This window comes from Oryzias latipes, chromosome 2, assembly GCF_053564925.1.
Source record: "Oryzias latipes strain Hd-rR chromosome 2, Olatipes_Hd-rR_3.1".
Classification (NCBI taxonomy): domain Eukaryota; kingdom Metazoa; phylum Chordata; class Actinopteri; order Beloniformes; family Adrianichthyidae; genus Oryzias; species Oryzias latipes.
In genome coordinates this window covers 9,506,733-9,650,911 of record NC_136238.1, presented here as the reverse complement: position 1 = coordinate 9,650,911, position 144,179 = coordinate 9,506,733, and the positions used below count along the sequence as shown (strand labels likewise).

The following is a 144,179-nucleotide window of genomic DNA, read 5'->3' as shown; positions in this document are numbered from 1 at the left end:
CGAAACTATTTAAGGCCAGCATTTTAGCTTTGTAGTACCATTGTTTGCATTAATTACTCATCCTCAGCCTTTCTGAAAAAGGACAAAAAGGTGGGACAAACATTTTGTTATTTGCTAGTACCGCTTGTTGAAAATTAGGAGTTTCATGAAGTTTTGGCAACCACTTGAACCAAACTGCGACTAACTTAATTTAAATAATGGGATTTAACTTTTTGCAGGAGCAAACATCATTATTCATTGTCACTTGCTTTTCTTGTTTCGCTTCATTGCATATGGATAATTAGATGTAATGTTTTGGAAGCACATTTTATTTTAAACATTGATTATGGTCATGTTCGTAAAATGTGAATAAGGAAGGAAAGTAATAGTAATTTAAACAAAAGGATCAATAGGCGTAGGAAACATTGTTATTTTGGAATTTTTATAATAAACACAAATTGTAATAGAACCAACAACAAAAAAATTGATTTGTATTGAAATGGATTCGGGGAAAAAAGGTAAAATAATATATGTTTTTTTGTAGTTTTCATTGATTTTTTTTATTTTGTTGACATGGACCAAACAATTTTTTTCATAGTTCCATATTTTTTATTGAGTTGCTGGTTCCATTGATATGGATTTGCTGCCATGTTGTGTCCCTGATCCAGTTATATTTGAGAGTAGTTTTATAAGTTTAGAAGTTTTCTGAGACATATTTGCATTAATTCGATGTTATTTTAATGAAGTACATTCATATTTGAAAAAAAAAACAAAAAACGGCATCATCAGCCTAAATACATCCAAACTCTCAAGATTGATACTCTTACCTCATTACTTCTCGAGTGTTATGGATTCACTCAAGTTAATGAAGGACTCAGTTGATGCCATCCTTGTTTCGCTGCTAAGATATAATGTGGGATAAGTGTCTAGAGTGTTTTAGGATGCTGTCAAGCCTCCACTTTCCGTCCACAGATTGAGGATTTAACTAGAAGGTACAAAAAGGTTGCAGTTCCTCAAAAGGCCACTGGAGGCTGGTTCCAAAAAAAAAAAAGCAATTGCCTGTTGACTTCTATGTTCTAAATTACCGGTAACTTATCTAGAGTGTAGTTTAAAGAAATTCAACAAAGAAAAAAGGAGGTTTAATGTTTATGGATTTATATCCATGTCAACTGTGGGGGCAGCAGTCATTTTAATGATTTTTATGTTTGTTTTATATATTTTATTAAGTGGGTATTCTTAAAACAATCCAATTTTTCATCCCGCCTGTTTTTCCTATTTTTGGAACATTGAAGGGGTCTGGGCCAAACTCCTGTCAACGTGCCCCTCCCACTTAAAGATTTAAGTGTAAATCTTTAAACCTTTGACTCACTTGGTGAATTTTAAAATTACTGTTGTTAAAGTTGATAGTTTCTTTTAATGGAATTTTATCAAAAACCTCAAATTTCTTAATGCCTTTAAAAAGCTGAATTTAATCCAAATGTTTATCTCATCGATCATTGATTGCTTTGCTTGTTTACCCTTTTTTCCATTAATGGATTCAGTAAGACTCAGTTGTTCATTTGAAATGTAAGTTTATACAGGTATGGATTGACGGCTGATTGTGAAGATCTGCACTTTATACTCTCAGCCAGCAGGTGAGTGGCAGGTGCTCTGATGACCGATGGGAGGCTCCATGAAGCGAAGAGATTATGTGTTAGCTTCCACTCAATCTCACCAAAGAATCTCTTCGTCTTTGCATTTGTCCCCTCACTTCTGCACAGTCCTCTTCACATACCACTGCTCTGATATATCTATTTAAAGTCATACAGCCTTTTTTTCCTCTAAGAAACAACAATTTCATTATTTTCAATCTGAACAAAAAACGCAGGTCACATTAGCTCTAAGTAAAAGAAGGGAAAATGTATTATATCCAAAGCGGTGGATTCAAAGAACAGAGCGGCCAAGCTCTGCAGTGAAACCGCAGGTCAATCAATTCAAAATAACCCTTAAGACAGTAATAATTGGAGTGAAAAAGCAGACAATTAATGTCAAAGCAATGGAAACATTATCAACATAACATTGTAATAGACAAACATACATCCCATAATACAAATAAAGCCACAGGGGCTACCCACCCTTGTCCTCGCTGCCCATCCATTACCCCCTTTTTATCTGCCCTCAGCTGCTTCAGACCTTTCACCCTGGCCTGAGCTGCATGTTACAAACTAACGGGAAAAAAAAAACAACTTTTATTTCAAAATGATGGCTCATCTGGTGTTTTTATCACCATAGCAACTATTCTATGTTTTGGTTGCCTGGGACACGTCTAAGTTTTGGAAGAATCTGCCATAGTAAACTTTCGGATTTCCTTGCCTGGCAGCAGAGTTTTATTTTTTTTTTATTGCTCACCACGCCCACATTGGTAAAATGTTTATACCGTTTCGTTCAACTTGACTTATTCATGCTTAGTCGTGTATTACATTTTCTCAATATTCCAGCAAAATATGTGCAAAGAACGCCACTTTTGCAGGCTCACCAAGCTAATACCCTTTAAAATCTATAGCTTCAAATTCCGAGATTTTTTTTCCCCAAAAAGCTTCCCAAGAATAAGTTGGTGCTAATGTCCTTTTTTTTTTCAAAATAGCAGCTTTCCGAGGTCAAAGGTCAACAAGACTTAATTTTGTGTCGTGTCAGTGAAACTTTAGTTTCCTTTTTACATATTGTGGGGAAAATGTGAAAATGGCCTAATTTCAAATGTTGCCACAAAATAATCGCCAAGAAGGGAGGGGGTCCTGTTGCCATCCCATAGTTGTTGAAATGATAATATTTACCATATATCGAATCCAAAAGCTGTTTATTTGGCATGAAATCCAACCTTAGCTCCCCAACCTGGACCAATTAAACCCACTTTTAGGAAAAACCGTGCCAAAAGCAGATCATTACAGACGTCTGTGGCTACCACCCATAGAAGATTAAATAAATAGGATTAATTCGTCTAGAAAGCACAAGCCAGCAATTTCCTGTCAGCCCTCCTGGCTTCCTGGGAGAAAGTGTAACTAAACTGTCACATGCCCAACAAATCTACGGTGTTTTGACCGAATCTAACTGCGGATATTAAATAAAAGTGCTAGAAAACTATATAAACTAACAGGAAATCTATTATTCTCTACTGTATTTCCCTGAAATCTTCATTGGTCTCTTGATTTCAGCCTGACCTCTCCTCCTGTACATGTATGGGGGATTATATTGGCAGTTCACTGCTGAAAAAAGGCTTAAGGTTGCATACTGTTTAGGCAACAAATGTCCTACTTGGCAAAAGATGCAATTTATCACAGCACTGCATGCAGTCCTTTGAGGGTGCTGGTTGGGATGAGACAATCTTTCACATTTTCAGGTTTAAAAAAAAAAACAGTTTTATTTCATTTCACTGGCGAGGGAACATTTCACTCCACGTTTGCACAAGGATCTGTCAGTGAAGGCTGTCACAAACACCAGGCTCTCATTCAGACGCTTTTTTTTTTTCTTTTCCCAAACATATGCTGCTAATGAACACATCCAAGTCCCAGAAGAGCAGCAACAGTCCCAGATGGGAAAGGGACGTACCAATTAAAAAGAATGGTTTGTTAGCATGATAGAATTCAACTTAACAATTCTGGGCACTGATCTGATGCCGTTTCCAGTTCAGAGCACAGACAGGTTGCAGCCGGTGAGATTATTCTTCCACTTTTGGGTAAAAATCTCCTATTGAGCTTCCCCTGTGGTTCCTGTAAACCTCCAGTCATCTCAGCGGTTCCTCTTGTTACATGTGACGCCTGTATGCTGATAGATTACCTGGGATCTTCCTTCAGGGCCTCAAGTCCCCACACTTTCTGGTTATTAAAAAAAGGAGCATCATACATCTGTGGCTGATTTTTGTCCAAATGTGATTTTGTCTCTCTTTTGCTAGCCTTCTGTGACTTACCTGTGGCTACACTGATATGGATTTCAGCTCTCCACAAAGAAATCCCTGCAAAAAACAGGGAATTCTCATTGTTTTCCACATAAAGGTGCCTCCCGTGGTGAAATGCACCCATGAGCAAGAAACCACTGAGAGTCACCATCTCCTCTCTTCCATTTGTGGAGGAGTTTTGGAACATAACAACAATCTGCTTTGGTGTCACATTCAGGGTCACCTTTGACAAGCCAGAGGTCACAGCTGCGGTCACTCGGGACACCTGTTGCTGGGTGGGCCCTGGTCGTTCAGGTGTGAAACAGGTGACCCCTGACCTCTGAAGACCTCAGGGGGTAGGACAAAAGGGGAGAAAAGAAGCCTACATAAAAAAAAAAAGCGTTGTATAGATATCTATCTATAGATATATTTCAATCAATATATATATGTATATTTATCTTCCTGCTTACGTTTTTGATTCACAGACAACTTATTTGTGCTATGAACGTGTAATGGTAGAAATGTGCCCATTTCTCTTGCCAACTGGCACATCTTTGTTTTTTGGAATATTCCGATATTTGTTAAAGGGCATATCATGCTTTTCTCAAGCCTTTCACAGTTACCTATCTCCATATTACCGTTGGCACACTAAAGAAGGATTTATTTTATGAATTTTTTGTTATTTTCACTGTTCTTTTTCTAACAGGGAAGTGAGATGACTCGATCTCTGAGGCCCCGCCTTTCGCTCATTGTGGGTGTCAACCATTTCATGATGTCGAACTTAGAGCCAGTCTTGGCAGCGTGTCTGCGTTTCACCCACAGACACTAACATGTGAACTTTTGAAAATACGGTTGTGTATTTTGTTCATGTAAAATGAACGCGAATAGCCAATTACCGCTAGCTCCGTAGAGAAAGTGGGTGTGTGTTAGCCTGGGGGCGGTGCTGACAGAGCAGCCTCTTCCTGGAAGGGGCTGTTCTTACTTTGTGATGTCACAATGTGAGAATCCACTAATTTTCTTGGATTGGGAAGGGCTGGTGTTTAGTTCACAGGATTTTAGAAGAATGCTTAGAGATGTGTGACTGGGTCAAAAAACCGCTTTGGGGTTGTTGTTTTTTTATGGGAAATCAACATTAAGATACACGGAAAAGCTCTAAAAAGTTGATTTTAGCATTTTAAAAAACCTTAATTTGTTTATCCCTTGTGCTATCTTAGATGACCCCCACCCTTACATTGATGTGTTCTCCCTACCATAACAAAGGTGGATAAAGGTGGAACGAATTAATGCAATCCATGGACACCTGTGATGTTCACAAATCATTGTTCATGTAAACTGTTCATTTCAATTTAATTGCCTCTGTATTTTGTAATGTATTTTATTTCAGTTGTTTTTTAACTGTATTTATTTTGTATTGATGCCTTTTGGCCCAGGTCTTCCTTGAAAAAGAGATGCAGTCTCAATGGAATTTCCTGGTAAAATAAAATAAATAAATAAAGAAAAATAAAAAAATTGAAGAAAAAAGGTTCATCGCACTGTCTAGTGGGTCTAGATGACCCAACTCCCAACGTTAAAGTGCCTAGGATAGCACAAAGGTTACATGATCAGGACAGGAACGTTAATACAAAGTTCCCATAATTGTTTTGAAAGTTCTTGTTACATCATGTGGGATGGGTTAATTCCCGCCTCAGGGAAACATAACAGAACTTATAACCAAAAAACAACATGTGTACCGCTTCACCTCTTACGTGACTGACTTGTAATAATGCAAATCATAAAAAATTTAAAAAATAATTGAAAAACAGCTGAATCTATCAACTCTTAAAACATTTCCGTTGTTTTCCAATTTAAGAAGGGTTTGTATAAAATTAAAAAATACAACTTGGTTTGGGTTTTCTTGTAATATTTACCTTAAAAATCCCTGTTAAGAGGTTACTATCATGGTTATTTTACTTTGCCTTCAGCTTCAGGACGCCAAAATGTAATTAGGAGTCTTGTTTGAGGATGGGGGATCATTCATTTCTGTTCATGCCAGAGGTGAAAAGAACGGTCTGATGACGCATAGCCGATGGAATTACTGATAAGATTCTTTGATAAACAGATAAGAAAAGAAAAAAAAAAAACATTTTTTTCAGGCAATTTTGAGAGGAGGACATTTTTGGAGAATAAAGAGCTCCTTTTAGGAGACTTTCCCCAACTGTGCTGTTGTGATACTATTGCAGATCTCATGATTATTTGTCTGTGGTTGACTCAAATGTAACTTGATGGGGTAGAGTCTTAAGTAATAGCTGTGGGACTGAGTGAGACTCCATGGTGTGTTGGAGATACGAGCTGGGATGAACTCTGTAGGATGCCTCCGGGCTTCACTGGCTTTCATTCCCAAGAAAGCTTTTACCTGAGGTTAAACGCATCGCAAACAGTCTTGACTCACCTGCCTACATGTTTCAACATGACAGGACTCCTCAGTAAATTGAGTGACTCAAGCAGAAACCAGTAAAAGTCACAAATGATCAATGCATTACGTCAATCAATGTTGGTGATCAATGTCTGAGTTCACTGTAAAAATATATGGGGCTCTTTTGACATTTTCTTTAGTACTTTTTTTTATGCTGATGACATACATTTTCTACCATCCACGTACAATGATAAGGAAAACGATAGTCAATGTTTGGGAAACATCAAGGCCTTTTTGTCTGTTACCTTTAATATTTAAAATGACGGAAAAAAAAAAAATTAATCTGTTATAGATTTTACTCCCAGTTGAGTCAACAAAATTCTGTCAGTATCAATTTTTTTCCAACAAGTAGAAAAGAAAACAGTAGCACAAACTTAATATTTGGGCTCTTTAGTCTGGTTCTTAAGTTTTTTTCTTGGTACTTGTCATGTTCCATTTTCAGGTTCTTGTCATGTTCCCTTTTCAGGTTTTGTGTTTTTCCACTGTCAAAGTCACACCAGGAAAGTTTTTTCATCATCCTCAGCTTTCTTCAATTTGTTATTTTATTTTTTTGTTTTTTATTTTTTGGAGCTATTTTTATTTAAACCCCATGATATAAAGTCAACTCCATATCCTATTTTCCACTTTCCATATGACAAAATATGAACCCCACCTGACTTGACTTATTAATAAGCTTATGTAACACAAACATCTCATGATCTTTATCTCAACAAGCTCAATCCGTTCCAGGATGCTTCACAGTGTTCACTTCCCGCTCCATCTATAGTGAATTAACATGTCTGTCATGACATTTCTCATGAGGCTATGGCATTTATAATTAGACGTGATGTAACAGACATAAGGCTTGCTGAGCGGCAAGCACCCGATGAAGCCCCATTAAAACTGGAATGTGTGGGAAATATTCAACATTCATAATGAACTCATTTCAAGCCGATTGCAAAGAGCACGGAGATGTTTAATGCAGATTTGACACGGGTGTCAGCCGGTGTTCAAGTGGAAAACTGGTGATGTTAAAGCCCCGTAAACAAGCTTGCTTGTTAATCAACGAAAACGCAATATGATCATGTAAAATTATGTAACTGGGTTGCATGTGAACCACATTAGAAGGCCACTGTGTTGGTTCCGTAATGGACAAATCTGGCTGCACAAATTTGGGACAGGTGAGAATATTCACACAAGCTCTTCGTGGCTCACAGGCAAAATCCTCTGACAGACATAATCTGATTAAACAATCAGCCATCCATCAGGGTGAAGGGATTTAGATGTCCTGATATCTCGGCAGCACATGGGAACACTTGGATGTGCAATTTCACATCGTTGATATGTTGCAGATCTAATCAAACTTTGCATTTCTGCTCATTTATCAATACATTTAGGTGATTTCACGCACCCAGAGGCAAAGCTTCAGTCAGCAATGCTCGACTTTTCTTTACAAATACACCTGTAACTTCACACATTTAACCAAAAATTAAAAAAAATAAACAGTTTTGATTTTGCACGTTTTGTCCGCCACAATCAATGAAAGATTTTTAAAAACATTGAATAGGTTTATTGAAATGGTATTTTTTGGATTATGGTAAATACAACAAATGGTGAATTTAAAAATCTGTTAGTAAAACCCTTGTAAATGAACTCTGGTATCTAAAATCTCTCTTATTCTGAGCATGGAGTGGCCTCTTGGTTTTTACCCGCCTGCGCTTCCGTGTCTGTTCAGTCCTGAATACTAAAAGTCTGAAATATATTAGGTTTTTTCTCTTCAATACAAATCTTAATGTAAAACCAGAAAATTCAACATAAACCATACATTTAGTGATACTTTTGTGATCTTTATTACTCTGAACATTTCATATCATTCAAACCCAAAATGGTCTAGATCATGAAATGAAGCCTAGATAGTCAAATATTGTTTTCATAGTAAAATAATACATTTAAGTGACCAATAGTTATCCTTTGATGTACAATAGTACATCAATTGATATGATATAGTATAATAATATGATATAATGCAATATAATACAGTATAATCCAACATTATAAAATATTGATAGTGAATTCAGGCTGTCATGTGAAAAGAATGTGGCCCAATTCTCTCTGTAAATATAAAGCTTGCCTTTTTTTTTCTTAGAAATGTTGATGATCAATCCATCTATCTATTTTTTTAAAACAGCTGAAAAACTTGCATGACCACTGAGCTGCTTACTGGAGCCTATCCCAACTACTTTTGGTTGAAGGCGGGATACGGGTAACCAGTCCTTGCAGGTAAATGACGAGAAACGTAAAAAGGTTGTTGAGGGACAAACAACTAATAAAGATGTTCAGTGTGGACTCAGTAGCCTCCATGTATTAAGGACAGAATATGCCAATAGGGTAATGGCCACATGCTGTACATGAGTGGAGACCTATATTCAAAGTCAACACACTGACAAACCCATTTTACCAATCAAAGTACCAAAAGAACTCTTTACATTGGCCAAAAGAAAAATCAAAAATGTATAGATGGCAGCCATACACTTAATTGTTACAAATATATTCAATGTCTAGTTGCCCCAGTCTCAGTATTATTGGCTGTTTATGCACAACAGGCAGTCTTTACACTTGAGGTGGACCTAATGGGCTTCCTAAGGTATGTCCATGCTAAATTTGGTCTTGTACCACAGAATGAACAATTATTTTAATCACAGGCTCCACTGTTTTGAAGTGTCTCGACTGGTCTTTTAGCTCATTCCCTAGATTTTGCAATTATGAGGTCTGCTGATGTTGATGGTAACACTTGGATTCCACTAAAATGTTTGCCCTGAGTTGAGCAAAAAGGAATAAATCGTGTCCTTTTGGTTTGCTCAGTGTGTTCAGGCACAGTGACTGGTCTCAAGGTTCTTACAAGTCTGCAATACTTCACATCAATCATCAAGGTTTGTTAACAAGATTCATGTGTTGTTGAAATACTGAGCTTGGTTCCAGCTTCTCGACCCTAAAAAACTCACAAAATGAGACTCCCACCATCAACTCAATGCCAACTGACTTTTTCAGCCAAAGTCATGTAAGCTCTTACAAAAACAGTTTTTTTTAGATGCACACGTGGACACAACACACTACAGACAGTTTAGTCAGTCGCTTGGGTCTGAGAGGGCACCCCTGTGGGTTCTGCCTGAAGGAATGCAATCTGGCATTTGATCAATCCCAGATGGGTCTCCTTAAATGAGAGGAGAGTTATGCAAAAAGAACTAAGACCCCAGATGACCCCAGGGACATCACACTTGATGTTTCCCAGCATCCCTTTCATCTGAGGCTGCATCCCACTGAGTCGTAATCAACTGTGACTGAGGGCACACATTTAAAAGAAAGTTTGTGAATTTGCAGCAGCTTTCACTTACAATCACACATAATGGGTATTGAACAAATGACACGTTTATGAGAAGTTTGTGATGAACTTCTCCAGTTACACTTTGAACTTGGCATTTCTACACATGGGTCCTCATTTTAGTCACCAATCATTCAAAACTAAGTTATATGGTGCCGTTGACCCCATTCAAAGGTCTCTCACATGTCCTGCTGTTTTACTGAAATAAATTGACAGTTGTTATTTTGACCCTTGTGCTATCTTAGATGACCCCACCCTTACATTGACGTGTTCTCCCTACCATGACAAAGGTGGATAAAGGTGGAAAGATTTCATGTAATCCCCGGACACCAGTGAAAATCACAAATTACTGAAGAAAAAAGGTTCAGCGCACTGTCTAGTGGGTCTAGATGACCCAACTCCCAACGTTAATGTGCTTAGGATAGCACAAGGGTTAAGGGAGTTGTGATGCCACCTAGTGGTTTGTGTAAAACTGCCTGAAAGCTATTTTTTTTCTTTTAGCTCCCCTGCCTTTGTCAACACTAGCTACATTTCAATTACATGTATACGTAAAATATTACTGAAATTCTAGAAAAGTAAAAAAAAAAAAAAAAATTGTAACTACACTGTTTCCGTTAATTCATAACCACGCGCATGGAATAAACAAACCAACTTACGCGATAAGTCATTAAAAAACATGATGACGGATGTGAACAATACTTTGATTTACAGCAGGTACATTCAAATTTCTGCCACAGCACCAGCGCTCATCATCATCTATCAAAGAAAACGTCGGCGTCTTCTTTAGGCCATGAAATGGTAAGCTTCTTTTACATGGGAGCAGCTATGGATAAAGCAATTTTTGGAAATAATGGTTGGTGGTTTTACAGACACGCTCAACTTTGGATGAGCTGTGTGACGCTGTGGGACCTCTGGTGGCGCCTGCTGTGCAACCAGTTCTTACCAAGAAGAGCATTTCCATCCGGTTGTTGGTCACATGACTCATTTAATTAAAAAAAAAAGTGTTTCCATTGCAGTTTTGCTAAATATGTCCATTTTGATGCGCCTCAAAAACCACCTCTCCCTCAACTGCAAAAACCTTTTTTCGATAAATGAGGTTTATCACATCAGAAAAAAAATACATTTTAACACCACATGCATAACTTTCTGAACATGAGCAGAAGTTAATTTATTTGTAGAGTACCATCAATGGGGAGAGACCAGAATTACAGCAGAAAACACAACCTTATGAGGGTTATCAATAAAATTTATTCTAGTTTGGAAGGCTAGATTCTATAGTCTATCGGGGCGCATGGTGGTAATAGTTGGGTAAATCAATAAATATCTGAGTTAGATTTGGTAAGTTTATATAATGTGTCTTAACACACCATGAAAATGTAGGAAAATGTCACATATCTGTGTTTCCGACCATCAAGACCCAATTTTAGAACTCTTTAGGTGAAGATTCTCTCGGAGCAGACCTTGTTTGCACAAAAAGAACCACTTTATCATCTTCGCTTCGGACATCTTCGGACATTTCAAAGTGTGGGTCTTTGTAGCATTAACGTGAATAAAAGAGCCAACAACTTTCAATATTTATTGCATGGCATCATCCCAATGAACAGGCCAGTAGAAAAGAGGTTTTGATATTTTATGTTCTGAGAAAAAGTCTTTTCCATTATAAAACTTTTCAAGTTTAAAGTAAGTCTGGAAAATGAAAGTAAAGACTTTTTTAAGAGTCTGGAAATTAAAAAAATGATAAAAATGCTTTTAAAGTACCGGTAAAGTGGCAGAGGGTGAACGGATGCAGCTGGTTGGTAATCTAAGCCTCTGACCGGAGTATGGTCATCTTGTTGTGTAGCAGAGAAAATAGGGAAGATTTCATTTAAAAATAATAAGCGGAAAAAGAAAAATTGGAAATGATCCCCAAGCATATGAGAGCAAAAGAAAAACAAGGTGTCAAAGAGCTTCAAGGCAGCACCTTGTTTTTCAACGACCCCATGCACAAAGGCATTCAAGTTTGTAGCTTGAAAGCAACACACAAAGAAGGATGGCCTTCCTCATAAAAATCTCAACCTCAGGTGTCAACAGCCCAGAGGCAGCCGCATCCTGGAAACCGATGGGAAGCAGAAGAGCTCCCAGTGTTTGAAAATGCTCGTCTGTGAATACATTAAAGTTATTCTTATTGTTTCCAAGGAACTTGTTTATCAGCGAGAAGGCCTGTTTTATCTGTGCTAAGACGGTTTGAGGCGTGTGTCCGTTTCCGCGCACGTGGGGAGCGCGCCTCCGACTGACTGCTCCTCCTGCAGACCGCCTCATGCTTGACAGGAGAGCTAAGTGGGTCAGCGCTCCATTTCAAATGTCCAGGCAGCGTCTTCTGGAGCAGACGTGGCGAACCTGAATCCCATTGTTTTCTATGCTGGTTCCGAAGCCCAAATCACACAGACAAATCACTGAATGCATAAACATATTCAGGATTACGACAACAATTAGAAAAGCTAAAAAAAAAAAAAAATAATAAAAAACAAACAAACATTACATTTTAGAAATTAAAACAAATTTCCAAAAACCAAAAGACAATTCCAAAAAATGAGACAGAATAAAAATGAAACTTTTTGGAAGACAAAGGAAATTTCCAGAAATCAAAGTGAAATGGTAAAAATGAAATGCATTAAGAAACAGGAAAACTTTATATTTTTCAACTTTGAGTTTTTTCAAAAACACCTTCAATGTCCGCATAATTATATACGTTTTATGATTAGTACGAAGCATAGCCAGTACCAATTTATGGCAAATAACTATCGCTTAAAATGAGGACAAACATTATCATCCAATCAATTGACTGGTATTATTATCCAATCAGCGATTGGAAGATAATATCTACCTTTATCGTTTTCTTCTTTTGTTTCATTTTCTACTATATCTTTTTTTTTTCATGGAAACTGGTAAAAGTAGGTACCACACTTTTTTGGAGTATCAGTTGCATTTTTTTGTTTTTTGCACAGTTTGACCAGGGGTGCGACTTGTACTCGTTATTTTCCCATTAACCCTTGTGCTATCCTAGGCCCTTTAACATTGGGAGTGAGGTCATCAGACCCCACAAGACGGTGCGCTGAACGTTTTTCTTCAATGATTTGTGATCTTCACTGGTTTCCATGGATTATGAGAAATCCTCTTCACCTTTATCCACCATGGTAGGGTTAACACGTCAATGGTCATCTTGACCCCATAGGATAGCACAAGGGTTAACAATGGGGTGACTTTACCTATTTTTATTTCACTACCAACCGTTAGAGGGCACTGTAGGTGTGCGTATGTGTGTGTGAGCACAAAAGAAGAAGCTTGATCCAAAACAAACATGTAGAAGAATTTGATCGTTTCCTGTTAAGCTTCATTATATCCCTTGTGCTATCTTAGATGACCCCACCCTTACATTGACGTGTTCTCCCTACCATGACAAAGGTGGATAAAGGTGGAAAGATTTCATGTAATTCATGGACACCAGGGAAGATCACAAATCATTGAAGAAAAAAGGTTCAACGTTAAACTCCCAACGTTAAAGTGCCTAGGATAGCACAAGGGTTACCATTCCAAAAGACTGAATGATTTCATGAACTCAGACATCGGGATGTGTTTACCCAAGTTTTCGTAGAGCTCTTCAAAATATATACACCTGTCTTCCATGCATTGTGAATGAAATACACAGTCAGTGCAGAAGTTTTAAGACAAGCACTGAGCATCAATGCCCGGCTTTACAGTTTGTTCAGAAGCATTGCACTTTTCTCCCAAGAGACCAACTCATACTCTGGAGTGACTTATTAAGTTTTTTTCTTCTTTGTTATCCAGTTTTTACCTCCTGTGACTTATACTTCAATCCAATCAATGTTTTACCATAGTACCTGCCTTTGGGGTTTCTTCTTTTGTTTCATTTTTGTTTATAATTTTGATTTCTGAAATTGACTTTTGTTACTCAAAAATTTTTACCTTTGTGTAGTTTTAATGTTTTGGAGTTGTCTTTTGGTTTCTGGAATTTTGTTTTGAATTCTAAAATGAAATGTCTTATTTTATTTGTTTTGCCAGTTAATTGTCTTTTTTTAATGTGTTTTTTCATATGTTTTTGCATTAAGTGATGTGTTGATGTGATTTGGACTTGAGGGACACCATAGTTTCTCCCCTAAATGTTTATATGTATTCTCATTGGGGCTCAGGATGACATCCTTCCCATGAAGCATTTAGGTGAGCAGGAATTTATCACAGAGTGCCGGCAGCTTTTCAAACACTCCCAAACAGGCGCTATAAATTGTAATGGTCACTGTAAACATGAGCCAAAAGGGGCCTGGCAGCCGCTAGTCTGTGTTGACACTTGAAGTGGAGTTGTCATGTTCTACTCCACCTTTTATTGCTGCACCCACACCTGGTAAAAAGCGAGGCGGCACTTCCTAGAAACCCGTACCAGGAATTTAAAACAGACCGTTAAGGGTTGCTCTGAGCAATTAGAAGTAAATCTTCCGCCCACATTTTTAATTTTCAGAGTCACAACTGGTGCATTCATTATCTGTTACTTCTTTTCTTTCCTCTTCAAGTGAAACCGTCTCAGTCTTAGAGTCGCCCCTCGGGCCCAGAAAATCCACAAAGCACCAATTACACGCTGCCATTGTCAATTTTGAAATGGATCTGTGTTCCCACCTTCCCCCAGACATTTCCCGTGCAAAAATAATGTTGCGTTCAAGGTCTGTGATGGATGTTTGGGTGCAAACAATTTGATTTCAACTCCAGCAATGTGCACTGATCCTGGGAATGTGACAGTTCTGTCACTGCCACTAAAACCCACGTTAAAGAAACCATCAATTTTGAGATGCAAACATCTAAAAAAAAAGTCAGATTCACAAATGTCATAGTTTTTTTTTTTATTATTGTTTTAACCATTTTACTCATGAGAGAGAAAATCTGGCCTTGGATTGCAAGTGTACTTATGGTCCTTTGAATGCAACCCTTGGAATCAATCGATGATGATGGGGAAGTGTGTTAAAAATCCCAGGATCGTTATTTTTAATGTGTCACTGCTGTGGTATTGAGCTGAGAAAAATCACTGGTTTGCTGCCTCTATTTTATTCTGAAGCCAATAATCCTGAGAGCATAGAGCAGAGACAGACTGCAGAGTGTTTCAACATGAAATGGAAAAGCCCTCGCAGGCATTCTTCAAAGTTTCAGCCGCTGGAATGGTAACACGTATAAAAGTTTTTATATTAAAATGAGAAAAAAAGCTTCATTTTATGTCTAGACTGTTTGATGGAGGTAATCCTGTCAGTGCAGCACGGATTCCGGCGATACTCATTCATGATATTCTCATTCATGATATGACTTAATGCACAGACAAATTAAATGATGTGTTTACTTCTGCAAGTTTCCAACCATAAAAGTTATATAACTTTTCTGAGCTTCCTGTCCTACTGGATTAACTATGGCGGCTTCCAGTATCAGGAGTCACAGTTAAGCCTTGTCCCATCAATCTGACTTGATAGCTCGCACAATCCCACTAAAGGATCCCCTTACCAAGTGTAAGTAAACAATTTTGTAAAAATTATACACTAATTACACATGCTGGTTCATTTACAATTTTGATTTTATAGTACTTTATAAATTATTTGTTCTTTATCCATGTTGCTGTCTTTCTACTTTCAATGGTTGCGAGAAAAGAATGTCAGTTTCTTTGTATATGGCAACATAGGGTGAAACTACAGTAAGTCATGCTTCCTGTTTGTCAGAACATTCATGGGTAAATTGATGCTTTCATGTGTTTCTATATGAAGATTGCATATATTCTGCACACCTGAGGTCACAATCCCTTCAATGGTACTAAGGCCTATGATCAAGAAGCCATTACTCACACCAGTCTACAGACCTGGGGCCTCATTTATAAACGTTGCGTACGCACAAAAGAAGGCGTACGCCACTCTCTACGCAATAGTTGAGATTTATAAAAAGCACACTTGACGGGAAAATGTGCGGTCCTTCACGCAAGCTCTGACCCAGGCGTACGCACAAAAACGGGTGAAATGAGAAACGGCGACGCCGTCGGCATATGGAAGAAACACGTGTAAGTGAAAATGACAATATTGCCTCTCATAAATAACATGAAGACTTCACAAAGCAAGTCTTACAATTAACAGCCTACACGAACACCCGTTGGACCGATCAGCAATGAAACAAACAAAAAAAAATCAAAAGAAAATTACAACAGAAATTCAAATGAACACATAATTGCAAAAAGAAAAGTGAAATATTTTCTGCAATATTGGCATGTTGTGCAATTCATCCTAATAAATAATATAGTTAACAGAACGAAATAATGTACAAAACTGATATTCTCGTTAATGTGTCCGTCTGGCGGAGCAGATATAGGTGCAGATAGACAGACAGACAGACAGACATATTAATTGTCCACTGGGGAAAGTTGTTTTCATAGTAAAACATTTCTTCATAAGCTACGGAATTATGGTATTCATGCATATGCCTTTATTTTGTTTTATTTTTGATAAAACAATGTATGGCGTATCTCTCAACCATTCAGAAAGCAACAAGAAATTGCATTTGCGCTGAACAATTTCCCATTTCCACGTGGATTATTACCGACATCTGTAGCTTGTCAGATGTAATTAAATGGATGGAAATAAATGCCCTATCACAATGCGTAATGACGCACAATGGCTGATCTTGCGCTCTTAGAAGATGTGGCAAATGGAAGAATCGGAGTGAACGCATCTTTAGACAGCAAGAAGACTTGCTGGCAAACGAGGACGAGTGGCTTATGAGCCGGTTCCGACTTCCTCTGCGGGCTTTTGGGGGGGGTGTCACCCGGTGCATCTGGCGCGTCGGTGTCCCCCTGCGCCTCAGTCACCACTCCACTTAAAAGGGATTCCCCAATTATTGCCGCCAGTCTCTCATCAGGAGGGGTCAGCTCCGGTGTCCCCCCCCCCCCCCCCACACACACACAAGGGGCATACACGGGTGTGTGTGTGTGCGGGGGGGGGGGGGCCGGCGCTAGACGTTTTTTTGCCTTGACTTTGATGTCCGACCTTTTCTTTTTTATTTCGGCCACGGTCCGAGGTTGTGAGGCTGCAGCATTTACGGCGTCTGCCACCCTTTGCCACTCACGTGCCTTTTTGGCATTAGTAATGCCCACACTGTGCCCTCCAAACAACATTATTCTCCTCTTTTCCACCTCGCCAACGATAACTTCTACTTCACATTGAGTGAAGTTACGTTTTTTTGATTTTCTCTCCGTGTTTGGCATGGTTTCGCAATCAATGAATATTCATTTGTGGGCGTTTCACGGACTATTTATGGGCAACTATAGGCGTGTCATGAGGCCGCAAAAGCTGCGCAGCATTTAGAATTGGTTATGATTTATTAAGAGAAAGATGCGTAGGATGTGCGTGCGCACGGTTTTATAAATTTGAATATTTCTGTGCGTACGCACATCCTATGTTTCATCCGTACGCCACTTCTGACGCAAATCCTACGCAAAGTTTTATAAATGAGGCCCCAGAATACTACACTACTTGACAATGCATTTCCCTTTTTCTCATTTGACGTGTTACTCTCACATAAACTGATTTGGTCTGATCTTCTTTTCCCTCTCTGCCTGATGGTACGTACACATCGCCCTTGGCAACAACCGTTCAAGCAGCCACTTCCAATAAAAAGATTGGAAACACACTTGAAAGGGCTTCCGCATTCAAAACTATCATGTTCACGCATAGCTACACAAGTTTTCTTCTTGCAAGACTATGACAAATTTCAGATAGAAATAGACTGTAGAAATGGTTCACACATGCATGAAAGTGGTGACAAGCACACAAGTTTCAAACTTTTTTTAAATTTTTTAAAGAAGCAGATCAGAGACACAGATACTGACCAGGATAGACTTAATACCTTAAATGAACTTAAGAGGTTCTTAGACTTCAGACTTACTTTTTAGACATCCGGGGTCGATATCATGCAGAGAAAACGAACTTTAAGCAGGAGGATTCTGCAATTACTTTAATCAAAGGGACAGCCCTCTCAAAAGGGGGTGTTATCTTAGAGATTTGTCCGGTTTCTTTTCCATTGGAAAAAAGAAAAGAAGGGGCTGAGAGGTTCCAGAGCAGTGGGGTTATCACTAACTGGTTGTCATTTTTCTTTCACTTTCTCGTGTCTGCAACTCAGTTACTCTGCGTTCCTTTTGTACAAGCCTAAAAATAGTTCCACCAAGAGAGCCTCTGAAACAAACTATCGCCGATTCATGCATTTGTGGCTTCACTCTGGAGACAAATGGACCCAAATAAATTCCAATGAGCACCAAGGGTAAACAGGAAAACAGCCTCACCACCATCTCCCTTCTACAACATGAAAAGGGGAAATATTTGTTGGAAGGATGGTTTTAATCTCTCCAGCTGAGGCTTTCAGGCTTGGTGCCAAAGGCTCAGTTCATTTCCCCTTTTGTTTGTCAGCCATCTGTACGTTCCTGCTCCACGTACTTTGCGCCAAATGTCCTCTATTTTATCAGTTTACACTATCCTCGCACGAATGAAGAACGATTATGGAGCTCTTCTTGCCCTTTTATGCGATTCCAAGGCTAAAGAGTAAAACCATTGGTCATGTTTTTGTGGAGAATGCACGGCTCTAGGTTTCCTCATGCGTCAAACTGTGACAGTTTCGATGAGAGAGACGCAAAGTAAACAGAGCTCATCTAATTGGTTTCATCTTGTGCCTCAGCCTTGTGTTTGCCGTTTTTGCGCTGATGGAGAGATAACACTTTCACCGCAGCGCTCCACTGTAATTAGGACAAACACGACGACACAATAAAGCTCACACGGTCTGAGCTTCCTAAGAGGGAAGGATTCCACGGCTAAAATAACATTCACAAAAAAAGCAGGACTTGAATGACACCAACCAGGGCGATGATGTGAAACATCCTAGAAATAATATGCAGATTTCCTTTTTTGCAAAACATGTTCTGCAATTAAAAAATGAGCACCAGCTGCTGGCTGCATGGCTTCTAATTTTAGAGCATGTGACCGATGCAAGATGCCGTTTGTCTCGACTTCCTTCCTTTAAATGGAGTTGCTTTAAATGGGAGCTAAACAGATTCAGCTGTACTTCAAATGTGTGTCTTTAGAAATCCGATGCAGGTAATTACCAGAGGATGGGAAACCAACCAATGATGTGGAGTGGAGCAGTCTTATGAGGGATTTTAAGTCATGTGGAGTTTTTTTTGGCTGAAATAAGCGACGATTTTAAGAGATTTAAAGATGGAAGCAGTGTTGTTTTGTCTGTGTACGTTTTTGAAAAAAAGTTAACTTTTGGATTTCCTCGGCAGAAGAGGTTTTCAGAAAGAAAACTCATTTTCACCAGGTACTAGAGCTCCAAAGCGTTTAACTCCTAGTAATAACATTTATTTTATTTAGCAACAAGCCCCAAAAACATTTTTGGATTTCAAGTGTTTGCCCCGGCAAAAATGTGGTTTATTTCTCTGGCGGTTTCGTTATCGTATTTGCAAAAAAGGAGGCAGAAGAAGAATTTCAAGAGGGAAACAGCAAATTCCCTTTGGGGACAACTCCGGCGGAAGGAGAGTTTGGAAAAGCAAGCGAATCAGCCAGTGACTCCAGGGAGCCCCGAGGATGAATTTGTGTTCACCTTTACCTGTGTGGTTCTCACGCTTCTCACGGTGACTTTAATTCAGCTAAGCAGAGGCAGCTGCCTCCATTCTGCTGAATGTGGGACTGTGCCGACTCAGGAAAACACAAGCAGGAAGACATAACTTTGTAATGTCATTGCCGATTTAGGTTCATGTGCGCTGAAATGAGTCTTCCTTTGAGAGGGAAGGAGAAACAGTGGGCTTTGGGTATTTAAAGCTCTTCAATACACCAGGATTGTTAAACTGTCATGTCTGGCAGGCTTTTACCTGATCTTCAGACTGAAACCACAGAAAACACGGGAAAGAATACAGAAACGTCCACAACTGAACAGACACCATCCAGAGATAAAATGGGAAAGACAAAACTGTCTTTAGGAAATGGAGCCTCTTTAAAATACATTATTATTCAAATATGCTGCTTCTTTACGATACATTTGGAGATAAAATTAGATTAAGTTACAGGTTTTATTAGTTTTCTACTGATTTTAGGACCACGCAGAAGCATTTGCAGATCATTTTTATTGCGATGGCCAAGGTGAGCTTTACTCTGAATGTGGAGGTGGCGCGATGGTGGTGGGGGTTCTAGTACAATTACTTCATGTAGGAGCTCACCTCATTGCTGTTCTTTTACCCCTCTTTGTACCACAGTCCTGGTGAATACTAGATTCTGATTGGCTGCACGGTGTCCATTAAATGAGGCATAATGCCTGAGTTGTTCATTATGAGAAATTAAGCTTAAGAATGTGCATTTAGCGCGTTTGTGAACATGCATTTAGCCCCATAGTGTTTACACAAGCAGGGAGAGGCTTCTTCTTCTAATTCTTTTGCTACTATTTACTGGCTCGGCTGCCACCTACAGTTGGAAGAAGCTTGGGGCAAATTATTTTTCTCCTCTATGATCGATTACAAATGGTTGGCTCTTCCGTGATGCCATCTAAACATCACTACCAAATCTGAGTCCCTGTTTGGTCTAAGTGGGTTTAACCTTCAGAGCGCATTCAAGGGTCATGGGTTCTGTACATAGAGCCTGAAAACGGTTGTAGAAACTTGCTTACTTGCTGAGTTTTGGACGCAGAAGCCTGTACATGGACTTTTCATTGGAAGTAGTCGCTTGAGCGCACATTGTCGAGGGTGGTGTGAACATAGCTTGAACCATCCTACGTCCTCTGCTTTGTGTTGGATAAAATTCATTCATTAATTTCTGCAAATGGACTACTCGTCTGGGCTCCCTTACCTAATCGACATCCTAAGGCCAATCAGAATTGATAATTCAAACAGACTATGGTATAAGTAAGTGATAACACCTCACCTCATTGGGCATTATCCCATTATTTGGTAGCAACAGTAAGCAACTGGTTCCCTTTGTGTGTGATTGGCTACGCCTCCACGTCGTCCATTAATTTTTGGATAATGGCTACATTGTCAGGCATTGTCCCTTACACATAGAATATTGTATCTCTTTGAACCACTGAATTCTACTGTTTATCCATTTATCACAGTTCCAACGGTTTCAGAAGCAGAGAAAAGCAACTTTGCACAGATATGCAGCACTTAAGTGTTAAGTGTTTCATATCCGTGTGAATCTGTGTTACAGCTGTGGCCATAAAATTTGTTTTGTTTGTATTTTTGGAGTGTTTTTCTGTATCTGTTTTCTTTTTGTTTTCTGCTGCAGTGGGAGTTTCGGTCTTTCCTTTTCTTCCCCTCCAGAGCGTTACTTTGATTGATGTTGTCAGAGGCTTTGGTCTTTTTATTTTGGTTTTGTTTTTTTTTGCGTAGTTTTGAGATTTCCTTGTAAATACATTCCCAGCTTAATTTCAGCCTAGATGTCTGTGAGAGTTTTTGAGTCGTTGGTGTATTTAGTTTTACTTTTTCCTTTATGTTACATACTTTTACAAGCCCCTAGACAGGCCCTAAGGTGTAACAATCTGCTTTTCTCTGCATTAGAATCATTTGGTCTAAGGGTAATTACGTTAATACTTTGCGTATTTGATGTAAATAACGTTAAGCATTTCACAGGAGAACTATAATTTGGTGAAGGTTAAAAAACTAACTGAAAAAGGCCATTTTTATTGTGGCTACAGATTCTGAAAAGTTTCTGAAATCATATTTTAAGGCAAAAACTAGCTGCCAAACTTCAAAGAAGGATTAGTTCTACTAAATAAATGTCCCAGATTTGCAAGAAGTATTACCTCACACAAAACAAAAACTAAACAAACCAAAACTTTATCAAATAACCAAAAACAACTGAACTCCCAAATGAACAATAGAAAATCTAAAAATAAGGTAGTAAATTAAAAAAGGAAAAGTAAAAACCAGATTCCTAGTTTAGGTTTCATAGGTTGATGTTAGATAGGTTGAAGGTTAATTAACTCACAGAAAATGGCTAAAGACAATTTACTAATTAAAGCTGACCTAGTAGAAACACAAATCCCAAGAAACAACATCATTAAAAAAATGTCAATGTTCAAAAATATTCACATGTAAGGTTTGTATTTACATGAAATCTGCAAATTTAAAAAGGAAGGACATCCAAAGTGAATGTTTGTCCCACACATAGAAGTGCTTCCTGCTGTGTGTGAGACTTTTTCACACATTCATTAAAAAAGTCAGCTTGACAGATCACTTAATTCACTGATAACTGAAGGCAACATTTCCATAAACACTTTTTTAATTGGTCAGCAATGTTTTGACCACAGATCACTTTTTAAAATATTTTTTCTACTCAGTTTAGCTTTAATGTTGGTTAGAAACTTGACTCAGCCTGTAATTAATAGCTGGCGGAATCAAAACAAGTTTTCCCGTCCGCACACACCTGTTACCGAGCGGCGTGTGGCATCATGTGTCGCTTGTCACGAAAAGCGCGACCCAGAAGGGATGTCCCACAACCACTCCGTACATTTCTCGCATATCGTAGGGATGAAAATTGGTCATACGTGAATAAACGGAGAAAAAAGTTGTGGTCTTTAGGTGAAATGTACACAGATGTATCACAAATGAACCACGCTAAAACCACGGAAGACGTATAAACCACTCAAGGAACTCATAAGTCAATGTAAAAAGCCAAATCTGGCCCACAATTTGTGTGTCGATTACGTAATTTTAACGTGATATGTGCGCCGTGTACATTGGTGGTACATGCGTGGAGGCTTCGTTAGACATACGTGGAACGATCGTGGATAGCAGGAAAACGGACTTTAAAATTGTGTAGCGATGTGTGGATGCAAGAGTTGTGGCTTTAACCCTTGTGCTATCCTATGGGGTCCAGATGACCCGATCCTTGCATTGACGTGTTCTCCCTACCATGACAAAGGCGGATAAAGGTGAAGAGGATTTCATGTAATCCATGGACACCAGTGAAGATCACAAATCATTGAAGAAAAAAGGTTTAGCGCATTGTCTTGTGGGGTCTAGATGACCCCTTCCAATGTTAAAGTGCCTAGAATAGCACAAGGGTTATGGACGTTTACATAGACCTTTGATGAAAAGAGGTCGTTCAAACACCAGTTGCTGAGGTCGGCGTGAACCTAGATTTTGAGTTAAAACAGGTGAGCTTGTTGATTTTATTGACATTTTCTAAAACTTTAATTCTTTTAATTTTAAACTTTCATTACAAATAATCCACATTTGACGAGGAATGAGCCGCAGCGGGATCATCTATCTCAGTGGTTCCTAACCTGTTTCAGGCCCGTTTAATGTCAGACAGTTTTTTCATGGAAGTTTAGGTGGGTGTCTGATTTTTCTTTACTACTGGTTTGATATTGGCACACAATTCATCTGTTAAGAGCCATTATATAGATCATTTCATGTGATCAAAATCACTTTAAATGCTTTTAACTTGTTTCCAACCTTATCAAGAAACACTTCCTGCTTACTCAAAGGACCCAATCATAGAAACAGATGGTGGTGATGTCACATTTTTGACAAGAGATAAAAGTTTTTCTTCCCTTGTATAATTTAAATGAATGCAGATTTATGCAAAGACTGTGCTGCTTTTGACTACTTTGTGTCTTATAGTTGATTGTTGGGTTTTCTATTGGAAATGTCCCAGGGATGATTGGTAATGAGGTTGAACTGGTGATGGGAGGAGACATCCACACATGAAAGAGCTCCAGCTGAAGTGGAGCTGCAATGGTGCTGCTGCTAATCAGGCTGCATTTCTGCTGATGAGCAGTTTTTACAGTTCCATGCTGTTTATTTGGAAGTCCTTTTGTGGATTTTTCCTAGTGTTTTGGCGGTCCCGTCTTATGGTTTGGAGGGGTTTCTCAAGTGACCTTGGTGTGTGTGCCCCAACTTAATGAAGTAAGTGTGACACTGGACATAAATAGCCTGTGACAAGAAAGACTGATGTGCATTCAACACATTAACTGGATGTTCAATCAATCACTTACATTAAAAAGAAAAGGAGAAATTTAGAGCCAAGCTGGCTTTTTCTGTTCCTGTTTGGTGATTCAGCAGTTTTAACTGTAGACGTCCCTAAAACTTCTGCCAAGCCTTCAATTGTGAGCTATTTTAGTCGGAAAAGTGGTCTAAAAATAAAGTTTGAATTATCTACTAATTTTTACTTTCGTTTTGGTATAGGAAACATTTTTTTATTTTTGTTTTTGATGCTTTATTTATTTCTTATTTTTATTTATTTTTAAATCTAGCTGCACTTTTTCCGTTTTTTTTTTTTCCAGTATTCTGTCTGTACTTTCATCTCCCTTTTACATTTTTTATTCACTTTACACGGTATCAAGGGTGCTTATTAGGAAGAGGTTAAAATACACCATTAGGCAAAGCTGGCACAGCAAATATGGAGATCCATGATGCATAGGATATGAGACTGGTTTAAAATTATGAAATATTTATTTTGAATAAAAAAAGTGTAGAATTTAAAGGGAAGACAGTGGAATGGTACCTGAGCAGAATTGCAAGTGGAAAATCCCAGTATTTCAGTAATGTCAGGCTGTCACATTGATCTCTTCCTGTAAGTTATCTAAGTAAGCAAATGTTTGCCCACAGGTAGAACCAGATCAGCTAAAAAAAATAAAAGTTAATTAGCCTTTCATATCACATCATGGTGGTAAAATATTTGTTCAGAGCTCGATTTGAAACCCTAATCATTCATTTTATCCACTAAGATGTTGTCTTTTTTTTTTTTTAATTTATTTATTTTTCCTTTGACGACAGAATCTTGACGGTCTAATTGCTGCTGTTGAAGTTAATTATGTAAATTTAAGCGAGCTGTCATCCTCTGTATGAGTCGCTGCTGTCACTTCAGAAAGCACACGTCCTTTATTTACACTCGGTCTGGCCACCGTCTATTGCTTTTCAGAAATAATAAGGGCTTCATTTCAGTATTTTTATTTTTGGAGAGTCCTATAAAATAGATTTATGGGTTCTGAGGCTCTGAAGAGAATGTGCTGTACACTTTTAGGCCGTGCATCAAAGTGTCACAACAAAATGCAATTCCAGTTCTCTGCCCCAAAGCTAGAGGAATTAAACATTGCTCTTTTTAAAATGCCGAACAGGGACGGAGCCAGTTGAGATTTTAAAATGATGCTTCCTTTTATCTTGTTGAACTCTCCATGCATGGCCTCATGAAGCACAGATGGCAGTTTGAAAATACTACATATGTGTAGTACAACCACTTTTTTATTTGTTTTGTTTTTGCTGTGGCAGATTTTTTTTTTTAGTTTTATTTTTCCTTCAAGCCTCTCAGGGATCCTTAAATTTCTTCCCTCTTAAGTTTTGCCTGGAGTCTAATTTTCACAATCTAGGGATTAGGAGCTGCCATCTGCCCGGGTCATCCATTGTCTCCCCAAAAGGTTTTACTTTTGAGGTTTTTGGCAATCTTGTGGTCTATTAAGGCTGCTGTCGCTCTCATGGAGATTGTTAGGGGGATCTTTTAGTTTAAAATGTTTATTTTTTTACTATTTTTATAGACCTAATGTCTCATTTGGGATTTGTTTTGTTTTTAAGGACAAAAATAGGTTTTGGCCTGAATTTATCTTCTTTCCTTTCTTCCCTTTCCACATTCATTTGTTTACATCGTCTTTGGTGTTATTTTTGTGAATTTATGTAAAAGAGAAACAGAATGTGTTTCTAAATTTAAAACGAAGGCGAGAAACATAAGTTTGATCTTACTTATTTTCTCCTAGCACCCTTAAACTCACCGATTTAACCCTTGTGCTATCCTAGGCACTTTAACGTTGGGAGTGGGGTCATCTAGACCCACTAGACAGTGCGCTGAACCTTTTTTCTTCAATGATTTGTGATCTTCACTGGTGTCCATGGATTACATGAAATCTTTCCACCTTTATTCATGGGGAGAACACGTCAATGTAAGGGTGGGGTCATCTAAGACAGCACAAGGGTTAGATATACAATTTTATTTATGCAAAATCCTAATCACTGCTTTGATTTTTAAGAATTTTCTAAATGCGTTTTATTTCTGTGTCACTGCAGTTACATGGAATTCCTCTGCTAATTTTATTCAAATAGGATTTCTTAGTAGCAAATGAAAGTTGCAAATGTTTTTCATTTTTCTTTTGTCTTAACTAAGCCAGTAATAACTTCATAAGCACACCACAACTACAAAAACACAAACAGGTTAAATGGCCCTACCTAGCCATTTTGATAGCCTCATTAAGTCAGGAATTAAGATGGCTCCCCTAACACCTGTGAGCCTCACACCGCACAGGAGCTCTCCTACCCCTCCAGCGCCCCCTCCTCATCCTTCACCCAAAGTCCCTCCAACACGGCCTTCATCCAAACCCCCTCCAACACGCCCCCTCTGTCGTTCACCCAAATCCCGTCCAGCTCCCACTCCTCCCGGTCCATCACCCAAACTACCCTCAACTCAACCTCTCCTGCGCGCCTCTAGAGGTGCTATTCCCCTGAGCTAGGATGAAACGGGCCCCCAGTGTCCTAGGAAAGGTTATGTCAAACTGGGGCCCTGTGATGAACAGCTTCCTTCTGGTGCTATACCTGTAGTTGCACCACGTAGAATGCAAAAAAGGGCAGTTAGACTGTCCAATCAAAGAAATCTAGTTCACATCCCTTGCAAGAAGGTTTTGACCAGTCCCAAGGAAACTAATCTCAAACTTGCTGCACTCAATGTGAGATCTTTATGCAACAAATCATTTTTAATCAATAATCTTATCTCTTCTTTTAATCTTGATTTTATGTTTTTAACTGAAACATGGCTTGACAAAAACACAGGAAACATAGTTCTAGTCGAATCAACTCCCCCCAACTACAAACATGAATCGGAAATACGAGAAAATAAAAAGGGTGGAGGCGTTTCTGCACTGTTTAGAGATAATATTGCAACCCGCAGACTATCATTTGGTGTGTTTTCATCATTTGAGTATGTGTCCTTTAAGATTGAGATAAAACAAACTCCTCCCTTACTCTGCATAGTTATGTACAAACCTCCTCAGCACAGCCAAAGTTTTATTGATGATTTCACTGAAATGCTCTCAGTTGTGTGCACAGACTTTGATGGTCTAGTCATTACAGGTGATTTTAATGTTCATGTTGATAATGTCAATGACAGAAATGCAAAAGCGCTCAATGCTGTCCTTGAAACCTTTGGTCTAATTCAGCATGTGAGTTGCCCCACCCACAGCAGAGGGCACACTCTGGACCTGCTCATCACAAGGGGGGTTACTATTTACAATGTCAGTGTGGTTGATGTCGCCCTCTCTGATCATTTCTGTGTATTCTTTGACCTGTCTGTTGCTCCCAAACCACCGCCTGGCCCTGCAGTTGTCCAAAGGAGACAAATAAATGAGAGCACTAGGGCACAGTTTGTAGAAATGATAAACCCTGAAAACGTCTCTGGTGCCAATGTTGATGAAATGCTGAATTCTGTTACTTCTAGCATCTTGAATGTTCTGGATGCCATTGCCCCTATGAAGGTTAAATTGAGAAAACATAGACAGAAAGCTCCCTGGAGGAACGATGATCTAGTCAGGGCACAGAAACAACAGTGCCGCAGAGCCGAGCGAAAGTGGCGCAAGTCAAAACTCCAGGTTCATTATGGAATATATAAGGCGGAGTTGTACGCTTACAACCAGATCTTATGCAGAACAAGGGAAAAGTACTTCTCTGAAATAATTGGAAGTTGCAGCAGCAACTCTCGTATCCTGTTCACAACAGTTAACAGATTAACTAACCCTCCAACCCAGCTACCAATAGAATTGGTTTGTACACCTAAATGTAATGAGTTTGCTGTATTTTTCAATGACAAGGTTCAGGGCATTAAAAAAGCCATCAACTCCACAACACATATAACTATCGAACGGCCACCTACTCACTCTAAGCTGACTCACTTTATACCTGTCACTGACCAAACTGTCCAAGAGACCATCACCCGTCTGAGCTCGTCTACATGCTGCCTTGATGTGTCACCCACTAGATTTCTAAAGTCTGTCCTGAACAGTGTGTTGCCATCAATTACTCAAATAGTTAACATGTCTCTTCAATCTGGAATATTTCCAGAGGCCTTAAAAACTGCAGTCATTAAACCGCTCCTGAAAAAGAGCGGTCTTGATCCCACTGTACTGAATAATTACAGACCTATTTCTAATCTGCCATTTTTAGGAAAAGTCCTTGAAAAAGTTGTCTACCAACAGTTCACTGACTTTCTCTTATTAAACAATTCGTTTCATGTTTTCCAGTCAGGTTTTGGACCCCATCATAGCACAGAAACTGCTCTTATCAAGGTAACCAATGACATCCGCCTGAACACTGATGATGGAAAAGTTTCTGTCTTAATCCTGCTAGACCTGAGCGCTGTCTTTGATACTGTTGATCATGGGATCCTTTTGCACAGACTCCAAGACTGGGTTGGCATCTCTGGATCTGCCCTAAGTTGGCTCAAGTCTTATCTAGAAGACAGGAAATATTTTGTTGAAATTGGGAGTTGTGTCTCAGACTACATGGGCTTGAATTGTGGTGTGCCCCAGGGATCGATCCTGGGACCCCTTCTGTTCAACCTCTACATGCTGCCACTAGGGCAGTTAATACGCAGTAATAACATATCTTATCACAACTATGCAGATGATGCTCAGATCTATGTGTCACTGACAACAGGTGAATATGGGCCGGTGGATTCAGTCAGCCACTGCCTCCAACAGATCAGTGCGTGGATGCAGAACAACTTTCTCCAGCTAAACTCAGACAAGACCGAAGTTATTATTTTTGGCCCACAGAAACAAAGAGAAAGTGTCAGCAGCTACCTTCATTCTCTGTCTCTTAAACCCTCAAATCAAGTCAGAAATCTAGGGGTAATCATGGACTCTGACCTGAACTTTAACAGCCATATCAAGTCAGTAACATCAGCGGCATTTTACCATCTGAAAAACATTGCCAAAATCAAAAACATAATCTCAAAGCGAGACCTGGAGATACTTATTCATGCATTTGTCTCCAGTAGGTTAGACTACTGTAACGGCCTGCTCACCGGCCTGTCCAAACGAGCTGTAAAACAGCTTCAGTACATCCAGAATGCTGCTGCTCGAGTCCTGACCAAAACCAGGAAGTATGATCACATTAGTCCTGTGCTCAGGTCTCTGCACTGGCTCCCTGTACCTCAAAGAATAGACTTCAAAGCAGCTCTGCTTGTGTACAAGTCTCTCCATGGCCACGCACCAAAGTACATCTCTGACATGTTAGTGCCATATGAACCATCTCGTACTCTGAGGACCTCAGGGACCGGCCTGTTGATTCCCAGAGTCAGAACTAAACAAGGGGAATCAGCGTTTCAATATTCTGCAGCTAAAATCTGGAACAGCCTCCCTGAAGTCGTAAGACAGGCCTCTTCTGTGTTCATGTTCAAATCTAGACTTAAAACATTTCTGTTTAGCCGTGTATATGACTGAAAGGTCCTATCTGCACCTTTCTTTCCTTCCTTTCTTTTTAAATCTTTTTTTTCCTTTTCTTTTAAAGTAAATTTTATGTTGATTATTTCTAAGATGTATTGTGATTTTAATGCATTTTTCTGTTTTGTGAAGCACCTTGAATAACTTTGTGTACGAATTGTGCTATACAAATAAACTTGCCTTGCCTTGCCTTGCCTAGGAAAAGGTAGAGATGCTAAAGCATCCAATGACGGTAGTGGCTTTTAAAAGCAAATTTTAAAATAAAATGTAGGAATAAAATTTCTAACTCACTGACAAAAAAAGGAAAACTCTTTCCCATTACTTGTTTAAAACGAATTTAACCTCCCAAATTTGGAATTTTTCAAAAAGCCGAATATGAGTATGCGCAAACTATAGATTGCATGTTTCTTAATTTTGTATTATTTTTAGTTTTTTCTCCTTTTTTATATACATACCTAAAATTATGCCTAAGAGGTTTTAACACATCTCTGCTATATGAATGTGGAAAGGGAAGAAGGGAGATACAATAAATTCATAGCAAAAACAGACCAAAACCTATTTCAGTTCTTTAGAAAACAAATCCCCAAATGAGACATTAGGTCTATAAAAATAGCTTAAGAAAAAATGTTTTTAAATCTAAAAGATCCCTATGGATTTCAGGATCTTGACATCTGCAAATGTATCGGCTTCAACTCAGAGGCTTCTCCAATGGGCATGCCAATGTTTGCACATCCTAACCAGCAGGGGGCACCCAAGAGCTGACCTCCTTACAGCAACAACAAAGCTTTTAAATAACCGAAGCAGGCAGAATTCCCAACAGGAACGCCCTCCTTACACAAGAGGCAAAAACAAGTGGTGTGTAGTACAGATTACGCTGTAGTTAATTTAGCTCTGAGCAACTTAATGCATCCTGTTTGTTTTTCTTTCTTCCTTTTCTGTTTTTAGCGAGTTGAGAAGACGTAGCCGTAAGCAAAGCTAACGGGGGAAATAAAAACTTTGGACAAAACTTTTCCTTTAGTTAGAAAAACAAGACAAACAGTAAAAAAAGTGATATATATATTTTTCACTTAGGTGCATAGATGTAATTTAGTCTGTGTAGTGTTTGGGTTGCTACCTTTCCGTCTTCATTAATAGTAATAGATCTAGATCTTTTTGTGTTTTTGTTTTTTTTACTAAAAATCCGACATATATATATATTTATTAAGAGTTTTATATGTAGGCTACAGCACAGTTCAGTCTAGATTGGAACTGTTGCAACAGTTCCAATACTGTGTACTATCTGTGATGTTCATGTCTAATTGGATGGATAAAGTTTCCCATTTTTATTGCCTTTTTTTCCTTGTGCTGCTGCTCTCTAGTTGAACCAGAGCAGAGCGATTCACACGATGACTCCTCTGCTTTTACGCCAGATGCCCTTCCTGATGAAGCCGGACTGCGCCTCGGCAGGAACCCAAACCCCGGTGGTGACCCGTGAGTTTTCCGTATTTATGTGAACTCCTATTAAAATCCATTTGTAATCTAGACAAAATTTAAGAAAAAGACACAACAAACTTTTCACAAAAGTCATAAAACGTATAATATTCTATGTGGGGGGTTTGCTTTGTAAGGTACAAACATCTGAGTCACACCTCCAGAAGCAGAATGAGGTCCGTCTTATATAATAGCTGCAATTATGATTATGGATGTGATATTTCAACTGTGAAGAAACATCTTTGTCTCCCTGCTGAGTCTGTCCCTTTGCATGACCAGCTCATCTGCATAGGTTATGGATATGATGACTATACTCTGATGCTATCTTTCTTTATACTCATTACTGTAATAGATTTTCAAATGGAGCCCAATTACACCCATCATCAAAAAAAAAAAAAAAAAAAAAAAAGTTGTGGTGATTTTATTTTTTGTCTCTTTACCCTTCGTTTGATGCAAAGCCTCATACTTTCTGGATGAGTTTACAGCTTAAATGGCTACCTTTGGCTATCTTTATGTCGCCATGGCAACGGGGTTGTTGGACCACTTTCTTTGACGATAACCTTTTTAGAGGTTTTCATTAAAAAAGAAAACCCTCCAGTTTTAGCGTAAGGATTTAAAAAGTACTAAAGTTTCTTGAACTCAATTAACAAGGCACAAGTAAAAGTAGCTCATTCATATTGTATAGTGTTTTGCATTACATGGCTCCGGAAAATCACATCTACATAAAGCTTTACTACCTTTTGTGTATTTTCTCAGGCATCAAACTTTTTTCCTTTCTTTTAGCTGAACTCTGACAGGAACACGTTTGAAATTAAGGTGCTCGGGGCGATGTCAAGGTCTGCCGAGAGTGTCGCAAAAAAAAAAGGCCTATTTGTGCCGGCGCTGCAGAAACGGAGAGGAGGCTAACTCCAAGCGTTATTGCCCAGGGAATTGTGTCTTTGGATTTGTACATTTGGGGGGGGGGGGGGGGGGGGGGGGGGGGGGGGAAGCAAACAATGGACTTGGTGTAAACTCATCAACCAGCAGGGTCTGATACAGTGAGGCAGCCCAGCAGATGGGTTAGGAAATAACTTTTTCCCAGCCGTAACACGTTACAGTCGCTCAGATGGTCGGCCCTTTAGAGGCGGAGGTCTGCATCATTAAACTAAATGACTTCCGATGTGCATTTTGTTGCTGCAATTACATGCATCCTATCTGACGCAGGAACAATGCTTACCCTTAGTCACATTGCTTCCTTATTTTCACCTTTATTGCAGCTTATTTTGATTTAGTTGACTTTAAAGACACAACTGCATTATTGTACTCGCAATAACTATTTAGGTAAATTTATAGGTTTTGATGCTTCACACTTTTTGGATGGAGGGCCATGGGAGGTTTGCCTACCACCTTCATCTCTTTGCTTTCTCTTTGAGGATTATGTTGAAATCATTTCACGTTTCGTATTCTCCACACTGTAGGGTGCACCAGACTATTAGGCCCAGCGTCAGTGAATGGTCTACGTTTGTATTTATGCCTTATATAAGGCGTTAAAGTTAAAAATATGTGGACAGAATTGGATTATAAAAATCCCTGTTGATCTGAATAAGATTGAGCAATTCCCACAGCCATTATTATTATCAGTATTCACACAAAAGAATAGAATGACAAAACACTGAACTATAGCAAAATAAAAATCTAGGTACCAAAACAACGTCCAAGTTTATAATTCTGCTTATCTTTTCCTGTTAGGCTTTAATCTATGTCTATCTCAATTCATATGTTTTAATTGTGTAGGTTTTTTTTGCTCATTTTCATACTTTTCTCCAAACCATTTCATAACCCCACCCATCAGATAGAAATACACATACTCACACTTCTCAAAAATGTTTTATATGCTTTTTTAATTTTTTTCAATATTTTGCTATATAAATCATTTGCATCATATTATATTTGACTCTACTTGGAACTTTTTTTAAAGTTTTGATTTATAGAATAAAAAATGCTGGTGCTGGCATTATAACTCACTTTCTTATGGCTTGTTTTAGTAATGTGCATAGAAGCTGTGAGTTGGGCTTGTAGGTGTTTCTCCATACTTTAATACCATAGTTGAGGTAGGGCTGTACAAGCACACCAGGCTCTTTGATATATGTATATTTTTTTTTCAGTAACATTGTCAACCTGGGCTTTCTATTTTAATTTGTGGACAATTACAATACCTTGGAATTGAATCTCTTGTACCACCATTTATAATCAGTTTCACTGCTGTTCTGATGTTTCTGCCACCCAAAACTGTACTCTTTGCTTTATCTGGATTTATTAGTTTATTTTTGTTCTCATTTAGCTTTTTAACCAGCAATGTGAGACACCTCTTAACCAGTATGGTTCCAGCTTCTTAAATAAAATGTTGTTCAAATGCTTTTTTGTCGGCGGCCGTGGTGCAGCGGTAGGGCGGTCGACCCATGATCGTAAGATTACAGGTTCGATTCCCGCCTAGCACGCCCATGAGTCGAAGTGTCCTTGGGCAAGACACTGAACCCCACCTTGCTTCTGGTGGTAGCGGAGCCGCCACCAGTGTGTGACTGTGTGTGTGCATGGGTAAATGGGTCTGTGACTGTAGAGCGCTCTGTTCTTGTAGGAAGAAAGGCGCTATATAAGTATATGCCATTTACCATTTTATTATAATATTTTTAAGTCTATGAATACCTTTCTACATACTGCTTCTTCTTGATGATGCTAGTTATTTCTTCTAAGTCACTCATTGCTAGTGCTGTAAATCTATTATTTCTAAAGCCATACAGACTGTCCATGAGTACATATTTTTTCATTATAAAACTGTATGATAATTATGGAAGTGGTTTATATTTATGGTGTTTATTTCTTCTGATTTACATACATGCTTCATGTGTATATATGCAATTAGGAAAACCTTTTCAGGAGGTCACGGTGGACACACAGAGGTGGCAAATACTGTTTTTATCGTGTTCCTTTTATCCTTCCATTACCGTATATCATTTTAAAAAAAAAAATTGTTTTAAAACATAAATCTCTTCTGATGTTTTCATGGACAACTGTTCTCTCCAGTCGTGTAAAAACCTGCTTTATTATCTAGATTCCTGGAAAAAGCAGACATAATTCTGACCATTAAATTGCGTTGGGAAAACAAAATCTAATCTTTCAACATGAAAAGGCTCCCAAAATACGCGCTTCATGTATTTAAGATGGTACGTTCTGTTAATTTGTCATTTTATTTATCCAGAAACTATTTTCTAGCGGGGGTTTTTAAATGGAAAAAGATGTGACATTGGTTGCAAGTAGAGAAAGCTGGGCTTTTATTTTTCGTTTAGGACCCATATTTTGCTTTGTGATGATAATTTGCAGAAATGGGCATTTCTGGGGGATATTTTATTCCTTTCAGTATATTTTTACCCAGGACACCGCTGAGTTTTTAATATCGACTTAAAACTCACTGCATTTTACAAAATGGGATTTAAAGGGCTTAATAAAACAACTCAAAAAGCAAGAGAGCCATGCGTGGGCATATTTTAATGTTTCAGAATCGTGCTTGTGTGTTCCTTGCAACAACTGACCCACAGGGAGCTTAGCACAGCATTCTGGCCCAAAGACAGATGTCACGATGCATTATGGTACTAATGATTCAGTGAAAGGGACAGGAACTGGCAATTAGAGGTGTGAGTATGGATGTGGAGGTGAAGCCCAGGCAAAAAAAAACAACTGGATTCGGCTCGGGGATCTGCAGCCGTATTCCCGGTGCCGAGGATGTTGGAGAATAATGACATTACCGCTTATGACAATAGAGAGAAAAGAATTATGCTGAATGTGGAGAGGGAAAACGGTGATAATGGAATGCAACCATACTAAGCCCCCTCAATTCAAATGAATAGAAGAAAAGATTTTCCACGTGTAATAAGAATCCCATAACCACTTGGCTTTTTCTTCCTGTCACACTTTGCAAAAAAGAGAAAAAATATCTCTAACAGAAAATGATGTTCTTTTATAAAAAGAACAGAATTGGAAATTTTGCCAAAGTCCTCCAGGACGATATTTTAATCCCACAATGAAGGAAGTTGGATGTTCATTTCTTTTGAATGGGGTGACGGTTCATTCACGAATCTACGAGAAGTATGACGATAATCATGCTGTTGGGTAGACTTTTCAATAATGTGTCTTTAGAGGCGATGGATTCCAGCCAACAACTTACTGCAAAGGGCGAACATGTCTTTAATGGAGAAGAATGATGTTCAACTTAAGCAGATTCAAACGGACTGATTCAAGGGGACAAAAAAAGTCCAATTTGCTTTTCAAATTTTACAAAGTTGCAGGTTATTCTTACTCTAAGAAGAGTTGTATCATCTTTGGAGTTCTTGGAATCATCAAGTTTTGGTGTCTTGTATTAGGCAGTATGATTCTTCTTGCAGTTTTATTTATTTTAGTTGTTCAGAGTTTTCCTTTTACTGTTTTACTGTTGCACTTAAGTGGAGTAGAAATGTGTGTGGAGCTACACCACTTACATTGAAAATATTACTTTTTTATTCGCAAGTCAAATAAGGCTCTGTGTTGGATTGAGCTGATGCCTTTGCTCAATATGGCAAGGATAGGCTTCAGCAACCCCATGACCCCAAAGCGGGTTTAGAAAATGAATAGATGGAAGTCAAATTAGACAATTGCCAGTCATGGGGCAAAAGAGTTCAGAAGACGATGAAACGTGTCTAACAACATTTCCAGATGGAAACAAAAAATAATTGTCTGCATGTAAATAAAATCTTGATCCCTGTTTCCTTCATCTCCAGTGAAAAGAGTTTTATCTTGGAAAGCAAACTCTTGTAATGACCCTGCCCAAAGTAGGACCAGTAGTGCGTAGGGTGCATTGTGATGTGTTTGGAGCAATTGCCATGTTCTGGTAGGTTTTGATTGTTGTTCAGTTTAGGGTCCCAGTGGCCTCTCTGACTTCTAACATTTTCTGTCCCCCTGATGCGCTCATCCCTGATATCCATCCTGGACACTCCCAAAGAGAACCTCAGCATCTTAATCTTTGCTCCCTCCAGCTCTGAATCCTGTCTTTTCCTCAGTACTGCTGTCTCTAGGCTGAACAACATGGCTGGTCTCTCCACAGATTTCACTTTGCCTCATCTCTCCACCTCGTAATCTATTGGAATAATGTTAATTGCAAAAATGGTTGGAAAGTTACGGTAGTCCAAAGAATGTGAACACAAGAGCTAAAGCTACAGTTTTCAAAGGGCTGGTTTGTTTACATTTGACACATTGTGCCATAGCATTCAAAGTTGCATGTTTATATATGTTTCTATTGTATATTTAGTTTTCTCTTAAGCTTAGGGGTAAGTGATGCACAATGCTTTAGAACAGGGTCGGCAACCTAGGGCACGCGTTCCACAGTTACCATGCAGAGGGAAAGACTGTGGCACCCGGGGGTGTGTGACAACAATAAGCTTTTGATCTGTCGTCTATTTGTATCTTTCAGATTTAGGGGAAAAAAAAGAATCAGGTGTGAGTGACAATATTCTTGCAGCATTGTTACTGTGGCTATACAAAGCCTTCATGAACAGATGATTGAACAATAGATCGATAGAAAAAAACGTTCGCAAGGTCAGATTGAACCTAGACTTTCTTTCTTTTACTGACAAATGTCAAAATTAAATCTGAACAAAGTTTTAAGACTAATACTACAGCTTATCGCCACTATTTACTGGAGATGAGGAAAAATAAAGAACGACCTGTCCAACTGTGGAACATGTATGTTTCTATACTTAGCATTTTCAACAAAAGCATAAAAACATTTATCATCACAGAATGAACGTTCATTCAAGTTAAGTTATTCAGGCCCTGTCTCATAATGGAACAAAAGATAATAAACTAAAATATGCTTATTCTTTTCATGTTATTGGTTGTAAAGTTCTGGAAATAATGATGGTATTTTGTTCTGATGTATCCAAGCCTATTGCTTTAGATATGGCATACCACAAATACAGTACTTCTGGTTTCAAACAAACATAGATTCTATACTATTTCAACCTTGGCCTTTTTTCCTTCTGCAATATGTTCAAAAAACATATTTATTTGCTCCAGCTGCAGGTTGTATTCGATCAACATTTCAATAGTCATCAGCATTTATTAACAGCTCCTGTTTAAATTGTCTTAAGATATCTTTGTTTTACATGAATTCATAAGCTGTGAAGTGTTGCCTTTGTTCATATACACCCGCTTTACAAAATGCCAAAGGTGACAGCAGTTTGATTTATTTTCTTTAGAGGAGATACAATTAAAGCTTCTGTTTGCAGGTCTTAAATGTCACGCTGTGTGATAATTATATAATTGTAATAATACATAATCAACTGAAGCGTGCAATATATTTGGAAAAATTGTCTGACAAAGCAACCCAGGTGTCATAGTGACGATGACAAGGCAGACCCAGATGCTGGAACCCGGAAGTAAACTCAGGCTAGGAGATCAAGTGAAAGAGTTTAATGGATTCACAATCCCAGAGTTCAGGAAAACAGCGTGGACCTGAGGTGAGTATATGTGGCGTGGAAACCAGAGCTTCGCGCCAGAATGTCTTGGGACTTCGTGGCCTGAGCGGAGGAGACGAGGAGAGAACAGGATACCAGCTGCACCCGTGGTGAGGAGGACCGGAGAGTGTATAACGGACTGGCGTCGAATGGTGGGATGGATCTCCTTAAGAAGGACAGCAGGTGATGAGATGAGAGGCAGCTGGATCCAATGAGCAGAGTAGGGAGGGGGAAGGCAACCGACCGAGGCACCGTGACAGTGCCCCCCCCTCAACGACCGCCTCCAGGCGGTCCAGGACGGCGATCCGGGTGGGACCGGTAGAAATCCTCGATGAGGGAACGGTCCAGAATAAGCGAGCGGGAGATCCACGAGCGCTCCTCTGGACCGTAACCCTCCCAGTCCACCAAGAACTGAAAACCACGGCCCCGGCGACGGACGTCCAGAACCCGGTTGACCGAGAAGGCGGGGGCGTTGTCAATGACCCGGGCGGGTGGAGGGGAAGCGGACGGCGGGCACAGGGGGCTCTCCTGAACGGGTTTGATCTGTGAAACATGGAAGGCGGGGTGAACCTTAAGCGCCGCTGGAAGCCGCAACCGTACGCAGGTTGGGTTTATGATCCTCTCAATGATGTAGGGACCGATGAATCGAGGAGCCAATTTGCGAGAGGTGGCCTGGAGAGGTATGTCACGAGAAGAGAGCCAGACCCTCTGTCCCGGCTGGTAGATGGGACTGTCCCTCCTGCGACGGTTCGCGATGCGGCAATTACTCTCCTGGGTGCGCAGGAGAGCGGCCCGAGCTTGGTTCCAGAAGTGCTGAACACGCTGGAGATGGTGTTGCACAGCCAGATCCAACTCCTGAGAGGGGAAGAGAGGTGGAGAATATCCCAGAGAGGCTTCAAAGGGGGACATACCGGTGGCAGAGGAAGGGTGGTTGTTGTGGGCGTACTCGATCCAAACCAGGAACGAGGACCAGTTAGAAGGGTTCTGGGCAGCCAGACAGCGGAGGGCAGCCTCGAGTTCCTGGTTGGCACGTTCAGCTTGCCCGTTGGATTGAGGGTGGTGACCTGAAGTGAGACTGACAGTGGCCCCGAGGGCAGAGCAGAAAGCCCTCCAAACCTGAGACACAAATTGAGGGCCTCGGTCGGAAACAATGTCACAAGGGATGCCGTGATGACGAAAAACCTGCTGAACCATGATGTCAGCCATTTCTGTGGCTGTGGGTAACTTGGGGAGAGCGATGAACTGAGCAGACTTTGAGAAGCGGTCGATTATGGTGAGAATGACAGTGTTACCTTTCGAGGGTGGTAACCCAGTGACGAAGTCCGCTGCGAGATGAGACCAAGGGCGTTGAGGAACGGGCAGTGGATGGAGCAGACCGGCAGGTGGGGCATTGGAGGATTTTGAACGGGCGCAGACGTCGCAGGCGGCGACGAACTCCCTGACATCTCGTTCCATGGAGGGCCAGAAGAACCTACGTTGGAGGAGCTTGAGGGTTCTCTGGACACCTCCATGACAGGAAATACGAGAGGTATGCCCCCAAACCAGAACTTCAGAGCGGAGTGAGGAGGGGACATACAAGGTGTTCACCGGGACAGGGGGATGATCAGGTTCTTCGTCTTGGGCCTGTAGGACTCGAGTCTCAATGTCCCAGGTGAGGTTCCCTACTATGCAGGTGGGGGAGATAATGGGAGAGGGGTCCTGACTGTCCTCTTTACTATAAAGACGTGAAAGTGCGTCCGGTTTAACGTTCCTGCTGCCAGGCCTATAAGTAATGATGAACGAGAAACGGTCGAAGAAGAGGCACCAACGGGCTTGGCGTGAATTAAGGCGTTTGGCGGAACGAAGGTAGGCCAAATTTTTGTGGTCTGTCCACACTATGAAAGGCTGCTCAGTACCCTCGAGCCAGTGACGCCACTCCTCAAGGGCGAGTTTGATGGCGAGGAGCTCCCGATTACCCACGTCATAATTGCGTTCAGCAGTGGACAGTTTTCGTGAGAAGAACGCGCAGGGTTTTAATTTGCCCGTGTTGTTCTCACGCTGGGAGAGGACCGCCCCAACGCCTGAGTCGGAGGCGTCCACCTCGACAATAAATTGGCGAAGGGGGTCAGGCTGAATCAGGATAGGAGCCGAGGTGAATAAACCCTTTAGGAGATCAAAGGCAGCCTGAGCCTCGGGACCCCAAACAAAGGGTCTGTTAACCGAGGTGAGCTGAGTGAGGGGAGCTGCGATACTGCTGTAGTTTCTTATAAAACGGCGATAAAAGTTAGCGAAACCGAGGAAGCGTTGCAGTTGCTTTCTGGAATCAGGAGGTTCCCAGTTGGCTACTGCCATGATCTTAGCTGGGTCTGGACGGATATTACCGGCCTCTATGATAAAACCGAGAAATGATATGGTAGGGACATGAAATTCGCATTTCTCTGCTTTAACAAAAAGCTTATTTTCAAGAAGGCGTTCGAGGACCTGCCGGACATGGTGGGTGTGTTGATCTTGATCACGTGAGTAAATTAGTATGTCGTCCAGGTAGACAAATACAAAACGATTTAAGAAATCACGGAGGACGTCGTTTACTAGGTGCTGAAAAATGGCGGGGGCATTGGTAAGCCCGAAAGGCATCACCAGGTATTCAAAATGCCCTTGGGGTGTGTTGAACGCCGTTTTCCATTCATCCCCCTCCCTCATGCGGACTAAATGATAGGCGTTGCGGAGATCTAATTTAGAAAAGATGCGAGCCTCTTGAACGGAATCTAAAGCGGAGCTGATGAGGGGAAGGGGATACTTATTTTTGACCGTGATCTGATTTAGTTCGCGGAAATCTATGCAGGGTCGTAAGGTTTTATCCTTTTTCTGAACGAAAAAGAACCCTGCACCGACAGGGGACGAAGAGGGGCGGATGTGACCGGAAGAAAGAGCGTCGTGAATGTATTTCTCCATAGCCTGCTTCTCAGGGCCGGATAAATTAAATAAGCGGCTCTTGGGTAGAGTAGCCCCCTTTAATAAATCTATGGAGCAATCGTAAGGTCTGTGAGGGGGAAGAGCGCCAGCCTTGGTTTTGCTAAAGACAGCCCTAAGGTCGTGATAGCAGGAGGGTACCTTAGTAAGGTCGATGATTTCTGGGACTGAGTGATGACTTGGAGGAACAGAAGGGATGGCGGAACGGAGGCAATTAGCCATGCAGGCAGTACTCCAGTTGGTGATGTGACGATTCACCCAATCAAACTGCGGGTTGTGAGCATGAAGCCAGGGGAAACCTAAGATGACGGGAGATTGGAGGGATTGAATGACATAGAACTGCATGAATTCATGGTGATTACCAGAGGAGATGAGTTGAACAGCCTTGGTGCGGTGAGTTATGTGAGTGAGGAGCTGGCCTCCCAGACCTGCTGCCTTGACCGGGTGTTCCAAAGGCTCTGTGGGAAGGTCGAGTTCAGACACAAGGTTACAGTCAATGAAACTTTGCTCAGCGCCAGAATCTATGAGGGCTTGGCAAACATGGGTCTTAGCTTGGTTACATAGCTTGACAGGAATGTACAAGAAAGAGTTCTTAGTAGTGAGGGAGTGACCCGCCCGCGGCCTGTCGTCTAGCGGGGGGTTCTGGCGTTTAAACGCAACGTACACTGGTGAACAAGGTGACCTGCCTGACCACAGTAGAAACATGATCCCTCGTCCCTCCGTCTCCGCCGTTCCTCGGGTGTGAGCTTTGAGTGCCCGATCTGCATAGGCTCCTCACGGGATTGTCCGGCGGCCTCATGAGAAAAGGAACGAGCTGAATCAGCTGTGGCGAGGGGGGGGAGAAAGTTAGCCAAAGGTCCTTTATCATGGCGTAGACGCTCAGTCTGGCGTTCCCGGAGACGCACGTCGGACCGCAAGGCCGCGGTGACGAGCTCTTCAAAAGATCTAGCCTCGGGTTGAGAACATAAATGATCTTTAATTGAATCGTTTAGTGACTGGTAGAACACGCCTTTCAGGGCGATGGCCGGCCAACCTGCTTCCACCGCTAGAATCCGAAAGTCTATTAAATGGTCACTCACAGATCTGTTGCGTTGCTTCAAGGCTAGTAGACGACGGGTCGCTTCCTCCTCCTTGCGGGGCTGGTCGAACACCAACCGGAATTCCCCTATGAATCGTTGAAACGGAATTTGGTCAATGGGATTAGCCGTTAGGTAGGCCTGCGCCCATTGTAGCGCTTTACCCCTGAGGGAGTTAACGATGAGTGTAATTTTGCTATGATCTGCGTGGTAGTGTCGTGGAGCCTGCTGGAAAATCAGTTGGCACTGAAGGAGGAAACCCCCGCAGGCCTCCACGTCTCCCTGGAAGTTCTCGGGTTGAAGCCGGATGTTTTCGTTAGCCGGGCTAACGGTAGCGGGGGCTGAACTTCCGGCGGAAGGAGAGGCGCTGGCTGTGGCGTAGGCGGATCGCTGACCTGTTAGTTCCATCAGGGCCTGAGAAATTCCATCCAGACGTCTGAAAAGGTCCTGTTGTGCGGCGGCCATCTGGTTCAGGGATTCAGCTTGTCGTCCCAGGGCTATGCCTTGATGAGAGACGGCCAAGCGGAGTCCTTCCGGGTCAGCTGGGTCTGGGTGATGGCCAGTCCGTTCTGTCATAGTGACGATGACAAGGCAGACCCAGATGCTGGAACCCGGAAGTAAACTCAGGCTAGGAGATCAAGTGAAAGAGTTTAATGGATTCACAATCCCAGAGTTCAGGAAAACAGCGTGGACCTGAGGTGAGTATATGTGGCGTGGAAACCAGAGCTTCGCGCCAGAATGTCTTGGGACTTCGTGGCCTGAGCGGAGGAGACGAGGAGAGAACAGGATACCAGCTGCACCCGTGGTGAGGAGGACCGGAGAGTGTATAACGGACTGGCGTCGAATGGTGGGATGGATCTCCTTAAGAAGGACAGCAGGTGATGAGATGAGAGGCAGCTGGATCCAATGAGCAGAGTAGGGAGGGGGAAGGCAACCGACCGAGGCACCGTGACACCAGGTGTATCTCCACGGCACAACAGCTTTATTTTTAAATGTCAAACGTCAAGAACAACAATGTAAACACTAGACCTCTTTTTCTTTTTTAAATTGCTTTTTAAATAATAAAATATGACAGAAATATTAAAAAAACAACTCACAAATTACAAAAGGCAGTAGTTTATTCCTAGATTAATAATGTCAGTGACACAGTAACCATATTGACAGTTTGGTCTGTTTATATGAGGCGCTCAAAAAAAAAAAGACCCTCTGCCTTTTTCCCTACCTGCAGAGATTTCTTCATTTACTCCGAACCAAAGATTGCACTTCACCTGCTGTCTTGGGCATGAAATTAACATTTTGACCCTTTCCACATGGGGCAGGGTATGTTTTAAGGATCGTAAAACTTATTCAGGCTTTTAACAAGTCATATTGGTAATTTTCCGGCGATAGTAACTGGCTGTAAGGTCTTGGATGGAAAGAAAAAAAAAATACCACAGAAAAAAACAAACAAACAACTAGAACCACCTGCAATGATGCACACTATTGAAAATGAATTGTTGAAAATTTTGGGAACAACTTTCAATGTTTGAGAGCATTTTGAATGTTTCCAGTTTGTCATCAACAGCTCGGATGAGATCAATGATTAAATGTGAAAAGTGGTTTTAGATTAGAAATGTTAAAAATATTTAATCATTTTTTTATTATGAAATGGAATACTAAACTTCTTAATAAAATGTGAGTTAAGGATTTTGGCAATAAACCCCACCATTTTTTTGTAATTGAAGTAAATAACAATTTGAAAATCTGACACAAATTGTCACCAAAAAAAAAAAAAAAGAATAACGTCCATTCTGCAAGTCAGACTTTTGTGTATTTTATGGTTTTGTCACGTCTATATTAACTGTCCAATAAAGTATGCGGCAAATTGTGAATTATTACTCTTGACCTGTTATTGGTGCCAACAAAGGGCGATCCTTCATGACTTTGAGGAACAGTGATGAACAAGATTATCTAACGGTTTTAAATGATTTGGCCTAACTTGAATTTAGCCAGGATATGTCAGTGTCACTGCTTTTGAGCCATTTTGGAAGACAACTCAATAGAACTCAATAAACCAATACTTTTATATTTTCATAATAAGCCAAGCCTTACAATGCACATTTCAGGGATGAGAATCCAAATAAAAGGAACACATTTACATATCTATGTCGGTTTTTACTCATCAGGTTTTCAGTTGAACATTTCTTATTCAGTTTTGACATTTGAGGAAAAAAAAAAAAAAAAAGGAGATTAAGTAGTGTTGCAACCAATTTGATCCTTTTTGTTTAATTATAAAACCTGTTTAGCTGCAAAAAAAATCCTCAAACCTGTATTAAAAAAAAAGAGGTTTTAAATATCGTTGTAACAAACATCATCTGTAATCTTTTGTCTGTGAATTACCGGTAAGCTTCTTTAGTTGCAATGTTTAGGGGAAGAAATAAAATATAGTCCTTTTATATATATTTTTATAAGGATTTTATATATATATATATATATATATATATATATATATATATATATATATAAAATTATTAAAAAGGGGGGGGGGGCAAATTATTGCAACAAACGTTATCCCTCTTAGTTGGTGAATGAAGCCTGTTGTTTAGCTGTACTGTTTAGGAAATATTCTCTTTCAAAGAATAATCCCTTTTAATTAGGAAAAAATAGGTTGGGGAAATTTAATAAATGTGGCAACAGACTTTATTTTCTTTTTTTGATTGATGCCTGTTTACCAGCATTGTTTAGGAAAATATATATATTTTTTTCAGTCAGCAAATACTTCTTGGGGATTATTAATCAGTACTAATGGAAATAACTTTCAGAAAACTTAGACAGTAAAAAATATTTTTCACAAAGGCATTTTAAAGAAGTTGTTTTTGAACTTCTTGAGGTTTTCAGATGGCAAAAACAGATTTCAAAGCAAGAAAGACCCCTGTTTTAAGAAAGAAAAACTCTTAGGTTCTGTTTTACAAGAAACATAATCTTATCAAGAAAGTAGCAAAATAATCTGTCAACGAAAACATGTCTATTCAGACAGTTTTTGAGCCATGTCTAGAGGACTTGTGTTTGCTCAGATTTTCAGCTCTACAAAGGTTTCAAATGTGTTTTTCCTGATGACGTCACAGTAAAGAGCCGATAAAATGTCTGTTTTCTTGGCATCTTTGTTCTTCATACGCAGCATGCGCATCTCAAGCCATATCATCCTTTAATCCCCAGCGAACAGAAGATGACACATCATTGTCACTCGCGTGAATAGTAATGAGCCGCCGGCAGCGGCGAACAACAGTCATAATTTGCTAATCAAATTGAAACGGGTGTCACTGATGCATGTTCGTCATTGCTACGGCAACAAGTGTGTTCACCTGGGGCTCCAATATTGTTTTATTTCTTTTGTTTCGTCCCTGGTTTCATTTGTTGGTTTTTCGAGGCGGCGTATCAGCCGCTGAGCGGGCCAAATTTGAATTTGGAGTAAGAGAGGTTCCTGAAAGGGATGGATGCCCTGTGCTGACACTGCCAAGGTGCTGGCGGGGTTTTCACACACTCTGCGGTTGCACTCTGACTAGTACATGCTATCTGCCACTGCTGCACACCCGACTGCCACTTCGTCTTGTTCTGGGAAGCTTTCACACCTGGATGCGGGAGAAAACAGCCGAGTCCAACACTCTCACAGGTGGACCATACAGAACAGTCTCTTCTCTATTAAGCTACAGAGAACTTTTCTTCATGTGTGGACAGGACAAGCATGTTCTTTGTTAATTTGCACCGTTCAAACTTTCCCCTCAAAAGACCTTATCAGTGAGCCCCGACACTGAAGAAAAAAGAAAAACAAAAATCATTAGTCCGCAGAGTAAAACGGGACGAACCACTGATTCCAACCAATTGAAGGCGGCGCAGCTGTGCACTCGCGCCCCGGCTCCCCTGCCGCCCAGCCGAAACTCATTTCAATTAGGGCTGTGGCTGGCAGAGCTAATCATACATCACTTCTGGAAATGAGCTATATTTCTGAGAGGCTGCGGAGCCTGAATGAGGTGACAGAGTCTCGGGGAGAAGGGTTTTAAATGGAGAGGCGAAAAAAAGAGGCTAATGTAAAGAGCGGACAGAGATCTCAGCTTTTGCTCTTCATGTATCCTTTGATTAGCCCGTCTAATCAGCGTGACCAGTGGGCCACAAACCTCTTAAGCCGCCAATTTCTGGACAGACTAAATGGAATTTTGAAACGGCCATGTGGTGAATGAGAGAAGCGGCTGTCATGTCTGTTCTTGGTATCTATTGTTGTAATATGAGCTTTAAGCAGAGAAATAAAGGGAAAAGTCTGTGTTTACTGTATTCCAGGCGTGCAATTGGGGATCGATGGAGCCTTGCTGCTCAAGGCACAGAGGTGAATGCGGCATCCAGAGTTGTAAAGTTTCTTTTACAGCCCCTTTGATGTTCGGGACCAGCACTAAGCAAACTCCCTCCCGTTTCCTTTCCTTTTGCTCAGAGCCGAAACACTCTTAGGATCCAAACATGAAAGCAAAACAGAGTGCTGGGAGAATAGACGAGTCTTATTGCAGGAGCCCCTGTTCTAGCCTATCCACTTGTTTACTTTTACAAATTTCGTCAAAACTTTGTCTTCAGAAAACTGCTGGATGCCACCTGACCTAGAAACTTTAAGAAGAAGGATGCCGTGGATCAAAACCCCAAAGGTTGTAGGGTTGTGGTAGAGCAGAGGCGGGGATGTGGACTTCAGATTTGCACCTGTGCAACACTGGAGTCTCACAGGAAACGTCCGGCTTAACCCTTGACGTCAGGGTTTAAAGACCTCAGCTTTGATTTCTGAAGGTTCAAATCAGTGCTCTTTGAAAAAGGAAAAAAAAAAAAATCACATAATGCCGTTGCACCATCAAACACCACATTTGTAAAGGACATCAAGGCGTTTTTAAAAAGATTCATGTTAATTCAAAAGAAGAGTGTTTAGATTACTGATATCCAGTAACAGCAAAGTACAAAAAGTACTTCATTTTTAGGGTTTTTGGATAGATATATTGCTACAAAACCAAGTTATGGATTTTATTAATAAAACATACAAAAACTGCGTGAACTCAAATGTAAACCTTCTTGCATAGTGAGATTTCATTTAAACCATTTAGACCAAACTGACATTAATAAAAAAACAAAAAAAAAATCACTTTTAACTTCAATTTAATAAAAATATATATAAATAAAAAACTCCTTTCATCCACAATCCCAGCTGCAAGCATTAGCAGTTAAAGCTACGTGATTCACATTGCAGGGGTGTTCAGTTTTAATAAGTTAAGAAACAGATACAGTTAGTGTTTTGAGAATGGCGGGCTGGCAGCTGCATGTTACAGGCATCACGTTGTTTCCAGAGTTCAAATGTCTGATTAGTTAACGCATTGCAAATGATTTGCAATGCATTAACTAATCAGGGACTCGGATCGGTACGTGTCTTGTTGGTAATGTGATCAGAGGACGCAGTCTAAGACCAACATGAAGGAGAGTCTGATTGTTCTCCTCCTGAATGTGATGATATTCTTTTTTGCATCAAGATGAGACTAAAAAGTTCCTCTAATTGTATTATTTCCTTCTCTGGACTAATCAAATGAATTAAAGTTACTATATTTTTTCTGAACAGAACTTTCTTTGCCAGAAGGAATACAGTAAAATCAATCCAACAGCAAAATCGGTCAAATCAATACCCATACACTCAGTAAAATACAGACAAAACGTATATATACCAATATATAAGTATTAAATTAAATAAAAAATGTAAAAGTCTAAGGTTTTATTTAGACAGCGATGTTTTAGGAGAATTCTGTTAAGGAACTCCAAAGTAGCTCTTAGGAAGACATCACAGCAGCTCCTTTTGGAGCGTGTAGCGTAACGAGACACAGAAAAGCATGTCAGAAGTGTTTTAAGTGGTATTAAAATAAATGTTGTAACAAATAAACGGTTTGAGCCTCTTATTCTGTTTGATAACACGACAGTGAGACTGTCCGCAGCTTATCTGTTGCCTCATTCCTTTTGTTTTATATCGGCTTTGGTGGCAGTTTTGGTTCAGTTGATCCGCTCCGGGAACAGATTGTATTCAGATTGTCCAAGGGTGGTTCCTGGTCCCAGACCAGGGTTCGCTTGAGTGTATTCCGACTGAAAATTTGTTCTGGATTATTGGAGAACTAACGAACTGGTTCACTTTAAGCGGACCAAATGTGTCCAGTCTGAAGACACCCTAAGATGTTCAGCAGTTGAATTGAGGTTGGTACAAAACACGATGTAGCTCCCTTTTTCGTGTTCTGAATCTGTGCCCCAAGGGGCAGCAAGTCATCAAACTGGGTCACAGGAAGATGGAAGTTCTGCTGAAAGTAGCTGGCATTCAGACGCAGTTACTGCAGGAGATGGTAAAGCTCACCGTACTGGAAGAGTCTCTGAATGAGCGTGACCATGGAGACGTTTTTACCAACGCTTTCGTAGAGCTCCTTTAAAATAAATCAACCTGATCTTCCACGCATTTACTATATACGACCTGTACACATATACAGTCAATGCTTTCATGTATCCAAGAGGCTAACGTCTTTGGATGGTAGGTCCTCCCACATGCGGCAGGAGCATTACGGTAATGAACAAATTTTTGGACAAGTGTCCAACAGCAAATTTAATGGGGGTCAAATCATGTTTAGTGTAAACTCACTTTTGAGTTTAGAGTATGGTGTTTCATACCATCAGATCAGAACCGGATTATGACAACCATGCAAAACTTTGAAACGAACAAAAATCTGTAGGGGTTGGATTATATACATTTGCTTCTATCCACTTATTTTCAAGCAATTTATTCATATCATTATGTTTATAATGATTGACAAATCTGTTTTTGTTTTTGTTACATTTAATGCTTGAAATAGTCTAATTAACAAATCAATATTCTTGCTCCGTGGTCATAGTATTATTGACACATACCGATACCTGTTTTTCATTTTCATTAGATGTGAAAAGAGGTATCCCAGTAATAAAACACTGAGAAAGCTGCATTTGCTGTTTTGCTGCAAAAAGTGACCACTGCTTTGCTCTTCAGGTTGTCTTGTCACTTTCTGGAAAACATTCAATATTTGTGCCTTCTCCGACTATTCAAATTGCGTTAATTGGCTATTTGAAACCTTCTGACTTGACCTAAATTTGTAATAAAAAGCATTAGTATTTCTGGACACCTTGGAGCTGTTTGATTACAGGCACCACACAACCTCTCATCGTTGTGAGTTTTTGGTGTCTTGTGGCAAAATGTGTTTTCCATCTGGGTTTGGGAAGATTGAGCCGGGTTATTATCCTGACAAGCCATGACAAATCCAGACAACATCAAGGAAAATGAAAACTCCTACTCAACTTTCAATGAAAAACAAACAAACAAAAAAGAAACTTAACAGAGGCAGTGGGAGCTGTTTGACTGACAGTTTTTTTTTTTTTTTTTTTTCCTTGTAGTCACCGCCAATTGCCGAGTTGATTTTTCACAAGAAGCAACAAAGATATCAACTGAGGGCGTTTATTTTGTGCTTGGCTGACAGTTTGTTGAACAAGCCTTCAATCTTTGGTGCTGGTTCAAACATTGCATTTGCAGCTTTTGATTAAAGTCATTTAATATAATCTGGTTTCAATCGAGTAAAATGTGCAAACGCTTTGGGTCTGATCCTTCAAATACTGGAGATGGTGAGGTTGCCAACTGGAGCAGGAAAAAGGAAGTGTATTCTCGTTATAGTTATTTATTGCCTTCATTTGTTGGTGCATTCTCATAAAAAAATGAACAAATAAGCAATCAAAACTGGATTTGCAATCAGGAAATGAGCTGTAGAGAAGGCACTGCTGCTGTATTTGCTCAAATGAAGACCAGGGATTCTATTAAAGTCTAGACCTCTTGCAATGCATTGCATAACAGTCTGGTTTCTTGAAACGAGAAAGAAAAGAGCAGAACATTTTTATTCATTATTGCTTTGCTAAAATTATAACCTAACAGTACATTGTGACAAAGCGACGTCAGGTAGAGTTGCAGGAGTATTATAAAAACCAATTGACGTTACTATCCAATCTACTTTCCATTAGACTCCTAATGGTAAAATGGATCATAAAAAAACAGAAGTCAGTAAAGGACAGTAATAAAAGAATCTTCTTCTTGTGTCACTTCTGTCTCCGTCCTTCAAATTCTTTGTATTTTAGCCAAATATCTTGATTTGGTTTTAAGCCGTATTCACGCAAAGCCAATTGAATGTGTAAAAAGGCTATCTAACTTATTATTTTTATCATTTTGAAACCCTAAACAATTTTATAACATACAACTCAAAACAAGGGCATTGAACAGTCCAGGTGTTTTGAACTTGTATTTTGAAGTCCTCAACTTCCTGTTCCTACACAATTAGCTCTGTCTTTAATTGATGCGCCATGTTTAGATCGGATCAGACGTCTGGCTAAAGTAAAAAGTCATTCCTTGACAAATGTTGCGCGTTTTTTCTGAACTATGAACCATATTTAAGATTGTTCAATCGCTGGACGACAAATATTTATATAGACCAGAACTCACAGGTTCAAGTTGCTTCACTATCACGACTTCTCTTCAGTTCTCCGTGGGGCATCAGCTTCTCTTGCTGTCCCCAACTCTTCCTTTGTGCTCTGAGTCCGAGTGGAGCCCCAAAGACGGATGTAAACAAGAAACAAATATATAAGTATGTTCAACGTATGTATTTCTACAAATAGAAGACATTCTAGTCATACAGTGATGCTAGATTTTAATGTTTTGTGCAACTCCACTTTTGCCAAAACATATGAACGTTTCCAATGGAACAAAGCAAAGGGTAAACGAGAATGAAAGCAGAATTTTTATTGTTATTTTTTTTTTCTAAAACTTCATGTCCAGCCTGCATTACATTACCTTTAGGGAGTCCTGTGATCTTCTGAGTTCTAACAGACAGACAGCACTCAGACAGCTTCAGAAATGCCTGGTGGGCTGGGACATCATGGTTTAATTAAAGAAGAAATGCACAGGCCGTGTGCTGCAACTGCCCTTGGATTGTCCTCACCCTTATACTGCAACTGTACCTGGTCGTACTACACCTTTAGGAAAATAAGCAGACGTCTGTTAAGTCTTAAGTGTGTTTTTGTCTATAATTTTAGGTCCAAGCTTGTGTTTTCCAATCCTGTCAATCTACTTCTCTGATAAAAAAATTTGCACTGCAGCCATGGGAAACTTCCCATTTTCCATCAAGCGTTAGCCGTGATATGTTTTGGAATTACTGTGAAAAAATAAAAGATTACAAAGTGTGGAGACAGCTCTAGGAGAGTAGATTGATCTCCTGAACTGTAGTTTTGGTGAGATGCATCAGACGTGCTGTACCTGAGCTCTCTATATGTTACCTCTCATTTTCAGCTCTTTTGGGCTAAAATAAGTTTTCCACTTGAGTGTGTTCAAAAGGTTGCAATCAATGGGGAATCCTTCAGATTAGGAAAGACCTGAGGTGCTTTTCTCTGCACCATTTCATGCTATTCTCTGATCTATTCAACCTAGATATTATAGAAAATGTACAGCCTTTTACTACATAGGCGTCAAACACAGAATAAGCCAATATTGTTACCTAATGATAGCATATCTGCAAGTGTGAGGCAGGTTTTTATCTGTCTGAAGGCCTAAAAGAAGAGCAGATGGGTTTTGTTTACCAGTGAGCAGAACATTGCATGCTGTTCATCAAGTTTCTGAAAGCCTACCTGCCAGAGAGCCCTCAAGACGAACCTCTCCCACTGGCAGCATGAGTTGATTAAAGTTGATTAAAGATGATTGTGAGATTAACCTGGATGACTTTGCCTGGAGAGAAGTGCTTCTGCTGGTTTCTGCCATTATCAAGTAGTGTTTTACTCATTTAAAAAAAGAAAAAAAAGCGTATTTAGTGTTGAGATTTGTATTATTTTTTTTTAACGTTCTTGACTTTAAAAAAAAAAAAGGGTCAAAAAGGTTTGACATTTGATGACATTGAATCGGGTTTGTATGAATAAACTTGAGTCAAAATTTGAGATAATATTTGTCCATGATTTGGATACATAGTACAAAGTAAAATTCTGCATTACAGTTTCTCCAAGTACTCAAGCATTCTTGCCACAAAGTCACAGAAGCTTAATTGAAAACCTTTTTTAAAGTTGATTAGTTTTTCACAGTATCCACAATGCAACAGTCTGGCACTAAGTGCTGTGATTAAAAAGCCTGTTTGTGCACTTTGGTGCGATGGCGTTCAATTCCTCAGCAGTTGGTTCTTTCACACTGTATTCTTTTAGCAAAAGAGGCGTGGCCAGGGTCTCCCGTCTGTCACTTGACAGCCAAAACCTTGGCTGGAAATTGCTTAGACTGAAACCGTGATGGATAAGCACCTTTTAAGGTTTTGGTAAATTAGTTCTTGAAGTCCTACTCCAATCAAGTTTTGATGTATTGTCAAAGCATTCCCAGTGTTCTTTTTTAATTTATTTTTTATGATTATGCCGTTTTTAGCCGAAATCAAAGTAATTGTCATTTTCTTGGACACAGTTTCTGCAGAGCAGCAGAATAGAGCGAAGTTTGTGGCCCGCCCAGCGTATTTTGTACGTTACAGAGAATCTTTTTCAAACTGTTTCACATCTATTTGGATAAAGAAAATGCTATATTAATGTTATTTTTTATCTTGTTTTTTTCTTATATGTCCTACATGTGATAAAAGCTACAAGTTAAAAAAAAGCCAATTTATTGGAGTGGGAGTGGAGCTAAACAATTTTCTGGCCATATTTCTATTTTTTGTTTTGTTCTGTGCAGCCTGCTTTAACTTGCTCCCATCTCCTCTTACAAATACCAAAACACCTGAAAGTCCCACCTTTGTCCTCTAAAGCTGACACTCGATGTAAAACCTGTTTAGTCTCTTCCAATACTCGAACTCCACGTGAGGTCAGTTGGAGGTAAAACAGAGTAGCATTCTGCGATTGATTCACACTGCACTGTCAAGTGTGGAAGCCCCCACTTTGTGCTTGGGACTCGTTTGCTTTGTGGAATGCATGTTGCAAAAAAATGTGTATAATTTAAATAAATATCCAAGATTGCAACTTGGTTTATCTTATTTTTTTTCACTAATTTACATATCTGTACCTGTTGATTAGAAGTGTAGATTTGAAGCTATGTTGAAATAAGGCTTGGCATAGTAAAGCTTGTCACAATGCACTTTACGTGCACAACTTCTTGCCTGGATCTTAAGAGTAACATTAGAAAGTGGCCAGTTTTCCACCAGAAAAGTGAAAAACTGATCTTACTACAGGGTGAAACTCCAGTAACATCTTTGTTGGATTAAGCTTTTGCTAGTTCTTGCTCAATTATTCAAAAAGATCCAAACTTTATGACTTCAGTCCTTGAATTTACCAGCCGACATGGGAATATTTTCCGCTTTTTTGAAACGGTACATGAACTCACAGCATCTGGACTTCTGAGGCCGCCGCAGATCACAGCCCACACAGACAGAGAGCAGAGATTAAACAGATAATCAACGTGAAAAATAACCAGCACAAAGAAGAATTTTCTTTGAGTTAGCTGCCATGCGTTCAAGCCCCTCCTGAGGGGCAAACTTCGCCAAGAAATCCTACATTTATTAAAGGACCTCTGAAGTGCTTTAGATTTAGGACAGACTGAGAATCCAATCAAACTGAGTTACCGGTACATAATTAGTTATCAGCATTCATAAAATATCATATACTGAATAATATCTGAATAAAACAGAAAAATTAAATGTAGCCGATGTGTGTTTGCACAATAGAGGCACTTATACCAGACATTACCTTGCCTTTATTATTGTTGGAAAGATAAAGAGTAGAGAAAGGGCAGGTAGAGTACATGTAGGGCAGTTTTTGTGAAGGCTCTTTACGGAAATGTGTAAAAACCTTAATTAACTACAATTATAACCAAAATAACAAGTTTCATGCTTTTAAGCCTGGGAAAAATTGAAACTCTGGTGTTTTTCAGATTGAAAACTTGAGACCCACTCTAATAAAAATTGGTTTTGGTGTTTTTAACATGTTCTTGAAGCTTTTTTTCTCATAATGGCGAATTAAGTAAATTAAGATTAAACCTGCATTTCAGAGTATTTCTTTATTTCATTTGTTTTGAATAAGGAGCATATGAGAAAATGTCATTTGATAAAGCTTGTACAGTGCAAAAACTGAATTTTAAGAAAGTAAAAATACCTTGTTTCAAGACCAGTCTTATCTTCGGCCTTGCAAGAAAGAGTTTCATACTTTCAATGGCAAAATAACCTTAGGGAGTATTAAGACTGGACACATTTGATCCGCTTAAAGTGAACCAGAGTTTGCTTCCCCTGATACTCTGGAACAAATGTTCATTCTGACTACACCCAAGCAGAACCTGGTCCGGGACCAGGAGCCGTTCTAGGACCCATTTTTGGAGGTGATCTTTGTTTTGGTTCTGAGATTCCTCAGTCTGAATACAATCAATTCCCGTAGCGGAACAACTGAACCAAACGGCCACCGTAGTCAGTCGTTACGTGATGCAAATGCAATCAGATTGTAGCAACAGATGAGCCTCAGACAAATGTAAAGCAACACTTGTCATGTTTTAAAGAGGAAAATATACGCTCCAACTGTTTGCTTGTTAGAACACCTTTAAACACAGCTAAAAATGCTTCTTACATGCTTTTCTTGTTCCGTTATGCGGCATGCACCTGGCCCTGTTGTGATGTCATTCTAAAAGCTGCTTTAAAGTTCCTTAACCAAATTCTCTTAAAAGCAACGCCGTAACAACACAATGACGAAACACAGCAACTCGGACTCTTTAAAATGATTTTTAACGTGAAACACATTGCTTTTCCTGACAATTTTTGTGTCATAAATACTTATCCACGTACCTTCTTAGCAGGTCTTTTTGCCAGTAACCACCCTGCAGCATGCCTCCACCAGAACAAAAAAGCAATTAAAGGGGTGAGCCGGATGTTGATACAGACTTATCCGAACCGGTCAGCAAAAATATAAAGCTTATGCCGACAAGAACTGCAAAGTGTTGGATTTCCATAATTTCAGCCTCTAGTTGCTTTGCTCTGCCCTCGTTATTCCTGACCAATGAGTGAAGAGATCTTTAGTCACATGGTCATTAGTCACTGATTGACGGCAGTTTCAATACAGGTCAAACGCAAGGTTCAGAATACGATCTGGACCAAATTAAGCTATTTTTTTTTCTTTTATTCTTTTTAATGAAATAAGAATTCTTAGTAAGACAATTGTTCTTACCCCATTGGCAGAGTTTTTTCCTATTTAATATTTTTTTTTATATTTTTATTTTATTAACAAATTCTAGGCATTTTTGACTTATTTCAGGGGGGTGGTTTTTGCAGTGAAATCTACAATAGACCCAATGCAAGTCTATTCCAATGTATACAGTGATCCCTCGCTATAACACGGTTTACTTTTCACGGTTTCGCTACTTCACGGATTTGCATCGTGCATTGTGTTCTGCATTCTGATTGGCTAAAAAGTCACTCCGCTTCTTCTCTACCTGTGCCTCAATAACGTTGCAGTTTAATATGTAAAGGTAGGTAAAACAGCTTGCCAAATTCACAACACGTACGTGCAAATCATCTTGCAATTTCGAGTTTCTCTAAAACCCATAGAAAAAAGAGCGACAACAGCTGCCTATAACTATGTTCTTCTCCCGAACAAACACAGCTCCACCACGGGCTTTCACTGCTGAAGACAGTGAAATACACCTAAGTCACTATTTGTCCCACTGTACTTCGTATTTTTTTTAATTATCATTTTAAATTTTCTCCCCTTTAATCCAATTACTCTCGGGTCGCGGTGGGCGGGGCTAATCTCCGCGATTTGAAGCCTTCTGTTCACATTGATGATTAAAATTATTATTTGACAGTACAGAACAGAAGTTATTTGTTGAAAAAAACGTTATAAAGTACTTTGATTTGTGAAACAAATGCTTGAGCCTGTAAAATGGTCTGTTCTTTCTTTTCAATGTAAAATTGAGTATTTAATTGTAAAAAAAAATAGAGGTTTCTACTTCACAGATTTTGCCTCACGGGTTCTTTTTGGAACGTAACCCCCGCGAAAAACAAGGGTTTACTGTATACAGAACCATGTATGTCTTGGTTTTCAAAACTTTATGGCTGGATAGCTTCAGTTGTTACTCAACTAATGTTAGATTGAGGATGTGAGTCGCTATAAGCTTTCGGGAGAGAATGTAAACAAAGGGATGATGGGAAATGAAGTCAGACTTACTCCGCCCACAACTCAGGAGAAACTCTTAGAAAATTGTTTTTTTTTTTAATTTTTTTTGGCTAAAAATAGCATCATAATTAAAAGACCAGTGGGAATGCTCTTACAATAAATAAAAAGATGATCAGAGTGGGACTTTAGACCTAACAGAAAAAAAAATTATATTTATATGGTGTATTCTATAAAAATACTTTCAGAATTTAGCAGCTAAGCCCTAAAGATGTTTAAGTTGTAATAATTGACTGCATACGAAAACTGGACATAGTTTGTGTGATGTCCCCCATAGGTAAGAGTTTATTCCAGCTCCATTGAAATCAAGATTTTAGTTTCTGTTGGTGAGAAACAAAGATGGAGAAAATGGAGGTTGGCGACATTGGAAAATACATTTTCCTGTATGCTTTTATTTAATTCAGGTTATTGGCAGAGTTAATTGAACTGCAGTCAAGTCCTCAAAGGACAATCAGTTCCATCTAATCCCATCTTAATATATCTCACCTCAAAGCCTGCGTTAATTACCCGAGCGGTTTGGTTTTTGCTCTAATTATGCGTCAATTTGAATCTGACAATTCCCCATTTGATAAAAGAAAAAAACCTGTATTCTGAGTAATCTTTAAAAGTTAATGTTCTTTTAAATTGAATCATTCTGCTAAACAGAATAATAACCTTGGATTTTTCCTCAGGCGCTAAACAAACCTCTGTGCTCCAACCCCTAAAATTGTTAGCATATTTAAAGTAGTCTTGTCTCCGACTCGCATTAACCTCTGGCATAACGGAATGATCTATCCCGGTATGCTTCGTTTCGCCACAACATGAAATCCGGAGTCCATAGAGAGACGGAGCAAATCACAGCAGAAAGTTATTAAAGTCAGATCGAGTATGTGACAGCAATCGCGCTTCCGTGTACACCCCCTACTGCGCCTCATTTATAGCAGTGAAGAAGAATGACACTTCTTTTTCCCAATCTAAAAAAAAAAGACATTGCAGAATATACGTGTAAGCATTTAGCAATGTGTGAATGTATACTTTAATTAGAAAAGAAAAAAGAAATTTTAGAATAAAATAAACATTTCATGGAAAATAAAGGAAGTTAAGATTGCACAGTGGTCTGATTAAGCCAAGTCTTCCATTCACAACTGCCCTTATGGGTAAGATGCGTGCTGTCTGTGGAAGAAAATTAGCCATACCTGTATAGGCATGCAGAAATTAGAGGTTGTAGATTGTACTGAAATGGTCATGAAAATTGTTTTACTCCATGCATTCTGTGGGTAATGGGTCTTAGTGAACATTTATACAACACGGTATGTAAAGGTGACATGGGTAAGACATGCATGTCGTGTGAACTTAAAACATTGTTTTGCCTCCCGAAATCCAGTTTTTTGGTGTTGTTGACATAAGTGAACACTCCTTGGCTAAAACGTGAGTGTCAGAATTTATTAAATTAGACGGAGTGTAATGCAGAAACATGGTGCATGGTTACCACAGACATTAAGGCTCTCATGGAATGTAACGCACTTGTCACTGCTTGTAAATCTCAGAATAAGCAGCCACTTTAAGCAAAATGACAAGTTTATCCAAAAGGGATATGCAGACTCCACGTGTCATTTTATTTTGAAAATTCCACTAGATTTTGGCTGCATTCCTCTTTCTGCTCTCATAGAAAAACCTTCCTTTCCGTCTGCTTTATTCCAGTTATGTGACTGAATGTGAGTTGATCTTCTGCAGTAGAATCCATGTCTGTTTTAAGCACAGCCCTCCAAAAATGCTGAAAATGTTTAATGTGACTAACCTGACGAGAAGGAAGTCTATTCAAGGTGGCTTACGCTGCACAGCATGGGGTCTACCTAAGCTTTTAGTCCTCTCAAGCAAAGATTGTCTATGGTTACAGTATGAGCTCCTGCATCACACTAGTGTTGTGTAATAGTATGAGAAGATGAAATTTAAAAAGATGTGGTTTGTTGGTAGTTATTTTTTCAATGAGGTAGTTTTCTCTGAGTTTTATACCCATTTGATGCGTTTAAAATGACAATTTCTTATTATCTGCATTTGCAAACTTATTTCCCTTTCCTATTAAAAGTTAAAAATGTGTTATTTTTACTGTCTATGATTTTAATGATCGTCTTATGAAATATGCATGACTGAACACCATAGTTGGGGATGGAACATACGTTCGTAAACATTTCTGGTTCTTTCCTAATCCAACCGACCAGTGATACATCTTTATACTTAAATATTTTTCATCCTACAAGGTTGATTGATTAATTAATTTTCACATAAGAGAGCACATTGTGACTGGGGACCACTACCGGTTACAGAGCAATTACGATATTTAATTAAAAAGAACTGGGGATGTTGAAAGCCCCTTTTTTTTCCTGCAATTTGGGCGCAGTATCATAAAAGTATCATCTTTTTGTAAATAGCAGCTCAGTAAATCTGTGTCTCTTTCTGGGTTTTTGTGTTTTAGGGTCCCAATCTGTGCTTTCATCCTTTCTTCGTTAAAATCATTGATCCTGCTTTTGTACCGTTCACTGTCATCTGCTGCCATTTCCTATTTCCTTCATGTTTATCGCTAGAGAAAGCAGTTGTGGCTTGGCTTTAAATCCTCTTTTAAGGTGCACGAATCATACAAAATACAAATTTCCCTCAGAAGAATCTGTGTAGGTGTTGTTGGACATTCTATAGAACCTGGAAGTGCCTCCAAACACGAGCAAACTAAGCTGTGAACCTATCCCTGAGTAAGACCTCATACTTGAGCAGTTTGGACCCAAATATCTGTGCAAATACTGTATTTTCTTTCTCAACTTCAAAAGGAGAGAGACGGTGGTGATATGGTTTGACATTTGGGACTGTGCCGCTGTCATTTTTTTTTCTTTAGTTGCTTAAAAAAAAAAAGCGGTGACTGCAGAGACGAAGAGCGCATACCATGCGTGCTTGCAAATCAATTATTCAAAGCTCCAACTAAACAAAAGAAGAGCTTGAAATACGTACAGTAAGACCCAGTTTTTTTAATGCCTCAGACTTCTAAAGGTGTCTCTGTCTATCTCAAAGTTTCCTTCTTAGTACACGTCAAATAAAACTCACTCTAGGCTATGCAGAAAACGAATCTGATTGTCGGCTTGTTTTTCCTCTGAAAGGGAACTTGTACCATGAAATGGAACTCTGCTCTTTGACACGAGTCTGCTTCAGTAGGATAAAAAAAAAAAAAATCTCAGAAATGCAGAAATGAGTCTGTGTTAACTCTAGGCATTTTCTGTGATAGATAACCTCTCTTTTTAAAGCTAACAAAAATAGCATGTCATGCGGACAGACATTCGGGATGATATTCAGTGATGATACAGAGCAGACTGAAATTAGCCAAAGGGATCATCTTGGTCTGGCACTGAAGTAATCAGAAAATAGATTTTTCCTCTCGGCTGTAGATATTTTTGGCCTCTTCATAATCTTTTCTCTCTGTATTTGCGTCAAGTAATTGGGTGTTTACATGGACTAAAATGTCAGGTGGGGATGGTTTGGAGAATCTTCCATCGATTTCGATAATCTTCACACAACACTATTGATAAATTAAAACACTCATTTTTCAGAAGCGTTTATCCTGGCTCAGGAGAGACGTGGACGTGACATGGAGCGTGGCATAAATTCACCGACGATGAATGTAACCTTTAAAACCTGAGCTGTGGTGTTTTTTAGTCATCATTATACAATGGTGATGGGTGGTGGAGAGGAGCCAGTTGGGGAGGTCAGATGCTCCAGCAGCTGAGCTTGATGGCTTTGCAGGATGAAATCAGGCAGAGAGAGATTTCCTGTGAAAGGCACTTGTCCTGGCTGAGTACCAGCGCTGGCCTGTGTCACATCACAGGAACTAATGCGGGATGACATAGGGAGTGGACTATGGCATTATACCACAACAGAGCATTTTATTTGATAAACTAGTAAAACACATGCATTCAGGTACAGAATACGGACGCAGTAGAAATTGTCTTGTTCCTTTGACACTCATTAATACACAACCATGTTTTTGTGGCAATAAATTGCTGTCTTGTCAGAGAACCCTGGAGAAATGATTTTTCCTGTACATTTACCAATTATCTGCATCTTTGAAGGATTTTACAGTATTATTCCCCCACTTTGGGGTATTGGTGTTAGCCTTATACCGTATTTTCCGCACTGTGAGGCGCACTTAAATTTCTTTCAAAAAATGTGTGTGATTTATGATGCCCATATGGATTCATTCTGGTTTTGAGAGGTGCACAGCGCTCTGTCAAAATGTTAATCTGTTTCAAAACTAATTTGGGTGTTGTTGTAAATTTGCTAACGCAACTAACGTGTTGCTGTGCCGCTATCAAGTTTGTGTAGTCCCAGTAATGTTTGTTTTAGCGGTATTGGTCTGTATTTTTTATGTTATGCAAACAAGTTTGTTACTTACAGGAACTGTAAATACACAACGTATAGCGTGTTAAAAACGAGTTCTACAGACTAATAAAGTCTGACTGACTGGACTTATCTGACTCTTATGACTCTCACTTAATAAGCCTTATAGTTAATTGACATAAACCATTCATAGACCATTCATTGACGGTGCGCCTTATAATCCAGTATGCCGTATCATCCAGAAAGTATAAAAAATAAAAAAAAAGCTTTGGGATCACCTATTGGTCTGCTTTAGGCCTATCTAAATGCAGCTTTTCAGCTCAATGTTGTCATTATTTTTCACACAAATGACCCCAAACAAGTATTTTCTAAAAAATTGGCAAAGTAGTTGGATTAACTTCTAAAGTTAAATGTGATGCACAAAACAAACTACCGAATGTTCCAGTTTCTCAAAAAAATACAGGAGGCAGATTTGTTAAGTAAAAATCTTTTCCAAAAAAATATACGTTTTTTTTTAAAGTTATATTTTATTAGTGAATTATATTCCCTATGTACGACAAATGTGGAGAAAAGGGTTAAATGTATTTATTTTTTCTTCCCTGGGCATTTATAGCAAACACAATATCCCTGTTTTTTTTTCCCAATTATTTAAATATTTTTTTCATACATTCTTCTCAGTTATTCATCATGAACCTCAACTCTGTTCAACCCCCCACCTCCCGCCCCATTTCCAATAGAAAAACCAGAATTCCAGCAACCATTTGCATCATTCAACTGCCTGAGAGTTTCACTTTCATTTAATTTTTTCTTACCAGTAAGAAGCTCCAGCTGCAGCGATGATTCAAACTACATGCAACATCAGTAAATATAAGAGGAGTTTAGGGATGCAGTCTTTCATGATTGCAGCTGTGGAATCCAATTAAAGCTGTAAATCCTCTACTCTGGCTTGCTTATTTTTATTTATTTTTTTCGAAAGTCAGAGGTGCCATAATAGAAATTCCCATTAGGAACTTAAGAGGTCAAAATGTTTTTTGTTTTGTTTTTTTCCTTCAGGAAGTTATCATGTTACAGCGATTTAGAAACGCCCACCAATTTCTGACCCATTCTGTCAATTGATTATATACATTTTAAAGGGGAAATAATGGCACCCGAGCAGATATTTTCCCTCCTCAGGTGCAGCAAAGCTTTTATTGGCAGGTACATCAAGCGAACTGACTCAAATGGACGCGTGTGACATTGATATTCATTGCAATCACGCAGGTCGTTTCAGTTTTTGGTGGAGGGGAATTATGCAGGAGACGCAGAGCGATGCAGATTTGTCAGACTCTGGGACAACGAGACGCCCTTGGACCGTCCTCCTCCTCCTCTGATGGACTCCAGTGACAGGACTTCGTCTGCATTCTCAGATGTGCCAAATTGCTATCAACTCTCCATGTCTAATGAAGCTCTGGTAGACTGAAAAAAATATCAGTTGCCCCTCATGAATATGTAAGCAGTCAAACGAGGCTTAACTCTTTGCACTGCGATCATATCATGTTCCACATTTGAGGATTTGGCATCACAAACAACGAGAACGCATCAACTTTCCATCCTTTTCTTGAACTTTTTCTGTGCTGCTACTCACTTTTCATACATTCCCAAATGTCAAACATTTTTACTTCCCTTTTTTTATATATATATAGAGAGAATTTGCATGCAGTGCTTGACTGCCGTCCTATCGCTCAGCAGAAAAATGGATCAGCAGTGCTGCACCATAGAGCGAAGGGAACCGACTCCAGTCACTGCAGCTTGCTCGTGTCACTCCCTATCTAGGTCACACAAACCCTGCGACTGGCAAAGCTAACTGGCATCATTACCCTTCTAAGTGCTCCCTCCTTCTTTTTTCCTCTCTGTTGTTCACAAAATGAGTCTTTTTAGTTTCCAGGATTCTTTGAGCTCCGAAATAAAGGAGCTTAAGCAAAGTCGGAGTCTGATCTAATGTTGTTGCATTATTATCAGAGGATCAAACATGAGGTTCTTTGATCTGAAGTGATTTTTGGCGTGGGGGGGAATTCTCAAGTGAGGTCATTGAGACAGAGGATGGCTGGTATCAAAGTGATTGGGGTATGAATAGAGGCACAGTCTTCACAGGAAATACCAAACCGGAGTGAATTCTTGCCTCTGAATAATCCCAGAAATATCTGGCGATGCCAGAAGGCTACTGAAGTCGCTCGACTTTGTTTGGTTTCCCTCATCATCAAAAGGATTCTGTAGATTTGATCTTCGCATTTCCAAGGCATTGTGTAGTAAATATTGAAGAAATGAAAGGAGAAACATTTTTTTTTCTTTTTTGTGTAAAGAAATGAGCTTCAAAACAAGCTGTTTGAAAAACAACCTGCACGTTTTCTTTGGAGGGGAAATTGGCTTGAAAAGTACGGGTTTTAAACAAACGAAACGAGTCAAAACACGACAACTAAAAAGTTTATTTTTCTTATCAAGATCAAAGCGGTATGTCATCACAACAGAGGAGCACATCTGCTCTTGGCAAGCACAGATGTTGCAAAGAGGAAGCAATCCACCGCGTTTGGTTCAGGCCCAGAAATACAGCGACGATAAATTTCTCGCCAAGTTTACGTTTGAAAGAGCTCCGAGCTCCTCTGCAGGTCTGGGAAGTGTCGGCTGCTCCGAGTCCTGTAAGCTGGAGATGTTTACAGTGTTGGGGGGGCCTTGTTCTTTATTGGACCATATGGGCTGCTCATGTCTGTTTTCAGTCAGGCGCTTATGATGTCTGTCTGCTTTCACTTTACTCCAGAAAGGTGACGGATGCTCTCGCATGGCAGGAAGGTCAGCAGGATGCCTGCTTTCTTCGTTTCACTGACCTTGCACATGGAGCTCATTTACTAAAAAAAAACTTACAGAATCCCTTACATGTTTTAATTATCTTCCCTAAGTTGCTAAAATAATATTTCTCTCAAAGCCACCCTCTGGATTCATATCTCAACTGAAAAGACCCCATCAAATATTGTCCAATATTTCTCTAATGTACAATGTCCATTCATCTTCTTGACCTTTCTACGGTCTGCTCCGCCTCCGTGGAATGGATGGATCATTCTCATCATATCTGACATGTAGTTTGCCTGAAGTTAATGTCCTTTTCAATCTCATCTAATTTCAGCGGATAGTGAAATTATGTCAAACCAACGACAAAGGGTACGTAGTACAATAGTAAACAGTGCTTAAGAGGACATAATTCAGCGTCTAAAGTGATTACCAACTAAAGTGTTCTAACCAAAAAAAAATGAAGTTTGACAATACATCACACAGTGAGTGGTTCAACCGAAGTAGACGTAGGCAGTCAACATATTTTTATCAGTGAATCACCCTATGGCCTAACATGCAGATCGTCAATACCAACCCTCAAAACCAAGTCAGAATATAAGTAAGCTAAAGTAAACAGAATCTGATGTTCTAGAAAACTGTGGCTAGCTATAGACCCAAAATTTAAAGACTTACTCAATTGAAAATGATATATTCGCTCTTTTTAACATGTTCTTGTGGCATTTTTCTGATAATGGAAAACGTATATTAAGAAAAATAAGCCTACAATTGCATTTGAGTTGTGAATCAAGAGCTGACGGAAAAATGCAGCTATGAAAAAGATTGGATTTGTGATATAGAAACTTCGCTGGTCCGAAAATATGGGAATTTGAGGCACTTTTTATCTGATGTTCATCAGATTTTTATTTGTGGAAGTCACAGGAGAGCTGACACCAAAAGATTGCAGCAGAAATGCTATAAATCCCTTCTTGATCAGATGTTAAAAACATGTCCAACCAAGAGGAGGCCCAATGGGAAACCCAAGACATGCTGGAGAATTTACAAAGGCTTGCAAAAGCTTTGTTTCTTGAAGAAACTAATGTATTTGGTTGAATAGAGGGAAGTGTAAGCATCCTTGAGCGAACATTAGAAGAACTCCCAGTGGAAATTCAATTAAAGTGTGTCTGTGAATCACATACACATGATGCTATGCGTTGATTTGTTCAATTCGTTCAATCACCAACTTAGAATGTTTTCTCACACTCAAAAATAAACTTGGGAAAGTTTAACCATCTTTTAATCTAATTTTTTTCTTTTAATTTTTCCAGTGGTCTTTTAATTCTGATTTTGCTGTTTAAAATAATAATAAAAAAAAGATTTTCTGTGACAAAGTTTTTGCAGATTAGCCGCATTAGAAATTCACCTCCTAGTTGTGGGTGGAACTATTGACATCGAGCCAACCCCGTCCCCACTTCCCCTCTCTGTTGTGGAGCAGGGAGGTAATGCCTCCCCTTCAATGTATTTTCTATGTCATAAAAAAATTATCTTTTTTCAACTGGCATTTTTCATCTGCTCCTGATTCAGTGATTTAAAAAAAATGGTCAGAAATGCAATTTTGAGCTTAATCTTTTAGTATTTGCCCTAGATCATCGGGAAAAAATGCACAAGAACATGTTGAAAACGCCCAAAACAGGGTTTTCATCAGAGTGGGTCTTTAAGAATTTGCGACCCTAATAAACAATTATTCTTTTTTTCAGTGTTTGAAATGTGATGATTTAAAAACATTTTCCTTCAAACCATACCACTGAAGCTTTTTTTTCTGACATTGCTCCTCTTTACATACAAACATTGCACTAAAACTTCTATTCTGCCTGCAGCAGCTCTTAATTTAGAATTTAAAAACTCACAAATTCATTAGTAGGCAGATGGAAAATAACTCACAAGATTTTTTTTTTCTAAATTTGACACAAAAACGTAATATTTATTACCATATCTGTACTTCATTAAAAAGCGGTCTCTCAGCTGGACTGAAGGAAAAACAAAATTCTCCTCAGTTATCATCTAACAATGACCTCATTTTCCTGTTTACCCTTCCATGTTTATTCTTGCTGGGGTAAACTGGACGGGAAGGCGGCGACGGCCACATTAAATCTGCTGCAAAACAGTGACTATGCAGGATACAAACGTCTTTAGGAATAATTGAGTCTCTTATTTTCATAGAGACACAGTTGATTATTAACAGTTTGTAACTTTAATAGGTTTCTTCCTGAAAAAGAGGTGTTTAAAATGATTGAAAAATGCAGGGTATAAGGAAAACCCTGTTTTAAAGGCTCACATCTGCTTTTCATGCCTCATCTCAATGAAAAGGCAACATCAGCCAACATATTTTGTCAAATCGAACATTCAATCTCATTGTAACCGTCAATTTCTGGAAAATATAAACTGTTTTAATGAGAACTCTTCAGAAGGAAGGAAACTAATTTGTTCACAGTCTTAAATCCCTTGAACAGACTAAATAACCACAAAATTGGTTTCTCAGTTTAGCATGACTATTATTACATATCATACACGATTTATCATGGATTAAAATAAAGTGTGATATATTTAATCAATTCATCAATATATTTAATCAATTCATCGTCTTACAATAGTGCCTTTGTGTATTGTAGCTAGGACTAATGGTTTATTTATTTATTTTTCTTTTTAATTCAAGATGGCGGCCTCTTCCCGAGGCCAAAGGACAACAAACTTTCGGGTGTGGTTGTAAGCTAAAGCTAGCAGCGTGTGTATCAAATTTGTTAAAATAGCTCAAACTAAACTTTTCTTTTCCCGTATTGTGATTGTCATTGTGTGAAAATTGCCTAATTTCCCACTTTGCCATAAGATGGCAACGAAGCCATAGGCTTCCTTTGTGTGTTTAGGTTACTTGACTTTTTTTTTTTTTTGTAAGCCCCTAAGAGATGTTGGTTCCATTCATTTTTTTGGGGACATTTTTGCTTCCTGTGATGTTGTCAGTCTTCATTTTTGAGTTGGTTTATTCACTATGCCCTAAATTGGTTTTCCCCGGGTGTGCACATACAAATTTTGGCGAGTTTTTGCGTATCTGGTGGAGGTGTAAATTTTGGAAAAACAATCCGGATCTTGCAATCCAGGAATGATTTGGGACATAAGACAATAGATCGCATCTTTAGGAGTCAACATATGAAGTTCTATAAGGAATAATAACATTGTGGTAGGGCTTCTGGCGGAGTGTCTGTCCTGAAACTGGAAGGTTTTGAGTTCAAATCCAGGAGGAGTCGTACCAAAGACTCCAAAAATGGGACCTAAAGCTTCCCTGCTTGACACAGGGCATTAAGTGGTTGGATTGGGGGGTTTAACCACTAATTGGATCCTGAGCACGGCTGTGTCTGCAGCTCACTGGTCCCCCAGGGGATGGGTCAAATGCATAGAACAAATTTCGCTAGGTGTGTGATAACTAATGGGAACTTTTTTAACCATAAGCTGTGCAGTGGAATACACTAATGCTATCTTTAAACCAATTGGCAATCTTTCTTCTGGCCTGCAAAGCAGACTCTGGTATCTTCACATTCTGAACCATAGACTGTACATAGAGATGGGATGGACACAGCCGGGTGTGACGTCGTCCATCGAAAATGCCTTACCTCCGGCTCCAGCAAAAGGAAGCCAATTAAGTTGGCATTTTTCAGCGAAACCAGCGCCGGTCAACAGTGATTGGTCCGAGTCAAGAGTTGACACTTCAATGGCATCTACTGTTGCCAATCCCAAGTAAATCCACACCCATTCCACTAAGGAGTGTGGATCAACGTTTGATTAACAAACATTTAAGTTGGGAAACACTTGCTTTTATTTAAGCATCTGATTGGTTAGTTTATAACTTGGATAACTTGCAATAAAGAAAAAATATAATAAAAAAATCTTGGATTAGCAAGAAGATAAAGAGTTAGCAGTGACAGAATGGTCATTCTGACAAACAGAATGGAGCCAGTGGGTATTTCCTGTTTGAGGGGGGGGCAGTTTGTTTAGTTCCTATTTATAGTCTATGTTCTGAACATACCTGAACATACCAGCAACAAGCACAACCGGGAGAGCTAGAAAACAGGTGGTGGGGTAAACCTAAAGGAGCAGGATCCTGCTTTAGTGTGAGATTATTGAATAGAGGTGTGATCACACTATAGGGGAAATTTTAGGGATTTAAGTCTATTTAATCAGTAGAATTTTCTTACTATTTTTAATGGAGGCTTGAGAGCAGCCAAACAAGAAAATGGTTGATAATGGGCAAGTTTGAAGGATATTCATTATATGCAACTGTAAAAAAACAAAAGTAGATACCAACCTAGGGCTTGACATCTTTGGCCTTTCCTTCAATGATTCTTTTAGTTTTGAAACTGAAACCATTTTTTTGTGTGCAAACTTGATCACCATCTGCCACAACTGAAACATCCCCCAGGCCACATCACCACAGGCAAAGAGTGTTTTCTGGTAATCCTGCCCTAATGCTTCAAAGACTTCAGCAACTCCTGCAATATCATCACTTCATTATTCATTAAGTCTCTATGAATGAACTCCACTAACAAGCCTTGGAATCAAAAGCATGCCCACATTTCCATTTGTTAATATAAACACTTGTGTTTGTGCTTCACATCCACATTCAACAATGAGAATCCATTATCCAGAGTGGACTGCGATAAGACACCCTTAGAAATTCAATGAGGTTTTCTGAGAAAAGACTAAAAGTGGGTCATTGGATTACAGCAGACTTTCACAAACAATTGTCTTCCTAATGCGTCAAATCTTGACTGCCTTGTATGATTCAGTGAAAAGCAAGCGCCGCACATTATAAATCGGTATCGGCGGATTTGGTCAGAAACAAGCTCCGTTTAAATTCAATGCGGAGCCACATTGTTTTTGAGAAACTTCAAAAAGACACCCAAACTCTGTTTTTTATGTTGTATGCTAAGTGACACATTCATTTGAGGAGCACTCAAAGCTGTTGGCGAGGCACTTTACCACCCCCCACGCTATTGCACCACAGAGGCCAAAGGTTGCAAGCTCATATGTCACACCTTGACAGCCTCACTCTCCTGTTTCAGCAATGAGACACCTGGGCCGTGTCCCCGTGGTCATCCTTGAATATGCAACCCCACCCCCTTCCCTCACCCCCATAGTCTCTCATCAAAAACAATCATGAGGGAAGACAATCTTGGCTGCTGGACACTGATACCAACTGTGTTTACGAAAATCCAAAGGGGTGCTTAAATATTTATAAAGACAAAGATAACTAAAGGCCACTTTTCCAAATATTTGTGGAAAGTGGGCGTTATTCATTGGCTTCTGTGTATCTTCCTGCGTTTTAATGATTCGCATGATAGTTCTACTAGACTTGAGGCATGGCCTAAAGTCGAGGACATTAACAATTTCTCATTGATCCAGATCGGCATGCAGGAATGGTTCAATACGTCTTGGCCTGAAAAGAATTCTGTTTTGCAATGAATGCTGGGACAGAATCCATTGACTGTTAATGTTCTGTCCACAAAACCTACTGAGGGGTGAACATTTCATATCAAATTTCAGCATTGAAAACATAGTAAATACAAAAAGAAACATAAAATATTACAACCAAATCATGTGGGTGGCATGGTAAAATGTCAGAGGCTGTGGCTGCAAAGATGTTCACTTAAAAGACTAAAGACAAGCAGGCAGATAAAGGAAAAAGGTCTTTAGTCAGCCTGAACATTCAAAAAGACTGGTGGCAAACCAAATGACTAAACGATCCTTCAATTGTCGAGCCCATATACACCACCTGAAGAACAATCAAGAAACTGGAAGCAGCTGTGCTGGTTTCAACTCAAACCAGGTGTGAACATGACAGGAAGGCAGAGCAGGAACAAGAAACAGGACAACTTGAGAGAAAAACTTAAAAAAGTATATCTGAAAATGTCAATCACATAAATTCACAACTGTGAATACCACATGTTAAATTTAGATAACTTGTTTGTTATAAACACAAATTGATAAATGCTATCATAACAAAACAAAATTTGAGGCACATAGTTGTAGTATAATGGATTTACCAATATAATAATAATGGATTGGATTTATCTGCACTTTCCCAGATGCTCAGAGCGCTTACAATGTATCCATTATTCATTCACTCAACATGATGGTAACTACTGATGTATCCACAGCTGCCCAGGGGCAGACTGACAGAGGCGTGGCTGCCAGTTTACGCCTACAACCCCTCTGGCCATCACTGGGACATTCATACGCATTCACACACCAGTGGAGGCAGGGAGGGTGAAGTGTCTTGCCCAAAGGCACAATTGTTGGCTAGGGGGAACGGGGATCGAACCGCCAACCCTTCGATCATTGGCCGACCTGCACAACCGCCTGAGTCATAATCTGCAAAGTGTAGATATTATAAGGTTCACTAAACACTCTCTACCCTTTTCTCATGGACATGAACATTTTCATACTTTTTTTCTCCCCATTATTTTAGAATGAAAAAAAAAAGATAAAATTGTAGTCGTGGAGTTGTGTAAGACATAGTTCGGAGGAAATTGATTGACAAGATCAACAGACAATCAAGACGCAGAACAGTGTGCTTTAAAAAAGAAACACAAACAAGAAAAACATGAAAATGACACCATAAAAGTGGAACAGTGTCTTTTTTATAATTGTTTTTACAGGATTAGACCTCGAAAGTTCGATTCAAACGTTTTTTATTTGTTTGTTTTTTCCTCAATTGTATTACTCAATCCAACTATATTTGTATCAATTGTAAAATGCTTTCCCAGTGGTCTTTTAATTATGGTTATGCAGTTTTTGGAAAAAAAATATGTCTGTTTTAAGACATTTCTTACAGAGCAGCAAGAGTTCATTACAAATTCGCTTCTGGGTTGTGGGTGGAACTGATGGTGTGGAAGTAGCCCTACATTGATATCCCAGCATGCTTTTATTTCAACTCTCTCCCGTTGGCGTACAGCTCCTCACAATCCCAAGCAAACATTAGCATAGCAAAAGCGGAGAGATTTTTGCCCAACCACGGCTGTTGTTGTGTCACAAAGCCAAGGTTTTCAAACCGCGGCCTTTGTCTGCCCCTCATCCAACCCGATTTAATAAATAAATAAATACTCAATCCAATTTTAATTCTAAATTATTTTATTACCGTGCTTCATCACAAGAAAAATACAACAAGATCATGTTAACAACCAGAAACACAATTTTTATATGTGTGGGACTTTAAGACTCGAGCTCTTGTTTGAGTTGCCTATTCTTTTTTCTAGTCACAGGGCCCCAGTTAAGAATTATCTACTGTGGTTATAGCAATCAATCAATGTTATTATATGTATAACACTAAAAAAAACAGGAGCAAACAAGTACCCAACATAAAATCAAAGAGAAATAAATTCACCAACAGTAAAATACCATAAAACAGTACAAGTAAAAAAAGCAATAATATTATGGAACCCAAAGTTAGCGTCTTGTCCCTTACTCCCCAATTTGGATGGAAAATACACTTTTGTTGTCCAAAAACACTTATTGAACTGGGGACCTTAAGTCTTTTTTTTTTTCAGCTTTAACCAAAACCTTATCACCGGAGATGTCTTTATCAAAGCCTGCTGTGCTCTTACAGTAATTGCTTATGCGATCAACGTGAATCAGCTGGTCGGCCGAGAAACGCAGTTTTGCGCTGGTAAGGAACACTTTAAAACGGCTTTTCACCGATATGCATATTACGTACCACGCCAAGCCGCTTTTCTCCACGACAAAATAAGACCAAATATCGGTATATTAACAGTTACAAAATGGATGTGGATCAGTTTTAGATACTGACACTTGGTTGTATTATTTAGCTATCAAAGCTAATCTGGATAAAATCCCCAAACATCAAACAGACAGAATGCTAAAAGAAACAGACATTTTCTTATTTTGAAAGGGGGGGTCAAATTCTGCATCAAGAAACATCCGTGTCATTTTTTTTCTAGTTAATAAAAAAAGAATGTCACCACAGTTCAGGGCTTATCTGGTCCTCGTTCAGTTTATCCTTGTAACCCTATCAGGGATCTTTCGTGGAGTCTCCCAGCAAGACGCTTTGTGACAAGAGGCTCCTGTGAGGGAATTTGCATGTGAGAAGTGCCTCTCTGGACTTGTTTTACAAGGTCAACAGTTTCACCTGAAACTGCAGATGACAGGGACAAGTAGTTCAAGGACTCTCCGCAGCATCGGAGGACTAATGAAAAGTCTTGCCCCATATCCAAAAGAGACGAAGGAGGGCAATGATATCTTGGAGGCGTGCGGTGAAACTTGCTGGCTTTATTTATTTATTTATTTTTTTCTCATGAGCCAATGCAAAATAAAAACTAAAGTCGGCGCGGTAGAAAGCAAACAATATTTGCGCGCTTTACATTTCCGGAGAGAAGAAATTGCTGCTTGGTGCCGGATGCAGCCACCCACCGTCACTCCACTTTAAATCAACCTCCTTTGCGCTCCTGTTTATCCTCTGGACAAAAACAGTTACCTAACTCGAAATTTTCCCTCCCTGGTCCTATTTAGATTGCTGTGACAGCCTACCTGAGCTATCTGGGGCATGGTAAACTTTGTGAGCCCCGTTTACTCCTCTGGCTCCAATAATCATCACAAGAAGCTGGAACCTCCTGCTAGGGAGGAATTATTTATCCTTCCCTCAGCAAGCAGTACAAATAAAGTACATTAGGAGTCTGCACTGCAACAAGCACGCTTGTTTCCATCTTACTACATCACTTACTACATGACTGCAACATAATTCTGACTCCAAACAAATGATGGTATGGATTCGGAGCTGCGCTCGCTGATAAGCTCTTGGTTCTCATCTTGGAAACAATGTTCTTTTGGCCTTAGCTTATTCTTCAAGCTTTGGCAATTATAGTACAGTGTGACTTGAGAGGGAAACAAAAGCAGTTTGTGTTCGACTCAAAAGATTAACACTCGGATGAAAATCCATTTTTCATTAAATTGTTGTAATAGGAAAAATTCATTTTCCTCCCATAGAAAATGGCATAGGGTTTTTGCTAGATCTTTATTTTGCTTTTAAAAATATTTTTATTTCCCTTTAAAAAGTAAGAGAAATTCAAGAAAATGTAAAATTCAGCAGGATTTTACCATAAATTTTACGTGTAATTACATATTATTACACAATATACATCCCCCGTGAAGGAGTTACTTGCATTGTGCTACATATTTCCTTTGTATCATTAGTTAGAAATAACAGACTTGCTGTTTACATGCACAAATAAGCATTATGGGGAAAATAGTTTGATTTCTAATTTCCTTCATCTTTTGAACCTTTTATTCTGCACAGCATTTTTGGAACTTTTTTCTAGTTTATCGCAAATTAATGTGTTTTATGAATAAAACTGCAGATAAGAATATAAGCAAAATGAATAACCAGGTGCAGCGTAATTATTAGCCCTGTATCTTGACCTTTTAAGGTGTTATACAAAATAAATCACCATTTTCTGTTTAAAGCAAAAGCCTGCCTCTGAAAGCAGTTAAAATGTAAGGTACATAACTGACTAAACAAATGTAATCTGATGTATTTTATTTTAAAGCTTTTTGCCTGACAATCTTTTGATCAGAACCTTTATTGATGCCACAATGGAGAAAGTCTTTGATTCAACAAAAATATATAATTGTCCTAAATTATGTTGAACTTTAACCAAATCAATTATAAATTTAAATCAAGAGAATATAAATTTGTTCCCTCTTACTATTCCAACTTCTTTTCCTGTCAGAGTTTAAGGTTGTATTTTACTGGGTTTCAACAACCTGCATTTAGCTGAAGTAAGTTTTCAAATAAAATATACTAAAAATTAAGTTAAGAAAATGTATAAATTTCACTTGTCCAAAACTGGAAACACTTAGCAAAATGGACTGAAACTGATTTAACCCTTGTGCTATCTTAGATGACCCCACCCTTACTTTGACGTGTTCTTCCTACCATGACAAAGGTGGATAAAGGTGGAAAGATTTCATGTAATCCATGGAGACCAGTGAAGATCACAGATCATTGAAGAAAACTCCCAATGTTAAAGTGCCTAGGGTAGCACAAGGGTTAAAATGTGCGCAGCAACACGTGAAGGTGAGAGTTTTGAAGGTGAAAGCCTCAATTGTCATATATTTACGTCACGCAGACTTTTCATTGGAAGTGGTCACTTGAACGTGTGTTGCCGAGCCCGGTGTGAGCGTAGCTGGATTTTACTTTGGCATTACTTTGGCATTTCCATTGAAAAAGTATGTATTATTGACACATATGGGTAAAAATCATGAATTAAAGGGTCATTTGTAATTATTGATATTTAAGAAAAATTTTAGGTGTTAAAGACATGCATTTATTGGTCATATTTGAACCAAGTGGTAAACTATAGGCCCTGTGTTTTTTTTTTTTTTCTTCGTTTTTTGCTTTTCGTAAAGGTTATTTCCATGCTCAGTCATTAGAATCGGTCCAAATCTCCCATTTCACAGCTGATTGTCAAATGCAAATTGCATAAAAGTGTAGGAGTGTTAAAGTCCTATTCCGTGCGGATCTATGATCATTGATGTGTTCAAACAAAGCAAAGACCAACACATAAATGATGCAAAATGAAAATAAAATTAAAAATATATATAAACTTTTTAAGTGTAGAAATATATTTGCATAATGCTCTTATGCAAACCCGTGCACAGACCCACTGACGATTGCATTTAAATGGCAAATAAGCTGTGGTGTTTGAGCTCTAAGAGGAGGTGGTGTTTTCATGAAATTCCAAAAGACAAGTGAAAGCTGCACAATAAAGGCGACATAGGTGGGTGTTGTGTGCAACCACTCGCCGTCTGATGGAAAATGCATGTATGCGCAGATGAAGGGGGTGGTAGAACAGGTAGGAAGACAGGGAAATGTCTATGTTCAGCCATTCAAGCCTGAGAGGATGGAACAGAGAAATTAATATATGCATGCAGAGCAGAGAAATGTATCCGTTCGAATCTGGCAAGACAAAGCTAAATATAGATGGGGGAGGAGGGAAGAAAGAGCCTTAAGAGGGAGGACAATGATGTGGAGACAACTCACTAAGGGAAGAAAGAGCTGGGGCTTGCTCGCTGTGTTTATAGGTCCCAGATGTCCGGAGGTAATCGTGCAGTGGGATTGCTATGCAGACATATGGCAGCTGAGAGCTCAGTATTCTTTTTCACAGACGCACACAAGCCCCCGTAAATCTGTTTGAAGAGTTCCACATAATCCCATTGGATGTATTGCTTAGAGCACGTAAACCTGGCTTCATTTAAATCATTCAGGTTTCTCTCCTCTGATGGGAAAGCGAGGTGACTTTCTTTTTAGAGAGTTGGCACAACTCTCTTCTTAAAGTCGTTTTCTGATCCTTTAGGTCTTAAAGTTACTTTTAAAAGTTCAACTTTGATGCAAACTCCATATTTGGTGATGTTGTGTTGTTACATAAAATGTGTGAAGAAACTTGGTGACGGTTTGAGCGTCCAATGATGTCAGGCTTCATTTTTACTCTACTGGGAACAGTTTGATCTATCGCATGGAAGTCCAACTGGACACCTTTACATCTCCGACCTTGAAGCTTCTTATTGGGGGAACCCATTCGACCTAGAACAGAAGCTTATTTTGTGGACAGATGTAGCCACTGGGATGAGTGGTGAAACTTTTAGGGAACAAAGATTTTGGGTCCAGATGTCATGCCTTAACTTCTAAACAACTATTGAAGACTAGTTGGACACTGATGACCCAGAGGTGGGCTGAAACGTGTACTCTTTGGATGGTTTTACTGCAAAGGTAGAGCGGTCGACCTCTGATCAGAGGATGGCAGGTTTGATCATCTGTACAAGTGTCTATACCTAGGACACTGAACCATTTGCAGCTATCAGCATAATTTCAGGTCCTGGCTGTCCTGACTACCCAAAGGTAAGTGTGACAAATACTTTATTTTAAGATTCTATGCCTGTTTGTATGTTTAAGACAAGTTCCAAAGGTGCAATGTTTTGACTTTGCACCATGAGATCTACCACATCACTTATTTTTCCAGCCATTCCCACCATTAGTCGCATATCTTGGACCTTAGTTTTTTTTGTTTTAGCGTTATTGAACATAATATTAAAGTACAAAACACAAGATCAAGGTATCAAATTATATGAACCTTAGTTTTTGAGGTGTCCGGGCCCATGGAGGGTCATAGACGGGTACAACAGCATCTTAAGGGGACCACAGGTGTGTCTTGCAGTTCTCTTAAGGCTATTCTGGCCACCTTAAAGACACATCATGAAAATGGAATGTACCATTGTCCTAAGAAGCGTATTGTGAAGTATTTGTAAGCATAATGGAAGCTGCACGCAAATTGATTGTTTGCTACAATGTAGCCACAGTATGGGCCACAGTTTTCCCCATATTTTGCCCTCAGGCAGCCTATAACAGCCCATGAGGTTAGTTGTGACTGAGGCAATACTTGCTGCTGATTATCGTGCTAAGAACTTTCAGTTTATTAATAGCACGATCCAAGAAATCTGCAATAAGTAGGACTGAATAACACCAGCAAGGTTATAGATCTGAAGGTCCAATAAGGTTGAGCGGTGCTTGAATATAGTTTTGCACAGTAAAAACTTTAGCTGTGTTATTCATTTACTCCAAACATTTTCTAGCAGCTGTGCTAAAAAAAACAAAACAGCTGGCAGATCTTTCACAGTCCTCCTGCCATAAATGTAAGGGTCACACCAGGATCAAAAGAGAGAGTTCAAGCTTTTAAGACCAGGCCTTGCAACTGGGAAGTTGTGGGTGCTGTAGCCGTTTGTTCTTCTGGGTAGTTCTTATACTAAATAATCCAATCCGCCTCCATCTGCTGTGTTATCCAACCTTAGGTTTCTCCATGCAAAAAACGAAAAAAAGAAGTTGGCATCCAATTAGATGGCTATTAGTCATATCCTGTTGTCTTTGCATGTTAATATCGAAATAGCTCTTGCTTGGACATCTAATTCTTAGGGAGACTCTTTGTTAGACACTGCTGTTCTGTGAGTGACAACAAAGTGAAGCGCGTTAGATCTATTCCAATTAAGATTTTGGCAAATAAATCGAGAAGAGTCTATTTTCCCTACAGTCAGTGTCAAAATAGATGCCTCAAAGCAGACTTCCTGAAGCTCCAGGCATTCATTTTGGTGGCATGGTGTGATGTCAAGACTCCCAGGAAGCCTAGTTGGAATAGGAGACAGTCAGACAATAAACCAAACATACCATAAAAACACAGAGATACCCTGTGTCAGCCATTTGGAGATGAATTTAGACCCCAAGGAAGTCAGAGGCTCCTTATTCAATAAGAGTGTTTTGTTTTTTTTCAAGACAGAAACAAAAATTCAATAAGGACAGGTTATCAACTTGGTTTATACTTCCTGACTTCTCTAATTTGATTAAATTGAAGTGTTGTGCACCTATAGAGTGACCTGGGGGTACTACAGGATGTTTGTCACTGCATCGTCTGGAGTCTGGCGGTAAGAGATTAGTGTGGTTGCAAAAAGTCACTGTAAAGTCTGCTTTGAACCAAACCCAGTTTGTTTCACGCAGAGCTGGAAATTCTTGGAGGAGCTTTTAATTGAAGTTATGCTTGATTAAAGAAATTGCTTTAAATAACATTTTCCACATGACGTATTAACCGAACATTGCTGCCATGGTGGTGTGATGAGTATAGCTGCTGCTCCAAGGCTCTTCATTGAGAGAAAAAAAAAATCACTGGAGACCTCGCTTGGTGGACTTTGCAAACTCTTACTTTTCAGGCATGGATTTATGCATTTTTATGTGGGTAGTGTAGTTTACTCCCACTCTGTAGAAGGATGCATGTTCAGTGGAGAGTCCAACTTGATCACGAGTGTGAGGGTGGATAATTCTTTGTCTCTATGTTGTTGGCCTTGTAGACTAATGATCTGAAAATTGTTCAAATAATAATACATTTAATTAAAATAGGTTTCTATTGACGTGTTGCAAGATGCAGAATGGTCAGATTTGCATTTATCAAACCATCTTAAAAATTTTAAAATATTCTTGGGCCTCGATAGAAAGTTAACCTTTTGACATCAGGGCTGTTGCCAGTGACGGCAAAATAACATCCATTAAAGGGCCTATATCATGCTTTTCTTAAGCCTTTCAGAGTAAACTATATCCATATATATAATAATATATATGGAAGTAAGACGACTCAACCTCTGAGGCTCCACCTTTCACTCCTTGTGGGTGCCGCCCATTTTATGACAACCCAGAGCCGGTCTCGGTTGCCAGCACGTCTTCTTGCTGTCTAAAGATACGTTCACTCCGAATTCTTCCATTTGCCACATCTTCTAAGAGCGCAAGATCAGCCATTGTGCGTCATTACGCATTGTGATGGGGCATTTTATTTCCCTCCATTTAATTACATCTGACAAGCTGCAGATGTCGGTAATAATCAACGTGGAAATGGGAAATTGTTCAGCGCAAATGTAATTTCTTGTTGCTTTCTGAATGGTTGAGACATACGCCATACATTGTTTTATCAAAAATAAAACAAACTAAAGGCATATGCATGAATACCATAATTCTGTAGCTTATGAAGAAATGTTTTACTATGAAAACAACTTTCCCCAGTGGACACTTAATGCATCTCTCTCTATCTATCCATCTGTCTGTCTAATTGCACCTATATCTGCTCCGCCAGACGGACACATTAACGAGAATATCAGTTTTGCACATTATTTCGTTCTGTTAACTATATTATTTATGAGGATGAATTCCACAACATGCCAATATTGCAGAACATATTTCACTTTTCTTTTTGCAAATAAGTGTTCATTTGAATTTCTGTTGTAATTTTCGTTTTTTTTTTTTTTTTATTTGTTTCACTGCTGATCGATCAAACGGGTGTTGGTGTAGCTGTTAATTGTAAGACTTGCTTTGTGAAGTCTTCATGTTATTTCTGAGAGGCAGTATTGTCATTTTCACTTTCACGTGTTTCTTCCATCTGCCGACGGCGTCGCCGTTTCACATTTCACCCGTTTTTGTGCGTACGCCTGGGTCAGAGCTTGCGTGAAGGACCGCACATTTTCCCGTCAAGTTTGCTTTTTATAAATCTCAACTATTGCGTAGAGAGTGGCGTACGCCTTCTTTTGTGCGTACGCAACGTTTATAAATGAGGCCCCAGATACGGTCTTGAAAACTTGCATGGCAGTGTGTGAACGAGCACATACACGCATGTACATAGACTTTTCATTGGAGGAGGTCGCTTGAACGCAGCACAAGTTTTACCGAGCGATAATTCAATGTACAGTTAGTACTTATCGTTTTTGCTTTACCAATGGCAGAAGTCTGCAATGTAAGATCTAAGAAGCAAGTTTATCAACTTTCATAGCGTTAGCATAAATACAATTGACAGGTCTTAAAAGCCAAACTGCTATGCTTAATCCTCCACCAAAAGCACCAGTATTATAAGATTTAGCTTTTCAGGCTTGTGTGAGCAGTACTCAGCACATATGTCTGCTTCTATCTTTCCCTCATGTTAGAGAAACATTAAAGTTTTTGCCTGGTGGGGTTTTGTCCTCCAAGAACTCTCTGCAAAATGCAGCACAAGGCAGCGATAAGGATGGATAAGTGCAGTGGAGTAAAGATTCCCATTTTTACCATCAGCCATTTTACTGCGGGGAACTTTTCAAACAATTTGCCAGATAATTTTAGCCCTTGTTCTCCCACTGACATTTTTTGAGCGAGTGACTTTTGTTGTTGAGTTGAGCTTTAGACTAAATTAACTATGATTTTTCTGGACGCTGAAGCTAAAGCAACTTTTGGACCATATAGCTGGAACCACCTGCAGAGTGACTCCCTAACAATATCACCTGCATTTAAAAAAAAAAGAAAAAAAAATTGCTCTAATTTGGAAAAGTGGCGTTTCAGATGCAAAAGTTGCTGCCATTGATGCTTTTAATTGAAGCTGTGGACTGATTATTTTACTCAGACTCAAGGTTATTGTTTCCTTTTTGATTAAACAGTTTGTAGTTGCAGTCGTGCACACCTTTGACAACTGCGGTAACTGCGAGTTCCCTGCAGCATGAGGCCAATGATGCTAGCCAAGCGGGGCGGCTTGACCCTAAGGAGAGTAATGGTCTACCCTAAAAAGTCATATCAAGAAATTTCACATGAACACAGTCCGCAGCAAGAAAAGATTTAAAAATTAATTACTTTCCTCTCATTCCTATTGTAACATATTTAGCTGTCAAGATGATATCAGTTGTGTTGTGAGGAAGAGGAAAAACATGCAGCTCTGAGCTAGATGGAATCGGTTCTAAGGGCAAATCAAGGTGGTGGGAAAGAGAAGTTCAATTAATTCTTAGAGTAAAAAAGCAAAGATGTGGCTTATGAATTCAGAGGACAGTGCCGGTTTTCTTAAAGCATATCATGCCGATTAATCACCAGGCTTCCTCTCAGACTCTTCCTAAAATGAGTCAATGGGGAAGAAAACAATTTTCCGAACAACACATCCAAACTGTTTACTTTCAGTCCAGGCATTAATAATTCAGACATCTGGATTTTGTGTGTTACAGTCAGCAAATGTGTGCATGCAGAACCTGCATCAGCATCATTATTGCACCACCTGAGATCCATTGAAAGGACTGCATTGAGGAAGACACTTCATGAAATATGTAATGTATTCTGTCTTCCGTGTCAGTTAGAGGAAAGGATATGAAGTTTTAGGGCTCTTGCACACCTGGAGGCTTTAGTCCATTTGATTTAGAGTCCAGTCTCTTCTGGTGTTGCCCGTAGTATCTGATGTGAATACAGAAATAACCGTAGTGTGGAACAGAACACCCGGTACACAATAAAAGCCAGTTTCATTCTAAGGCAAAGCCAATAATTTATGTAAAGAGTCATTCCAATGAAGATAATTTTTTTGTTTTTTTAACATTTTTTTTTTTTGGGAGAATGGACGACATATTATGAAAATTAAGCTCAAAATTGCATGTCTGACTATTTCTCTATCCAAATCATTGTGAATCGGGAGCAGATGGAAAAAATACTGTTTGGAAAACGGCGTATTTGTGAAATAGAAAATACGATCCATTCTGATGCATCCACTTGCAGACAAACGGATCCATGTAGGTCTTTGTTTTCCCCGTCTGAGCTGGAATCTGGCTCAAAACTTTACGGCTGGATTGCTCCAATGTTGCCAGCCATTTTTGTTACACCGGTAAGGTTAGGTCGGGGGTGTGAGGGGAGTGTAAACCAGCAGAAGAGTATGTAAGGCAAATTTCAAATGAACTCCTGCCTCTCTACTGGAACTGAATTTTAGTTAAAAACGGTATAATAATGATTAAAAAGCCACTGGGAACAGTTCAGATCATTGGAGTAGCTCTTTAACATGTTTGTGTATCTATGTTATAGATTTCAAAAAGTGTTTTAGGTGTTAAGTTGTAGAGACTTACTTGTTCGGTAGCAATAGTGACACCACTGTGTTCTAGTACGTTTGACCTCGGTTGCTTCCCTTCGCTGCTATTTCTCCTTTCTATGCTGAGTTAAATTTTGACAAGAACAGTTGGCAGATGTGGCCCAGAGAAGGAATCACTGGACTCCAGTGTAGCATGAATATGATGGGATTGCTAAATATGTCAGGGTGGGATATTCCAGCACCAAGTGCTTAACATTTCATGTTAATTGCACAAAACGAGTGGGCCTAACACCATAAAATAAATCAAACTGCAAACATTAATGTGCTTCACTAAAAAGACTGTAATAAAAATGTTAAACACTCAATTATCACTTCATGAAAAATTATTTTATAGTCTTGCAATCCTGTTCTTTATTGGTGAAGGATAAATTGGCCAAAAAAAGGGGGCATACCACTATATACTGTATAGGGTAAAAACCGTGGGCTCATGTTTTTAACACTTAAGCGTGAATGGTTTGGGATATGTACTATCATGCTCTAAAGCTCTAAAATGCAAAGTCAACGTCTGATCAAATGATGGGTAGATTAAGATACAAACCCTGCAACTTGACACAGGAAGGACTGTAAATCAAAGATGGTGAACTTTTCTACTGTTTGTCTGTTTTTGTAGACCACACGAGGGTGTGATGTTATAAATAGAGCTTTATTATTACCGTATTTTCCGGACTATAAGTCGCACTTTTTTTCATAGTTTGGCAAGGGGTGCGACTTATACTCCGCAGCGACTTATATTAGAAATAAATTGAAATAAATACATTGTTAACCCTCCTGTTATGTTCATTTGTGAGGAACAGAGATGATGTTCCTGGGTCAATTTGATGTATGAGGTATGTTAAGTGTTAAGAGTACGTTAAGTGACTCAGAGAATCAGCAAACCTTTTTTACAGTAAGATCTTGAAGGCTAACAACATAATATTCTATTTTCCAATGATTTCATAGATTCAGAAATGCAATAAAAGTGAAAACTGTTTCTACAAATACAGGATGAAAACAGAGTATTAGTTGGCCAATGATGCTTCATGAAAGGCATAAATAAATAAGTTTGAGAAAAAATTACTGTGAAATTATGAGATAAACAGTCTGCTATGATTGTGTCATATAAGGTTGTGAAAGTTAAAATGCGACTTATAGTCCAGTGCGACTTATCTGTGTTTTTTTCTACTTTATAATGCATTTTTGGGCTGGTGCGACTTATACTCCGGTGCGACTTATAGTCCGGAAAATACGGTAGTTATAAAACTTTGCACGTGATCAGGAGCTGTAATCCAGATCCAACATAAGAATCCCAACTCCATGGGCTACCTTTTATTTTTATTTTTTTTATTTAAAATAATATTAAGTTGGTGTCATGTCTATAATTTACAACTCACATTTTGGTATAGCCTGGGTGCCATGCAAATTGTTATGTTTTGCCTGTTTTCTGTGACAAATTGGCAACCTGTCCATGGTGTACCCCACCTTTGCCCCAACAGTGGCTGGGACAGGCAACCCACTGACCCTAAAAGAGATTTAGTGGATTCAGAAGATGGATGGTTGGATCGATGGATGGATGGTTGGATGTTTTGCCCGTGTCAACTCCTCACAAACTCGGAGCCCGTCACTTCTTTTAGTGTTTACTGAATCTTGCTCTATTCCGATATGTAAAAGACTTTGTCATAAAACTCCAGTCAGGCACGAACCGCAATTATTTGCTTATTCTTTCATGATAAATGTTCTAACGTACTTGATACTTCTTTGCATTTAACGGGGACGCCATCCTTATGTTACTATCAAATGCGAGTGCCTGACTGGTCAAAGTTTGACCTGCTTTAACTTTCAACTCATGTTCAATGGCTGCACATTTTTGTGCATAGTGTCCATCAATGGTACTTCAGTAGCAATTTGTAGAGGTGGGAGTTTTGAATGCAAAATGCTTTCCATCGTACTTTGCATCATAAGGGCACGTGTGAAGATAGCTGTAGGAACATTTTCCAGTTTAGGCACAAGACAGGCCAAGAGTAGTTTTATCGCATGGTCAGAAAGTGTTTTGTATTCCCTTTATTTGGGGTATTTTATTTAACTCCCACAAAGATAAAGCAAAGGACCTGCTAACATGAGTATATTTCTTTACTGGATTGAAGGAATGCATTGGCTTTTTGGAACAAAGGTAGTTGCAAAGCTACTTAGTCAAACTCAAACCACACTCACTTGATTTTGAAAGTGACAGGTTGAGCATTAAGAAACGGTTGAAAGTTTGACTAAACGGAAAGAAAAGTGTTTCCTTTCATCTGAGTAACCTGCTGTTCAAGCTAAAAGATCCACCCTGTGGATGGGTGGATCCTGCACAGTGAACCTGGTAGCAGTTCAAATCTGAAAGGAAAAATGAAAATTTGTTGCCCATTTGATGTGGGGCACTTTTAGAGCAAACGGATGTCACCAACAATGTATTTCAAAACTAGCACTGGTTGCTGTTCATTTGCATGATCAAGTGATCACATCAAAGGACATGAAGTGTTGGTAACTATTTTACTGTCTACTGCTTTAATTTTCATCTAATCAAGATCAAATATTGGACCATCACATCACCTGAATATCTAACAGTGATGAGAAAACATTGAAGTTTTCTCTTCCTCTTCATTCCATTTGATCAGTGAAGCAGGAAATGGATACCACAGAAACAATGATGTAATCTAGTTATCTAATAGCAAATGGAAAACGCTCCCATTTACCTCAATGACAACTTGACGTAAACGACCTTCCTGATCGCGCCTCCCTTTAGCCAGGAATGCCGATTCACACGTCGCCGTGCCACATCGATATGGCTTGCTGCTTCCGAAAAAGCCATGTGCATGAGTTGCCACAAACACATGTGTAGGTGCACAATTCAGAGCACTCAGATCCTGAGTTGTGACAAGGTGTTGAGACAGTGCAATTTGGCCAGTGGCTCTCACGTCCTTTGGGGGATAGCTGGAGGAAAAAAAAATACTGTCACCAACTTGTGAGTGCACATGTGTGGCCTTAACTCGCATCACTCTTTAGCAGCACCGAGAGAGAAAAAGTGGCTTGAAGGCCATTACTGATATAACCCATGACGGCCATGTGACAACACAAGGTCATTATACCCAAAATGCTGGCTTAATGATAGCTAGATGTACAGTAAAGGAGATTGCTAGATAGTAATAAGCTATTTTTCAGGGTTTTTGCAGCATCAGAGCTTTCCTTTTTTTTTCTTCCTCGTTTCTTTCTCAAAAGCTAAATCTTGGGTCATTAGTGCTTTTCCTCAGATGATAATTCAGCGCTGTTCACACAAATGATTTTGATGTAGATAAAAGCGACAGACTGACAGAAGGTTGAGTTTTTTTTTCCTCCACATTGAATGTGCTGGGAAGAAAAAAACAAACACACAAAAGAAATGAATCTATAAAATGCTCATAGCAGCCTCACGTTCATTTTTTCTCCATCAGATAGTCAGGGATTTATAAAAAAAGAAAAAAAAGTTGACTAAACTCATTAATTCATCTTCTATATCAGTTTTTTTCCCCCTTTAGGGCCAAACTGACAAACTAAATCCAAGAGCCACGTTATGGATTTGAACAAATTGTCAGAAAAAATTGGTAAAAAGATTACAGGAGAAACACTAAGACATCTGCGATTGACGAGGGGGGAAGAAAAATGTGCAAGGCAGAGATCCAAGGGTTAGCGACGAGCTAACAAGCCAATGGACTGACCGGAAAACTGTGACTTTTCATCATCTGATGTTCAAACGGGATTTAGCTTTCTCAATTATGTCCTTCTTCAAAAAGCTCAACTAAAAACTGTATTTGTAATAACTAACAATAACTAATTAAAAATCTTTTCACCTATTTTAATTATCACTGAACGGCTTCAGGTTGCACAGTGGTGTAGGGGTTAGCACTCTCGCCTCAGTAAGAATACCCTGGTAAGAATCCTGACTGACTCCTTTCTATGTGGCGTTTGCACTGTCAGGGGAGGCAGTGCCTCACCTGTCATCCTCAGATGTAGACCAATACTAAAATAAATATGTCTTTTCTAAAAATGCAGATTATGTCCATGGTTCTAATAATATTATTTTTTATCCTCAAAATGGTTGTATTTTGTCCATTTCCTGTTCAATTACAGCATAGACTGCGAGGTGAGTCAGTACTGGGCCTTTTGTTGGATGGCTTTCTCAGCAAATGGTAGCAATTTAGGGAATATTTGTATTACTTGTCTTCACTTTCCATTTAATATGTAATGTGTATTCACACTTTTATATAATGTGACTGAGGTTATTGCCCAGAAGGACAGAGATTTTGACTTCATTTTAAAGTACATGTTATGCTACGTAAACACTGCGTATGTGATGGGTATTCTTGAATGCGCCGTTGGTGTATGGTGTTCACAATGTCTATCATTTTAACTTTCCCCAATGTAAATTACAGCACTTTTAGATACCAGTCCCCTATTTGGAAGTTTTGGTATATCTCCTTTTTTAAAACTTTTAAACTTTTAAGACTGCAGTAGTTTTAAAGTTTGATACATTTATGTTATTGTTTTTTATACTTGTAGTATCATGAATGCTTTCATTTTTAAGTCTTTTATTTTGAGTTTTTTGTGGCAAATGGACCTTGAGTCTTTGATAATAAACTTCAATGTATTGTTGCCACCCAATTCTAGTGCATGTACTCACAGTTGGAGGAGGTTCAGCATGAAACTTCGAAGTGGTGTTAATCTTGCAAATCTGCTAAAGTTGATTTCTCCTCCTTTATGATCAGTTTTAAATGATTGGCACTTCAGTGTATTGCAAAGGACACTATGCACACATTGCTACCAAATCCGAGTCCCTGATTGGTCAAAGTTCTACTGATTTAACTTTCAACTTAAGTGCAATAGCTGCCCATTTTTTCTATGGAGCCTGAAACTTGCGGAGCTACACATGGATGCGTGAGTTTTTGAACGCGGAAGCCCAAAGCCTGCATTTACGCGCGTTTGCATAGACTTTTTATTAAATGTGGGTGCTTGAACGGGCATTGCCCAGGGTGGTGTGAACATAGCTTTGGAGAACTTGTATTTTCTGTGGTGTTGAGTGCAGTTTTAGTCTGACTATTGAATCCACCTTGGTATTTTTTGGAGCCATCCTGGACTGCTAAAAGTTTTACATTCTTGCTTGGTCCAATATGAACCTGCTATGTGTATAAAAAGAATTCTGAAATGAGATATGTATCACAGTTAGTAGTTGGGTTCATATGTTTGTAAGTATGACTCTGGGTCCATGCCTCACCAACCACAAACCTCAATGATTTCCTGTGCATGCATCGGTTTTCTCCAGACACACTGACCTCTTGCCACAGTCCACAAACACACTTCATAGGTTAAGCGGTAACTCCAAATTGCCCCTTAGGTGTGCATGTGGCTGTGTGGCCTTGTGATGGACTGGTATACCTCCTCTTCACTGGAAAAGTGCTGGGATTAGATTGATTAATCAGCTTTGTTTATTCAAAAAATATTATACAAAGACAGATAAAAAAGGCACAAGCCTTCATTTCCTAAAGCAACTGTTTGTTTGGATCTTAAAAGACTGTTGGCGAACTTGAGTCCAGAACTATAGGCACTCTGAGAACTGCCCCCCCTCCCCCCGATCATGCCTTTACTATCACCCCAGGGTGATTCCCTCAGCTCACTCTCCTCTGTGCAGCACATTGTGTGAGTCACATGCTAACGGTGCATGGCCCGAGTCGGCACAATTCACACTTTCATTCCTTCAGAGATGGTAAGTGTGTTTGAAAGTCTCTGATAGGAACTGACACTTTGTCATCGCTCCAGCGTGAAGCTTTTTTTTGTTTTTTTGCCAGTGAGTGAGTGAGAGTGGCACTCGGTGGGAACCGGCGCCCCTGCTGAGAAGAGGCAAATTACAACACTTGGCTTGTCAATACTGTCAAATATGTCAGTTTTCTATCCTTCAGATGAGAAATGGATTCTAAAATTACTTAAAATAATTGTTTATTGCTTGTGATTTGGCACACAGTCGATGCTTAGAACAGATTTTTTCCTCCACATATTAGAAGGCTGAGAACGAGTTGTTGCAGAGGCCACGGGACAAAATGTAAATGAAAAAGATTCCATAATCTAAGACATTTCTCAGTTTTTGATATGAGAAAACAAAAACAAAACAAAAAGTCAGCCTTTTTGCTACCATTAATCTGGATTTATCGAATATACTGACTTAACCATGATTGTTCTAACCCAAACTCCCAAAAATTGCTATAAAGAATATGTTAAGTGGACTTTAAAAACTAAGTGTCAAAAATGTTAATAATGATTCTGTGTTCACACCCAACACAATTTGCAAGTCAAATAGGTGTCCGTCCTTCGCCTCTGTTCTGGCGCCCGTCCTAAAGTTTATTCTTAAACTTGACATTCCTGATGGGTGATCCTGAAACAGGGGATGTGGTTGTGGCAATGCGATCCAGTTTACTGAAGCAGAGATGTAAGTTGGTAGATGGTTTTCCAGGGTGCAGGGTGAGAGCAGATGGGTGTTCTTCTGGAGGATGGGGTTGAACAGGCAAGTGGTTGTCCCAGGGTGCAGGGTTTAGAAACTGGACGCAAGCTGACGGACTGGCAGGGTGACTGTGTAGGAGCTGGTCTTCAGTACTGGAGGGTTGATGAGTTGTAGGTCTGTCAGAATGGCCTACCATTATCCTGAACACCTGTGAAGACAACAACAGGAAAACGGCAGCAGCCGCCAGGAGTGAGAGACACGAAGGGACAGGGAACTGTCGAAACGTGACAGGGAGGAGCTACTGCCAACGTTTTTCCAGCCTTCACTGCTATACTGTGGAAGAACTCTACAAAAGTGCCTGCAATCATGTGACCTAGTTTGACAACTTGCTGTCCTGCTTTAGTCCAAGGAGGGAAAATATAAGACATACCAAAACCTACCAAAGCCAAGCTCCATATCGGTTGGCGCAATGCAAAGTTTTGGCCAAAGTTCAGATATTTGAACTCCAGGCACCTTGGGATGGCTGAAATGCACTGCCACGTGATTCATGCCTCTCCTGATGCTCAAAACGCACCTGAGTGTCTTTACATTGACTCATGATGTAAACTGACCACACAAATCAAATCATGTTAAGTTATGTTAACACTACCCTCAACACGCGTTCATAGAACCAATTTTAAGGCAGCCGCATTGAAAGCTCCCGCATTCACACGTAGCTACGTACATTTTGATGACCGTTTTCGGGCATCAAGTACAAAACACGCGTCCATTGAGCGCCCGTTGAAAGTTAAACCAGGTCAAAAATAATTTATTGTAGTTTGAGCCCGGCCAGAATTAAGACACTAAGGCTTTATATAGTGAATCCCCTTCCTTTTTGTCCAAAGTTGTTCTTGAATGCATGTCACATGCCCGGGTTTATAATAATCTGAGTTTGATTTAGAACAGTATTCTTATCCAGAATATCCAGATATTCTTACAAATGTCACATTTGATGGAGAAGAGAAAACCCACATGCAGGAAACTAAACCTCTTCAAACAAAAAGTTTTTCAAAAATATGCTTAAAAAAACTTAAAAACAGTCATTAGATTGTATCTAATACAGATTAAAAGCACATTTATTAAAGTCGAGCATGAAGAAAGAAGAACATTGTAACTTTTTCAATTGGTGATTTTGTGTCAAGAAGGAAATTAAATCATCAATAAAAGCAATAAATAAGACATGGGAATGAAAATGCATGTCTGAATCTTTGAGAATAAACAGGTCAAATCTGCATAGAAACCTGGGTCTATAGGTGGAGAACTATCAACTCATTGCCCTCTGACGTTGACCCACCAGTTCCTCACCCTCTTTTAATGAACCGCAGGTCATAAATCTGTCAATACCTAAATTGAAGGGAAAAATGGCGGTTTTCAGCTTCCTTAAAGATTTTTTAAATTTACTGTTTGTTCCAGGACATGTCTAGAGCGTTTGAGTCAATGCAGATGTTTGGGGGTTGTGGCCATTTCTCTGAAAAGTTCTGAACACGTCCAATAAGTTGTCATTTTAGTTCATTTTTATCAAGAATGCATCTGATTTCACCAAAATCTTTCCACAGTATCGAAACTCCTGCACCATACAGCCAAACAATAGAGATTTCCTTTGTGGTGTTGATCAGTGAGAGAGAAATGGTAAAAAAAAGAAGCAAGAATGACCTGAAAGTGACACCTGGACAGAAAATTGTCATTCGGAATGTATCAAAGCTATAAAACTAGAATGAGAGTCTAAATCTCCCCCCTGCTAATGTGGCTTTATCTGTGTTAAGCCGCGGTCCTCGCCAGATCTTCTCGGAGTTAAGAACCTCCTGAAGGAGTCACTCCAGTCGAGCCACTTTGAAATCGGTCAGCGATAAGATGAGAAGCAAAGAGGGAAATTATGTGCTCAGACAGCCTTGGTTCACTTCTTCACAGCTCCTTCAGATAAATCCGAAAAACAAGGCTGATCTCCACTTATGGCACTTATGACATGATCGTATTTGAAAGCAAATGAGCACCAGTTTGTTTAACTGCATGCGGTCTCAATTCACAGTGTGATCATCCGTTCACTCATCTGTGGAAAAGTAATACTCTGCAGATGTTTTGCCTCTTAGAATAACTAAATAATCAGAAAGTATGTCTTTTTTCCATTTTTATGTATTTCTTCAAAACTATATTGTTTAATGCAGAAAAAATGTCTATTTTAGAAAAACAAGTGGGGATTTTTAAGAACAAATTGACAAACAGTAATGCTAAAGACATCACACAGAATAATATATAATGAAATGGTGCAGAAACTCAGTTCATTTCTGCGTCTAGTGCTGAGGAAGGTTTTCTTGGTTTTCTCTTTGTTGGTTTAAAAGTTCCTTTACTATCTGAAAACAGTCACCTCAAATTACTTGTAAGTGAACTCTGGTGGGAAAACAAGTCAAATAAACATTATTTATAAAGCACTTTTCATACAACAGTAACCCTAAGTGCTTTACAGGCTTAAAACAATTAAAAACACAATTATGAAATACGCAAAATACCTTCAACCCTCCCAAACTCCACACCTAATAAAATTAAGTATAAAATCATACATAAATTAATCCTGAAGGGCCTATATCATGAAAACTCAACTTATTGAGCTTTTAAGTCCATTATAATATTAAGTCCTCACAATAAACAACCCCAAAGCGGTATTTTGATCCACTCAAGCATTTCTGAGTATTCCTCTAAAAACTCCACAGCGGGTTTTACTTCCAAGTAGGACAATGAGCTGTAAAAACAACAAAATTATTTTTTAGTGTGCCAAAGGTAATAATACATTACTACCATATACGGATGTAGTTAACTCTGAAAGGCTTAAGAAAAGCCCAATAAAGGCCTTTTAAGCCTTTAAAACTGACCAATCAGGTGACTCAATAAGGTAGGGGTGTGAACTACCAACAGCCTCACTGCTGTTTGGAAAAAGTGGTTGCCATGGAGACAATGACTCAGACCAATTTGACCAATCACTACAGGTTACTTTGTCTGGCTCCAACATGGTGGCAGACCAATGTTGTTGGAACCCGAAGCAAGTCATGTTCACACTCGCTCTGTCCAGTCCTCATACACAGTCAGTGGTTCAAACAGAGTGATGATGATGATGAGACTTTATTTTTATTTTTTTGTCCCTCCCATCTAGTCAGCCTGGCTCTGCTTGACTCTTAAGTTGCTTATAAATCATCAGTTTTGCATAGAAATGAGTTAATTTTTTGTGGAATATTTTATCATATAAATTAACTTGTATTCATGCAAAACTGTTGCTTTCTTGAGCACATACAGTCCAATCAGTTAGTTTCTTTTCAGTGATCATAATCCCTTGGGATTTTTCCAAATTACCAAAAAAAAAAAAAAACTATGCATCCACTAGTCTAGTCTATTCCCTGCAAATATTTTGAAAATTAATAAGATGCACCATTTTTGAATATTTTTAGGAATTCAATAAGTTTTTCTATTTTTCTAGAAAACACATGGTCTAATTTTTACCTTTTACTTTCACTTTTTGACTGTAATTCTCTGTGAGGCAGAAATCAAAGAAATGGAGGTAAAAAAAAAAAACAATCAATCATTGTTCTCCCTATGCACCAAGGCTCGTTTTTAGCCCTTCAAAAGAAGCTATTTGCTGCCTCTCAACTCTGCACTTGAAACAAGTTAAGAAGTGCCACAGCTCCAGATGGATAATCCATCACAGAAAACATCAGGCCGGTTCTTTCCTAGTGTCTTATATTATTATATAATTGTGTCTCCGTTGGGTTGGGTCACAGTCTGCTTACTGTCAGGCACCTGACGCTTACCAGATAAATTCAAAGCTTCTGTCATTGGATAAACCCCAAAAAACATGCCAATAACTCTGTTAGCTGTGACACATTTATGTTTTCTTACTGGAGCTTTCTTTTGAAGCCAGCGGAGCAATTAATTTTATCTGTAAAAATGTGTCACAACTGATGTCAAAACGTGTTTAAAGAATTGGGATTGTGTTGTGCTGGGATTTGGGGACAACACATGTAAATTGGTAATGTTGCACTGGGGCATTGTTTTTTTTTTTTTTTTACTTTAATTTTTAATAAACGCACATTCATGCATACTTTGAAGCAGAGGCAACAGCAATGGGTTCGTACAAGCGTAAACTTAACTTTTGAAATGCAGCAAAATGCAAAAAAGGACTTTTTTGTGTTACTTTTTGTATCTGGGATGACTTGATATAGTAAAAATGTTTTTTTTTAAAGTTTGTTGACTTCTTATCATTGTTTTAATACTGAGGTTACAGTGCAGCGCACTTGTGTGCAGAAGTCTTACTTTATAGCAATAAATCCATGAAAAGCTGAGCAGAGCTATGAGCAAACTTAGTTTTTTAGCAGAATTATCTGCTCCCACCTTTGTTTTCAGCCGACGGCTGATAAAAAGTAAAGAGCATTAAGTTGAGTATTACTTGGAGGTTACCGAAGTCTTTGCTCCACTAGAAAAATCAGCTCCATTTATCTCCACAATAGGAAAGACTGTGCAAACTGATATGTTTTTAAAGTTAAAATAACAAAAGGTGGACCCAGAAATTGTGTCAAGACAGCGCAAACCCTGTTGTAATACATTTTTTTTATGACAAAAAGCTTAATTGAGGGCTAAAGATGCACACTTCAATCAATTTAAGCTCTTTTCAAAGTTGTCTTTTTTTAACCTAAAATCCTTCACAGCCTTTTGCCGATTGAGGCACAAAGGGATCTAAATGAAGTCCATGAAGATGCACATTGATGCTGATGAGGATGTGCATCCTTTGAATGAAAATTGAAGCAAAAAAACTGTAGCACCAAACTCTGAAAGAAGCTATATTTAGACTTGGGCTTCCTTTTACCCTTTATAGTCGAGGTTAGAATGGCTTTGGATCTTAGTTGCATTTTTTATGAAGAATTTGCACTTATCTTACCAATTAAGCCCTTAAATTAAATAAGTATGCAACGTCATACTTGTCGTTTAAAAAAAAAGATTTTGGTTCATTTTGAAGGATCCGATTCACTGACCTGAATTGGATGGAGGACATTTTCAGCCAAAAACGTAACCTGTGTGACTCAGAGATAAATACTTGAGTACTGTGCATTCATCTTCTTGACCGTTTTTCCCTTTCGGGGTCACGGGGTTGCCGGAGCCTATCCCGGCCACTTGGGCGTAGGCAAGGGATGCCCTGGACTGGTCGCCAGTCTGTCGCAGGGTAGAATATCCTCAATCACACATCCATTCACTCTCACACCTATGGTCAATTTAGAGTTGCCAATCAACCTATGAAGCATATTTTTGGACGGTGGGAGGAAGCCGGAGACCCCGGAGAAAACCCACGCATACATGGGGAGAACATGCAAACTCCACACAGAAAGGTCCCCCATTGATGTTGTGTTTTACATGTCCCCCAGCCGGGACTTGAACCGGGGGCCTTCTTGCTGTGAGGCAAGAGCGCTAACCACTGCGCCACCGTGCAGCCCGAGTACTGTGCAGTGTAGGAGAAATTTTCCAGTGTAAATTAAATATATGTACAAACAAAGTGTTTCCACGCATGGCACTAGAATGATGGACTGATCGTCATGTTTTTTCTGCTGTGATGCACTTGGTCGTTTTTATGTTGTAATGAAATAAACCTACCATGCCTCAATCCAAATTGTATTTTCCCGAAATTGATTCGGTTATCGATTTCTCTTATTTGGAAATGATTTTTTAATGGTTTAGGTCGATTTCAGTTTGATTCTGGTCCAAACAGATCGATCTGGTTCAATCCTAGGAATAGAAATCGAGCTGGGGCGAACAGTGAACCAGCTCTGGATGGTTTCAAGGCCAAGATGTCCAGAACCAGGAAACGGAGCGAAAGCAGAAAAAGTCAGGATGCAGGATAAATGTGACACGGATAAAAATCAAGAAAGTCCCCCATTGGATTTATTGATTAAAGGAAATGTCATGACTAAAGTAATTAGAGCCAACTTCGTTTACCAACCAACCAATATAGGGCTTTTTAGACAAGCAAAAGAATTCCCATTTACCTTAATGTAAAGTGGCCAAAAATGACAAGATAACCATCAATCCATAGAGTTTATTTATTTAAAACAAGGGAAAATGGACAAAACAACATTGATCATATAAAAAGTGAAAAAATGTACCAGGTTATAGGAAACTTTGCAAATTTCAGCCTGTAGGGAAAGTAAGAAACGGAAAGTAAAAATAAAAATCGTTGAAATTCAACAGAGTGGTAGGATGTTTTGAACACAATTTTTTTATTTAATAAATAAATAAATAAATAAAAAACAGCAGATTTACAGAAACCAAAAAGAGAGCACCAGCTGAGCACAACAGCACATCCGTCCATTTTCTTAACCTGCTGTATCCCTTTCGAGGTCATGTGGCTGTTCCGGAAATATGCAAAGTGTTGGGATTTAGCGTCTGGGTTGAAGATACAAAACTGTCATATTGGGGTAAATGTGCTGTTCCTTACAGGTTAAAAACTAAAATGAAGCACAGTGGGAGCACGGTGATCATAAAACATTGATCTATAATGTATTTACTGGCCATAAATAAAGAAATTATGCTTTTACGGTCCAGACTTTTTAGCTTAGTTTCCACAGTCCGGTCCGCTTCAGTTTAGATTGGTCCAGGCAATTCAGATGAGTGTTGGATGTGTAGTTAACAAAAACAATGGAGGTCAACCTGCATTTTTTTTTTTCCACTTGGCTTTTGGGACTTGGTAGATACAAAGCGTTAAAGGTTGTTTGAGACAAGATTGCGGGCGGTGAAAAGCAATACAGACGGTTTAACAGGTTTCAACAGTAACTCCGCCCTAACCGGGCAGTGCCATTTTTCTATGGACCTACAACCGATGGGGGCCCAAAAATGGTATGATTTGGTTCAGTTTAAAGGGTCCATTTTGTAATGGAAATGCACAAAATACTGGACTTCGATGGACCAGACTGTACTGCTCAGTGGAAATAAACCAATTTTGTTTTTATTTTTTCCCGCCAAAAAGGCTGGAGGAAAGTTGAACCCTAATAGGAAAACCATTGGGTCATCCAATCCCCACTTATTCAGTCACTGGTGAACAGGTGATTAATCTGATTTAATTTGTTTGCACACATTTGAATAAAGAAATTGGAAGATTGAAAAACAATAAACACAAGTGATTGGGCAGAATTTCCAAATGAAGGCAGCAGCGGCTGCATTTGAACGCTCCAATCTGTGAAACGTCTCCATACATGACAGCCGTGCTGGGAGAAAAACCCCAAGGAAACCCCACACTATGCAATCACAGTCAATCTTCCATTTCATATTCTGGCAGTGTACACGGGCTGTCTTAATTGTATATTACACTGCAGCTGGCATCCACTGCTGCTCATCTGCCGCTTGACTCCGTTTAGTCCACTTCGAGAGAGGCTGGAATCACAGAAGCTTTATTCATTTGTTCATAAATGACAGCTGACATTTTCCTACCCAAAAATCATGCAGAAAGACCAAGCAGACCCCCACCTTAAGACGGTGACAAATAGAAACTACAGCTTTCCAAATAAAATGAAAATGGAACTGCAGTTATTAAAGTAATCCTATGCATAGCCTCAACCTTGCACATTATCTTGGCACAAAGGACAAAAAGGCATTGCTATGTTGTTCTACATTTTATTCGGGATAGAGCGCAAATCTACTCTGAAGTCACAGTGACTGCTCCCAGGTTTTTGCTTCTTCAGAGTAATAAACATACAAATGTATGTAATCCTCTGGTATGCCGTATTTGCTGAATTGCAAAGTCCTTCTCGAGCATGGTCGAGGAAAAAAAAAAAAAGAAAGTTCCAACTGTAAGCTCACTTTTTTCACGTGCTTGTACTTGGAATTATGCATTTAGAGAGAATCCACATTAAATCTCACAAAGCCACCGTCTTGGCTTTGCAAATTAGACGTGTTTTTCATTCGAACACATGCTGATTGTGTTCTGTCTTTCAGTTTTGTTCATTAAAAATACATTTTTAATGCAGAATTTGTAAATCTCATCATAGTCAGTCTGAGTCAAATAATAATTTCAAAAAGTTAATTGGAACATTAAAAATCAGAATCCTTCCTTCCTTTGCGTATGCTAATGAGTCAGACCTGGGCTAAATCGGTAAATACCTTTTAATGTGGTGTAAAAAAAAAAAGGCTTTATTTAAGGTTTTGCAAAAATTGTGTTTTTTTTCTGTGCAAATCTTATTTTCCATGTTTTTTCTAAAGGCTATGTCACTCAGTCACTCTGTGAGCGTCTGTGATCGCCAGAATCTCTTGGTGTGCGGCGTGCTGCCGTCTTTCATGCTCCGTGTTGTGGTTTTTTTCCAAGTTTCGGCTCTTCCTGTTCCTGCTCGAACCGGTCATCGGTGACGTCACGCCCCAAAGGACTCTGTGACTTGCAGTTCTTTTTGTTTAAAGTCCATGGCCCTGATCACACTTTTTCATCTTCTGCTATCTGATTTTATTATTGATTTTAACTTATTTATTGTTTTTAACATGTGATTTTGTTTTCTTTTGAACCTGCACAGTGTCCTTTGGTGTTCTGAAAGGCGCTTTTTTAAATAAAATATAGTTATTCATTCATTTTTCATTTTTTATTCCGTTTAATCGCTTTCGGGGTCACGGGGATGCCGTAGCCTATCCCGGCCACTTGTGGGCGAAGGCAGGGGACGTTGACGTATAAAACGGATAAAATTTGTTATAATTTTTATTATTATTATTATAAAATTGACCTGTGACACATGTAGTTGCCGTGTTACACGGCCACAAGAAAAATGCACTGAATTTTAAAACTGGAGAAGTTTAGCATCTTAGATTGCTACCATGCTTGTACGTACCATCCAGTTGGTGTAAAATTTAAAATCAACATCTCCATCTGATCACATAATCGGAAATCGGGCACGAACACGTCGTTTCAGACTTTCAGACGTTTCAGCAGAATTCGAATTTGTATCTTGATCAGGGATCAGAATTTTTTTTCCTGTTTTTATCATGGTAAGCACTTTCTATTTCGAGCTTATTTTTTACAGATAAATACCCTACTAGAAGTCTGGAAACCATGAACAGATCCCAACATTTCATTGTTGTAGAGGCGCACAAAAACAGTTCAGCAAGTGTTTCTATTGGCAAACAATGACCTACAAAGACACCTAAAAAGGCAAAAGATTGGGATTTTCTTTCTTTTTAATGAGAATGGAAATAAAGCTGCTGATGATAAATTATCAGCATTTTTGTAAGAAAGTCATTTTTAGGTATTTTTTTTTAACCCTTGTGCTATCTTAGATGACCCCACCCTTACATTGACGTGTTCTCCCTACCATGACAAAGGTGGATAAAGGTGGAGAGATTTCATGTGATTCATGGACACCAGTGAAGATCACAAATCATTGAAGAAAAAAGTTTCAGAGCACTGTCTAGTGGGTCTAGATGACCCCACTCCCAATGTTAAAGTGCCTAGGATAGCAAATGGGTTAATGGTTAATGGGTTAAATGACAAAATAAGGTTGATCAAAAAAAGATTTCTGGGAAAACCTGAATCAGTTTATTCAGTGAACGACCCTGGGAGTATTTCGGGCAGGCAACTCGAGCAGAGCGTTCAGCTGGTTACTCCTCCCTGCGGGCGGTTCAGTCTAATCAACTCACCTGTTCAGCGTCTTACTTAAGTTCCAGGTGCGGTCCAATCCTCTTCTTCCATTTCCGCGTGTTCTGCGTTCGTCACCCAACCCTCCTCCCCGGCTTCCACCTGTGAGCTCGGTTAGGGGTAGTTTAATACCCAAAGTATTCTATGGAGATTTTGGTTTTATGTGTCTGATTGGAGCCTTATGTCAAACTAAAAGAAATATGGAATAAATCTTCTGCCAAACTAAAAGAAATATGGAATAAATCTTACCAAAAAAAAAACCTGATCGGGACATCCATCCAATTTACATTTGATTAACAAAAAAAAAAAGCATTTCTGGGTAGTAGTTATATCTTTTGCCTCACAGCAAGAAGGTTGTGGTTCAAATCCCGGTCTACCTTTCCTGGATAGTAGCTAGGATAGGCTACAGCAACCCTATGACCCCAAAAAGGTATTCAGTGGGTTCAGATAATGATGATGATGATAATAGTCCTCTTTGGTTTGTGTAGTCAGTACATTCACAATAAAAAAAAAAAAAATCCTATTTTTTCAGGCTCTAAATTTGAGTTTTCACAAACACGTCTGTTCATTTTAAACGACACATGTATGTACTTGTGAGAACAAAACAGGAGCTGAGAAATCAGAACCCCAAAAGGCTGGATATTTGTAGAAATGCCTCTCCACTCTAAAGCTGAGTCTTTTTGCCCTCGTATGTGCTGACACGTATTACTTTGGATTTGTTCTATCAAGCCATTAAAGAACAGTCAGCTTAGTGTTTCTGATGGTTTTATATGCAGTAGTCTACCAGAACACAACTAAATGTCCATGTACGGGTAAGAGCAGGTTGTGCTGCTATCAAAGGAATGGGGTTCCAATCAGACCTCTTACTAATGAGGACCAGCTCTCTATTCACAGCTAAATCTCTGCTCCTACCTGGGTACCAATATAATACAAATGTCGTCTTTCAGGTTTCTATTCTCCATCTAGCCAAGGATTGGCACTATTGTGTAATACAATTTCCAAAAAACTCAACGCCTTTTTTTTTATGTTTCAAAAGGATCATATAGCTGTAAGTTAAAGCCACAAACTGCCACAGCCTTTTTTCTTTTTTTTTTAATCTAGTCTCTGGTTTTCTCTTTGTTTGTTCGGGGTACAGTTTTGGCAGCAACTTTGATGCTAACGCAACAGATGAAATACCGCACTGACATTTGAGCCGTTTGTTCCTTTTGTTATTACCAGGTATGTGCTGCTCCCTCAGGGCGCCACTCTTTGATGGCAGCTCCTATTGTCGTTTCAGGCGCACCTGTGAAAAATTAACCTCCTCTCAAAAAAAAAAGTAAGTTCTAGTTAACAGAACACGCTTAAACTGTTTGTTTTCGTTTTTTCTTTTTTTAATCTGTGAAAGCCACTATTTTTTAATCTGTGAAAGCCACTAGTGGTGTCAAATAGAAGCTCCATCTTTACAATCATGAGGTGATATCAGTGCAAAAGGCCGGAGAATCTCAATGCAATTAAAGAAGTGGTATGAAAACAACATTTTGGCCCCTCGGCGGGAGGGCCCCTCTCGCGGGGGAAAAACAAAACCAGAAGGTGAGTGCTGGTAAAAGCCTTCCCTCGTCTTCAGCTGTGATTGACACCAAAGAGCAAATAGGACATAGTTAGAATGCTTTGGTGTTTTTTTTTTTGTTTTAATTTTTTTTAACACCCTTTTTGCCAAAAGGAAGAAAAAAAAAACTTGAACCTAAAGAAAAAAGAGCTGGAGACGCTTGAGTCCAGTAAACAAGCACCTGCACTGCTCCATAAGCCCCTGCACCAAACTGACTTTAACTGTGAAGGTTTACTTTCTATTTCCAACTTTCTGCCGCTAACGCAGCATAATCAGACCCCCCTTAAGTTCCAGTTCTTCTGTGTGTTTGCAGAAAGGCAGATAAAAATAGCTCCATGTGGGCCAAAAGAGAAGGCATGACACCGATTGCGACACATGTTATTTTGTCCGCATGGAAGGATTGTGTGAAAGGCGGGAGGAGAATCCAACAGAGGAGAGAAGGGGCCAAACTCCAGGAGCTCGCAGCCTCTTTGCTCCAAACTGACAGCAGGCTGGAGCCCCTGCTGAGGAGAGTGGATCCAGTTATACAAATCCCTGCTTTTACCTTTGGATGTGTTGGATTGGGGTGGGAGTGGAGTGGAGGGGACGCTCCCGCTGAAGCACGTGGCCTAGCTCGCCTCAGACTCAGAGTGGCTGTGAGAAGAGTCAAAAGTCTAAGCGGTGTCCACCCCCAAATTAGAGAAGTCTGTAGGTTTTTGCCGTGATTCATCTCATTTATGTGATTCTTTTGACTCGCACGACTAACAACTTCAATGTGCACAAAGTTCACACGCCTCAAAGACGTCCGACGAGTCTCAGAGTTCAGTGGGAGTTTGTGACGCCGTCGTCGGGAACATGCCAGCTGTGAGATTAACCGTGGGTGGTATGGAAGAGCACATGCCGACTGGCACAGTCTTCACGGACGGACTCCACGTGCACGCGCGCGCCGGATGCAGCCATGTGCACTGGGTCACGCTGAGTCAAGTCCTTGCAGTCATTCCTGGGCAAGACGAGACACGCGTGTGTTTTTAGTGGCATGCACATCAGAATGCGCCTCAGCGGGCTGAGCTACGTAAACAAACCCATGACTTGCGCTCTTGTGCGAGTGCCGGCTCATCTCATACGACCAGCACAGGCTGCGTTGACATTTGTGGGAGGTGTAGAGGCAAAAACCACACCGCCGCACAAAACGCTCCTTGATTACATCCTGAAATCTCCTGTAGGACTGAGAACAGAGGGAAGGTAAAAACAATCAAGTGTTCTTGTGGAAGAGGGAACCAAAGGGGAACAAGTTGTGCAGATGCTTTAAACTGCTGCTAATTAAGAATTTCTTTCTGTTTTACCAACTGCCGCATGAATTCTAAAGGCACAAGGGGAATAAATATTTAATACGTCCCAGATCTTTATGGGAAAAAAAAAAAAAGAGCAGAGGTTTTTAAATGTATTTCTTCTTCCGTCTTGCAGCATGTGTGAAGCAGAAGGATATACTGTAGGTGCAGGCTGACTCAAAGAGTATGACTTCTGTTTTTAACGATCCAAAAGCAAAAACATGCAGCCTAAAGTAAGATGCGATGACAGTTCGTAAAAGGTCAAAGTCGGAACTTTTCCAGAGGTTTGGGGGTTCAAAGTGTTTCCAGTGTCTGTTATCTCTGGATTAATGTGACGAGAGAAATCCGTATTTTGGGGGGTATTAAAGGGAATTCCACCAAAAAAGATTCCCTTTAACATTTAGTGTTGTTCTTCCTGTTAAATAGGGACTTTCCCCATAATTGTTGTTATTTTTCTCTCTTTCTCAGATCAATCGGCTTCCCTCAAATCCACAAGATTAAGGTCTCGCCACAATTTGGAATAAGAAGCTTCCCTGTAAGAGACTTTAGGGACTTAATGAATTCAACTGGGGATGGTCTTAAGCCCCAGATAGTCACCACAAGGTCTACGAAAAAGGGGGACATCCAGTCCACGGGGGGATATAACCCAGTAAGTCTGCTTTGATTCAAACTCAACCAACGGACTTGTAGATTTCCACCAGGAAATTGTCTTTCCCAAATGATCATTCATTCATAGAGTGGCCTATATTTATTGCTAATCTGTTAATCACTTCATGGTTGTCCTGTCGAACTGTTTTGATCAGATTTTAGAAAAGCAAAAACGAATGACTTTGAGGAGACACAATCTGTGTAAGATCTCAAAATCAACCTTTATGCTCAGAAGCTAATAATGATGGTCATTCATGAACATTTCTTTACAATTTTTAAGGTTTTTACTGAAACCAGAAGATAAGTCTGTAATAAAAGATGAATGTTTCAGAAATTCTTGGAAATTGCCTTCAAGTTTGATTTTTGTTTTAATGAGTACATTTTGTGCCAAAACTTAAAAACATAAAAATAAGAATTCCTCGTACAAACATTAGAAAAAAAAATGTTCACATTTTGGAGTTAGAGTAGGGTTAGAGTTGTCACTGAAAATGTACTTTAACCCTTTTACACCAGAGCTTTAGCTCCAGTGTTGATGTTCTATGACCTGCCATAGCTCTTACCCATAGTGAAGTGCTTAGGCAATCAATCAGCTACCTACCTAAGTCGAACCATCTCCACATTAAAATCCGTTGGAATTACGTTATTGCCTGAAAAGTGAGAAATGTACGGTAGTCCAGAGGCTGTGTTATTAGTCATCACCTATGACAGCTCAGGTGTTAAAGACCCACATCTTCAACATGTTGTTGTGGCATTTTTCTGATGATGGACGGTATAAAATCAGTAACTTAAAATTGCATTTCTGAGTGTGACTTTATCCGAATCGTTGTGAATCAGAATTACACGAAAAAAATGCAGTTTAGAAAGGAGCTTCTTTTTGACCTATCGTAGTATTGTATTGTAGTGGCTGGACGGCCCACATGAATGGATTCATGAACATCTGTTTTTCTCGGCCGAGCTGGATGTCTGTCTCAAAACTGTACCACCGCTTAGCACCAATATTGCTCTCAATTTTTTTTCACTGCTAATGTTGCGTTGTGGTTGTGGAGGGTTGTACGTGTTGGCCTCCCATCCGGCCTTCACAGATGCGGGTGGTTCAGGACGTCCAAAAATGAAATGTGCAGTTGGGAAATGAAAAGACACACAAGAGTCTGCATGAATTTTCAAACCTTTTGCAAAAGGGGAGAGGTGGAAAAACACGACCTGTTAGGCTCTGTGGCTGTCCGCTCTCTCTGGCCTCAAGGCAAAAAGGCTTTTTTTTATTATTCAGTAAGGGAAGATGTAAACATACTAGATACGTCAATAGAATGGTGTGTTTTTGTCTAGTCTGCATTGCAGGTGTCGTGGCTCCATAAACACTCCAGCACAGAAAGAAAACAGAGACCAAAAGTCACAAACAGGCCTACTGGTGACCTCGGCACATATTATCTGTTACTGAGGGCAGGAACCAAGCATATTTCTGCAGTACAATATACATGCATATATAGAATCCATTAAATGCATAATAAGACAAAACATAGACAATATAATAGAACCCCTGTAATGTATAATGAAAAGATCATAGAAAATAATATGGAACCCCTGTTCACCTCAACATACGCTAGCCAGAAACTGTGTAAACAGATGGGTGATGGGAAGTGGGGATGGGCTTACTCTGTGCCAACCCCACCATCCACACTGAGAGATTAATTTTTAAAGAACTACCGCCGCTCTGCAGAAAATGTCCTAGAAAATGAAAGTTATTTTTTTTATTTTGGCTAAAAACGGCACAATCCTACTTGAAAGGCCACTGGGAACATTTTGAAAATAAATCAAAATAAGATTGAAGTGGGTCTTTAAAGAGTTAACTGAAAAAAAAGGTTTTATCTCAGTGTTGCCCAGCCTTAGAAAAGTTTCAGGCTTGTTTTTCTTCCCTGCTTAAAGAGAACAAACTGTAATGATCCAGCTCAGCGATGGAATGATGATGATGATGATGATATGGGCTTGTTTTACAGCAGCATTCCGTGAAGTCTTGCATTCCCTGACACAACAATAAAGCTTTTTTCAAGTTACCGGTGCGAGGCCATCTGTCATGCAACGGGAAAACACATCAACACATTTGCATATCAATTGGTGCAAAACAGAGAAGAGATGTTCCTGGAAAAGGCCAGACCTTGACCTTATTGAAATGCTGCTGCAGAGACGACGAAGAGCTGTGTGCATAATTGAATGCCTCCTAGTCTAATTGTATTGAAGAACCACTGTAAAACAGAAAAAGAAGAGCAGACGCATCAAATTCTGCAGTTTATAGCAAACAAAACAAAATCCCTTGAAGTTTGCATTCAACAAATTCCTTTCTAAGGTAAAATTCTTGTTTTATTTTAAAAAAAAATCAAAAAATGTGAACTACATTAACATAGTAAAAGCTGCTGATCACCAAAACACCATCTCTATAATCCCTTGTTAATCTTTCTCAAGCAAACAAAAGGTTTAATTTTGTTTTCCTTTGTGTCCCTGAGCAACATCTTTATGCACTAATCTCTTGATTGCATGATATCAACATAACGAGTGCATGTTAGCCTCAAGTGGCCTAGTTTTCAGGGACCATATGGGCTCCATGGGGATGTCACTTTCATTGCCTATTTATCTCATGTCAAACCTGCTCCGTTAACCAGCTAAAAGTTTTTTTATCAATAGGTTTTTATTTATTTTTATTTGACACGTTTTATTTCAAGCAATCAAAGCAAGAATAATGCACAAAACAAGACAATCAGTAGTTTTCAATTCATACAAAGACGTATGAAACTTAGGAGAGTTCTACTGTAACCATTTCTATTACATGATTTATCATTATCCGGTTCATAACTTTTATCAGACAGAATTAAGAATCCTTAAGTATCGTGGGATGGAACTCGAGTAAAGTACATGTGTATAACGTGTAGACGTATTTTTGGTAATTATGATTGCATAAACACTCAGGAAATTTAGAGCCATGACAGGTAGAAAAATGAAGGGTGGTAAAATATATGTTTCTATCATTTATGCATCTGTCGTCATGGGAAGTGGTTTTATTGATTAAGTGGTATCACAACTGCTCAAATACACAGAAGCATTATCAACACAAAAATATCCATCTCAAAACAAGTTAAAACATTCACTACACATGACATTTATCCTTTAGTAAGAAGTGAAAGAATTCTGCCAATGGAAGCATTGTCTTGATAAAATGTCTTAAAATAAGTTGTGATGCCCTTCCCTTTTTCATGTCTTTTGGGAAATAATATCGTGAAACTGGCTATTAAACAGGCAAATGTATGTATTTTGCTCTGGTAGTTGTATATATATTAGGTTTTAAAATGTCAAAACATCAAAAACAAAACATTATTTTGGATTAGAGGAATCAGAAACTAAAGAATTTCCCACAGTTTTGGCCATCAATTAAATCAACATGGTCCATCGGTGTTCATGTATTTATTTTTAACTGATGCAGTTGTTGCAGTCTATCAGATTCTCCTCCGTGTTTAGAATGTCAACTGAGCTTTATCAAAAATGTCTCTAAATTCTGAAGGCAGATATGGAAAAGTGTCTTGAAACACATTAGAGACGAATACAAAACACCTTTCAACTAAACATTGCGCCTATCGTATATTTTTTCCTAGTAAAAGAGAGATAAATCCAACATTATCCACATGATGACATGAGGGAACCTGCAAAAGTTGAAAACAGTTCAAGGGCAAATGGTGCTTCTAAAACAAGTAAAAGCTAATATGCTGAAATATTAATAGAAAAATGAGTTGTCATTCCTTTGTACTTACCGCTATTTTATTTACTTGTTTTGAAAGGAACTGTTTTTTCTTGCAAATTCCCCCTTCAACTCAGCAACTATCAAACTGTGCACCCCATGTATTGAAGTTTCTTAGAAGAACAAAGTAAAAAAAACAACTTGCTTCTGTGGTTGAAGTAGTGTTTCTATCTTAAAATATGGATGATTTGCAGCACACTTGGATGCATCACGGTGTGGCCTGATGACTGTGCATATATCTTATTCTTCCTATGAAAATGCATTAAAAAAGCATAGCAGGTATGCATTTAAATGCATTAAAGGGTTAAACGTTAACCTCTGATTCGATGTGTCATTGGCAGATAAAATACATGTAAAATGACCATAAAAAAATGGGAAAAAAAACCCAAGATTGAAATGTAAAACAGCACGACATCAGCTCTAATTGTGCACGGAATGACAGCCATTGTGTGGGGGAAAAAAATAAAATAAAGAAAAAAAGAGGATGGCTTGGAGCAACTGCAGTGATGCTGGCGTGCTGTGAAACATTTAATTGTGCCATCATTCAGAGAAGGACGGAACCGATGGCTCGTGCTGCTGCGTCTGCACGTCTTCTCAAGCCGCGAAAGCCCATCAGTGATCCCGCTCCACGTGCCAAGTGGGCCGGGCGAGGCCCTTTCTGAAATGGGTCATTAGCTTAATATTATTAGAAACACTTACGGCGACCCTCTCATATTTCTGCAGCGTGATCACATGAGCTAAAATGTAGGGAACACAAGTGTGACTTGTGACTCTGTGCTGGAGGATTTGAAGCAGATTTCAGATTTGTGTGTTTTTTCTGCTGCACAGAAGATCAAAAAGTGTCCCCCTATGGGGCTTCCAAACACGCTGCTTACCAATTATACTTGCATCAATTGGCTTTTTCTCGCTTGTGATGTTCACTTTTGAGCCATAGACAGTAGATCCACCCATTCACTGATCAGGTTCACTGAGCTCTGCGTACTATAGAACTGCATAGGCACCACTGTTGTATGAACAACAGTGTGGATTTGCACACGTGTTACATCTGTGTCACTTGCTGCCGTGCATCTGAACCGTGATCAATGCATTTTCTGCTCGAGGAGCTGAAAAAGTAAATAAATGAATGTAAAGCAAGGGGCTTAAAAAGTTACATATCCAGATTTTTTGTGATGAAAATTGTTTAAAAAAAATCAATGAAAAATAAAAGTGGATTAAAGCAAAGTGCCTGAAGACAGAGGGCTGCCAGGTAGTTTGATGTGGCGCATCCCTGCCGAGCTCTAGCTGTGAGAGATGGGATCTTTCCCCTCACCTTCAAAGGAAGTGGCTGCCACAAGTCTAGTTATCCTGCATCTCATGTTACATCAGATTATGATTTTGTTATTTTGATGTGTAGCGATGGGGGGTAAAATGCAGGCTCACAAGGAGATGGCAGATAACACAATAATACAGTGTGTGACTCCGGGGGTATTTACAGATGTACACTTGAGCGTGTTTGACTAAAAAATTACATTTTCTTTCATTCTTTATTTTTTAAATCTCTGATCTGTGTCAGAGCAAAACCAAGATAGCTTAAAAATAATAATAATTAATAATAATAATAAAAAAATAAAACCAGAACATGGATTGTAATCAACTATATGACATAAAGCACCATAAAGTAGATCCCATAAAACTGAAAGGATGACCATAGAGCAAACAACCTTGTGCTGTATCATAAAAACTATTATGTCAAATAAGAAATGGGCTCCTATGAATCTGTTTCACCCAATAGAAGCAAAATGACAAAGAAAGAACTGGAAGCTTCATTGGGACCAAAATGGATCCATTTCTTCAAGGAAAAAGACATTGCCAAGGAAAAAAAAGGTTTCTGGATATTTCATTCAAGCATCTGGATTATATCCAAAAGGAAAAAAAACAAAGGATGGTGTTCTCATTACATCTGAAGCAAAATATTATATCATTTGACAAGCATGGCAGTGGTAGTGTGGTAGTCTGGGAGTTGCTTTGCCTAAATACCATAAATACCAAAATTAGTGAAAAATTACTAAATATAATTTTGTTAATTACATATTTTTTGTTAATTATTATATTAACTTTTGTATGATTGACGGCCATTTTAGAAGGGTAAATGGTAAAAAGCCCAAAGCACTTTACCGACGGATGTAACAGATAATCGGGCAATTTTTCAAAATAAAACATCTTTCAGTTTCTGAAATAAATAAAACAGAAGTAATGCAAATTATTTATTCTTTCTGTGCGGCCCGGTACCAAATGACCCATGGACCTGTCCTGGTCTGCAGCCCGGGGTTTGGGGACCGCTGGCGTCCAGTACTGTGGAGGGATCACACAGCAACACAAACAATAGACACTGTTTGGGAGCAAAAAGGATGTCACAGTGACCTCTGAACCCCATGTCAATCATGTTTCGGTAGCCAATGGGGCTCAAAGCCCCGTGTAAAATCAGACGCATCTCCGAAACCGTTTAAAAAATAAAAAAAAATAGGGAGAGAAACGGAAAACAGTAGCTGTTGAATATAAACATTATTTGGTAATAATTTAAGATTTATAGTTTTTTCTTTTTCTTTTCAAAGTTACACTTTTTTTTCAATCTTTAACATTTCTTTCAAGTTTAAATATACCCTTTTATAACTAATAAACCTCCAAGTTAACAATGTGTGTTTTTGAGTTAAAAACTATTTTCAATTTCTTGTTGAAATCTAAAATATCTGTTTTGTATCCATTACATTGTGTTTGGGTCAAAACTGACCCATTTTCACACTTGAAAACAGGTCAATTTTGACCCAGACACATTAAAATGCATAAATCTACAATCTGGTTTTTCATTCATGCTAAACTGATTTCCCTCCACACAATTAATCCATCAACTGACTATAATCCCACTCCACCTTTTGTTTTTGTCAGAGCATGTATTTTTGACAACGTACAGCACAAAAATCTATTAAGAGGCCAAATTCCCCAAGACTGATTTCCATCATCAATCTTGGCGGCGCAGCGCATGCCAGAAGCGATGCGGTGATGAAGTACTGCAATTGACTTTCATTGGGGCACCTTTTTCTCTGGCTGCTTTATCGAGCGCTTGTCCATATACAAACTGCATTCCCCAGGAATCCAGGGGAAAACAAAAGCACGTCCAGCTGAGACGGATGAGTTTCAAATCGAACGGTTACAAAACTTTTTCTGCAGCTTCATTGTTGAAGTTGTTGGACGGTGGCATTAGAAAGGGGGTGAAAGTGGCGGACAGGACAGCGAAAAACAAAAACAAAAGCCGCACTATCTCTGGATGGGATTGCTGCTTGAGCCCTGGAATTTTCAATTTCTCCCCCATTCTTTATCCCCCCCTCTGTACCTGAGTGGCACTTCACAACAAAGGATTCAACACAATGCATCAGATGACTAAACACCTCTGACGCGTAACTGGGTCACCGGCTTGAAACTGTGTGCCGAGCGAACAACAGGAGAGGGGTTCAGCGTCCGTGGCGTCACGGCAAGCTGCTCCTTTTGGCAGACGGCATCATAAGATTAGCCTGAGGGGAAAGCTCAGCAACAGTTCGGCCTAGAAGTGGGGGTGTGATGAAAGACAATGTCGCTCCTTGTGATGGTGCTGCAACAACACAGCACGCAGATACTTCAGACAGAAAATGTCACTGTGGGACTTTAAAACGATGGCCTCTGATTAAGTGTTTTGATCAAGACTTCACCAGATATAACTTAAAAATATATTCTGTATGATATGTGAAATCTTTACCATACTTTTAGCCAATTTTGACAAATCTGGACTGAAAACATGCAGCTTTTTAACAGATTATTGCTTCTACTTTTAGTTTTTGGCACTTCATGATCATTTTTTTTAATAATAAATAGCTTAAATCTCATTAAAAAGAGAAGGGAAAAGTCTTTAGACACTAAAAATGCTTTAAGAGCCAGGACCACTTGAATACTTTCATTTGAAAACCCATTTGTAAGCTGTAAACAACCTCCAATTACATAATTCCCCATTTAAAATACACATTTTGAGACCATTTCAGGATTTTATAAGTTTAAGTATGCTTGAAAAGCTCTGAGGTGATGACATCACACGGTTCAATACAATCTGAATTTGGTATTCTACCCGGCATCAGAATTGATCGCCTTTTGGCATTTGTGAGGCTCCACATTATATATTTTGGGTTTTCATATCTTTATCGAGTCAGTCAGCATTTCACGTATCATCTGTACCAACACTTTGGGCCTTTTTAACATCCCTTTGCAAGAAGTACAACATTTTATTGAGTTTACTTGAGTATAAGTATACTATAGTATAAGTATACTATAGACCTTCTATGTGTGGTGTAGGAAGTTCACTAACTGAATACTTCTTCAGACTAAATTGGGACATTTTCGGTTTACAGTATATTTATACTGCCTCACTTTTAGTATAGGCTAGCTACTTGTAGTACACTTAAACTACTTTTTACTAAGGGATTCTTCAGATTCTTCTGCCCAGCGTCTTCAACCTTGCTTCATCTTTTCAGTTTTCCTATTCGAAGAATACCTTTAACCTTAGCTGAACACTGCGCTCCAACATTCAATAAAAAAAGGGTAAAAAAACTCAAACATTTCACAGTCAACCAGCTTGCTCATCTGAAGAAATGCACAATGATCAATGATCTTGACTATTACTCTGAAAAGCTGTTATTGAGGCATTTTGAGCCCAATTTTCTGCTGTCAGTGAGATTATTCCCAAGTGAAAATGTGCAAGAGATTTACCAATCTCCCAGCGAGTCGACATACCAGTAAGTTCACTCCAAGGTCAGTGTTGAAACCTTGTTTGCAGCTTTCTAGACTTTAAATCTCTGAAGAATTTACCTATCACAGGATTCTACAAAAACACAGATGTTTGTTCTTAGTTTTATATCAGCGGCTTGTACTGTGGAACAAGATTATCAGCTTTCCGGTGTGTTAGAGATTAGAAAAACGTGTAAAAACATAAAAATCAAAAATAAGTGGCATGCGTAGCGGGTTGATTTTTCTTTTTTTTTACGCAAGATGAATAGACACACATGAAATTACTTCACGCAACTCATATTGGTCGTAAGCGGTCCATACCGAATTTGAGTTTTAAAATGACAGACTTTTGGGAATTTTAGCATAAAGCATAAAACAAAAAACAATTAATTTCCTTCCAAAAAGATAAATTTGGTGTGATCAAACCCTTAAACTTTTGGATGGTCATGATTAATGACACTTTCATCCCTCATTGGTCCATGTTTAGCATTATTGACCACATTTAGATACACTAAAACTGTCAACATCTTCCCAAATGAGGTATATTGAAGGAATATGAACCAGACCCTACATGCCCATTTCACACATGACATTTTGCCAAACGGGTAACGCCTTGCAATTTTCTCCACAGTCTCCTTTTGTAATAGGGCTTGGTGCTAATGCCAATTTTCTAAATCAATTTAAAAAAGATAGTGGTTTATTTTTTCAATATCCTACTCCAAAATAATCGTGGGGAAACATTATTGTGGGGAGGAAGCTGAGCCAAAAGGGACAGCCCTTGATCAACTGGTCAGTCTACATTCCTACTCTCACTCTGGTCATGAACTCTGGGTCATAACCCAAAGGATAAGATCTCAGACACAAGCAGCTGAAATACACTCTGTTATCTGGTAGAAGTTTGGAATGAAACTGCTGCTTCACTTCAGAGAGACGCCTGTTAACCCTTGTGCTATCTTAGATGACCCCACCCTTACATTGACGTGTTCTTCCTACCATGACAAAGGTGGATAAAGGTGGAAAGATTTCATGTAATCCATGGACACCAGTGAAGATCACAAATCATTGAAGAAAAAAGGTTCAGAGCACTGTCTAGTGGGTCTAGATGACCCAACTTAGGAAAAGTTGGGAAATTAGGAAAAGTCATGAAATATGAAGTAAAAAGAAAAAGGTTAACTATTATTTTTTTAATGACAGACATTGAATTGGGGTCAAATTGACCCTAAGGATAAAAGGAGGGTTAAAGCCCATTTCGCAAGAAGCTTGCTATTTGATGTGATGCCACATGTTGTCACGGTAACGGCTACTGAGCTTGCACAGACCTCTTTCCACTTGTTTTTAACCAGATGAAGTAAAAGTTTTTTTCAAAGACACAAAATAAATTGTAAGAAATATCCACCATTAACTCTGATCATTAAACTTGATCAACATTTTATTTTATTATTAATAAAATGACTTTAAAACATATTTTCCAAGTTTCTGTTGTTCAGGTCACAAACTGGACTTTAGGTTCAGTTCACTAATATAGAACATTTAGGATATTTGGCCAAAACTTATTTTCAAGGTGTCTATTGTCACCTTTGAATGGACAACAATCAAAACCAAGTATTCACCATGGTATGATGCCAAATCATTAACCCTTTAACACACTTTAGCTCCAACTTTGACATTTTTTGAATTAAACATCCATCTATCCATTCAGTGTCACTTGGTTGCTGGGGCCTGTCCCTGCTACTGTTGGGCAAAGGTGGAGTTCTTTAAATTGAACTAACCTTTGTAACTTTTTTTTTCCTCGATTCCAGTAGATTCTGACGTAGAAAACAGCAACTATGCACTGATAAGCAGCACTTTACAGTACTGTTTACTCAATTATTAAAACCAACAGATTCTGACGCAGACAGAGGTAGCTTTTTTTATAGATTGGTGAAATTGGAATACCGTAAATTGTTGTTTATCGGCGTGATGCTGCTTTTTTCCTCTTCAGAATACGTTGTAACTGCCTATAGGCTTGAAGAGTTACAGTCCTTTGAAAAGCATGCGTTATTTCCTGTTAAAGGGTTAAAGCCCCTGGCCCCTTGTTGGGCAGTTGGGATGAGCTTTACTGCCATGACTTGGTTCTTAATGGCTAAATGTAATGTATTGCTCTAGAATGTTTAAGTTTTTCCCAAAGGGCTTCCTAAAGCTGTGCTGCCACATATAGCAGGAGCTCCAGTCTGGGTTTTTTTCTGGTTAATGAAATATAGCGTTGAACATACTAACTTGTTTGGTTCCGCCTTAACTGGAATAAACACAACTATGCAGACGACAAGTTACATCTTCCCACACGATGATTTCAATTTTCTCTTTTTCCACAGTGAATGTGTCCTCGTTGTTCCTCGTCTTGTAAGGACAGCTTTTGAATACTTCCCCTACATTAGACAAAATGTTTAATTCCGACTTTTTCTTCTTTCAGTTCTTTGTATTAAATCCTTTGTGTCTCGCAGCAGTTGTACGTTTTCTGTGCCGATGTCGTGTATCTCTGCCACTCGCTGTTCATTAAATGCCAGTTGAAAACGCAGAGGCCTGAATTTTCTCATGTTTGAAGCAATAACTGGCTGCTGCTCACTTCACAGAAGCCGGTGCATCTCCAGAAAAAAAAAAGAGGGGGGGGTGATCGATATTGTTGCACAGAAGAGATGTTCTAATCTTGTGCTCTCATTTATGAATATTTATGACCCAGAGGCTGCAGGGATGCTTTAACATAGCATTTTATGAATAATAACTGGGTGAAAAATTATAGATTTTTCCGAGTTATCTTCGAAAACATTTTACTAATAAAGACGATGCATCATGGTGGTGCAAATGAGAGAGTGCCTGCATTAACGAAGGGAAGAGAAATACTAATATAGCAATAATGCACAGGGTTACTCTGAAGCGATGGCATTTTTTTTATTTTCTGCATTTTTTTTCAGGGTGAGGTGTCAAAACAGTTTTAATGAAAAAGTCTGCGCTTTCAGTTGAGTTGAGGCGTAAATACTTTTTCTAGCTGAAACAGACGCTGCTCAAAATGAACTGTAAATAGTCTCGGCTGGCTACTGGGGTGATGTTTAAGTTCCGATCCGAGCGTGTTTGGCTTTGTGTGCATCTCATGCAAGCGTGTAAACGATGCCCTTTATGCTATACTTTACCCGTTCCATCATTTTCCTGGGTACTGTTGCTACAGCGTTGTTCACGTTTTCACATGATTGCCTTCCGTGTGATTTCAGCTAATCCACCGGTGAGTGGACAACCGCAATGCTTTGCAGGAGGCTCCCAACATCCGCAGTTATTAGAGCGGGTCCCTGCTCGCGCTGAACAAGAGCCTCTTAGTCCTAATGTACCAGTGCTTTCATCATTGTTGTGCAAATTTATGCAGCAAAGTGCGGCAGAAAACCTCCTCGTATCACCTGCTCTGGCTGAAACCTGTCATTCCAGCATCAGCTGCTTGAGATAAAATTGCTCTCTGGCTCCCAAGAAAACCCTCACAGGAAGATGCAGCACATAACCACGGTGACAGCACAAACAAAAAAAAACACACAAAAAAACAAAACAAGGAGGTGAGTCACTGCTCTGCAGCTGGTTTCACCTGAAATCCAGAAAAAAGTAAAGACAGACAGTTCTCCAAATGTAGAGTTTCCACGTTGTACCCAAGGGTCACTGAAATAAAGTCAGAGGAAGATTCACACACTGGGAGCATCAAACTGTGAGACGTTATTACAGATTTACCAGTTATTCTGAAAGTTTTTATTGTTAAATGAATGATTTTCACAAGCTTTTAGTCCTCTGTAATCATAAAAAGACTCTTTTAGACTTTGTCACCTTTTTTTTTAGACTATAAATTAGGCTCCATTAAGCAAACGTAGATATTTTTAAAGATACAAGTTCCTTAAATTTTACTTTAGGATTCTAATAATTAGAACTGTAAGAGGTATCCGAATATTCGAATATTTGCAATCTATTATGAATATTTGTGACGTCCAAGATCACTAATTTGCGATCTTTATAATTATAGTTGAGTTGGGTAAAGGTACACTTCAGGCAATGTAATTATTGCTCTAAAAATGTAGAATAATGTTAAGTATGTAAACTAAGCTGATCACGTGTGGTACTGTCAACAGACATAAAATCTCGGAAGTCGTGTCGGCAATGGTTCTCATTTTCAAAGTAAAGCTATCAAATGTTTTTTGTAGATGAGAAAACAAACAAACAAAAATGACGTTGAGTTTCCTTAAAATTAGCTCTGGAAAAAATATTTTAAATTTAATTAACATTTTGAAAAAAATACATGTGATGTGAAATTCACAATATTGCAGAAGTCTTGTGATCAATGTTGTAAATGCTAGCATGGCTGTAAAATGTTCATCTAAAGTGTGGGAGTTTCTTGGTATTTTCCACTAAAGATGAAAAAAAAAAAATTGTAAAATATGTCTGTTGGAAACACTGCAGTCTGTTTGGATGGAAGGACTCTGGGTGTTTTCTAGGTTTACTGAGGTGTTGCTGGGACTTCATTTACTTTACTGTTGTCATCGATCTACTGGAACTGTAGTCAGTGAAACTTTGAGGATGGAACAACTGTGGAGAACATTTTCAGGATTTGTTGTTAAATGATGCAAAGCAACAATGAGATTTATGTTTATGTCTCCTGCTGAACTTAACCAGGAAGTTGACGAAAAACAAATTCCATTTCCTCCTGTCTGAATCTTCCTGTTTGTTATATTTGGTTGATTATGATCTCCTGTTCTAACTAAAGGTATAAATGGGGATTAAATACATGTTATTTGAATTTTCTTACATGCAGTACAAAGGCATACATATGCCAACCATTCAGACTTAGTACCTTGAATAGTAAGAATTGTAGTTTATCTGTAAATCATTGATCCTGTTTTTTGAATCGAATCAGATAACCGCCTATGTAATGATCCATACTGCTACTAATTTAAAAATCAGTTTATTTTTTTCATATGTAGAGCTGGTTGTTTTACCTTTAAAACATTTTAGTTTTATCACAAAAGCAATCATCATGAAAAATGTAAACAAAACACAGAACTACCCTGAAACTGCATCCATTTATGTATTTCATTCAATGCATTTAGGTTTTAGTCAGTCTAAACAGACTTAATATGGATTGTATGCTATAGTCGCTGAGCTAAATTTCATAAATAGAAAGACACTTTTGGTTTAATTAAACTAATGTGTCTATCAAAACCTACTTTTGGAGGACGTATATAAAGAAAATTAAGCTGAAAATTGCATTTCTGAGTAGTTCATTCATATTGTTGTGCATCCAGAGCAGAAGTGTTACATAGAAAATATGCTGGGTAGGCCACACAAATCCCTGCTTTCTTATACCTCCTCTTGTAGACTTCCAGATCCATGTGCATCTGTTTTACTCGTCTGAGTGGCATCTTACTTAAAACAGCAATATTAGACTGGGAGAAGGAGGGGCTGTAAACTACAAGAGAGCAACGGGAATGGGAGCGGGATTCCTTTGCTGCAACGGTCCACCCACACATCAGAGGCTAACGAACTGCTGCTCTGCAGAAACTATGTCCTGTAAAACAACACACACTTTTTAACATTTTATGTTAGCTGAAAACATCATAATCATAATTACAAAGACCACTGGGATTGGTTTGAAAATAAACCGAAATAGGATATTTTTTGGGGACTTTAATTTGATTGTTTACGGATTAGAGAAATAAACAGGCAAAAACAGTCTTTGGTCTTGCTTGTAAGAAATACATATTTTGATTAAAGATAAACCACTTTTGTGAAACTTGCACTTAAAATTTGCATAAAACTATTTTGAAAAACCAAAGTATATTTAAAGAATTGTGTAAAGTGGCGGCTGTTGGTGTAACCTATCCAGAAAATTAAGAATCAATGTTTTTCTTTCCACTTTTTAAAACGTTAAAAAACGGCTAAAAGGCTATCCTCACTTTAATGATCTGTGTTTATTAACATCTTTTTATTGTCTTGTCAGAAAATATATTTAGGAAAAACAAATTAGGGTTTGTATCATTGCACTCTAATTACAGGGATCCAATTGTTGCCAATTGTGTTGAGCTTTATCGTGTCTAATATCTTCAGCCACTTCCTGCTTTTTCGGCATCACTTCACCCTTTTGGTGAAACAAAGAGCTTTGTTTGAAGAAAAGGCAGAGATTGTTCATCTCCCCTGCTGCGTGAGCTGCCTTTTTGCATGCCATAAACCATGTGCGTGCATACAAATTAATAAACATTTACTTCTGAATGTTGCCTGAATTCATTTGGACACGGCGCCGCGTGCTAGATCACTCTAAACTGGGAGGTCACGGGTGTTGTCGCATGGGGAATCCAATTAGAAAAAGGAGAATTATTGCTGGTCAGGGGATTGTAGAAGACGAGAATCGCCCAAAAAACAGAAATCCTGAAGCCAGTTTTGTGATGCAGGGGCAAGTCTGCAACACTGATGGGAGCAGCAGGAAGCCAACCAAAAGCCGTTTGGACACGAACATCCATGCAAATACACATCTGCACTGTGGAGGGCTGATAACACAGAGAAAATGCTATTTTCTGTCCAGGTGCCTACTGAGTTAATTAGTGCAGCGATGGCGCACCGCTAAGAGGCGGGCGGCACAGCCAAATGCTTCTTCTGTTTGTGGAAATGACGGTCCCCCGTTTCACTTATATTGCAATTCTTTATTTCCTGTTTCAGTTACAGCTTCTGTTTATATTCTGTACAGCACTGAAGGCACACAAAACCCAAAGAGAGAACAGAACATAAGTATATACAAAATATACAGAATAAATAACCTAGTTGAGTAGAAAAGCTACAGAGTGTGTGCTTACATGGACTTCAAGGGTATGAACGAGTAGAAATCCCCAACAATACGACATGTCAATCACCAGCTGTCCACCTCTTTCTCTGAATCGGACGTCAAATAATGGTCTGTCGCGTTAACAGAAAGCATAAGTGGCTCGTTTCTTCTGGCAAAAATAAGTTTCAGCAGGATTCTTTTGATTGTCATGCACCATCTTATGGCATTTGATTAGTGCTAGGCCTTTTGACAAGACTCTCCTGGTATATGTGTGCATATACCAGGAGATTATATATATATTTATATATAATCTACTGAACTCCCAAGTGCTTTTTCATCTGACTGACACTGCTTTCTGTGAACACACTACCAGCTGATAAAAAAAAATAAGTTTCTCTCGCTGCGGCTCGTTCTGGATCCATCCTCACACCGGAGGACAGAAGTGGAACCGCACTCCTATCACACTCCCCCCAACGTTCGCTTGGCAATTTGCTGACTCTACGGCACTATGAGCATTCATTCTGGTTCTAGCATGAAAGCTGCCTTAGGTTGACGGAGGGTGTAATCGGGTCATGGCCGGAATCAGGATAGACCGATTAAGCAGAAATTCTGGGTCAAGCAGTGATTGAAATTCGCTCACTTGGTTCCAAAACATCTGCTTCGTCCTGCAGGCGGGAGGTGGAGGAGAGAAGTCGCCATGTGGATCAATTCATTTGGCTGCTGGATGTTTAATCACATGTAAAAAGCTGATTGAGTGGATTTCACAGTGGGCTTTGACCCGGGCCTGCTTGACAGTCTCTTCTGTAAAACATAACGCCCTTCCAGCAACTACACGGTGTGGCTGTCGGCACGTTCGACCCAACAAAAGAGCAAACCAGTTACATTCTGTGCTACAGTTAAAGAGATGTGCCAATACTATATTTGTATTTATATATTTCACACTGTGGGAATCCCAAGAGGGAATCAGGAGAAGGCACTTGGTTCAAACAGGTTTGTTGCTGCTTCAGTTCAGTTAAACGCAGTCTGATGCTCCAGAACTTCTAAGTAGTCTGGTTCGGTGTGCAGGTTGGCCTTCAGTTCAAAGTACTCATTTTTCATTTGCTCCAGCATGACCTTGCGTGGTCTTGTGTACATTATGGCCTCCATTAGCTTCAGCTCCTCCTGGTGCCCCGGGCCCTGCAGGTCCATGGCGGGCTGGAGCTGGGACATGTTTTTCCTGAAGTATTCGGTAATTCCAAGCTGCTGGAGCTCCTTCTCCCCCCTGTCCAGAATGTTCCTGTACAAGGAGTTGGGATTTCCAAGAGTCATAAACTCCGCCTGGCACTCTCCGCCCATTGGCCTGAACTTGGGGCAGGGGTTTCCCGTCAGGGGGGACGTGTTCTCCCTCTCCATGATGCTTCTGCAGACGTGATGCTTGGGGCCGGATTCATCGTAATCCAAAGTGTCGTGCTCCTTGTGTTGGGAGCAATACGTGGGGTTGCGGCAGATCTGCACAATAGGACTGTGCGATCTGTCTTCATACAGAGTGGCCGACCCGGTTCTCTGCGTCAGGGTGTGGTGAGTGGTTTTCTGTCCATACATGCTGTAATGCAAATGGATGGGGGAACTGCTGGTGGTGTTGGGGTTAGGCTGCTCCTCTGCTGCCTTTTTCTTCGCCCTGCGCCGCCGTCTGTGCACCATAAACACCACCAGCCCGGCTGAGCAGAATATAATCATGAGGACGAAGATGAGAAGGCTTAAGATGAGCACAGAAAGTGGGATGGTGTCTGTTAGGGAAATGAACAACCCGCTGCTCCCGTCAGGCCCCAAAGTGGCTGTTACACTCTCCTCACCGCTGGGAGGCACCGGGTGGTAGGTCCCTAACCCGGGACAAAGCGCCTCGTGATGAAGACTTCTAAGCTCGCTCTCCATCACTTTCTTTGGAGTGTGACACAAAATTGAGCCCACCACTGTGTCTTTCCGCAGCTTCTCCACCCATTGTTTAAGGCTGAGCAAGTCGCAGCTGCAGTCCCAGGGGTTGTCCTCTAAATAAATCTGCTCCAGTGAGTCGAGTTGATCGAGCACGTTGCTCACTGGCAGATGCATGAGCAGGTTTTTTCTCAGGTTTAATTTGGCAAGGGGCACGTTGCGAAAAATCTGCGCTGGAAGAGAACTGAGCTGGTTATTATTTAAAGACAAAAGTTTCAGGTTTGGCAGGGGATTAAAAGTGCCAGGAGCAATCTCTTTGATCAGGTTGTATTCCAGATAAAGATTTTCGAGGTTGTGGAGTCCCACAAACATTGTGGAGAACAGCTTTTCTAGTTTATTTCCATTCAAAAACAGCTTTTTCAAGCTGCTCAAACTAAGAAAAGTCTCGTTATCGATGTAATCAATTCTGTTGTTGGATAAGTTGAGGGTCTCCAAACTGTCGTACGTAACGAAATCGTATTTCAAAAGTTTTTGGATCATATTTCCTGTCAAGATCAGTTTGGTAGGACTACGCTGAGTAATTCCAATGTCTGAGACCTTTTGGATCCCTCCATCCTGACAGTGCATCAAAAAGCCGGACACAGGGTGATTGTGGCAGGAACAGTGACTTGCGCAGGGACTACCTGGAGGGTGGGATGGTGTTGGGACCCTAGCATCATCTTTGGCATTGTTCAGTTTGGGGATCTGAAACGCTTTGGATGAAGGAGTAACAACCATATCCAATGACTTTGACGGCTCCTCCAGGTTGATATCCGCGTGGGACGGACACAAAACGTCCCGCTTGACTTTAGCGAGGATGCTCCCTTTCAGGTTTTGCGGTGCGCTGCAAACCACATCCCCGATGGCGGACTGGGATCTCATGTTTTCCATCCAGATTTTCAAATGTAAAATATCACAGTCACAGATCCAGCTATTGTCCTCCAGGAGCAGCTCCATAATCCGGCCAATGTGCTCCAAGAAGCCCACATACGGCAGCGTCTGCAGCTTGTTGCCTCGCAGGTCCAGGTGCGTAAGGGGCACAAAGCGGAAAATGTTGTTAGGTAAAAACTCAATGGAGTTGTCATTGAGGATCAGGACTTTGAGGCGGATCAGTTTGTTGAAGGCCCCCGGTTCAATGACCTGGATAAAGTTTGTGTCAGCCTGAAGAAACTCCAGATTCACCAACCCTTGAAAAGTGTCCTCTTTCAGGGTGACAAGGAAATTGCTGTTTATGTGGAGCTTTTTCAGCGTTCCCAGGGAGCTGAAGACCCCTGGCTCCAGCTCTTGTATGCTATTACCCCCGACATGCAGGGAAAGGGCACCCTTAAGCCCTTCCATTTCCTCAGTCCGAAGCTCAACCAGGTCATTTTTATAAAGGTTCAGGTGGAAGGGGACGCCTGGGGGGATTTTGATTTGGGAGATTTTGCTGATGTTCCTTTGCTCGCAGTTGAGATGAAGGATGCCGTCTTTCACCTCACATGAGCACAGGGAGTCACAAGACTCGCTAATGGAGGATGAAGCCTGTGAGGGATGGATATCTTGGGATCGGGCCGCCGTTAAAAACAAGCTGATGAAAATGATACAGCCCTGCATTGCGGTCTGAGACGTCTGTGGATAGAGAACAGAAGCAGGGGTGGGGGGATGGGGAGAAGTAAAAAAAACCTGTTATTATTCTTTTAGTTGAGACATAAGTCAAAATAAAACATTTACATAGTAAAATTCACAAACTTTAACCAGATGAATGTCCTTGAATGAAAAGTCCTATCCTTTCTGAATTATACAGGTGGAAAGAAAAACACCTTTATCCTGGATAAAGGGGTTTTTGACCTTTTTGCAGTGCAAAATATAATACAATTCCACATCACCTAAACACCTCATTTCCCAAAACCTTTGGTTTGAAAATGTATAAGGGTTGTTTGTTTTTTTTTCCCTGAATGTTATCCCGTGATTGTGTTACAAAGCACGGCATCTACATGGCAGCAAATACTTTTAAAAGGTCGAAAGTGGAGACAAAGACATTTCCACTGACTCACTGCAGGATAATACCACATATAGGGAGACTTATTTGACTTATTTCTCCACCCCTTCCACATGCTGACTCATCTGACTAGAAGACTTTCTCGACGTGACTCACCCAGGGCAAAAATCGCCTCAAACCATGTCAAAGAGGCACCAATTATGCTTATTGCACGCGACTGTAAGAAGTGGAGTACATCAGGCAAAACTCTCCACTGTCCACTGGAACTGCAGCCTATAAGCACGCTTTATTTTTATGATAACAAGGAGAATCGCTGTGAAGTGATTTTAATGATAAGCAGCCTCAGCACCACATCCAAATCCATTCCAGTAAGTTGACTAAAATCACAGAGGATGAAAGGATAGATCCCTCGGAGGGAGCTGGTGAAGAAGCGCACGCATCTTTTTCAGAGATGATCCAGATATTCACTGTTCACTAACAGAATTCTTCAAAGAGCAACCATGAGGGAAGATGACAGCTCTTCTTGTTAATGAATCTGATTAGCATCTGGGAGGCTTCACTCCAGCAAGACTAGGCCAGTTTGGTTCAGCTGAGTCTGTCAGAGAAGGAATTCTCTCGGTCCTGGTGTGTCTGACACAATGCTGATGAACATGGGCTGATGATGGGCTTCATTCATGTTGAAAGTATTCGAGGACGGCACTTCTTCATTACTTGGAGCAGTGTTGTATATTGACTCCAAAATGTGGCCTAAAGGCTGAGTCGATTTCCAGCATCTCTAATCCCCATATTTTTAAAGTCTGCAGCCTGATCTTTCCCCGTAGATCTGCCTATTCCTTTCATTTACACCTTTACGTAATGCCTCATTACATTCCTGTGATGTCGAGCCGAACGGCATTATTGAACAAAACTAAGCCGTGTCTATGAGGTCTACAAGCCTACACTCCAAGGTCACCTAGAGCCTCCCGGCACCAACGCTCCAACTCAATAAATGTTGATTATTTAGCTACAGAACACTATCTACAGAAAAAAGCGTTCCCTGGCCTCCTCTTCCTCCTTCATTCTTGTTCCAGGATTACCACATCAGACAAAGCACAGCTCGGTAATTAGTAGTGTATTTTGAACTTCAGGAGCACAATGAGTAAAACACCTACGTGTGGAATTTCTCAAAACAGATCTTCTTTCTCCAGATGGTGTGTGGAGAAGAAAAAAATCCCAACACAGCAGCTTCCAATGTGTAGGTCAACAGAGTTCAAAAAGCAGTATTAAAACAACAGTTCAAACGATAATAAAGAAAATAAAGTATATACTTCCCACAAAGGAGAATTTTTTTTTTTTTTTTGTCCAGACAGAATTATGACACCAAGTCAGTCATATCGGAAGAGAACTGTGAATGAAAAGGCCTGCAGCACGATTTGCAAGATTTGCACTGCTTCTACCTTTTGCACAATGCCTCTTTCAATATTAGCTACATGCGCTAGTATGGGGTAGCGACAATCCAGTGTGAACACCATATGCTTTAAGTGCATTCAAGAACAAGTGGTTAGTACGTTCTTGAATGTAAGAATACGCCATTTACTATTTTATTTGCATTGGAGTACGACACCAAGAGTTCCTAATCCCCTAATTTCATAATGGAAACATGGGCTGTACCTTATGTAACATATAGGAAACCTGGTTATTCAAGAAAGCTTGTTGTAACCTGGTTTACATACCAGTTGCAGATTAAGGGCGTTATAAAAAAAATGGAGATTGGGCTCAAATCAAAAGAGACCAACGTGGTCCCTAAGAAGGATCTTCAACTGTCCTTGTTTGTAGTTGAAACTAATTAATCAGATTTGTCAAACCTGGGAGATTACTGCTGTTTATACACATTTTATTGTGTATCTACAACTGTCTCTTCCTAGAATCTGATGGTAACACCTGAAGCTCTGCCCTTAACCCAAAGACAATATGAAACAGAAAACAAACTATTAACACAGTATATTATGGTAACAGGTACATTTTGCTAAAGAAATATGCAGCTCCAAGCGTTCTGTCCTCCATATTTCAGACAGACTCTGCTAACTGATTCATTTTTCAGGCGGTCAACTTTGCGTGGAACTCAGAGTGACGGGCACAGGACATAAAACTCTTGTGATGCCAGTCTGCCTTTGCTCTATTGTGTGGGAATTCAGATGCATGTAACTTTCTGTTTAGACAATTTAATTAGATATCTAGTAGAATCCAATGAGATCTCTTATCATGCATGCAAGGCTGACATCAGAAGCCACACAAACCCTGAGGAGGGTAAGACAGTAAAGTCTTGAAAATCAGATACAGACTACTTATCACACATGGGGACCGTCTGCAGACACTGTAACATGGGCGATGGGCACCGCCCTCTTACCAGGCCACAAATGGCATGTTCACACTTTATTTCATCCAACTTTAAGAGGCATTGTTGCCGCACAGCAAGGTGCTTGGTGACACCACGGGACTCCTATCACGAGTGTAGTGCCTCTTCATGGGTATAATATCATGTCACAGTGACACAAGTCACTGCAAGTCAGTAAACAGACATTTTTAATGCGTCTCATTTAGTTGTAGAACACAAATAAATAAACAAATGCAAAGTTCATACAAATGCTTCTTGAATAAGATGGTCAAGTATTTCTTAACAAACTGTATTATTGACGGAGTTTGAGTGGGCTGGTGAACATTTATAATGGAAGTTAAGTTCGTGACCCTGACTCCAGGATGGTGCAGCAGCCTTGACAACTAGCATCTTTACAAGCACTTTATCATACTTTTTTCTCAATTCCACCTTATTATCAGTCTTCGTCTTCAGCTCACTACCAAGTGGATAAATTATGTTTGAAACATTAGATAAATGGTCACGACTTGTTTTTTTGTGGTGTAATTGAGAGCCTCTGCTGCACACGTTTCTGCTGAAAAAGTCACAGGACGCTACTTATTTTGCTGCTTCTGACAACTTCCCTCCCTTTCTGATTTATTTATTTTCAATAAGACATGGACTTTCAGGCCGTTTGATATACTGCAAGACGGAACCATTGGCTACACATCTGCAAAGCAAGAGTGCACAGTTCCACAGCGAGCAACACATACGCCCTTGCTTTCCATTGATTTTGCACGCTTCACGGCGGTCAGAGCCCTGCAGTACAGCATGTTTTTCTCATCCCAACATTTGTCATAGTTTAGCTGTGAATTGACACACTCATGGTGTAGGTACAGTGTACGACAACAACATGAAAATGGATTTGAACCGAACGTGCTCGCTACCAGTCGACAGTTTAGTGTATTCTTTTTAGAGAAAGAACACAGGAGTCGTGTTTTGTGCTCATCAATGTCAGTGGAAGTAATGTATGCTGTAGCCACTAAAAACCCATAAAGCAGAAGCATAATTCCTCTTTTTGTAGCTCATGTACCAAGGACTTGTTATCCACTGCAGGACTTGACACCTACAGCCTTTTGTCCAACTAAATTAAGTACATTTTTAGCATAAAATTTATCATGGATATAGCAGACCATTTTAGTTTCTTGACTTAATTTTAAAAGCTTCTTATACAACTAAGAATCTTCTGACCGTCGTACTTGCTATTGCTGGGCTGTTTGCGGTCATGGTGATCAATCTCTCATTAGAAAGATGAACTATAAAGAGTAATTTATCTAAGCTCCCTTACCTGACTGCAGATGCCATGTTGAAACATGTTTTAAGGGTTACATTCTCAGTGTAAAATTGTGTTAAAAATAAATAAATAAAATTACCCATATCTCAAGAGTCTATCAAAATGTATATTTAAAATTGATATTAAAAAACATGTTGGATAACATTTTTTTAGACAGAGCAAAGCTAAATTTGGCAAAAGCAAGTTTGTTATTGTTTTAAGCAGTCCACTACTAAGAATGTAGAAAAGGATTACACCACAGAAGAAGTAGAGCGATGATTGAGCAAAAACTTTAACAAAGTAAGACTAACATTTGGCTTTTCTTGTTCAGAATAACCTTTTTTGTGAAACAACACGCGTTGTTTAAAGTCTTCTGATACTCTGAGGCTTTTACATGCAATGTTTGCCAAAAATCTCAAAGGTATCATTCAAACAAAAAACAATAGTGAATAAAAGCAACACCTGGCGGCCAACCGAGGCCACGGCAAGCTTTTAGGTACTGAAACGGCTTTAATAATCCCATGCCTAAACAGTTCAGAAAGACAAGAGGGGTCATAATCTGGAACATACATCTTATGAAACTGAGACTGTTTTTGTTTTTTTTGAAGACCTAGAATCAAGTCAGATATTCATCCTTCTAAAATGATCCATTACAAATCATCAATAGATTTGTCCGAAACCAAATGACTGTTAGTAGCAGCCCCATCCACTAAAGCAGGGGCTATAAGCCTTTTGCTGCTCATCGTTCTCCCCGTACTCTGCCATGCGGAAAAAGATCCCGTTGGCTGTGATGAAGGCAGCGAGGCTTTTGCTGCATGTTTCGCAGGAAGCTACATGGCTTGCATCTTAAGAAACACCTTCAGTGGCTTGTTTAAAAAAAAGTCAGCTGGAAGCTTTCTTGGGTCTCATAAGTCATGCTGATCACTTAACAAGATGTTGGTGGTAACACACAAGCACGATAAAGGATAGAAAATTACATCTATATGACAACAAACCGTTCATCTGACCCTCTGCTATTTCTATTTTATTAGAGTCCTAGCTCATTGTTCTCTTCTGGCAGTTTCTGATAGAGAACATATTCATGATAGAACTAATAATAGAAGCACAAGAGCTGCATGAGGATGGAAGGCGGGGGCTTACCTCCCCTGGCAAGTGTGATTTAGCAGGCTTGCATTTTAAATGGTCTGTTTAACTAATATGCAGTAATTAGTTCTACAGAAATGAGCAGACAGAGTACACCAGTGTGAAGTGGCATCAAGGTTGTGCGTTTTGTACAAAGACCCATTTGCAGCTAACATGTGTATATTTCGGCCACCTACTTCTCTTGTCCCTTTAAACGACGACACTTTCCGTGCTGGAGTGAGTCACCAGGAGGACTGGCAGATTGGAGGTAGATTTGCTCAGAAAACACAGATGCAGACGGTCAAACGGATAACAAGCAAAGCAAACATGCATAGAAGTATAATCAGCTTCAGTCTACCTTCGGCGTGGTGCAGAATGTGATTATTAGTCAAAATGACCTTCGAAAACTGAACTTTTTATGGCTATCTGGCTCAGTTTTTAAATAACCATTCACTTTTTGGCCACAAAAATCATGCGTTTTTGATTTTTCTTTGGTCTTCTTCAAAACACTGACTGATGTACACTTAAGTTACGTCCTGTTTAATACATTTGGTAACTTGGAAGTTGAGCCTGTTTTGATCTCTTGAGGAGCAACTGTGTGAGGCTGTGGAGGATACAATGCAGTCCTTCAGAATAAAAGACAGACTAATCATTGATGATCGATCTCCCTGTTGCAAAGCAAAAGACGTTAAATGCTTCACATCTGGATGTCATTTACAGTCTTCATGTCTACAATGAAACTGATATAAACGAGTACAAGTATAAAGCCAAAGAAGGATAAATTTCTATAAAATGACCTGACAAATATACCAGAAACAACCCAAAAGCAGGATATGGTGAACCAGCAGGTAGATAGACATTTACCTGATTTTAGTTCATCTAAAATGGGAAAACGTTGACTGGACCCTATCCTGCAATACACTTTAAACACTTTTTCAACCCTTGTGCTATCTTAGATGACCCCACCCTTACATTGACATGTTTTCCCTACCATGACAAAGGTGGATAAAGGTGGAAAGATTTCATGTAATCCATGGACACCAGTGAAAATCCCAAATCATTGAAGAAAAATGGTTCAGAGCACTGTCTAGTGGGTCTAGATGACCCAACTCCCAATTTTAAAGCACCTAGGAGAGCACAAGGATTAAAGTACCGTAATGTAAACGATCTGTGAAAGTGAATTGCACTTTAAAACTCTGTGGGGTTGTTTTTAATGGACAAACTATTTTTGTATTCTATCATTTAGAGTTGTGCCGATGGACGATACCTTCGTCCATCGTGATGGGTGACTGACATCCCGATGGAGAGACACCATCGTGATGCCACGCCCCCGCCACGTTGCGCGTCGACACCATAAGCCCCGGTTACATGTGCAAAATATCTTGATGGGATCAATGGTCGGATTAGAATTCAACAGTGTACATGGGCCCAGAAAAATGTTTTCAGAATATAACAAACGTTCACTAAGGTCACACCTTCGGTCGGAATAAATCATGGGCACATGCGCAGTAGGGTTTGAAAAACCGGAAGCGGATATAAGTTCCGCCGAGCAGCTATTTTTTTTTCAAACTTTATTGAATGTAACAATTCAATACAAAACAATGTTAAACAGCGCCGAGCGGCTATATACATTGACATGTCAGCTCGGTAATATACGAGACGATCTTCTAAACGTGCTTTAATAATGTTACGGTTATTATGAAACACCTGTTCGCTCATCATTTGAATTTTAATCCGTGTGGTCAGTGCTTTTTCTGAACAGAGCCGGAAAGAAGCCAGGATGAGCAGTATGCTAACAACATTAGCTTTGGGTGGTGCTGTAATCTGCATCCTGGCTGCACGTAAAAATGTGGGAATAACATCAGCCTTTATTTAGTCGGGACACGACTGGAAACACAAATCCACATGATTGTTTGAACGGTTTCTATGGACTGAGCGACATTTCTGCTTTGAAGCTCAAACCGCTGTGTGTGCTGACGATCCGAGCTGTACTCAGACACACACTTTTAGACCCGGTTCTGAGTTCGGTAGTTCGTACCTAGAGCTGCGGGATGGATCGCAGTCTTAAATCTCCCACACATAGCGCTCATGTAACAAAGCATCCCCCCCCCCCTTCCCATCAAACACAAAGCTGTAAGTGCGAGCTCTGCCGGTCCACTTCACTAGTTAAGTGCAGGAGCGGACCACTTCTTTTCTATTTTGTTTGTTACTCTTTTTGTTAAAGTCACTTCCCTCAGTTTATATTGGATCATCGGGGATGAGTCATTAGTTGGGAAATAAAGTAATAAAATAAAATAACGAATAGCAATTATGAGAATGAAAAATTTAAAAATCCCCCCCCCCCCCCCCCCCCCGAACGATATCATCGTCCATCCCGATGGTTGACAGCAAACATCGTCAACGGCCAATTTAGGGGACATCGTCCAACCCTACTATCATTTCAAACTCTTTCTTGTCTTTATATTAGGGCTGGGCGATAAAATGCTAATTAAATATATCGGAATATAACTTTTTCTCAATAGATCAGAGTCTACCACAATAGACTATTATTTTTGAAGGCTCCGAAATTAACACTCGCCAGTTGCGAGCATTTTATCCTTTTTGGCGAGTAAGGGTTAGATGCCACATGGCGATGTTTGCACAAACTTAGTCTTGTTTATTTGCCCTCATTTTGGTAAATTTCATTTTTCCTGTCCTGTACCCGTCTGTACGCGAGATAAAGAAACGCACACAAGATGATGCTTATGATGCTATGATAACAAGCTTTTCCGTCTGTCACCTAATTGTAAAGACGGGCCGGTAAAAGTTGGACAGTATTTTCACGCGGTGGATAAATAAAACAAGATTGATTCACAGGACATTCATAAAAACTGTATTTCATAAATATAATAACAGAATTGAATTTACTGTTTTTGCAGTGTCTTTGTAGCCTTACAGAGCTGGTGTTACACCGAAAACGGTGACCTGTCAGATATTGTGCTGAATATGCTAAAATGAGATATTGTGCTCCTACCTCTTTCTCTCTTCAGAGACCCTTAATGTTAATGGTGTGTAATAACAATAATTCAAAACATTATACTGTTTTCAGGCCGTTTTTGTTATGATTTAATATAAAATGTAATCACCTGGAGGCAAAATTAAATCTGTTCTTGTTTTCTTAGCATGCTTGAATTTGGGTTTACAGTTGGATGAAAATCAAGACATGTTCATACATTTTCTTCAAAGTAGGTAGGAGGTAGGAGAAGGTAGGAGATACATCTGTGTAAAATAGTGTTGTAATTTGGCTAGTAAAAAATATGTTTGTAAAAATCTACCAGCCAACTTGGCATGAAGGGTTAAATGAACTGTTCAATGTGCTATTTTTGTCGTTACATTCAACGATTAATTAATGCTTAATCTGTTGATCTCCAACAAATTGCTATAGTCTGACTAAAGGTTGAAGGTGTCATTCAGTCCCCTTGATGGTGTACAAAAAAACAGGAGCAACAGCACGATGTTGAAAAAGGCTCCACTGACAACAGCAATCATTGTACTCAGAGCGGTCCCACCAACTGGGACAAAAATGCCCCAGGAATGACAGTTTGCATTATGGCCCGAGTAACACGCTCTAGTTCTATTCTTTTGAGTGGAAAAATATTAATGTTGGGCCACTTTTCATTGCACTAAATCTATTGAAACTAAAGTAAGGAGTAGTTATGTTTGTATCTATCAAAACATATACAGTCTATAGAGTTTAAACTGTAGTGGATGAACCTTTTTGACTTTTAGCAAAATTATTTAGCCATTTTAAAGTATTTAACTCAATTGGCTCAAATTTTTCAATACTTCAACTTAAGAGTAGGTCAAGCTGGTTTAATTTAAACACTTAAGGTGGACGATATAGTGTGCGTTCAATAGGCTTTGTATCATGTTCACTTAGAGGCAGCTTTAATAGAACCACGGCTCTTGGTTTAAGAGTTTATGTCAGATAATAGTTATATTTTATGGATTCTAAAAAGAACTATACTTGTTTCAGACAAACTCTACTTATTAGACAAATTACAACAGATAGTGGTAGGAATATAAGGAAACTGATAAATTAGGACTATTTTTGGCATTTGTTTTTATTTTCCACTGACTTCATACCATCAAAAGCTTGTCAAAACTTTATCAACTGAATCACTTAGTTTCCAAGCCTTTGGATTTCAGTAATCCTACCTTATTTCCTGTTGTGGAAACATCGGAGGTCAAAATATTCACAAAAGTCACGCACTTTCTATTCTGATTCAGTGCTGCTCTGCCCTCTGACTGTTTATTCACTAGACACTTCCATAATTCATTTCTGTGTCATACTGGGATCAGCTTAAGTAGGTTTGTGATGCAGAGGGGGTAGACCTGAAACTCCACCCGGGTGACGCTCCAAGCACACTGATTGAAACCTGTGAGAGTTCAGTCCATGTCAAACTCAGAAGATGTTTCCCTAATCTGATGCAACAGAAGTTTAAAGTCCATCTGGACATTAAGGAGTTTTTTTTTTTTTGCTTCTCTATTTTCTTTGGTTCGCTCTTGTTTTTTTATTTTTTTTAGAAACAGCAGCTTTTACTAGGATTCTTTAAAGCCTTTTCTAGAGTTTTCAAGGTTTTGGGTAAAAAAAGAAAAGAAAAACACCAACAGACTTCCAAAAGCTAGAGAGGGCAAACCAACAATATTAAAGGATCATAGAACCCTTTTTAATTTATAAAATGAGAATTGACCAAGAAGTTTTATTGACTTGGTGATTGAAGGGTAGACTGAGAGACCTAAAAGGCCAGGACAATTCTTTCCTAGCACACAGTAAACCCAGCTACTTCAAAGAAAATAGTTTTCTCCTTGTTAATGTTTTATTAGCCCAGGTACTATGGCTGTTTTTAATTGAAAGCCTGATGACCTGACAGCTACAGAGGCGCAAAGTGACCTGCATCTTCTGCCTGAGACCTTTCAAGACCAATTAGGTTGGAATACTGCAGGGGCAATTAAAGAAGCCCGATGGTTTCGAGCTTCAGTTAAAACCCATTATTGGACGTGAAGCTTCAAAGACAAGTGCCACCGGCGTAGACCGTAACATCACCCATAAGTCCCTGTTTGCTGTTGACACAGATGACCAGAATTGGAATGCCTCAAGATTATCAAACGCTGCGGCACGTGTGGTAATCACACGTGATGTTGCTGCAAGAAAAAGGAGTTGGGAAGCAAACAAAGGCAGTGTGGGGTTTGGCAACTTGTCCAGCAGCTATGTAATGTAATCTTGTCTAACAAAAATGTTGACCAATTAGCATAGCTAGGTAACCACTACTGACAACATAAAGATTTATTTGTGAAGCTGTGGGAAAAGCCCCAACACTAATATAAAAAAAAAACAAAGTTAATCCAGTAATTACAAAGACATTATCGTGTTGCTAAGTAGGCAGAAGTATTAAAAAACATTAACATTGCCATGTTGATTGACTGGAACTAGCATAACCTACAGCTGAGCTCTGCAGGAACTTTCTCTTAGTTATCTTTGTAGTCCTGCTGTGTTGCTTTTTCCGTCTGTTTGCTCTGGTGCTGCTGTATCATCATTTTTCAGGAAACCATACCAAGCTCAGTTGATTAGGGGAACGTTTAAAATCAAAGCCCAGTCTAACTGCTGTTATTTCATTGTTTTATACGTTTGCAATCATGACTGAAATGTTCTGAGGAAAAAAAGCAGTATGTGATTATGTGGCTTTATACCAAGGTTAGCTGATGTGAGAGGACTGCACATCAACACTCCGATGTGAAGGATTTCAAACTGACGTGTAGTTTTCCTACATTCTGAACACCATTTATTTGAACAGAATACTGTCAAAAACATCACATCTGGAGTACTGCCTCTGCATCCCCCACCTAAAATAAAGTAGTGGGAAAAAAATGATATTGGAAATTTGAAATAAAATTCTGCCCATATTTCCTCAACCACCAATTTATTAAATCTATTCAAGTTTGACCAAAACGTTTAGAATAACGAAGCATTTCCAATGCACAACCATTCAATTAAATACAAATTATTGTACCAAAAATAACAGAAACATGTATTTTTCCTATAAATTCTTATAAGAAAATGCTTTAAAAGAAAACAAATTAGTGTTTGATTTATCGCTGCAAAATTTTGTTGGTAAAAAAATTTTTTATTTACCCATTTCATCATCTATCCTGGTTCTTGAGCAAATATTTGGATTTCTGATCTTTTAAATACTAGCTATTAACTAAAGAAATACTTCATTTTGTTTATATTAGAGACGATTCTTCATTCTGAATGCTGTTTTTTCCACGTTTATACAAATCATCCCTAACCAAACCCCTTTGTCAGTGACATTCTTTCAGAGTAACACAGAGAAAACAATAAAATATATATTAAATACCCCCTGATAATTGTGCCCCTTGATATGTAAATTGTGTGCCAGATGATCTACGTCTTCAGGCCTGATATGGTCCACACTTACTGCACTTTGCTTCAAGCTGAGCAGTTTAAACAACATTCTTTACAGCCTCACACGGTTCAATCCTTTTTACAGTCTACGTCCCCACAGCTATAATAATATGGCGCAGAACAAGTTTCTGCCTGTTGAGTAGCTTCATAAGGTTCAGGAGTGGCTGACACCAGTTAGTGAAATATGACAGAAATTGCTTGCATGACATCCAGTTTAATGGAAGTTTACCGAGTCAAGAAGTGTGAAGGAAAAAGAAAAAAAAAAGTGGTTTCTGTTGATATTTTGCCTTTTTTTATTTTGAAAAAAAGGTGTTTTATGTAGAAATTCAAAATACACATTGATGGTGGAAAAGTAGCAAAGACGACTCGGAACCTGACATGACTGAGTGAATTATCTTTACCTGGTAAATCAGCTTTAGTCATTTTTAAAGCATCGTATCGAGGTTGAGCAAAGTCTCCACATTTGCATCACCAGTGCCCCAAGTGGAAAACAAAGAGGAGCACTGCAAAGACTTTATTGACTTGGCAGACTCCAATAAGAGATGGGCTGGCCTGGAGCTCCACACTGCTATATTCCCCCTGACAGAGAGGTTTATAGCAGGTGCTGCTTTTAGTAAGGGAGGCTGTTTTCTTCTAGGTGTTTGAAACAACACACTACTAGTCAACAGCAGCACAACGGCTGAAACACTAAGCACAAACATGGAAAAGCTACTTTCAATGATACAGTGAACCCTGTCTGACAACTACACAGACAGCATATCACAATAAGATGTCCTTCCAGGTAATTTATTTCCGTTCACTCGGAGAACTATTCTTTCCCAGAACAGAGTTGATTAAAAAAGATAATCTCCAAAGGACAAACTGAACCGACGAGTGTCAGTGACTGCAAACTTTAACCCTTTACCGCTGGAGACCATGACGGCTACACCTAAATAACATGCTCTTTAAAGGATCGTAACTCCTTAACTGTTCTCACAATCAACACAAATCACCTGTTTCTGAAAAGCGGCTTTTCATATCTGCTTTGCACCAAAATGCAAGACATTACGAAAGTAAATTTTTCGGCTTTGCACCGATATGCAACACATTACGAACGTAAAGTTGCACCAATATGCAACACATTATAAACATGACATGTTGCAAAATGCAGCAAAGCCACTTTTTGTAATGGAATCAGAGGGATTTACATCTATTGCGTAAGCACTTTACAACTAGAAAGTCTTGCACTTCACCAAAAGTCTACTTTTTTTCTGCTTCAGGATCTGCTGGAATTACGTTAATTGTGAAAACGGTTGAAGAGTTAGTCATTCAAAGAAGGTCACCAGTGGAGCTAAATTTCCGTAGTAAGAGGGTTAAAAACACCAATGCACAATAAATTATTATATTTTAGGAAAGCGTGTGGATCGTGCAACTCTTCCATAAGCTTATAGCTATTCTGTTATTCTGATGTCCTTTTTTTAAGTTCGTAGCAATAGATTAACGTCCAGACTTGAGTTCGATTTGTCAAAGAAACAGATCTTGCAACAATAAGATCTACAGGAAGTAATGTTTCAAAAGGAGAGTAGTAGACGTAAAATGAGAAAATGCTTACCAAGCAAAAATAAAACAATATCAAAATATTTCCAAAAAAAGGTATATTTCCTCCATAAACAAAGGTGCATAATAAACAAATGATGCCTTGTGATGATCTTAAATAACTTAGGACCCAACCCTCCTTGTTCTCCAGCCATCTCTTCTGTACTTCTGGCTAATGACTTGATGAGGATCGTTGAGTCGAGCAGAAGCTGAATTCACCTTAATCAGCTGATCAGCAGTGAGTAGAAAAGGAAGAAAAAAATAGACAGGGCAGTAGATTTTAAGAGGATGGATGGAACAGCCTTCACTCTATATTAATCCAAATTTAAAGACCCACTCCGATCCTTTTATAATCTATGTTGAAAGTGTTCCCAGTGGTCTATTAACTATGATTATGCCTGTTTTAGCCAAAATCATAAAAACAGTTTCTAAGACATAGTCGTCTCCATTTCCCATCAATTATCTGTTTTTACGCTCTTCTGCTAGCTTACAGCCACTCACAACCCCAACCTTATATTACAGGAGTACAAAAACAAATGGCCAGCAATAATGGATTAATCCACCTGTACAGTTTTGAGCTTGATGCTAGTTTGGACGAAGGAAATGGAGACTTGCATGGATCTAGTCGTCTAGAGCAGAGCAGGGAGCTTGTGTCCCGTCCAGCATATTTTCTACATCTCTAATACATTCTTTTCAAACTGCATTTTTTTTGGTCTGCTCCTAATTCACAACGATTTGAACAAAGCAATAAACCAAAACGCAATTTTAACCTTTTTATTTATGTCCTCCATCATCAGAAAAAGGCCACAGGAACACCTTCAAAACACAATTTTCATTGGAATAGGTCCTTAAGTGTCTCTTCTTACTACTAATAATTATATAGGTTGTAGACTTGAAGGTCTTTGATTATAGGACCAGTTAAATTTGGGTTTGTTTGTTTTTCCAATAGAAATGGGTGGTAAATCTCATAAACCAGAGTTTGACAATGTATATTGATGTGAAAATGATGAGTCGAGTTCCCCATGGGAACAACTAGGACAAACCATAAAATGTGCCTAAATTACCATCAATCTGCCCAAACAACACCAACAGTCATTGTTTGCATTTGGCTAAGACTGATTTGTCACCAGATGCAAATAACATGTGAGATGACAAGTGATGAAGAGATTTGTTGCTTCCAGTGATGAGGACGTTTTATTTCCCCGTGACATTGGGAAAACGGATCAGAACCGGCACTCCTGTCATTGCTTTCATGCTGCGTCTGCATGCATCATCAGCTTTGATTTTTGTGTGCTCTTCCTCTGATCGTCTCTCTGGCTTCCCTGGCACCAATTACTGCGGGACTTGTCCTTTTTCTCCCTCCGTATTAGAAGTGATGTGGCCTGCCCTATGAAGTCAACACCACCACTACACCCACATATCCACAGAGTGCCTGTGGCCCTCCGCTGTAATCCAGGAGAAATAATAATTACGACATCCGCCCACTCGGGAGCCAAGGGATAGTTCAACTCCCTTGCTCCTCGCTCTGTCCCGGAGCTCACACTGAGCTCTAAACCTGCACCTGTCAAGTTAATCATTTCCTCCGGCTTCTTTACATATTGCAAATACAATTTGATGAATTTTCCATCGACGGCAATGGCTTGTTTAGTCGTGAATTATTGCACTGGCTCATTTCATCAAGTAAACACTGTTTTTTTGTTTGTTTTTTAATCAGCAATTTCCTGCTGCTGGGTGATTATTGGTCATTGATGTTGGTCCACAAATAATTATCTTTGGAGCGGAAGTCAAAGGAAGAGCAACATCCCTAATTTAGCTTCATTTGTCCAACTGGACCTCAATCGATACGCCTTTTAAGTGATTTGGTGCAGGACTTCTCAGTCTGTGCTAGTAAGTGATTTATAAATACTCAATTAGGCCATTAATCTGCCATTAATCCGGTGCTTTCTATATTCAATTATCCAATTCATAACCTAACGATAATTAGACGATGCCTGCCTGGTTAACTTGCATTTACCTATAACCTTATCTAATAATTGAAGTGGGTGTGGAGTGAATTCCTGCAGGAGAAAGTGATTAAATTAGCCATAAATGCTACGCATAGCTGATTTAATTCGATGTGGTGTACAGTAAAGCCCACAAGTACACACTCTTTTTCTTATGTTTTTTATTCCTTTGAAAGGTTAACACAGAGGGCAAAGAAATCCTTTCTGATTGGCTGATTTCTTTGAGAAGTCAAACATGAAAGAACACCTGTGTCCGATGACGTTCGTTTAAATATTCATGCGCCACAAGAAGGGACTAGAATTATAAAAGTAAGCTTTTTTTATTTATTTAAAAAAAAAAGTTTAGAAGAAAAGTATTTATAATGTAAAAGGCAAATTGTTATGGAACACAATCATGATATTTAAAATGAATTAAACATCAACTAACGATTCATCTGTTTAAATAAATGTATTCAAAATAACTTTATTTTATTTGTACTGTAAATTAAGTTAGCAACACAGAAATCCTAAAAATAGAAAAGATACACAAAAAAGATATCTCAGCGACCGCTTCGAGACTTACCGGCTAAAACTCAGTAAAAAAAGGGAAATATAGTCCTCATTTTCATCATCAAACGCGGGGACCCGCATCGAGGAGGCGCGGACGGCGCCTCTCCGGTCCAAGAACACAGGCAGACATGATCGGGGGGGAAACTTCTCAGGGGTCTGTCCTTTCCAACCTTCCAGTGTGGCTCTGCGGTCTGATACGGGTCACCGATTACTCCTATTTCTGACAGTCCCGGGATGAGCAGCCTCCAGAGTTCATTTAAATGACGCTAAGGCTCGGGATAATTAACAGAAGTGTAGTTTAAAATAAAATAAATGAAAAACACAAATCCGGCTTTTCCTTTTTCTTCTTTTCTGTCAAGACCTCAGGCACGCTCCGCGTACTTAACCAATGTGCAGTGTGGCGGAGCTGCTGAGTTATTTGCATGCTGTGGAGGTGGACTACGGGGAGGCGAAGCCTTCTCAAGTTAGCTTGAATGCTATACAGCGCATCCGGTTAAGGTATTTCAAAATAAGAGAGCATCAAATGTTTTTTTAAATAAACCGTCTTTTAACATTTTTGATCCCAACAATTTTTTAAATAAGGCATACAATTTTTACTATCAAACTAATTCACACAAATCTGCTCCCCAACAATAGTTTTTATTGACAAAAAAAGAAAAGAAAAAGAAAATTAGTTTTACTTTAAAGCCACAAAGTACTTCCTCTGTCTATTAATACAAGCACACAGCTGGAAAGGCGCTTTGAAAGAGATCCTCCTATTTCTTTTTTTTCTACTGTCAAACCACAAAAGAAAAGAAAAAAACACTTTCACTGATTGGCTATAATTGGTCCACAATACTTCTCTAAAGCTATCTACACATGGGGCATGTGATGTGCATTCAAAACAACCATTCTTGATCACGCTTTTAGAAAACAGTGGACACACTGGACTGTCGCTGTCCGATACATGATACATGATACAAGAATCATGCTCCAGTTATATGAAATATTTAGTGTCATATAATTCTGCCCAGACACAAACCGCAATAATTCATTTCTCCTCTATGATCAATTTCTAATGGCTGGTACTTCTGTGTGTTGAAAAGGGAGCTACCCATATGACGAATCAGAGTCCCTGATTGGTCAAAGTAAAACTGGTTTAACTTTCAGCATGTAAATGGCGTATACTTGTATAGCGCTTTTCTACCTACAAGAACAAAGCGCTTTACAGTCACAGTCCCATTCACGCAGTCACACACACATTCACACACTGGTGGCCGCTCCACTGCCAAACACAGGCGCCCGCCTACCACCAGAGGCAAGGTGGGGTTCAGTGTTTTGCCCATTAGACGATGCCTGCCTGGTTAACTTGCATTTACCTATAACCTTATCTAATAATTGAAGTGGGTGTGCAAGGTGGGAATCGAACCTGCAATCTTATGATCATGGGTCGACCGCCCAACCGCTGCACTACGGCCGCCAAACGTGTTCAATGGCTGCATGTTTTGCCCAAAGACGGACTTCAAAACTTGTGTAGTCACGCGAAGCCATGGTTGTTTTGATTGCAGCAGCCGAAAAAGGCACAGAAGCACGTTTACAAAGACTTTCTATTAGAAGTGGTCGCTCAAATGCGTGTTTCCGAGCCCGGTATGAACGCACCATAGGGATGCATGCTACAGAGCTGTCATAAATACATAGGGCATGGGATGTTCCCATTGTTACATCATTATTACTGCTTCCCGTCCTTGAGTGTGATTCTGGTGCTACCAGTTCTGGCAGAGTTGTGACCTTTAACCTCCCTGTGGTGCAGATGCTCATAAACGATAATCACCAACTCATGGCACTGAGACCAAGCCAAACAGTTGAACTGATTAAACAACTGTAAGTAACCTTGGGAAAGCAGCAGATTCATCTGCGTCTGCAAAGCCGCTGCTTTAATTCTCTGCTGCTTACAGATTGATCACTTTCAGATGGCGCTGGGAATGTTTTCCTCACGTTCTGCTTTGCATTTCTGCTGCTCAAAGCCAAGTGGGTCTGTCTTTGGATTAGTGTAAATTTTCACCCATCTGGAACATCAAGGCGGTGGGTGACCTCAGCTCTGACCCCATGCAGATAGATCCTCTTAAAGTTGGTGTTGGAAGAGACGAGAAAGCTGCAGAGTTCTCACAAACTGTACATTCTGGACTCAGCTCTGGCTTGAATTAAACAACATGTTTGGACGTGCTGCACACATATTTACATGATTTAGATCAAATCGGCTCCAAAGTTCCTTGCAGATAAATCAGTGTTAAGGAATGTCAAACTTTGCTAAAATTCTGGATCTAAAAATGGGTTTTCAGTGAGATTTTAAAGTATTTGGACGGCTGTCGCAGGTCTTTTTTAAAGCCTTGTGAACTGTGATTTTAGCTTCAAAAAAACGTAATTATAACTAAGATCAGGTGGTTTCAGGAGCAAAAAATACATCCAGCACCAACAGATAGATCACACAAAGGAGACAGAAATAGTAAAGCATGACATAATTAAAGTCTGATTTAGCTTTTTGTCTGTTCAGAACAAAATATGAATGGCACTGCTTTTGGTCCTACCAAAGATGAAAAGACAGATCCTGACAGTTAATGTGCCATAATTGTACGTCTTTTTTTTTACTCCTCATGTCAAAGTGATACCAGTATTCAAAACCATCTGTTAACAGCTACTGCGATATCTCTCTGACTTGACAAAGATTGAAAGTTTTCTTTCTGAAAGTCAACTTTTACAATTGAATTAATGTGTTTAGATGTGATGCGATTAAGGCTGACTGTGACTGGTTTTTTATTACAGTTTACACTTTTTTGTTTTTTTAGTTATCCCACTTTATTAGAATAGAATAGACTTTATTTTTAATGCCCATCTGTACAGTGAGATTAAAAGCTGTCACCACAGTAAAAAAACAAAACAAAAAAAAAGAAACAATATATACAGTACATAGTACAAACAAGGAGGTTATGTGCAAAATAAATAAGTGAACAACCCTGGGAGTATTTAGGGCAGGCAACTCGAGCAGTACATTTAGCTGGTTACTCCTCCCTGCGGGCGGTTTAGTCTGATCAACTCACCTGTTCAGCGTCCTACTTAAGTCCAGGTGCGGTCCAATCCTCTTCTTCCATTTCCGCCAGCTCTGAACTAAAAAAAATGGGGAAAAAAGAGGATAAATACTTCAATAAAAACATGACTGCTACAAAAGTTCATTTTAGCTCTGATAAGGATCAAACTGGGTTTGCCTCTTCTGCTCTAAAGGCCGTATCCCATAACTACATTTTGTGCATTTTCCATTGTTCGATGTGTGTCTGTTGAGGGTTTCGGCGGGTCATTAAGCGAATTCACATTGAGCTGTTCAAAATTTTGGTCGGTTGAGAATTATGCAGTTTACTTGTATTTTACGTAGTTTATTACATAAATTTTACTCAGTTGTAAATTGTAAATTTATGGCTTTCCCCGACCTGTGTGACACGGCCTTAAAATCGAGCTGAATCCCAGAAGAATGAAATGTTGCAATTCCAGATGAGACCACTGGCAGGAGTCAGATGAAGCAAAATTTACTTGTGAAATATTCAGATTTTACACCAAAAAAGAACACACTTGGTGTCCAAAGATTATTTTTAAAATAACTTGGTCTTATCTGCACTTATTTTGGTGTGTGTGGGTTTTTTTTTTAATTGGCTGATGGGTGGACCTATGGGTAGACCCAGACAAGCTTTAGACTTGGGGACATTGTTGAGTCGGGTGGAGCAAACGCCTGTCAACACGCCCATCCCACGTCAGGCGTTCCCAAACAGAATGGAGTGTTTGAGATAGTATCTGTCTACATGTCTATGGGGCAATAGTTATAGGTGAGCAAAAAACAAATGGGAGTTTCACCTTTAGATATACACAACTTGTGCATCAAGAGGTTTGCATATTTATTGTAAAGTTGCTTCTCTATCTAGTTGCCAGTTGCTGCAGTAGAAAACAATTCTTGTTTTTAAATTTTGGCTGCTCCTTTTTTACAAGGGACACCACAACAAAAGGAAGCTCAGCATATTCCCTATCTTAACGTAGCTAGGAACGAACCCGCTATGTTCTAGATACGCTTTCTCTTTTAACTTTAAGCTTTTGTTGTGTCTAGTCTTGGACACACCTATGTAATAATCAGGCTGTATAATCAGCTTCTTGCTATACCACACCTCTGTAGTGGATGGAATTTGTTAACGAAGGACAACAAAAAATGGATACAACTAGGCCTCTTATGTACATAGATTAAGTTTTGGATCTTTGGTTGGAGTTTAGCTTACAAAGGTGAGTACCAAACCAAAAATGCAGCGTTTATGTTTTTTAGTTCAAAACCTTTCTTGGTTGAACTGTCGACCAAACAAATAAGATGTGACAACAGACCTGAAATCTCCCCATCTTCAGCAGAATTCTCTAGAACATAGTTGAGCTGCTCCTGTTATAGAGTGCCAATAAAAGCTATGAAACACTTGCACTAAGCTCTATTGTAAGTCCTTCCAGAGCAGAGGCGGGCATACCAACCAATTGTTGGTATATGATTCCTATCAGTGTGGTTAGTATGCAGTTTTGTGAAAACAGGTGATGACCCTACTGGTCTTTGACTCATTTATCACCTCATCGAGGGCACGCTACTTTGAATTATTAATTGCATTTTCATTGATCTGCTGTTGGCACTCCCCGCACAGCTATTTCTTTACTTTTTTTTTTTTCCAGGGGAGTGTAATGTTGGCACCACCGACGTGCAGATGGCACATGGCAGTCGATGTTTTATGTATAAACCCATCTAATAAACAAAATATTTTAGGCGCTGCGTCTACTTTGGATTAGCTCTACTGTAAATTAATCCAAATTAAAAGCGGTTACAACACATAAACATTGCACTTTTGCTTTTACAATAGAGATGTCTTTCTATTGTCATCTTCACCATCTGGCGAGTTTTGAAGTGTACCTTCAGCTGGTTTAGCCAAAGCAGTGAAATCAGAAGCAGTGCTTTTCTGTGAGTGCACACTCATGTGTGTCAACACAGATGTTCTGGCTGAATTATTTCCATGTATGCGAGCAGTTCCCCTTTAAATTCTTTGCTATTCCTTTTATGTATGTTTTTTTTTTTTGAAACGCCGGGCCTCGAAGACTTCCCTCATGTGGTTCGTCGGCTTTGACGCACAGAGCCAAGTCCTCCAGGCTGCAACTCATCCTGTTTTCACCACTGAAAACTATCAACAACTTGCAGCAAAAGTGAAAGGCACTGCGTCGTTCTCAGCAGAAACATTTCTGTGCAATCCTACGTATACAAGCCTTAAAACACTTCACTGCATGCACAGCAGAAACCGCCGCCTCGTCCCGCCTGTAATGAGTACAATGTTACCTCCACATATTGACAGCGACGCGGCAGACGGTCTGTCAACACAATTACATGCCCCCTGCCCGTCTGATAAGGCAGAAGATAGGAACGAGAGCCCAGAGACGTTCAAAGGAATGGTGCAAGTCTTTATTTATTCTCGGGTTTTTAAAGTGGGCCGCAAATATGTGATTGTATAATAAAAGCATGAGCCAATTCCTTCTTTTTGTTCCAGTTCCAGCTGTTCTTCTGCATGATTAAAAAGTCACAGCTTTCCTAGGCAACTTTGGAGAAGAAATGTATTTTATTATGTTTTTTTCTTCACAATACGGTTTTATAAGAATATGCACAATTATCACCCATTACTGTTTGGTTTTTTTACCGCAATCAAGGTCATATTTTCAGCTGAATTATTGCAAGCAGAGACATATGGTGGATTTGTTCTCTGGTTTGTTTGGACCTACAGGCCTGTAGGGGTTGAAGCCCATCCAGAGCCTGCCACAACAGTTAATATTTCTGTTTCATTCGCTGTCGGTCTCATGGTAGTAAACCACAAAATTATCTTACAATCGAGTGATGATGACATCTCCAAAAACAAAACATCAGTTTTTTGCAAGCAGAATCCTTTCCTAGACAATAGAACGCATGTTTCAAGCAGTGTCGGGGAAAAAAAGAGTACTAAATAAAGCAAAAGCTTTGACAGACTGTAGTTATTTATTTTTTACCTTTACCTTTTTCAGTCAAAAGGCAACTCCACAGAAACTGGCCTTCTAACCCAGACTCCACAACATCACGGGGTGCTCACCTTGAGCCATCAGTCAGAAAAAAAATGCTCCTAAATTGGATGTCTATAGGCTAGGGCAATAAAGGCCAACAAACATGCAGTTAAAGTTTGAAAAGTCTAAAAATATGAGTTTAGAAGAGAAAAAAAAGGTCTACTGTATGTCTATTCTTAAACATATCAAAATACTTTTGCACTAGAAATCTCCTCACTTTTGGTACACTTTAGGTGGTTTATCCATAAAACTAGGATGTGACTTCCAAAACAGCCAATAATTATGTGAGGCTGGTGCAGCTCTGACCTAATTTATCGCATACTATTTTTCCTCATTAAACTTATTGCAACTTCTCCCTCCCTAATCAAATGTGACCCTAAAGCTATGTTCCCACTAGGCCTGTGTTTGATTGAACGCACATTCTTGAACATGCTATTGGCATGATGGTGTTCACACTGGACTGTCGCTAGCCAATACTAGCTCATCCACCACCTACAGTTGGAAGAGCGTGAAATGTCAAAGCGGTGCGAATCTTATTCCAGGCTGTCTTTCACAGATCTATCCCAATAAATTTGGTGTCATATAATTCCAGCTAATCACAAAACCACAAATATTTATTTCTCTTACGTTATTAATTATAATATGGTTCGCAGTTCGGTGATTTAAAAAGGAAACTACCTTTACGTCACTGCTAAATCCTAGTCCCAGTTTGGTCATTGTCCAACTAGTTTGCCTTTCAACTCGCGTTCAGCCGCAGTGACTTTTACACGAAGAGCCCGAAAACATGATTAGCCACACATGAACACGAGCGATTTGAATATGAAACATGCGTGCATTTACAATGACTTTTTATTGGAAGTGGTTGCTTGAAGGACATTATGTCCTGTTGAACCAATCTGGATTCTTTTTCTTTTGCCCTTTTGTTAAGCTAAAACTTTGTTTGAATACCTGTGAAGTTTGGATCAGAAAAGCAACTTTTTTCAATAGTTAAACAAGTCCAGACTTGAGGTATTTTAATTGATTTATTGCCCATCAAGATTTTGCTATTGTTGGCATACTGCATGGAAGGACAAGTCACAAAAAAGATTGATATAATTCCTATCATCTTATCTCTCTGATCTTTTGAATCTTGAAGATCTTGTTCTGTTTTTAAGGATAAGAAAAACAGATACAGAAAAAATAGAGGAGCGTGAGGGAAATACAGTAAGTCATGAGTTCATAGTTGGTCCCATTGGTGCAAAAAACAGCCTATAAGACATCAGCAGTTTGTGTGAAGTACAACAGCTGTCTGTCACAATGTAGACTCCACAAACTTTATTTCAACTTTTCTGACATTTCCTGAATCCTATCTTCCTATCGCATTCCTATCACTTTTAGCATGAACATTCACACATTCCATTCCAAAACTAATATGCAAATAATATACTAATCTTTTGAGTCGAGTCTAAGCTTGCAAGCTATTTATTTGGAAACACTTCATCGGTCCGACCGGTCAAACAAGGCAGGTGCAATGTTTGTAAAATGTACATTATGTGGTGCTGCAAGAGCAGGTAACTACAAAGTAGGAAAAGTACAAATCAAGGCTTGATGCTGCAGTTTGCATGTCGCGTGAGGTGGTATTAAACTTAGGGTTGAGGCTAAAATAGTTTAATCTGCTTTTTTGGGTTAAGGCCATGTTCTGTGGCTGAACACCAAAGAATAAAGGAACCGCAATGGCTTAAGTAAGCAAACAAGGAAGAGCTTTGCAGGGATAAAGGACTGCTGCTATTATCATGCTTCAGACAGTAATGTGTAATTCAAGCATAATTGATACGGTGAGGCGCCTCTCACTTGTTAGCCTGTTTGGACCTGAGGCACATTCTAACCCTGAGAACTAAAAGGTCCATATTTGATTGCTGGGATAAAACAAACATGAGTACAGATTACAGCAATCAAATCACTGACACTGGTGGTGTCATGATGTGGGACTGTAAGGTTGGTCACCAACCTTTTTTGTGAAGTTTTTTCTTTTATTGTGAAAATATCAGAGTTCATCAGGCTTTAATTGTCCGTTTTTTTTGGACAATCAGACGACTTGGCCCCTCTTGCCAAGTCAAACATAGCTTAGCAAAGAACATGGCATGAATAGTCTAAGCCCATTTCAATAGTACAGTTTCCCAGGTTATGCTAACATTTTCAGCAAGGTGTTAAACTTGACTGAAACTCACCCTCTTCATGTAACAACATGCTTTTAGAGTGTTTTTCCTACATGCATATCCTGTGGATACCAGAGAACTATAGCTTATAATTACAGTAAACATCCTCGTAAGTAAATACAAAAAGAATTCATAGCCTTTTTCTTTTTACCAGTCATTGGACTTGCTCGAACATGTTGAGCACAACATTTTTCTGGAAGGTTTGTTTTGTTTTTCCCCACAACCTGAAGTGTAGGAATTACACAAATACCATTCAGTTGAAATTACATACTGGTTATGCAGACAAAAACAGAACAAGTGGATGTGGGACATGCTCCACGCTATCTCCAAAAACAAAATAACCAGTTTTTCGTTTGTTCGCACAATGTAGAACTCTTGTAGACCCAACATTGACTCAACTTGTAAAGTTGAACAACAGTAACATCTAATATTAGCAACCAGGACAAGTATTTGACAAATTGGTGTTTTAGTAATTGTCACGCTATTCTTTATCAGCTCATCAATTTTACCTTTTTTTTTTTTTTTTTTTAGCATTTTTTAAATCAACAAGCGGAAATCTCATACAACTCAATGGGTCTGCATAAACACACAGGAAAAACTGAAGAAACAAGTTGTACCTCTATATTCTGCTGACATGCAGACCCAATGGGTACATCTTAAAATTTTGCAAAGAGGAGGCAAAAAAAAAAAAAATATTGTTTCTTACATTTGTTGATGATTATGTTTACATCCAAGTGACGGCCAACTGCCACCGTATACATGTTGCATGTTAATCAGTCCCAGTTTGGTTTCACAGGTCACCAAACCCTAAAAATTCTTGTTACTTTGGAACTGAAGAAAACAATATTGATAATAATTCAGATTTGAACTCTTTATGAATTAGGTTTTGGGTTACTTTCAAGCACGGCAAAAATTATACATCAAAGAATTACCGTAAATTCCGGACTACAAAGCGCACCCGATTACTAGCCGCACCCACCCATTTTCACGTGTAAAATTAGTTTTATACATACACAAGCCGCGGCAGAGTACAAGCCGCGCATGTGTTAGGCGATATTGTCGTCCTGACAGATCACGGCCAGAATCCCAGAGTGCAATTCATTAGCACTTTGTGGGTGGTTCCAGCTTTGCCTCTGGCTCATGTATTTGAGTGTATTGACATCTGTCAAACAGCATGGACCTTTATTCTGTTCACAAGTTCCTCAGTTATGGTGTTTTTATTTCATTTTTTTTTTACTTATTGACAATCTAGGTATCATACATAAAATTACAAACAGTAACCATATAATCAACATTACATCCCTCAGTTATAATGAGGAAATTTACATCCGCGATTC

The 144,179-nt window shown here is 39.4% G+C and overlaps 1 protein-coding gene and 1 long non-coding RNA gene across 3 annotated transcripts; one reads left to right on the top strand and one right to left on the bottom strand.

Moving 5' to 3' along the window:
• The first annotated feature begins 23,422 nt into the window (after positions 1-23,422).
• On the top strand, positions 23,423-105,209 carry LOC110016378 (uncharacterized). Its single transcript, XR_013654065.1, has 3 exons — positions 23,423-23,653; positions 30,633-30,693; positions 99,666-105,209. It is a non-coding gene; the product is annotated as an uncharacterized LOC110016378 (long non-coding RNA).
• A 9,873-nt stretch (positions 105,210-115,082) lies between these two features.
• Positions 115,083-135,005, bottom strand: slitrk6 (SLIT and NTRK-like family, member 6). 2 transcript variants are annotated; one of them, XM_004066586.5, is made up of 2 exons: positions 134,541-135,005; positions 115,083-118,777 (listed from the first exon to the last, which is right to left on the bottom strand). In XM_004066586.5, exon 2 carries the CDS (start codon positions 118,760-118,762, stop codon positions 116,231-116,233), a length of 2,532 nt encoding a protein of 843 aa, XP_004066634.1. In that variant the 5' UTR covers positions 118,763-118,777; positions 134,541-135,005; the 3' UTR covers positions 115,083-116,230. The 2 variants fall into 2 exon arrangements, with proteins under 2 accessions (XP_004066634.1, XP_020564521.1); XM_020708862.3 differs by lacking the exon at positions 134,541-135,005 and adding an exon at positions 124,132-124,309.
• Positions 135,006-144,179: the final 9,174 nt, after the last annotated feature.

Coding starts and splice junctions, on each gene's coding strand:
- slitrk6 (XM_004066586.5), bottom strand. CDS start 118,762: ATGCAGGGCTGTATCATTTTCATCAGCTTGTTTTTAACGGCGGCCCGA.